The following is a 144,179-nucleotide window of genomic DNA, read 5'->3' as shown; positions in this document are numbered from 1 at the left end:
TAATATCCAAAAAACTCATTACAGCTAAAATGAGACACCTCAGATGAAGTCATTAGACTTTGTCTAGGGATCCTGCCTATCATCTAACTCAAAAGCTTTATTATAGAGCTGAGGAAACAGAGTCAGCAATAGTAACATACCCTGTTCACAAGTGAAGGCAGCAAGGGGCGGGGTCGATCCCAGCCTGGCCCCAGGCTCTCTCTTCTCCTCCCAAGCCCTGCAGGAGAAGATCAAGTCCTTCAGATGTTCAACACAGAACTGACCCATCTCAGAGTCTGTTAACAGCTACACGGTCTTTTATTGTACCATAATCTGTTCAACCAACCCTTAGCTGGTGAGTATTAGGATGGTCTGGAGTTATTAACTAGTCTAAACATTGTAGCAATAAACAATCTTTTCAATAGTAGCTGTTTAAATATCTCTAATAAATAAACTGCTTTTCTTTTGGGAAATGTTACATGTTGTGTTATTTCCTGGAGAATCACAATGCACATTCATGTATTAAATATTTATTAAACACCTACCAACTGTGTTAGGTGCTGGAAAACACATATTTTTTAAAAAGGCTCTAAAAATTCTTAAAGTGACAGAATCTTTCAAATTTTTAAAATTAAAAATTTCCCAACTTAAAAAAAATTTTTTTTGATCATGTCACCACCTCTCCCCACTTTAAAAAACTGAACATCTATTAGTATTACACTAATATTACCTGGAGCAGAATCTGGAAAATTCTATCTGGTATCAATCTGGTTGAAAACTTCTAATTAAGTGCCTGTACCTAGTTGCTACTTTTCTAGGAATCCTGAAAAATCTTACGAATTATTTAGAGGAACGATATGTTTTAGGCATTTCAGAAGGATACATCTTTGATCTACATTGACAGATTAACTTCTGGGGTCAATAGTATTTTGATATGAGTATTTTGCTTTGTTTCATTTTTGATATGACTATTTTGGTGGGGCAGTTTTACTTTATTTTTAAAACAGTATTCATATCAGTAGAACAAAAGGAATACTTGGGTGCCTGGGTAGCTCAGGCAGTTGGGGCGTCTGACTCTTGGCTTTGGCTCAGGTGATGATCCTGAGATCGTGGGATCAAGCCCCATGCTGGGCTCTGCACTCAAGCCTGGAGTCTGCTTGTCCCTCTCCCTCTCCTCCTCCTCAGCTAGCTCCTCTCTCTTTCTCAAATAAATAAATAAATAAAATCTTAAAAAAAAAAAAAGAAAGAGAGAGAAAAAAAAAAAAGAGAGAGAGAACAAAAGGAATACTTGAACATAAAAGGAAAATATGGGACATTAAAGTCGATTTGGGCTCAGTAGTGGATTTGTTGACGGAGAAAGGTGAAATTTCCGTAGGGAAAGAGGACAGACTGAGGACGGCGGGAGAGAAGAAATCATTAAAGGGAATCAAGGATGCAGGTTTCAAAGATTTTATAGCGACATATGAAAAAACAATGAGAATATTTGGTAGGAAAAGGAGGATAACAAAATCCTGCTCATCACGTGTAAAAACCTGTTAGAAAAAAAGAGAAAAACAGCTGGGGTGGGGGAGGGACTCCTACAAAGTACTAGTGATTGGGTTGGGGTGCTTTTCTCCCTCATCTCTAATTGTCGTTTTCATTTTTTATTTTTAAAATATATAACAAAATGGAAAAGGAAAGAAATACTAAAGGATCAGACAAAATTAGAAGAGAGGCTTATGGAGGAGGAGGAAGGTAGTGGTTGAGTCGAACAAAGACAACAAATAGATTAAAGTGAGTGAGCGTAGAAGAGAGAACGTTCAATTTGTCCTGGAGGAGATCATTAATGACTCAAGTGCTGTGAAGTGGACAAAAGCCAGTCTGTAGTGGGGTCAGATGAGAGAACCAGACAAGAATAATTTTTTTTTTTGGACCCAGGATCATAATAATTCACTTAGAGGTTTCCCCCAGACACTATTACTTTAGTTCTGGTTTTATCATGTTGGGATTTTGCCTATATTGGATTTTTTTTTTCTAGGAGGTGATAAATGAAAACCTTAAAAAAAGAAATCCTATGAGTAAGTTTCTTTGCCCTTATATTTGAACTGAATAATAAAGAAATGGTAAATTCTCTCTCTGAGCTGTGCTAGAAATGCGGCCATACAGAAGTCTTAATAATATACTCTGTGCATGCCATTTAAAAAACAGAAGAACTTGGTCGCCCAAGGTCATTTCAGATGCCTTTTTTCCTAAGCGATTTGTGTATATTTTATCCATAAAAGACAAATTATTATGAAAGGATATGAAATATAGGTTTAAGAAACTCAAAGAACAAAGTGCCTTCTTTGCTCTTTGAATTTCTTAAAATTAAGTTCTTAAGACTCCTGCTGCTTACCTTCAAACAAGCAACCTTGAAACTACTCCGTGAAACCCAGTTAAAGGACGAACCAAAGAGTTTTCACTTATTTAAAAAAAAAAAAAACAGTACATGGGAGAGCAAACGTTCAAGTCTCCCAGTATCCATACTTATTAACTAAATTGGATGCCTGTGGTGGGTCTCATGGGAGCACACGGTAGCAGCCTCTTTGCATTACAACTCAGCCAGAAGCATTTATTCCCTTGTAATTAAGGCCAAGGGTGCAACCCATGATGCGAATGGAAGCAGTTATGTGGATTATTCGTTCTCCCTCAACATTTCTCAAGTGTTTGTATGTTTGTGGCTTTATGTTTGTCCGAAGGCCCCGTGTAGAGCCCTTGGTTATCCATGGTCTTGGAGATGCAACCTCCAATAGTAACAGTAACCAGTACTCATATGCCAGACACTGTCGTAGGTGCTTCGGATATATTAAGTTCATCCTCCTTTCAGACCTGTAGGGGATGAAATGGGAAGTCCTAGTTCTCCAGAAGCAGATCCTGAGACGAGGTTCAAAGGCAAGGGAGTCATCCCTGAGGCAGTCCTAGGAGAAACCAGTATGGAGTGATGGCAGGAGGACAAGAAAAGGGAGTTGAGCCAAGCAGGGGGGCATCTCTGGCCAAAGCCCTCAGGGGAAGTTTCACTTGGTCCCTCAGGGGAAACTCTATGGGCTAGGAAGGGAAGGTTGGCTTCCGTCAAGCTACCCAATCATTGGGTAACAATCCACAGGCATGGCAAGGAGGGTGTGTGGGTGCGTGGTGGGTGAAATCCGGGAAAGGAGAGCATCGAGCACCTGTTGAAGGGGTGAGACAAACACGGACCAGTGTCTGCTACAGGTGGGGACCATTATCTCCAGTAAATCTTGCCCAACATCTCAAAACTTGTAAGTAGGACATCTGGCGCGCTGTATGGAAAAGAGTGTATCCTCACAGCACACTACTGTATTATCGATACCTTTTCCAGAGTTTTCACAACGGACTGTGTAGCATAAATTATTTTGGTTTTCTTTAACTTCTAAAAAAGTTGGAAGTGTTTTTGTCTGAGAAGGAATCCGTTAATAATTTGTTGAACTAAGTTTCGGATACCTTAAGCCTCCAAGCCCAAGGTAAGCTCAGAGAGCAGACTAAAAAAATCAGACAATTGGTTTATCTCGACGAATGCACTGAGCCCAAACCACCTCCCCCAACGGAGTCTGCCCAGTTCTGGGGGAACTGTAGAAGGTGATTCCACAAGTCTTCCATCAGGGTGTATTCAGGTGGATCCCGTTTCACGTTAAGATAATGTCAGTTCACACTGCTGACTTGATATTCTATATACTTACCATCCTCTTAACCTTTTGTTTTTGTTTTAAAAAATACTTTATTTTTTATTTTATTCTTTTAAGGCTTTATTGATTTATGAAAGAGAGAGAGAGTGCAAGTGGGGGGGAAGGGGCAGAGAGGGACAAGCAGACCTCCTGCTGAGCGGGGCGGTCCCAGGAAGGTCTGGATCCCAAGACCTGAGCCGACATAATCCATGGAACCACCCAGGCACCCCTAAGATTTTTTATTTTTTAAACAAAGTTTATTTTCCTCTCCCAGTCACTAATTTTTTTTTTTTAAGTTTTAGTGGAACACTTTCCTGAAACATTTTTAAAACTTTTTAAAGATTTATTTATTTTGAGAGGGGTGAGTGGCAGAATCTCAAGCAGACTCCCCATGGAGCCCAAGGCAGGGCTCCATCCCACCGCCCCAGATGCCCAGCCATGCAGATGCCCCTAAGACAATATTTTTTAAACTTTAAAGGAATTCTCTTTATTTTGTTTTAAAAGGGGGGGAGTGGCATGTGTCATACTTGTCTATCTCTTTACACCTGGGAAAAAGAGGAAAAGCTTGTGCATCGTAGTGAGGGACCAATCCAGTAAACTCCAGAGTCGGAGGAGGGCTGTGCTGGTGCTGGAGGCCGAGGGAGAAAGAAAGCAGTAGCCAACTCCATCCAGAAAACCAGTTAGAACCTGGCTGGTCCCAAGAAGACAGCAGAAGGCAGACAAGGGCACTTTAAGGGGAAGGCTTAGGATTCAGCTTTCTTTCCATGTATTTTGAGTAAAGGGGAAATTCTTTTTTGCGGGTACCAATGGAAGTCCACGCTCTGCGCGAGCGTTGAACCCAAGTCTCTGCTGTGCCTCCCCGTTGTGCGAGGGCGGGGGGCGGGGGAGCAGGGTGGGGGGGGGGGGGAGGGAGAGGCTGGAATGCTTGCCAAAGGTTGGAGATCCTAGATAATAAAAATTACAAGTTCTGTGGTACTTCTTAAATGCAAGGGACTATTTGAAGAGTTTTTCATTATCAATGCCTTAAAGTCTCCTAAGGATCCTATGAGGTAAGTACTACTTGTAGCTCCCTTTTATAGATGAGGAAACTGAGGCACAGGGAGGTTAAATACCTCGTTCAGGATCACCCGGCTAGTTAGTCGTGGAGCTGGAATTCGAGTCTAGGTTATCTGCTCTCACATTCCACGCTCCTACCCATCACCTTCTACAGATTCTCTGAAATGCTGAAAATATGCAAATGATGTTGCTCATAATTTATCTGTGGTTGAATCTGTTTCTGCATGTTCCACAACTTTTTAAAGGAGACCCCCTATTTCACACTCAGTAATCGCTCAGCGATAGGAGAACATTTGAGTTCGGGTAGAAACGTGTATCATAAGGTCTTGAAGTTGATGTCAAGTAGAAAGCCCTTAGACGTGTTAGGAAACGGGAAAGGAGTGGCAGCCAGGCAGCCAAGCTCCGTTCTGCACAGAGGAGACGGTATTGCCTGCGCATGGGGGATTGGCACTGGCAGCAATTATATCACAAAGTCACTCTCAACACTCAGCTGCTTGCTAAGAATTAATTGCCGGAACCAGATCTGGTGAGCTTCATGCTTCCACGTTCTGGATGCGGCAGGCACAATAGCGTGATCTATTTAGTTTTCAGAAACAGCTACACTTAAGAAGAACTTGCTTGGGCGCCTGGGTGGCTCAGTGGGTTAATCCTCTGCCTTCCGCTCAGGTCATGATCCCAGAGTCCTGAGATCGAGCCCCACATCGGGCTCTCTGCTCAGCAGGGAGCCTGCTCCCCGCCCCCACCCCGCCCCCTGCCTGCCTCTCTGCCTACTTGTCATCTCTCTCTGTGTCAAATAAATAAATAAAATCTTAAAAAAAAAAGAAGAAGAAATAGAAGAAGAACTTGCTTACCAAAAAGATAATGTAAATGGGCTTAGCATTTGGTTACCTGTTTCCTCTCCCCAAGTAAATAACAGCACACCTATTTGTTCTGTTGAGTAAAGCGAACCTCCTACCCCTGGCACAGGCGCGTGGTTTGCAGAAAGTGACTCACCAGGGGTTCACTTGCGAAGAACCCAGGTCTGCCAGGGCCTCTGCTGCCCTCTAGAGGCCTGTCGGATCAGGGCAGCTCACCGCGGAAACTTTCCTATGTAGGGACTGCATGGAGAGGCCACCTTACTCTTTTTGAATGTAGTATAAATGCCATCTGTCAAAAGGCGGCAAGGTGAAAACACGCCAGACTTCCCAAAACAATAATGGGGTTTAATTAAAATTCCAAAGCAGGTCTTCACTAGTTACTGTACACTCAGGGAAGAGAAAAGCTGCCTCCTATGTTTCTTGCAACCCTCTCTCTCCTCATCCACACCCCAATTCAAGCACCAGAGAGAAATTAACCAACATTGTTTTAAAGCTATAAATGGGGGCGTCTGGGTGGCTCAGTGGGTTAAAGCCTTTGCCTTCAGCTCAGGTCATGATCTCAGGGTCCTGGGATCGAGCCCCACGTTGGGTTCTCTGCTCAGCGGGAAGCCTGCTTCCTCCTCTCTCTCTCTGTGCCTGCTACTCTGCCTACTTGTGATCTCTGTCTGTCAAATAAATAAATAAAGGGACGCCTGGGTGGCTCAGTTGGTTAAGCAGCTGCCTTCGGCTCAGGGCATGATCCCAGCGTCCAGGGATCGGGTCCCACATCGGGCTCCTTGCTCCGCAGGGAGCCTGCTTCTCCCTCTGACTCTGCCTTCCACTCTGTCTGCCTGTGCTCGCTCTCGCTCGCTCTCTCTCTGACAAATAAATAAAATTTAAAATAAATAAATAAACAAATAAAATCTTTTAAAAAATTAAACGAAAACTATAAATAGAGCTAACATACAGCATTTGCCACTCGCCAAGTACTGTTCTAAGTGCTTCCCCTATACAACCCTGTTTAATCAAGGTAACAGATAGAAAGCATGATCATCTCTACCTTCTAATAGGGAAGCAGAGGCAAAGAGCTGTGAAATGTTGCTCACAGTCCATGAGAGGGAGAGCTGGATTTGAACCCAGGTCTGTCTGGCTGCATGAACTAGGCTTGTGACCACTTCACTCTACTAAAGCACACAGCAGAAGTCCAATTTTAAGGCAGAAATTTTGCTGAAAATCTTTATCCTGAATCTAGTGATAAGGGAATGATTGGCCTGAACATTTAAAAAATGTCAGTGACATGACAGAAAAGGAGGACAAGGAGAAGAACAGGAGCGAGACAAAGGGGGGACAAGGAAGAAGAGGAACAATCCTAGAGATATGACAAGTAAATATAAGGCATGGCCTGTGGTTATGTCCCACACATAAAAAACAAAACTTTAAATAATATTATTGGGGAAATTGAGGAAATTTGAATATGGACTATACTGGGTGATAGTATTATATCGTTAAATTTTTTTAGGATGATGCTTTTATTGGGGTCGTATAGAAGCATGTCCTATTCTTAAGTGATCCTTGATGAAGTATTTAGGGGTGAAATGTCATGATATCAGCAAATTACTATCGCACAGTTCAAGGAAAACATGAAAACACATGTAAGAAAGAAAGAGAAAGCAAATGTGGCAAAATGTTAAACATTGGCAGCACTATTTAAAGGGGCATATGCTGGGCGCCTGGGTGGCTCAGTGGGTTAAAGCCTCTGCCTGCAGCTCAGGTCATGATCTCAGGGTCCTGGGATCGAGTCCCGCATTGGGCTCTCTGCTCTGCAGAGAAGAGAGCCTGCTTCCTCCACCTCTCTCTCTCTGCCTGCCTCTCCTGCCTACTTGTGATCTCTGTCTGTCAAATAAATAAATAAAATCTTTAAAAAAATAAATAAAAATAAAATAAAGGGGCATATGCTGTTCATTATACTGTTTTTAAAGCTGTTTTTTAGATTTGGAATTTTTAGATGGAAAATTAGAGGAGAAATGCACTTTATCTCAAAATAAGACCCAGTGAAGGATGTAGCCAATGTTATCTGAGTCAGGACAAGCGAGAGTGGTGTGCGGGGACCGGAATCCATTGGCCAGCTTTGCTATCTGTAGTGTTATGTGTGGTTGTATGAGATGTTAAAGCTTATTTATTAATTTTTTCCATTCATGTTATATATTACATGCATTCATTCATATTTTCAAAGAATACTCACATTTCCACCCAATGGAAATGAATAAAGCTAATTATAAAGCTCTTTATAAAATTAAAAACCATCTGAATTCTGTCTTAGAATTATCGTCTTTTTGTTGTCAACAGATAAGGCATATATAGAAGTCTGCCTTTCCTTTTTATTTGTTCAGACAATGTGTATTGAAATGTTTGCTACATTCCTGGCACCGGTCACGATGTTTGAGATACACAAGTGAACACACCAAGACCCCTGAACACGGGGTGCTTTGTCTTCTGGTGAGAGAGAGGGAGGCAGGAAACGTAACTCAGTAGAGGGCAGGGAATGTTAGAAAGCTACCATTGCCAAGGGAAAGCAGAGAAATAGAGCAACATGGCTGGAAATTTGGTAGGGCATTGTGGAGAAGAGGGTCTGTAATTTTAGATCGGCTCCCCAAGGTGAGTTTCATTCAAATATGACCTTGTGACAGTCTGGAAGGAAAGTAGAAGAACACAATGAAGAAAGACTTTAAGGTGAGAGCTTGCCCAGTGTGGCCGAAGCTGAGTGGTCAAGAAGGAAAGAGTAAAAGGTGGAAATCAGAGTAAATGGAGGGCCTTCATGCAAGTTCTTATGAAGGCACTGTTTTTCATGCCAAGTAAAAATAGGGAGCCGTGGGATGATTTAACTTCGTATTTAAAAAAATCAGTCTTTTAGGGAGACAAAGATAGAAGGAGGGTCCCCAGTTGGGAGGCTAATCCGGTAATCCAAACAGAAGATGGCAGTGAGTTGGTAGGCTAGTGGAATTGGTGGTGGAGAGATGTGATCAGATTCTGAATGTTTTGATGGTAGAGCCACCAGGAAGGATCTACCAATAAATTAGGTGTGGTGTTTGAGAGACAGAGATGAGTCAAGGATCACTTGATGTTTGGTTCCAAGCAACTGGAAACATGAAATTGTCTTCCACTGAGACAAGATTAGGTAAAGCAGATTTAGAGGGGAAAGACCTAAGAGGTGAGTTTTGGAGATGCTGAATTTGAACTATTAGATGTTTAAACGGAGATGTCACAAAGATAGTAGAATATGGAAGTTGAGACTGGAGATAAGTGAGGCCAGGAGACTGAAAACGGATCATAACTGGCTGTACAGATGGGATTTAAGCCATGAGTCTAGCGAGATAGGATTACCAAACCAGTGTGTTTGGATAGAGAAGAATGGTAAGGACTTGGGGCCTGGAATTATTCTTTTATGTGTTTATGACACTTGTTATGTTTCTCATTTTGTTTAGAAAATTACAAAACAAAAGGGAAAATTGACAATTATCTAAATTACTGCAGAAAGTCTATTAAATAATTAGATTTTCAAAGTACATTAATTTTCCTCAATTATCTGGTTTGATTTTCTACAAATGTGTGCATTATTCAGACACTAGGGCAGCTACAATTTTAGCTGCTTTATCCCAGTGTTATTTAATCAATAATATATTCATCTTTAAAACCATAAAGTTCAGCAATGCTTTCAAGTAATTCTGTAGGTGGAGTAATCCTGATCTGTATTTAGTTTCTGAATTTAAATTAAATGTTCTGTTGAAATATTATTATTCTTTCCTCTTTTTCTAATGCTTATGATTTGACAGTTCTCATTTTGGTGATATAGTAGATGGATTTTAAAAGTTATGCCCAAGCAGAATTGCTACTAATCAAGAAAAGAAAGAAAAGAGGAAATGCTGTCTTGAAGGGAAGATACGTAAATATTTGCTGTTCTGTGTAATAAAGACAATTGGTGACAAGAAGTACACTCAACTCCAAATAAGCCCATCTCATAAATGCATTTTATCAATAAGATTAAAATTTTAATGTCAGAACCACTTTAACCCTCTTTTAAAGTTAATTAGGTAGGGGTTCCTGGGTGGGTCAGTTGGTTTAGCATCTGCCTTCTGCTCAGGTCATGATCTCAGGGTCCTGGGATTGAGCCCCCCATTGGGCTCACTGCTCAGTGGGGAGTCTATTTCTCCTTCTCACTCTCCCTCTGTGTTCTCTTGCTTTCAATCTCTCAAATACATAAATAAAATCTAAAAAACAAAAAAGTAAATTGGGTAAATATGGGCAAGATCAAGGGATTGTTTTTTCCTTATAACGAACTATATTATGGTGGCAGGTAATCTAGATAATATAGACATGTGGTAAGATTTCTCAGTAAAGAAAAACCCACTTTAGCCCAACTTTAAAAATAAGAGAGTTTATTGACTCATATAATGGAAAATACCAGGGTGGCCAGGCATGGGTTTGTTTATCAAGTATCTTGTATGGTTTTTTTTGTCTGTCTCTCTGCTCTGGCATCCAGTGTGTTGTCTCCAATCCCAAGCCAACTTTCTTTGCAGACCTAGAGAGACTGCCAAACGTAGCTGGACTATTTGCTTTCTTGAAAATGCTCAAGGAGAAGGAATGTCTCCTTCATTTATTAGGCCACTGATAGGAGCTCGGTGCCAGTCCTCGTGGCCAGGAGAATGCCGTGTGCTGAAATTCTCAAGGCCTCGGTCACTTGATCTCTGTGACAAAGGGCATGGGATTCTCTTGACTTGCGTACATCTTTGGAGACGTCAGTGGGGTCAGTGATCTTTGAAGCACGTGCCTGGTACACAGCAGGGGTAGGGTAACATGATGTGGGATAGATGGTCCTTGGGTTGGGGGTGGTGGTGGGCGGGATCCATGGGCCTGAATCATCCAGATGATCCAAACTCAATCGCACACCAGTTTGATTTATTGTTGAGTCCTGCTTCCTAACCTTGGCTTTATTTTTCTCTCTCATGGCCTTTCTCTCTTTGGTAGGGTTAGAAAACGGTCTCTGACTAGCTGAGAAAAACTTTTAACTAAAATTCAAGAGACATGGACAAGAGGAAAAACTTACTTTTTCTTCAGCTATTAGCCAATAGAAAGAGTTAATGCCTTGTGACATCTATACAGAATGTTTGTTATTCTGATACCAGAGCAGATATAGAACAATATATACATATTGTTACATATGTATACATATACATATATACAATATACAATACATACATATACATACATATATAATACATACATATACAAAATACAATCCATATATATACAATATGTACAATATACTATATATATACATATTGTTCTATATCATATGTATATGTACATATGTATATATACATAATACATGCATATATATATATACATAAAAATAATATATATATAATAAGTTATTTTTTTTTAAAAGATTTTATTTGGGCCACCTGGGTGGCTCAGTGTGTTAAGCATCTGCCTTCGGCTCAGGTCATGATCTCAGGGTCCTGGGATCGAGCCCTGCTTCAGGTTCTGCACTCAGTAGGGAGTCCACTTGTCCCTCTGCCCCTCCCTCTCTCGTGGGCATGCTTTCTCTCTCTTCCAAAAAATTTTTTAAAAAAATCTTTAAAAATTATACATGATAAAGATTTTATTTATTTAGGGGTGCCTAGGGGGCACAGTTCGTTGGATGTCTGACTCTTGGCTTTGGCCCAGTTTGAGTTCTCAGGTTGTGGGGGTGAGCAGCATATTGGGTTCCACACTCAGCATGGGGTCTGCTTGAAATTCTCTCTCTCCCCCAACCCTCCCACTCATTGTCTTTCTCTGAAATAAATAAATATTTAAGAAAATATATTTTATTTATTTATTTTAGAGAGAGAAAGAGCACACAAGTGAAGGTAGAGGGAAAGGGAGAGGGAGAGAGAGAATCTCAGGCAGATTGTGTGCTGAGCCCAACCCGGGGCTCCATCTCACTACCCTGAGATCATGGCCTGAGTCAAAATCAAGAGTCGGACTCTTACCCGACTGAGCCACCCTCACACCCCATAAATATCATTTTTATCTGAACACTTCTCGGTCACCAAGGTTGTTTAACACATTTCTGTAACAGAAACTTTTTTCTTACCTTCAAATTCTATGATATGGGTGATTCAAGAAGGACATTTATGTTTAATGGAGGGATGGGGAGAGGAAGCATTTCAACTAGTGGATGAACTGAAAACAGGTGATTGCCATAGCTCCTTCCTAAAGTCATACTAAGATGGAAGTAAAGGTGTTTCTAAAGGTATATATTGTTGAAGACAAGGAGAACATGAGAGTGGGCACCAACAACAGAATGCTGGAGGTTGGAAAGGCAGTGGACAAGTACCAGCCCATGAAGGCTGAAGATTTGTGGTAGAAAAAGCACAAAAACAATGCGATTTGGACTTCGAAACCACAAAGACTCAGCAACTAGCAGTACAAGGTGTCTTTGAAAGTGAAAGTGTAGATGGGGCTGAAACAGAATTGTTTGCAGGGCTATTAAAGAATCAGTTAAGCCCGAGGTCAGTATTTTCCTGCTGTGATGGCAGGCAGTTGCCCCTCTTCTCGTCTCCTCCACACCAACACAAAGAGAGATTTAGTGTCTGGAGAGGTGAACCGAACATCTCTGGGCCAGAACATACCAGAACACCTGAGGGTAGGGTACTCTCCTAAAAACAGGATGAGGAAGGTGATTATAATAAAAGGGGAAAACCTCAACTTTATTCCCTCACCAGACTTCCAAAGTCCTAGAAGCTGGATAGGAGATTCAAAGCCTTTTCTCTGAACAATGTGACTACTAGACCATGAGAATGGACTTAATACTACTGACAGCCGATGATCCAGTGACGAAAAGGCCAAGCAAAGTCATCTTGGAGTGAAATCCATCATTCATGAAGCCTCACTTCCTTACAACTTCCAGTTGGCTTTTTAGTTCTCCATTTAAAAACATGAGCAGATTACCATACATTTAAGGAAAATCTCTCATAGGAAAGACAGATGAAATAAATAAGGACACTTAGAGGAAGGAGAGATCATACGAAGAGAAGAAAACTGTGAGATTGAGACTTGCCCCAGAAATGCAGGAGAAGTCATTGTATTTATGAAACAAGAACATTATGCTACTAAAAAAGAACATTTGGAGACTTACAAAAGAACACTTGAAATTAAAAATAAGAATGCAGAAGTTTAAAAATAAAGGACAAAGAGAAAATAGTGGAAACTTCCAATAAGGTAGGATAATTTAATGAAAATAGGACATAGCCACCTTCCAATAAGGTAGGATAATTTAATGAAAATAGGACATAGCCATAGGCTAAGTGGGTTAAGCCTCTGCCTTGGGCTCAGGTCATGATCTCAGGGTCCTGGGATGGAGTCCTGCATCAGGGTCTCTGCTCAGCAGGGAGCCTGCTTCCCCACTTTCTCTGCTTGCCTCTGTGTCAACTTGTGATCTCTCTGTGTCAAATAAATAAAATCTTAAAAAAAAAAAAAAAGAAAGAAAATAGGCCATAGAAAAGATTTAACAATTTGGATAATCTAGGAATTCCCATGTTTAAATAATAGGGATCCCAGAAAGAGGAAAAAAATGAAAGGGAGAGAAATTACCAGGTAAACATTTCATGAAAATTTCCCGTTACTTATTAAATGAGCCCCCCAAGAGCCAAGCATAATGGATGGAAACAAATCTACATTATATAATATCCCCATACAATTTTAGTACACTGGATATAAAAAGGAGAACTTGTAGATAGAATGGAGGTTAGGAACTTGATAGACAGGAGAGTGGGGACCAAGACACATTCATAGAATGTCAGAGTGGCATTGGAGTTAGCAATAACAACACTGGAAGTTAGAAGAGAATGGAATAATGTTGTAAAAATTCTGAGGGTAAATGATTTCCAATCTGGAATTCCACATGCCACCAAACTATCATTCAGAGTAAAGATATTTCCTGACATGCAAGCTCTCAAGAAATACGAATTCAATGAATCCTTTCTCTAGAACTAATTAGTGGATATGGTATACCAAAACAAGGAAATAAATCAAGGGGAATGAGATGGTATCTAGAATACATACATGGGGGTGGGGAGGAAGACATTTCTGAGGGTGCTAGTGAAGGAAGATTGTGGGACATCAGCTGTGCAATAGATCTGTGGAGCCCCCAGTTCAGAATGGAACTAAGCAGTGGAAACTGGGAATATTCCTGATCTTGCCTTATTTCAGAGATTTATACTTTTGGACAAAAATTTGTGGATGAATTTGTGATAAGCACTTAAAAAACAGCACAGATGGAAAAATCAAATAACTCTGGGAAAACCAAATGTTCAAAAAGGAAATATATTTCATTCCACATTTTGTTGAATCTAACAGACTATCACGTATTAAGTGTACCAATATTTCATGTACCACGAGGAGAAAAATCTCTGTAGTCAAATGGCGCACAATGACTTAATCTTAGTTCTGTGTGATGTATGAATCAATCTCTTGCTACACTGAAATTTCTTTCTTTTAGACTGAGGGATTTGGTATATTTTTCTGTCTTCAGTCTCATTGCTATAATAGGGAATCCTTTCCATATTCTCATGAACTAATGTAACCCTTTCAACTCATGGGTATCTTTTTTTTCATAGATCTCACAAAGTCCTTGGTCATGCTTTGCAAGAAAATATTGAAGTGTTGTCATTCTTCCAAGAGCATATATTTGTTTTACTACTAATAAATGTACAGTCCAGTGATCTGACTTGTTTTGCTTTGTTTTGTTTTTGCCTTTCTATGTACACAAGAACTTTTTGTTTTAATGCCACTTCACATCATAATCTTTTTGAAGACATTTTGCACGTTCTCAACAGGTGTAATGCGTGATCGTGCATGAACTCAGTTGAAGCAATGACATTATTACCAAACTTGTACATGTGCACTAACAGATATTGCCACAGCTGTCTGGATAGCCACCACTGAGAGACACAGCCAGATGTGAAAATGTGAGGGGAAAGAGAAAGGATTATTTAATAAAGTAGCTCATCAGTGATGAGATGAACCTATGAATAATACTATCAATGCTGAAAACGAGCTAATCAAAAGTTAAGATATGACTATATTGGAGAAATAGAAGGAAGGAAGGCATGTGTATCTACCTGTCTGTGATGTGGGTGGGTACAGCAGTGTTGAAGAAAAACTAAATTTTCAGTTTTTATGGTGAGAGGGAAATTGTTAATTCCTGATCTTGGAAACTCATGATGTACCAGTAAGCATATATTGAAAGATACTATTAACATATATTAAATAGTTTAAAATATTCATAGGGGTTATCCCTGAGCAGCAGTTCCAAGATCAGGGTCTCTCTCTCTCTCTTTTTAAGCAAAGCTTTGAATTATTTGAAATTTTAGGCTATGCATATATAACTTTAATACATATAAAATTAAACTCAGAAATAAAGCATGGCAACACAAGACTTGCTAACTAATTTTCCATTCTTAGTAAACTATGTGGAAGTTTGCAAGTCTTATTTCATCTTTAAAAACATATCAGGACTCGGGGCCCCTGGGTGGCTCAGTTGGTTAGGCACCTGCCTTCAGCTCAGGTCATAATCCCAGGGTCCTGGGATGGAGCCCCACATCAGGCTCCCTGCTCAGTAGGGAGTCTGCCTCTCCCTCTCCCTCTGCTGTTCCCTCTGCTTGTTCTCTCTCTCTCTCTTTCTGTAAAATAAATAAATAAAATCTTAAAAAAGTATATATCGGGACTCATTTTCTAGTGGTAGACATAAAGCATAGGGTGTGATATCAAGTACACTGTAGGCTAATTACTAGTTATAGTGAACTAAGAAAGAGATTTGTGTTGTTATTGAAAGGGAATTTTTGTATTTTGGTTCAGATGTAAATCCCACCCAAAATATGTAGAAATGAAAAACCTTCTCTCTTGACATATTTTATCAATGAAGACCTTTATAACTAGGATTATTTCTACCATACAATGTATCTGTATGTTTTAGATCGTGACTGGCTGGGCTTTTAGCCATTTCCAGAATTTTCTCTTTCATATTGTGCCGTAAGACTTATCCCCGCTTTGTGGGTTCTCCTCCCTCTGCTCGCATCTTAGGTTGGTGCATCAGATTTCTTAAGTCAAGAACTCAGTACCTCTCATTTCTTAATTAACCTGAAACCTGTTCATTAGTAACTAGCAGGACAACAGGATTTAAGAAGAAAGGCCCTGAGACAGGAGCCAGGAGACTTCCTTTTTATTCAAGCTGGGCCATCCGAGCATTTCACCTCTCATACCTTCGTTGTTTCACTTGTTCATGGAAAGGTTTAGAACAGAAGTTTCTAAGGCATCTTACAGTCTCAATATTGTATGATTCGGGGCATATGCACTTATTTAAATGCTTTGTTGTTAGATCGAATCATAGTGTGAACTAATTGTGAATTTCTGATAAAGTTCTGAGTACAGATGTGTGCAATAGGTTGCTAGATAAGGACTTTAACAAAGGGCTAGATAGACTTCAGTTACAGGGCAAAGAAAATATCTGGGTAAAGGGTACACACAAGTGTGTAGAAGAAACAATACGAATGTGGTGTTTTATGCTGGTAATATAGGAAGAGCATGATTATCTCGGGATAAATGCGTCTTAATCAGTCACAGCGCATTTGTGAGTGAATAGGCATATATCCTGTATTTCTCAATATTGCTTCTAAGCAAATTAACGACTTTAAATATGAAAAAAATATCCATTGGCTGTTATCCTGCGACAACCATCACTGCTTGTTTTATGCACCCTATGACGGCTCCAGCCAAGGTAGAAGCTTATGTTGCAATATAAGCTGAATCGCTACTTTGAGAACATAAGTCACCTATACTCAGTTGATTAAAGAATTAGAAACTACCTTAAAAACTCAGCATATAACACAAAAATGCTCAGAGGTATACATTATGCACCATCTATGATAGATATTCTCAGTTCAGTTACTGTACTTAGTGAAAATGGTGGTAAACATGGCCTTATTAGTAATAAGAATTATGCCAGATCCAGACGGCCTTAAAAGACAAAACGGGCTACACTGTGATGGTTTTGTGGGTCAGTCCAGGCAGTATGATCTTTGTGTTTCCAGGAGTAAGCTGACCTACAGTTAGAACTCAACTGGGTTTTCCTTTCTCAGGGCTACCACCTCTGGCAAAGGCCATTCCATAAGGTGAATAACACAGATTCATTCCCATTACAAGGCAAAGTAATGTGGAATATAAACTCTGTGTTCAAGCAAGCGCACCTTATTTATTACTTAAAGTCCTTAAATTGTACGTGGGCCAAGTCACTATCTCGATGGTTTTCAATTTTTGATCTACAAAAATATCTGAGGACTTTGTTTTTTTCAAATTTATATCTCTAGACCTCATCCCTCAATATTTTGCTCAACCTCTCTTCCATCTATATCTTTACCAAATTATTTCTTCTATATTCCTCAAGGTATGGGGAGCAGGGAGATCTGTCCTTCTTAGCACACGACATAGAAGAAAAAATAGGTAGTAAATTATGTTGCTACCACTTTCCATGACCTTGTTTCCCCTCATGAGTGTTGGATCAATGCCCATGATATGTGGTCATCTTCCAAGGATAGTGTACAGTTTCAGAACCTCACACTTTCGGTAGATTTTTACCTTTCTAAATCCCCTCAACTCATTTACTTCCTGGTTCTTATCTCGTAGTGTATGTTAAAACATCTGAAGGAAATAGGAGTTACGAGTGGATTTCTTCTCCTTTGAATCTCCTCTCATTTTGTTTTCTCCTGTTCATGGTAAAAGGTAGTTGGAACATGAGGGAGCAAAGATTGGGAAGTTTTGACATACCTTGTCCAGTAGTCAACTTTCTTAACAAAATCTTCTCCCCCAGTGGGTCTTGGTGAGTGGAATGTTCTGGACATGGATGGGAGGCTACAAGACAAAGCTAATGCCACGCCCAGCGAGGAACGGGGAAGGGACTTTAGAACATGGCGGGGCTGACTTGGAACTTGCTGCCTTCAGGGTGGAGCTACTCCGCGGGGCCCTCCATGGCCTTCTGCTTGTCAACCTGAACGTCCTCTTTCTGTTCTCACTTCTGGGCATAGACCGAGCCCTAGACTCCCAGTGCCCAAACCACCTTCACAGGCTTTAGAAACCAAAGTCTTTCTTGGGCTAGATTTTATCCCATCTTTTCCCAGATATAGTCTTTAATTCACACACACATGCACATACTTTCCTTTCCAATGAACATGATGAAGGGGAGAGAAAGAAAGGTGAAGAATCCAAGAGAACAGACAGATCCTGTCTTTTATCTCAAGTCTCTTTGCTTCTATGGTTCATGGGACTTTGGTTTTGGAGTCTCAGCCCAATTTTAACGTTCAAGCTGCCTATTACTGGTGGAAAAGGGGGGGAAAAAAAGAGCCGCTTCCCTGTCTCTTTGCCTTAATCTGCTGTTCACGTGTAAGTGTGTGCGGCTGACCCACACCTCGCTGACATGTCAGCGTGCAGCCGCAGGACGAGGGGTGTTTGATTTATAAATGGAATGTATAATAGGCACGATGCCTTCTGAGCTGAACGTTCATGGAAAATCACATGCCGCTCACATGAGGGACCAAGATCTTTTTTTATTATTTTAATGAATTGAGTTTTTTCAGTGCACCAGGGAGATAAGAAGATACCTGCCAATAACCCTCTGATTGTGTCCTCGGCCAATTGGTGGGCTTGAACACGGGTACTCCTCTCGTCAATTGAGTTTGTGTGTTAAGTCAAGGTTTAGCTTTGGATTTGAAGCTCTCGCTCAAACAAAGCCACAGACGCTCCGACGGTGGGAACCATCACATAATTCTCCTCTTTGTTTCTTTAAAGAGCACGGGGTTGGTAAAAAAATCCATTTTGGGAAGACTCGGTCTGAAGATAATGATAGTGAAGATGAGAAAAGACAGCAGGTTGTAAGTTCTGGCCTAAGTTCGGAAAGAGGAAAAAAAAGGTACAAAAGGTAATAAACTACAGCAAGGCCAACAGATCAACCAACATGAGAAAAACCAACAGGTAACAAGGGGCCTCTGGAGCTTCTGAAGAATAGAGATCAGTAGGAAAGCATTTTGAATGAGAAATAAAATGCTCCTTCCTGTCAGGGAGGAAGGGAGGTGTATGGTGCTTGAGACATGGGAAAAAAATGCAATTAAAAACCAGATATGAATAAAGATCAGGTGAGAAAGGATGTCACCCTCTGGCCTTTGGAGCTGTGTTTCTGCTGCTTCCAAAAATTATTTTTTTTCCCCTGGAACAAAGGAACAATGTTGTGGAAAAGTGGGTGCCAGAGACTTTAGGAAAATGAGACACAGCGAAGCGGATAAAGGGGACAAAGACAATTGTAGTCATATGCACTAAAGCGAAGGCAGCTGAGGCCTGAGACAAAAGGTGAAAATCTGGAGCCAGCAAGATGACTGAACCATGGGAAGGAAGGAGGGAAAGATGATTCACAATAACATTTGAAAGACATTGGCTTGATTATTTATTAGCAGGTTGCGTACTGCTTGGCCTTGGGGAGCTGCCTTTGTTCAGTGGGCCATTTCCCAGTTGTAAGGCAATAAACAGGAAAAGAGCTTGAAAGGTGGCCACAGACGCTTGGTACGTAATGTTCGAGAGTGAACCTGAGATAAGGCTTTGGCTCCGAGAGAGTGACGGGACGGAGGCATTGTCACCCAGGAGGATCATCTCCCTTCGTGGTCAGACTCAGAGAGAGAGGACTGCTTACAATGCCATGAAAAGGATTCCTTGTCCTGAGACCAAAGTTTCCACCACATCCTCAGCTGGCCTGGTTTTCTTTACATTTAATTCATCCTGGATATAGGCAAGAATAAAAGAAGTGAGCGAGGTCGACTGTAGGATGACTGAGTCTTATGAATCCTTAAATAATTCTCCTTTGGGGGAGACTTACCTCAAGTTGATATCTCTATCTAAGTTCTTTCATAAAGACAAACACATCAGAGGCGAGTTTGTGAGAGTTGTGCTCCCTCCATCTCAGGACTTTCCTCAGAGAAAAGGATAATTTGTAGACAAGGTTGAACACCATCCTTTAGGATGCCATTCTCAAAATGTTAGTGGTATCCCCCCAACATGTGATACCCCTATGCTTCCTCATTGAGCGTTGGAACTCTCCCAGCATGGCATTTCGCCTCTATCATCTGTTTTTAACAATAAAATGATTTTTTCCTGAGCCAGTCAAGGACCTACTTATATAACTCGTTGGTCAGTGTTGATCCCAGCAACAAGAAATGACTCATAACCGTGGAGTTGCTATCTCAGCATTTGTTCGTAAAATTCAGCCCCAAGTAAGAAAGAAGAGAATCTAAATGTAAATGAAAAAAAAAAATCCAAAACTTTGTTTCCTCTGGAGCTGAGACCTGTGCCAAATGGCACAAGAAAGGATATAGAAATGTATGAGGTAGACCTGGAGAACAGAATTGTCTGAGGCATTCATGAGCCCTGGAGTCAGATCATCCTGTTGGCGTGCGGTTGGTGGGAAAGAAATGCCCTTCCTTATCTTCTGGAGCACTCCGTCAGGGACTAAATGCACCTTCACCAGCCAAGGGAATGGAAAAGGAACTCCGGTGCTGTCCACTTCACCATCCAAAGCAGCACAGTTTCCACCATGCAGACTGGGACCAAGCAGATAGAAGGGTTAGCAGATCTGGGCAGCCGGGACCACAGCACAAGGTCAGCCTTCAGCCAAAGTATTGACTTTTTCTTGGCAAGGAAATGCATGTCCAAGGTCTCAACACAAACAAAAGTTGTTGTTACCTTGTGTCTTCTGCAGAAGTGCAGCAGTTTAGTTCTGGAGATGTTAAATATCTATTCATTTGCCCACCTCCATGCTGACAAGCAAGTATGTTTACAAAGGTCCACTGAGATAGGACCATGGTGGTTTCTGGCTGGTTAGTTCAGCTCATGCAAAGAAGTTATTTAGTTATTTATCAATCTTCCCAAACTGGTGATATGGAATTCTCGAGGTGCTCCATCGCATGTAAAAACAGAAACCAATGATTTCCTAAAAAGAAAAGCCAGCGCAGGGGTTTGCTTTATACAGAATTCCAAGATCCAAATGCGGAGAAACCATAATTACACATTATATCTCTGTAGCATTCATAATTTGCAAATATTTTTAATATGTGTAACTTATCTCATAATTAGAGGATGATCATTTGCTTTGACTAGGTAAGATGATTGAGGGCAAAGTTCATGTCTTATTTGTCTTCATACTATCATTGCCTAACAGGGAGCAGGGCACGGGTAGGAACATGATTAATGTTGTTGAAAAATAAAAGATATTTACTTTGTTTCCAAAGAGATTCAAATGTTTTATTAACAATCCATGTAGTCTCTCTGTTTCTTTGTGTTACAAATAAGATGTTTGGACTAGATTTGTCCACATTGGCTGGGTATCAAAACTATGGGGCTTTTTGAATGAACATTTTCCCAGGCTCCTGTCTGGTCTATATAATCAGAATCTCTAGTCATGGGTCCAGCAAAAACAAGTCTGACAACCAAGGCACTCAATGAGCTCCTAAGTCCCTTCCATCTTTAAGATTCTCTGAAATAAAAAAAAAAACTCCTTTAGAGCTTTTACGTGTTTGTTTATCAACTTTGACAAATAGTTGAGTGGGGGGTTTTCATGGCTGCCTATTAAAAGTGAAAAGAATGCATCTTTGAAGTGATAATATAGAGCAAAAAATTAATCAAAGTATGCTTGATTTACAGTACTGTTTTACACACTCTCCAGAAGAAGCTATGACTGTTGTCATAAATTCCTTATATTTGTGATTTGTGTAGTATGTTGTCAATGACAGCATCTCATTATGTTTGTGGTTTATTGCAATAATCCCCCATACCCCAATCATGTCTGTCTTCTGAGACCCACACTGATGGGTCAGAGAGGAGAGAATCAAGGGAGAAAAGGCACAGACAACAAAGAACAATAGGAGGCAGTCTTTATGACCCTTCTGGTCATTATGGGATTTTTGCATTATTAGTGAGCTAGCTAATTGCAATTTAGAAAGCTGTAGTTGTCTGTCTTACCTAGATGAGCAACAGTTACCCAGCTGCTTTCTTGCCATGGTGGGTAATTAGATGGTGACTTCTGTCCTTCTTAAACAGGCAAATTCGGAGTCCCATTGGATTGTTTTCACTAAAGGGACACTGCCGGTCCTCCTGGGTCGTTGCGACAGCTGTAGGGCAAGATTCAAGACAGGACCTGATAAAACTGTGTGGGATGGAAATAATTATTAATGAAGATTTTAAAAATAGGCAATCTGAAATGGAAAATTTTCTCTGCTAGTATCTCTTTTCTTTTTTTAACCAAATATAGCGTGCACCATTTTGGATTTAAGACCACATTAAGAAAATAAAGAAGAGAAAGAAGTCAGAGCCAAGAATATAGGAGACTTAGTTTTTATGCCACTGATGGCAAAGTCAGCAAAGAATGTTTCTGAGAGGAAGATGATGATTTGGGGGTATGTTCCCAGAGGCAGTTAGTTGGACTTTATCTTGGACAATGGTGGTGGTGGTGGTGGTGGTGGTGGTGGTGGTGGTGGTGGTGTGTGTGTGTGTGTGTGTGTGTGTTTTGGGGGCAGGTGATGGATTGAGGAGAGGCTGTCATCAGTCTTTCTGAAAACCCACAGAGCTGGAAGAGAGGAAGAAAGTGCTACAGAATCATTTTGGCTAAATTTCCCCGCCAAAAATTCTCAGCTAGGCTGTCATGAGGTAACCGAAATAAGCTATTTTCTCTTCCTTCTCTGTAGATGTGGTTTGAATTGAGAAGCCTTCTGGAAAGCACAGGCTGTGGGCAGGTAGACATGAGCCTCCTGCAGGTCTGGAGGAGATAGCAGTGGGTCTGGGGGGTCAGAGAGGCAGCCACTTGTGAGTGAGAGAAATGAACAGTCTCCTGGAGTATGCTCAGAACATTTGTGGGTAAGAAACTCTGATTCATGAAACAGCTTGTGGGTTGTATTAGCACATACTCAATTACAACCCTATGAAAATAGCTATGTCTACACTAGCCCCCCAAAAGGAGAAATTTAGAATGATATGAAACATTTCAAATGTCCTTTTTTTTGGCAGGGGATAATGCAAAGACTTAACAGTTGAAATTCTTTTTTAGAAGAGCATGAGCCACCAGTGTATCTGAGAGCCAATTCATTCAACAAATACTGAATGAGAACTTATTCTGTACCAGTCATTTATCTAGCCTCTGGCATGGAAAAGCTCCCTCATTCTCTTTATCTAGGCTGTAACACTAGCATCTTCTCCCAGGTGGGTCCTCAGCCTTGACCAGAGAGCCTCGAGGCACACATTGCCACCAAGCCATGGCCCACCGATGTGCACACAGCCTACTTCCTGCACTCTTCCTCCCAGGGCATAGGAACTGGGTCTGAATGAATTTAACCCATACCAACAAGTTGTTTTTGTAGATAGATTTTTAGGTGCAGGCTAGTTTCAGGAAAAAAAAAAAAAAAAAAAAAAAGGTCATCCTTTCCAGTGCAAATTAGTTTGTTTACCTTCAGGAAATAAAAATAGTCATAAGCCTCCCCCTGAGACATCACTTTGAATCACTAATGGGTTTCTATGCCCTGGCATTACTGCTTTTGTTTCCCTTGCGCAGAGCGATCGCTCTGGGGAAGTGTATTTCTCCTCCCGTAACATCAGGGGCAGACAGAGATCAGGCTAAATACAAAGTCGAATGGGATCCAAATTGAAGGGATTCTGAAGAGTTTATTGTATGCACCAATCTCTGAGAGTGTGCGCACACACACACACACACACATTTTCCTTGACAGGAACAGAAGACTTTAGTGCCTGTGATTTTGATTTCCTATGTAGATTTTATAGATCTGGAAAACCCAAAATGTGGCAAATATTAACATACAGCATGACATTTATACAAGATATGCTGGGGCTACGTCTGCAATATTTCTTCACGTGTTTAAACCATCCGTGTCAGTTTCAGATGGAAGGTTGATGAGCGTGTACACAGTCCTAGACTCATTCCGGATGCAAGGAATCCATAGCTGGAGGCTGTTCCAAACAATCTTTAGTTTCAACAAGCAGGTGGGAAATTGTGGTGCGCACTCTACTTTGTGATCTAGCATTTTAGGGCATGGAACAACAGTGCTCTGACACTTGTAATTCCATTTGAAAGGTACGAGTGAGCACAGCCCATCGTCAACTGAGATACAGTGTGTCTTGTGGGGGCTGCTTTGAGGCTGGCCCTTGACCTCAAAGCTGCTGCTCATGGGAGAACCACAGTTACCTTGGTTTGCGGGGTGGCGGTTGGGGGATGCTTAGCCCTTTCTCTAGGTCTAGGGATCTTACACATTTTATGAGTGAATAAGAATTTAGACTAATACTACCCCGGGGAGAGCCAACCTGAGTGATTTTTCTGTCCTGCTTTGCGGAGCCGGAGCCGGAGGTTTTAGCTGGGAGGGTCATGGCTTTATCCTTGCAAATCCTTTTTCTTTGGTATTTTATTTTCTAATTTATTTTTAATTGAAGTATAGTTGACATATACTGTTTTATTAGTTTCAGGTGTTCAACACCTGATCTTCTGTCCATACCTGATCCCTAAAGACAGGAACACCAGTGAGTGAAACAGACTCAGGGACCGCTCCTCCCCAATCATTATATTTGACTGATGATAATGATGATGATGATGGTGATGATGGTAAATGTTTACTATCCCGTTGTGTCTGGCTAATGCCACAAAAGGCTTCCCTTTAAATGTCATAGATTGGATTCCGTTCTCTAGCACGGAACTCTCCAGTACTCCACTGGCCTGAATGACAGCAAAAAGTTAGTGTTGATTATTCTTCTCACAATGGGTAGAACACATTTTATTAGAGATGGGGCGTAGGAGGTGATACAATAAATGTGAGACAATATAGTCCTTGCTGATTTTAAGCCTATAATAAAATTAGTTAACAAATATATACTATATACATACTAATCTATATGTATATTAATATCTAAAACACATTATGTATTTAATATGTATACTGTATATACTAACTACTATATATATATTAATGTCTATATTAATTTACCCTTACATAGTTAGACAGCTTGATAGAAAACTGGGAGAGAAAGGCACTAAAGAACATTTATGAGTAAGTGCGTATAAAGGCAATCTCTGTAAATAATAATGGTGTGGGGGAAAATCAAAGTAATAATTTACATCATTTAGATTCAGGGAATTAGCTTAATTAAATAAATTAGCTTATTAATATTATAGCATTGTAGAACAAAGTACTCAGTAAATATTTGAAGACTGACTTACTAAAAAGTTTGTTTTTGTTTTCCCATTAAAGTGTGGGAATAATGGGGCGCCTGGGTGGCTCAGTGGGTTAAGCCTCTGCCTTCGGCTCAGGTCATGATCCCAGGGTCCTGAGATTGAGCCCCCAATCGGGCTCTCTGCTCAGCGGGGAGCCTGCTTCCTCCTCCCTCTCTCTCTGCCTGCCTCTCTGTCTACTTGTGATCTCTGTCTGTCAAATAAATAAATAAAATATTAAAAAAAAAATAAAATGTGGGAATAAACAAGTCTAAAAATATATTGTTCCCCACATAGGAAAGCCGTGGGTCACTAAACATTAATCTGCTTCAAATATTTCCACAAATTATCAGCTACTCTTTAAGGACTCAGAGGATTGTTGACATTAACCAGGATTTCCAGGAAATCAAGATTTGATTTAAATTGAGAGATGTAAGATTTTTATGAACCCAAAGATTTAAAAGGCATTAAAATAAATGTTGACTAATCCCTTAGGGAAATCAGTTTAGGATTAGATTATGTTCCTGTGATAAGTCAGAAATTCTCAAGAAAATAGATAAAACACCGTGCACATATTCAAATCTGTGTTTTGTCTGGAAAATAGAAAGGACAATACATTGATGTTGATATTTTGTAATACTTGAAATTCCTGTTTGCAAAATTTACTCAATTTTATTTGAATATAATGTCATAGAATAATGTCACGAACACATTGGATATTTTGTGTTTTTTTAGGAGCGAATAATGCTTACATCTGAAAATATAGAATCACACAATGATACAGTTACAGGGATCACTGTAAACTGTGTAGCGAAACCCCTTCCCTTCCCACAAGGGCAAAACAAGGCTCAGAGGGGGACAGGATCTATTCTAGGTCACACCCATTGTTCTCAGCAGAGACAGTCTAAGAATAAGGTCCATAATTTATATCTTCTTCAGAATTACCCTCTTTGACAGATGGTTCCTCAAACAGGAGAAGCAACCAGCTGAGATGCGTCTTGAAAATCTTCCTGATTATTTTAAGTCATTTGGTGTTAAAAATGTAATGGAAGAGGAAGAATTAATTCCTTGCCATAGAAAGGACCAAATGTTCATTGGAGCCTGAGAGGAGTTAAGGGGGAAGAGAAAAGAACACATCAAGGGGTCTGTTTAACTACCAACTGACCGCAAAATAATAGGGATGCTAACTAAGATGTATGGACCGTTTATTATGTGCTAGGGACCATGCACTAAGCATTTTAAATAATTTTTCATTAATTAACTTTTGAGAAGCATTATCTCACTCAATCTTCCCAATAACATTATAAAATAATAACAATCATAATTATATATGTTATTATATGTTGAGGAAATGGGTTTAGACAGGGTTAGTATAACTTGCCTATAGTTTCATAGCTGGTAAGCCAGGGTTTAAAACTACGTGGTCTGACTCTGGATCCTTAACCAGCCTTTTAAGCTTTATATTATGTCTCATGAAAGACGTAAATTTGCTACTTGACACCAAGGGTAGTCTTGGGTAGAAAGAATGATGAAGACAGTTCATACAGACATCTCTAGGGTTCAGTAAAAATCAAAACTATGTCTGAGACCAGTCCACCATTTCTCTTTATGAAATGAAGAAGTCCCACCCCATAAATTACAACCCCCCCCCTTTTTTTTTGGTTTAGGGACACTTTATGGAGAAGGTTTCCTTTGAAAATTATTTTTTACTGGCCGACTTGAAATCTGAGGTTGGAGTGTTTTCAACCGATGGAAAATGGTATAATGTAATGCTGTGATTCTCAGTTTCAGAGCTTCTTTGAACACTTTTAAGAATTATTGAGGACTCCAAACATCTTCTGTTTATGTGGGTTATTTCTGTGAATATTTACCGTGTTAGAAACTGAAACTGATACATTTTTAAGTACGAGAACACACATTCCCTGTGCTCGTCAGAACGCTGCCATCACCACACATCGTGTAGCTTCTGGAAAACTTGATTATCTACTCATGAGAGAACGAAAGTAAGAAAAGCAAAGTCTTAAAAGAAAATGGAAATAGTTTTGGCCTCGGAGATGCCTAGTGCCCTGATGAGAACGAGCCACTGCTCTCATAATTTCAGCTGTAGCTCTCCACTTACCAACCGGCCAAGGTGCTTCGTCTCACTAGGATTCAGTTTCATCTTAAAGTGCATGTAATAGTACCTATCTTGTAGGTGTGGTGTTAGTATTCAGTGAAATAATGTCTATAAATACCATCCGTAGTTCCAAGTAAGCACTCGGGACCTGGTAGCCATCATTAACATGGGTTGTGTATCTGACTGAGAAGTCCTCGCCCAGCAGGGAGTGGGGATTATCTGTACCCAGAGAGGGTTACGTCATTAATCCTAAAGGGGTCTTAGCCACCTGTTCTTCTGTCCCCATAACTTCATTTACTTCTGAGTAAAGTAGTAAGATTTTTTTTAAAAAAAGATTTATTTATTTGAGAGAGAGAAAGAGAAAGAGAAAGAGAGAGACAGAGACAGAGAGAGAGAGATAGCATGAGTGAGGGGAGGGAGGGAGAAGCTGACTCCCTGTTTAACAGAGAGCTGCATGTGGGACTCCATCCTAGGACGCTGGGTTCATGACCTGGACCAAAAGAAAGCAGATGCTTAACCGCCTGAGCCACCCAGACATCCCAAAGGAATATCATTTTGATTAGAATGAAAATGAATGTGACTGGCGGAGAAAGAAGATATTTGTCTTTTTAATACTTTTATCCTTTTTGAGCATTTCAATTAAAGAGAAAGATCGATGTGTTTTATTCACATCTTTTTCATTAAATTTCTTTAAATTTCATTAAATTTCTTTAAATTTTCATTAAAAAGAATAGAATCTATTTTTACAGAACACTGTACGCTAGAAAGATGGTACTTGTCCAAAGAAAAAGTCAGCTCAAGAACGTATCTGTACTACCAAAGCAGATTTTCAAGGATAAGCTAATGGTCTGCTCATTTCAGAACTTCTTTTATACACTAACATTCCAATGAAGTAGAGAGCCAGGAATGAGTGGAAACCTGATTCTATTCGATAGTTTACAAATAGCAATTGTTTGTGACGGAGGGTATATTTTGTAAGAGAATGCCTTGAAAATATAATAAGCAAAGTTGCACAGGTATAAATTTCATCTGGGGTCAATGTGTACTTAAATGTAATGCCAAATTACCTGAAATCGAATTCTCTAGGCACTCCTTCTTCTCATTCTTGCTTTGACAAGGTGTCTGCTTCATTCCTTTAGTCACCAAAGAGCTATGTCTTAGGCATATTAGGATTGAAGTGTCTACAAGAAATCTGCACCTGAATTGGAGGGAAGAGGTAAGAGTCACCAATGTGTAGTTTTTTTTTTTTTTAAAGAAAGAAAATAAATGACAAATTGAAAGTCATCTGAAAGTTATTCACCAAAGCCATGTCTTTGGTGTAACTGAGCTTCCTACTTCTGTGGACTTGCTCCACTGTAACTAAGGGTTAGTTCACATCTGTAAGACTCAGGAGCATCTGCTTGGAGAGGTCTTTGATCCAGAAGCCCCCTGTGCTCAGAGGGCTTCTGGACCAAAGCTTACCTGATTCCATTGATTTAAACATTCCTATTTCAACTCGCATGGACAAACCTTGCGGACATGATGCTAAGGGATATAAGCCAGTCAAAGATGGATAAATACCACAGAATTCCAGTTAGACATGGTTTCGAAAATAGTCAAGTTCATAGAATCAAAGAGAAAAGTGAGGGTTCCTAGGGACTGGTGGGGGAACTGAGGGTTGCTAAGCAATGGGCATAAAGTTTCGGTTCAGCAACAAGAGTAGGTTCTACAGATGTGCCCTACAACATTGTCCCTATGGTTAATAGTAGTGTGTGGTACATGGAAAAATTTGTTAAGGGGACCAGGTGCCTTGCTGGTTCAGTCTGTAGAGCGTAGGACTCTTGATCTTGGGATGGTGAGTTTGAGCCCTACATTGGGTGTAGAGATTAGTTAAGAATAAAATCCTAAAAAAAATGTTAAGAGGGTAAATGATGTGGTTTTCTTTTATCATGGTAAATAAAACAAAAATTTAATAAAACAAAAATAAAATAAAACAAAAATGTAAATGATTTCTTGCCCTGAAAATTCCAGGTAAATATCGCCACTCAGCCTAGTCAGACCTGAGCAATGCGGTTGCAGGGTTTTCTCTCAGAGTTGTCATCAGTGATGGGCAACCCAGAAATATTCTGATGAGTTTCCCGGCTATGTGTGCTCCAAGTTAAGTGGTGTTTTGAGGAGCAATTTAAGTAAAAACCACGACTAGTTGTTATTGAAGCAGGACCTGCCTATGAGCAGGACATCTCGTGAACCTTAAAGGACATCTTGTGAACCTTAACGCCAAATGGCAATGTGTGTTCTTATCCTACTTGTTTTTAAAGAAATCTGCAATAGCAGGAAAACCCAGATTATTGGCCCACAATGAAGAAGAGTCAATAACGAGCTACTTCAGGCGCGGAGCCCAAACCACCTCCTGCCAGGTGCTCCAGATGTTTCCTCTCGCCTTGGCTCATCTCTTCCATTTTATCTGTGTTGCACTCTTGCCAATTACTTCTACCCAACGGCACACTTCTCCCTCCCCCAACCAAGACCCTCTGCGATGTCTTTAAACAAGTCAGAGGCTAAGGATTGAGAAAGGACGTGTTGACAAAAGGCTTCACTCCACTCCAAACGGCGTCTCCTTCTCCACATGTGTAAAAACACATCCTTATCTGTTCTCCATGTACTGAGTGATATTTCCACGCCATCTCCAGAAGGTGTTTGCGTGCCCCTGCCAGTGATCTTTCTGAAGTCATGGAGTGAAAAGAGGATTTTTCCCAGAGGACAGAAGATTATTTATGTTGGAGCCAACCAAGTATTTTGCAGTCTCCATTAATGTTGCTTTAGCCTGTGATGAGCGGATGTTAGCTTCTTGTGATACACAAGGAAGAAGAGGACAATGTTCTCACCTTCCTGATGTCATCTCCGATTGTTATTTTTGTTGTATTCCTAAATAATGGGATTTCTGGCATCAAGATTTATCTCAGGATTCAGCCCAGTAGTGTTCTGAGAACAAGGGCCCTGGTGATGATGGATTTATACAGCTGCTGATTCTCTGACTAATTTGCTTTGAATGAAATGACTACTTGGGAAAACCAGAATGTCATTCCCAAGATTTTACAGCCTACGTGCAAACACAACAGGAAATACAGTGCAAAAATAAAATATTATTTTTCACCTTCAAATGTCACCATGGACTTCTCATGTGTCATTTAAATTAACCGAAAATCTAGATGTTGACAACTCAGTTGTACTTTTTCCTGCTTCACACTGAAATTGCAAGACCTTGCAGCACCTTTTGTTGTTTCCTTCTGCTAATGTGGATGATTTCGAACAGTCTCCGTGTCACTGGAAATAGTGACTATTTTCATGGCTTCCCCCTGTGTGCCGTGTGAATGTGCATGCTAATTTTTCACTCTCCACATGAGGGCAGGGAGAAAGTTGAGGGCACGGCTGGGGTCTGTCTCAGCCAGCTCAAGCTGCCGTAACAGAACCACAGGCCGGGGGGGAGTTACACAACAGACGTTTATTTCTCAAAGTTCTGGAGGCTTTAATCCAGCGTCAAGGTGCCCTCATGGTTAGTCTCTCCTGAGGCCCCTCTCCTTGGCTTGTGGATACCTGCTGTCTAGCTGGGTTCTGATGGCCTCTCCTCTGTGCCCAGACATCCCTGGTATCTCCTCCTCTTCTTACAAGAACAATAGGCCAGTTGTATTATGGTCCCACCTTTTGAAGCTCATTTAATCATATTTTCCTCCTAGGCTTTATCTCCAAATACAGTCACTGTTGGAGGTTAAGGCTTCAACAAACTTCGCTTATAATAGGGTCCTTTCCCTCCAGTTTTATTGAGGTATAACTAACTTATAACATTGTGTAAGCTTAAGGTGTACAATGTAATGATTTGCTATATGTATATATAGCAAAATAATGATAGTAAGTGTAGTTTAGCATCTGTCACCTCACATAGTTACAAATTTTTTTTCTTGTCGTGAGAATTTTTAAATAAAGATTTATTTATTTATTTGAGAGAGTGATTGAGGGTAAAGGGAGGGGCAGAGGGAAAGAATCTTCAAGCCTACTCATTGCTAAGCGCGGAGGCTGACGTGGGGCTCGATTTCACCACCCTGAGATGATGACCTAATCTGAAACCAAGAGTTGGATGCTTAAGTGGCTGAGCCACCCAGGCGCTCCTTGTGATAAGATTTTTTAAGATTTTCCCTCTTAGCAACTTTTAAATCTGCAACATGGTATTGTTGACTATTGTTGCCATGCTGGACATCCCCAGAATGAATGCATCTTACAACTCAAGTCTGAACCTTTGGACAATCTTTGTTAGTTTCCTCCATCCGACACCTTTGACCATCTCCAGTCTGTTCTCTGTTTTTATGAGCTCAGTTTTTTTTAGATTCTACCCATAGATGAGATCGTATGGTTTTTGTCTGTTTCTGTCTTATTTCACTTAACATAATGCACAACAGGATCTTCAATGGCATTCATTATTATACAGACAGAAAAATATGTCTGTAGAGTATAGACGTTGCTAGAAGAGGACGGGGACATGCTAGTTACAGGAGGCTGGAGCAAGTAGCTAACTGGAATTTTATGTATGGAAAACAGGACTTCAGAAACTGCTGGTTCCCTTCCACCAAGACAGATGGCCCAGAACAGCAATACTTTCATGAAATGGGGGCCTCTGGGGCCAAGGCAGCAAGGCCAAGTCCTTCCAAACCAAGACCAAGGCAAAAAGCAGCGATGCCATGTCTTGGGGTCTGAGGACCTGCGTTTGTTGAAATCTATGGTATCTTCTGTAAGGCTTGGGATGTCTGGTGCACGCGGTGATTAGCCAGTCTCTGAAGGCTCTGGGGTGCTAACGTGACCATGTTTCTTAGATGTTGTTATTCCTTTCTGACAACCTGCATGAGACGTGAGCTCTGTCAAAGATTTCTTTTAAATGAAAGTACCTTATTTCCTAGTTTGTGACCAGTTGGGTGGGGTGAAATGGAAGAGGTTGACGTTTGTGAATAGAAAAGATTCCCTCTTCCTGCTGTGCACTTCTCCTTTACACTCACACCACTGTTGCACTCACACTTCTGACACCAATGTGGGGAATTTTCTACCCCCCACACACCCACAAACAGTCCTGAGGACAGCTGAGTGGCCTACAATTTAACTCAGCTCTCGCACTGTCCACCTGGAAATAGCATCAGATCCCACAGGTTAAAGACTCAGTCTAACAAGGATACCCTCCCCCTAGGTGACCCTCCACTTCAGATGCCAGTGACAAGTCCAAGTTGTCATGGTAATTCCAGTCCCCTCCTTTGGTTCAATAATTTGCTAGGATGGCTCCTATCACTCAGGGAAACCTTACTTAAAGTTTGCCCATTTATCTTACAGGATACAGATGAATATCCTGACGGAAGTGCATAGGCAAGGCCTGTGGGAAGGAGCACGGAGCTTCCATGCCCTCTCCAGGTGTACCCCTCTCTCAGCACCTCCAGGTGTTCACCAACCACAAAGCTCCATAGAACCCTTACATCTGGATTCTGTGAGGACTTCCTGAGAAAGTACAGTTGATCACTAGTTCCATCTCCAGCCCCTCTCCCCTCTCTGGAGAACAGGAGATGGGGCTGAAAATACCAAGCTTCTAATCTTGGCTTCATCTTTCTGATGAACAGCCCCCATCTAATACCAACAAGAGTCACCTCACTGCTTCACCCAGTTAATGCCAAGGGATTTAGGAAAATTGCATCAGGATCCAGGGGTTCCAAATACTGGAAGGAAAGGTGCTCCTGGGGCTCAGATCACTCAGGAAACCACACAGGTGTTAGAAGCTCTATGTCAGGACCTATGCAGGTAGAGAATGGTATATGTATCTTCTATCAACTCACAGTTTGTTACTGGAAAAATGAGATCTAGGATAATTTTTTAAAGCTTGCTTAACATGAAAGCAGGGCAAGGAATGTGAACTTTGGAATCATAACTCAGCCAGTCATTTGCTGAGTTACCTGGATGATGTGATTAACCACTTTTTTTTGAAAAATTTATGGTAGTTTCTACTTCTGCAGCAGTTGTAACTAAATGAAAAAAAAAATTGAAGTCTTGATAAACACTTAATAAATGCATATAATCTATTAACATTTGCTAGTTACTACTAAAACAATTTTTGTTTTCCAGTTTTATAATTACATAAACATAATATGAATTGGCATGGTGCTTTAAAAATTTCACTTTAAGAGGCACCTGGGTGGCTCAGCCAGTTAAGCATCTGACTCTCGGTTTTGGCTCAGGTCATGATCTCAAGGTCATAAGATCAAGCCCGGCATCGGGCTCCTCCCCGGCTCTCTCTCTCTCCCTTCCTCTCTCTCTCTCTAAAATAAGAAAATAAATCTTTAAAAAAGTTCTCACTCTAAAGTACTTTCAAATTCACAGTCTCATTTTATCAATAATTGAGGTGGGAAAACCTCTGATCATGTTTTACAAATGAGAACTTGTAACTTGTCATAAAATGTTAGCGCTAACAGGAGTTTGAGGGATGTTGTGGTCTGACTCTCTTGTTTTAAACAAGGAAGCTGAGACCTGGAGAGACAAACAAATCGCTCAAGATCACATAGCAAATTGTGGAATTCAGTTTATCTGTCAAATAGTTTCAGAGCTTTCACTGTATGCTGGCATTCTGCTGGGTACTGAGCTTACACTTGGTGTGGAAAATGAGTTGGTCATGTACAGACCATGATGATGTGCTACTGTGAATGATGAGATGAAATGGGCTCAGGGTGTAGTGAGAATACATAGGCGGCTGGATGGGGATGGCTGAAACGAGTGGTATGGGAAGGCTTCCTGGAGGAGGCGGTGCCTGATCTGATTTTTCACGCTTGAGTGCACTAATTAGAAGGAGGGCAAAGGCTGTGCCTAGCAAAAGAAATAGCACATGCAAAGGTTTGGAGGCTTGACAAGGTGTAGTGTGTCTTGGGAACTGTAATAGTTCAGGATGGCAAGAGCCCTGGGTGCTTGTGGTGTGTGGAAAGGGAGATGCTAGAGAAGCAGACTGGGGCCAGATCATGCCTTCCTGGATCCTGAGTGCCCAGCTAAATACTTTAGATTTTAACCAGAATGCAATGGGAGAGTAGCTGAAGGCTTTTAAGAAGGAATTATGGGAAGGTCCCTGGAGGGAAGATCAAACAAACAGTGCTCCCACTGAGCTGCACAGAAAAGGAGTAAAAATTAGAAACTGATGTTCAACTACAAATCCTGGAAGGACAGCCCAGGCCTATTCCTCTTTCTTCCACAGTATACTGCTTAAATTCTTGGGACTATCTAAATGTTTTAAAGACTGTGTCCGTAAAAAAGAAAAGGTTATAAATATATATATATATATATATATATATATATATATTTTACAGATATATAAATATATATACATGTATATTTATGTATATATTACATGTAATATGTAAATAAAATATTACATGTAATATGTACACAAATATACATGTATATATATTTATATATCTGTAAAATTGTATTTCGTCCTAGTTCAGATTAATCTAGGCTAATATTTCTCCATAGATTTGTGGACCATGGGAAAGTCATACCTGGAATTTTACCCTGCTACATGAAATAGCCAATATAGATCTCATTCTTCTCCAAGCAAGGAGAAAGAGCTGGGAACACGTGGTCCAGGAAACTCCAGTCCCAGGGTCTGGAAAGAGCAGAGAGCAGAGAGCAAGGGCTGTGCCGGGAGCTGTGTGGGGCTCCAGCTCTACCTCCAGCTCCTTTGGTGAGTCCAATATATCCTGCTAAGAGCGAACACTTGCCTAGTAGATGCCCCGCTCCGGGGACTATTCTAACCCTGCATCCATTTACTCCTTTAAAACCCTCGTGATAACCTCCTAATGTACAAGCATGAGGATAATCCGCCTTTGAAAGCTAGTCTGTCTGGGTTACTATAACAACAACAAATCACACCAAAAAAACATAAACTGAATAGCTTCAACAATAAACACTTATTTCTGACAGTTCTGGAGGCTAGACGTACAAGAGCAAGGCATCAGCAGAAGAGAGGTCATGAGAGCCCCTCTCCCTGGTTCAGTGCCTGCCCTCTTTGCACTGTGCTGGCACAGTGGGAGCTGGCTGGGGTCTCTTTCAGGAGGCACTAATCCCATCACCCGGGCTTCAACCTCCCACCCGAAGCCCTGCCCCAAGGCCCTGCCTCCTAACAGCATCACTTTGAAAGTTAGGTCTCAACACATGAATTTGGGAAGTGGGAGTGGGGGTGGACACAAGCATTCAGCTTGTAGCACCTGCCTGAGTTTCTGCGTCTAGAAAAGTCCAGGTGTTGGGGAAGTGCCGTCCAGAGCTAGGATTCTGAGGGGAAGGTTGAACTCAAGTGGCTCTTGCAGCTCTCACCTCCCCAGGTTTACTGGAGCTTCTCCGTACACTTCTATTAAGCAGCCCAGAACCGAACCTACCTCTCTCCAAAGAGGTCCCAACAGAGACCAGTCCCAGAGGAGAACCAGGTCCAGAGATGAACAGAGAAGAGCTGCCGTTCCCTGCCTGTGGCCTCCTGCCAGGCCCTTTCCTTCGACTGGCAATGTCCCCCGTGGAAAAATCGTGATCCTGACTTGACAGACACGGAAGCTTTGGCTTGCAGGGATTCAGTAATGTGTCTAAATGGACAGAACCCGGTAGGGTGGAAAGAGACGTGGGAACCCACGTTCACCTAACTGCAGGGCTCATTCATGGCCTTGGGTATTAGAGTTTGAGGGAGAGGCGGTGGGGAGACTCCCAAGCACAGGGACTGAATGTTGGTGTGGGCATTTGGATTAAACAAAATAAAACCACTTGAAGGCTTTTGATGAGCTTCTGCAAGAAAATTGCTATTATCTTTTTCAAACTCATAAAGATTCCTAAGTTAAACCCCACTTCAGGGAGTCTACCCTTCACCTGCTGTTTTCAGAGATGGTCCTTCATAGGATCTAAGATGAGCCTCTCCGTGAGAGGGGAAGGGCCGGGCGGCCGTGCGGCTGCTGAGACCTCAGGGGCCCATACAGTGACCCCACTACTGTCCCTGTCATCCTTCTCCCTGGAGCCTTCCCTTTTTTCATCGAAGCCAGATTTCTGTCTGTGTGTTGGTGCAAAGGGAGGAAAGATGTGGTAACAACTGGGTCACACGGCCCATTCAGCATGCTTGAATCTCTCAAAGGAAGTAAAGACGATTTTTAAGAACTCCATTAGAGGGGCATCTGGGTGGCTCAGTGGGTTAAGCCTCTGCCTTTGGCTCAGGTCATGATCTCAGGGTCCTGGGATCGAGTCCCGCATCGGGCTCTCTGCTCAGCAGGGAGCCTGCTTCCCATCCTCTCTCTCTGCCTGCCTCTCTGCCTATTTGTGATCTCTGTCTGTCGGATAAATAAATAAAATCTTAAAAAAAAAAAAAAAGAACTCCATTAGATCTGTACTTGGGAACTATTGTTTAGTCATTCCATTCCCTTAAATAATATATTTTTTGCCTGGACAAGTCTGCAGGCCTCCCATTACCTAAATTATGAAATGAAGAGGGTTGAATAACATAAAACCTAAGGTGTTTTCTTTTTTTTAAATAAAGGCCTGCAAAATCAAAATTATGTGAATAAATAAATATATATATATTTAAAGCAAGAATGTAGAAGCATCTTGGTCATGGAGACCAGAAGCTCTTCAAGGGCAGGGACCACCTCTTTAATTTCTTTTGATTCCCCCTAATGCCTGGTGCTTATCACCGAGCAGGTGTTCAGTAAGCCTTGTTGGCTGTCAAGCCAAGTGCTAAGATGCAAAAGCTTTATTTATCTGCATGAATCTGAGTTGGGGGCCAACCCTGCCAAAATAGGCCAATGAATTAAAGATTCTATAATTAGACATACAGTGTTGTACCAGGCACTCTGTGTCCCTGCTTGTCAGTGTGTCCCCATGATGACGTAGTGACGGTTGCCAGCTCTCTGGGGGCTGTGTTCAGCTGATGGGAATGTTAATTTCACTTGATTTTTATTCTTGACAGAGGAAAGAGGAGCGCTGTCATTTTAGAACTCCAGAAAGGGATCCCCTCTCCCCCGCCAAGAAAACTGCAAGTAATGGGTTGGGGTGGGGCGTGAATGATAGCACTGAAAAGCAGTCAGTCTGTTTGGAAAGCTGGACAAATGTAGACTGACTGTCCCGAGACGGGAAATACGTCCGTGGTTTAATCCCATTTATTGAGAACTTGCTACGTCAGGAACTCAACTTTATTTTCACAAAACCCTCATGGCCATGCTAGTATATCATTTTTCCACTTTGCAGATGAGAACATCAACCTTGAGAGAGAGAACAGCTTGCTCTAGTTCACGTATAAGGTAACTGGTGAGTGACGTCATCTTTCTAATCCCCCAAATGCTGTGCTTAATCATGTCCTCTCTCCCAAGGCTCTTACCTTTTCTGCTCTCCCCTCCCAGTTTTATAAGGAGGAGGGAGGGAGCGAGGGAGGAGGCATTGGGATGATTTTGCCGATGTCCTTCTTCTGCCTTCTCCCCGTCTACCGTTTGTGCTGAAGAGATCAATCAGTTCGTCTCTGAAAAACATGTTATGATTGTTCTCTTTGTAGGCATTTCTCTGTAGGATTCTAGGAACTGTACATATTTCATAATGTTTTTAAGTGCTGTCCTCTTCCAACCCTATTATTTTAGTCAAAGAAAGAGAAAGACCTAAAACTGGGAATCACAGCAATGACAAAGACGTATCGCTGGAGAGTTACTGCTTTACTTGATCCTCATCACAAACCCTGCGAGGCAACGAGGCCAGTATGGCTAATCCCCAATTCACACACGAGAAAGGGGAGCCCCATGTTTGAAAGGACATGCTCAATATCACTCTGATGGTAAAGACAGCCTTGCACTCAAATCCAGAGCATTGACTCTAAGTTTGGGACTCTTGAAAATACAGTGGAATATGGTTTCGATACGCAGTTCCCAGAGCTTTTTAGGGGGTTGGGGACCAACGGCCACCTGACTCATCCCACTTCCCCGCTCGTTTTGCCTCTAAGCCTCGCTGTCATTCTTGACCCACGCAGCTGCTGGGCTGGCAGGCAGCTCAGAGCAATTAGGGCTGTAGGTTCCATGGGAATTCCAACAGCTGGGAGAGGTCCCAAAGAGCGGATGAGGACAAATAACACATACAAGGTCACATCTCAGCCAAATGGGTGAAGGTCAAACAGAACAAGGTGAATAAAGCAGAACGGCTCAGGAGGTGCTTGCTGACTTTAAGAAAATGAGGCCACTTAAAGGGAATCCAGAGACAGTTCAAGAAAGACTTTCCAGCTAAAGACTGTGATTTGTGATCTAAAACGCTAAGTGATCCATTTTAAGGAGGGGATGGGCCCCGTTGAGATTCACGTGAATGACATGAGGGGCCAAAAATTCTCAAGGCATAAAATAAAAGGCAACCAACCAAAACAAAGAAAGAGAAACATACGGGGAAGAAAATGATGAGGGAACAGAAAAGATTGGGAGAACAGGTCCTTGATGGTTCACATGTGACGAAGAGGAGTTTAAGAAGGCGAAACTAGGAGAGATGGGAAGAACCAGTAATGAAAAACAGGAGACAGTTCTGCTGCATTGAGACACCTAGGGAAGTGGGGTGATGGGCAGTACCTCTAGTCCATGGGATTCGGATTATGATCAGTAAGGACAGAGAGGTTCTTATTTTGACCTGTTTCTTTGTCTTGAACATCATGTGTATGTATGAAATAAGCTTATAGTCTAAGATATGAAGAGACGCACATGGGGAAAAATATACATACATATATCATTTGTATTACTAATTGCATTACTGTATAAACAAATACATATATGCATTATATATCTAAAATATATACATGTATATAATGCATATATGTATATATACATATAATGCATATATGTATTTGTTACATATATGTAATACAAATATGGGTGACAATTTTCTTTTACGTTTGCCTTTCGGTTTCACTATGTCTAGTACTCTGGGCAGAACTTCAGGTCCTTCATATGTATTTGTTGAATATTGGCTGCTTAGGGAGGGAAAGAAACCAGGACAAATAGTCTCGCCCTGTGGAGGGTTGGGGCATGGGGGTGGCTAACATTTTTTTCCTTCAAATCACAGCTGCCTCCAGGCAAAGTTGTGAGAGAGACTGGGTCCACGCCCACCCGTCCCTCCTGCCTCAAGCCTTTAAAGCTGCTTGCTTCAGGGTGCTCTTGCTCTCTGTCCACAGAGTCCCTCAGTCCAAACGGGTACTAATCATCGCTTTCCCGTGCAAACCTTCGCAAAGCTCGTTCCCTTGCTTCACATCTAAGAAATGAAACAAAACCCTAAAACAACTTCTAAAGAGGGGACTTTTCAAGTGTTTTTTGGTGACCCCCACCAAAAACATGTGTGGAGTCAGGAGAGCCTTTGCTGAGCCCCCCCTGTGACAGCACCCCCCCCCCCCCCCCCCCGCGATGGTCATCCCACAGGGCACCCCCCGCAGGTTTGAAGCCCAAACAGCCTCTGCGACAAAAGGGGCGGAGCCAACAGCTTGCAGCGTCCAGATGGCTCATCAGGCAGATTTCGCGACGTGTTCCTTGGCCGCCCCCCTCTGAATTTCCGGGCTGGAGAGCGGCAAACCCTGTGTAAGATGTTCAGGCTCCTTTTCAAGTGGATCCACGAAAAGGGCTGACAGATGAGCGCACAGCGCGGAGGGAAGACTACTCAACTGGGAGAAACTGAGCAGAAGGAAAAGTAAGCGAACAGCCGAGAGGGTTTCCCATTAGTATTAATTTAGGCATCAAAGGGAAACCTGACAACACCATGAAAGCAGCAGTCAAACACCTTGGCTATAGGGACAGAGGATAATAAGACAGAATTAAAGAGCTGTAACAACACACAGCGTGCGCCTCCCCAGAGCCAGGCCTTGGTGGTGCAAACCAGGAGGGCAGGGAGGGACAGTTAGCTGGAGGGGAGGAAGGAGCAGGTGCTGAGCCCTCTGGGCCAGCCTTGTAACTGAGAATAGCCGACTTGGATTTTTCTCCAGTATTCGTTTACTCCCCATTAACATGGGAAACAGCGGGGTTACGGGGTGAACGGGCCTGCAGAACTGGGCCACATTGCCAGCTGGGACCAGGCCGCCGTCCCTTTCTCCTTTCTCTTGCCTCCCAGACCATTGAGCAGCTGGCCCAAAGACAGTGTTTGGTACATGTTTGTGGAATGACTGTTGTTTGTCTGAAATTGGGTCCACATTTAGGTGAGCCTTGACTGATGACATTTTCTCTACTTTCTTAATCTGAGTCTGAAGCTGGGCGGTGAACTTCAGTAAGACTTCTCTGAATTCTCTTCCCAACCTGGCCTAGACGTTTGGATTTCCGTATCTGTCTTTGCATGGACCAGGTTTAGCAAGAATCCCACTAAGCAGGTCTAGCCCTTCTTGGTATCTGGTCATCCAGGCTCTCTGACCAAATTCCTCATTCCCCATCTTTCCCTGAGTGATGTCTGGTCACCTTGGTCTGCCTTTGGCAAGACTCGTTTTCGGCGGAGTAGGCCAGAATCCACAGCTCCCCCACCCCTTATTCCTGATATTTCCTTAGTAATTTTTCATCTGTTGACCTTCCCATGTTGGCTATAAATCCCCACTTCTGCCTGGTACATTCAGAGCTCAACTCAGTTTCTCTTCCTACTGCCCACTCCCGATGCACTAATCACCATATTCATGCCAGTAATTTCCCTGAAGAAGGTCTGCCCTCTTATTTTAACACGTGTCATGAATGATTTTTTTCTTTAGAAGGAAGGACCAGTGATCTTCGATAATCTGAGGAAAAAGCAAAAGCAAACAAATTGAAACGGGGCATCCAAGAAACCACTGGAAGTGAAAGCATAGCATTCGGGTCAAGTCGGTGTTGCGGTCATCACGGTGCTCTATACTCCTCTTTGTCTTTCCTCTTTCCCCCCTCTAAACCCCTCCTCACCCACCCCCCAACTTTGGAAAATTAATAAATGCAAATTTCCAAAGATGAAGCTAGACTTTTGAAGCCCAGTCTAGTCCTTCGTTTCTTCTTTCCTAGACCAATCCTTCCCAAATATTTATGTGCATTCAAATTGCAAATAAGATCTTGTTAAATATGGATTCTGATGTAGTAGGTCTGGGGTAGGTAGCTCTAGGTTCTGCATTTCTAACAAGATTCCACATGATGCTACTGGTGCTGTTACATCAAGGTTCCCTTTGGATCACTAGGGGAGGACTAAAAATGTACTAAGGCCTGAGTCTCACCCCCCAGAGATTCAGTTTTAACTGGTCTGGGTGTGATCTGGGCGTGGACGATTTGAAAAGCTCTCTAGGTGATTTCCATCTGCCAGCTAGGGTTGGGGATAGCTAATACAGAAGATGCAGTGGTGGTGTGGAAGGGCCTGGGCCTTGCAACCAGTACACCCTGGGTTTTGAATCTGGTTCTGTCATTTGACCAGTCAGGTAATCTTAGGTGTGTGTCCGACTACCCAAGCCTGTTTTCTCATTCATTAGAATATGGGATCATAGGGGTGTCTGGTGGGTCAGCTGGTTGGGCAATCAGCTCTTGGTTTCCACTCAAGTCATGAGCTCTTGGTTGTGAAATCAAGCCCCAAAGTCAGACTCTGAGCTCAGTGTGGAGTCGGCTTGAAATTCTCTCTCTCCTTCTCCCTCCCCATCCTCCATGTGCACACACATGCATGGCCTCTCTCTCTAAAATAAATAAATAAAATCTTAAAAAAAAAAGGCAACAAGAATGAAGATGATAATAATGCCTTCTTCTTAGCATTGTGAGGCTTAATTAAAATAAATTATTTTAGTACCTAGAACAGCACTAGATGTGTACAATATGAATATTGTCTCCTTCCCTCCTGTTACTGGCTAGCTCAAACACTTCTAGATCTAGATTAAAACTCATGATCTGTGGTCCAAATTTGGTCAACAAACGAATTTTGATTAACTTGAAATATTTTTAAATTTTAAGCTATCATTTATATATCTGCAGAGTCACATAAAAAAATCTAGATTTTGGCTTCTTTGGAAGAATATCAAAATCTGGTAAGAATGCCTACCATTGAGCCTCCTTCCCCATTTAGAGAGAGCACAGCCTTTACACTTGATGCGCACCCTACCACTGCTTCCATCGTATTCCCAACTGCTTATGTGCACCTCCATAATTTTTTAGCTTGATCTATTTACATTACCTCCCTGGACATCATAAACATTTGAATTTGCTACCTCTTGCCTAAAACCTTTTATTCCAATTCCTTACCTGCCAGGATGTGGTTACATATCATCCCTTTCTTATACGATTTCTCCTCTTGGGGTATCTGGTGCTCTGGGCATGACATTGCTTAACATTTGTCATACAGATTCCAAGGTTTCACAATCTAATGCTCAAGGTTTTCCCCTTGCTTCCTGTGAGGAGAATGACTTTCTTCATTCTTGATATGTTGATGTATCCCAATTATTTGTTTCACAGGGAGAAGTGGGGGTGACGAACTGAATCATGTCCTCTCCCAAATTCATATGTTGAAATCCTAACTGGTATTCTAGTACCTTAGAAAATGACTCTCTTCAGAGATCGAGCCTTTAAAGGGGCAGTTAGGTTCAATAAGGCTGTTAGGGTGGGCTCCAAGCCTTTGTGTCTGGAATCCTTACAAGAAGTGGAAATTATGGCGTAGAGTTAATGCTGGGGCTGTGAGGGTAACCAGAAATCCTGTGTGAGGGCACAGCAGGAAGGCAGCTTTTTGCTTTTTGCTCATTGAATTTCCTCTCCCTGGGGTTGAATTGATTCTCGAATATCCAGAGGCGCTGGGAGCTAAGTGGTATACATGTATACATTCATCTGTTCATTTACTGGTTCTGCAGATACTCCTTGAGCCACTCCTTTGTGCCAGGCAAGGTGCTAGGTGCTGACCTATGAAGGGTGGCAAGCTTCAGAGACACAGACAGACAAATTCATAGCCAAGACATCATCTTAGGATGTCATCTATTTCCATTATACATATCTCTATGTATTACCTACTTCTCTATCAATGACAATAAAAATATCCACCTTTTAGGGGAAGCTGGGTGGCTCAGTGGATTAAAGCCTCTGCCTTCAGCTCAGGTCATGATCCCAGAGTTCTGGGATTGAGCCCCGCATCAGATTCTGCTCAGCAGGGAGCCTGCTTCCCCCTCTCTCTCTGCCTGCCTACTTGTGATCTCTGTCAAATAAATAAAAATCTTTAAAAAAAATCCACCTTTTACTGAGTACTTTTTGTGTGCTTTTCATATAGTATTATTTTATCTTTATAATACCAGATAAAATAGGCATTATTATGATTACTATTATCCTCATTTTATGGATGTGGAAATTGTGGCTAAAAAATATTAACTGTCCCAAGGTCATAATTAGTAGCTGGCTACTCCAGGATTTGAGTCCAGGTTAAGTCTGACTCAAAGCTTATGCTTTCATTGCTACTTGATATATATGGTCTTTCTAAAACTAGAGAAGTTGTTCCAAGCCATAAAAGATGGAAATTTCTCTAGAAGGCAATGTGTCCTTACATTAATTTTTTTTTTTTCTCAAATCAAAGATATGCATGCACATAGTTTAAAAGTCAAATGGTCTGGGCACCTGGGTGGCTCAGTCAGTTAAGCATCTGCCTTTGGCTTAGGTCATGGTCCCAGGGTCCCGGGAGGAGCCAGCACTGGGCTCCTTGCTCAGCGGGGAGTCTGCTTCTCCCTGTCTCTCTGCCACTCCTTCTGCCACTCCCCTTGCTTGTACTCTCTCACTCTGCCTCTCTCTCAAATAAATAACTAAAAATCTTTTTTTAAAAAAGCCAAATGGTTCTGCAAAGCTTATTACAAAAACCACCAGTGCCTTGTCCAGTTCAGTCTGTATTTAACATTCCATGGCAACAAAACTTCTGATTTGTTTGGCTTTTTCTTTCTCATTTTCATCTATTTCTTTATTTTCCAGTTTTAGTTACTATCTGATGACTTCTTACCATGGAAAAGTGTCCACTCCACATGTACATATTGCTTCCTGCCCACCCACCTGCATCCTCCCAAGTATAGTTAAATTAGATTTTCTGCTAGATCCATATCCAGTATTTATATTATTTTGACAATATGAATGTTATTCATATATGAGCTATATAATACATCATGATTATATTTCTTTTCTTATGCAACTTTTTGTTTTGCTAGAGTTAATCATTGCCTCATGTTCTGGTTTGCTTAGTTTTCTATGTATTCACCCCTGATTTACCCTCTATTCCTTCCTCCAATTATCTAAATCTCCTTCAGACACACCAGGAATTCTGTCCATGTCTTCTAAGAGTCAGCTTTCTGACCTGCTGCATTCTGGGCTGGGGGAAAGCTGTCATCTGGAATTTTTTTTCACCAATAACTTGGGAACTCCTTTTAATTCTTTCTTGAGTTAGAATCCTTCCTTTTCATTGATTTAGAAACTTCTCGAGAAAAAGTGCTTGGAAGAAAAATTTGGAGATCTTTAAGGCCTGAATAAATCATATAGGTTTGATAGTTTATCTGGGTAGAGAATTCTAAGTTGGAAATATTTTTTCCACCACTTTTCCCAACATTTCCACCATTTTCCCACCATTCCACAATTCTACCATTGTCCTATGGTGATAGTTGGATTCCTATTCCTTTTAAACAAGAACATATTCTGTTTTTCTCCATTGCTAGAAGCTTTTAGGATCTTCTTTTTGTCCCCAATATTCTGAAATTTCACCAGGGTGTGTTTTGTGTTGGTTTATGTTCTTCCACTGTTGTAAGTACTCTATGGGATCTCCATCTGGAAAACTCATGTCCTTCCGTTATGGAAAATTTTCTAAATTATTTTTACAATGATCTCCTCTGGGAGAGAATGCTTCTCAGAACAGTGGGCTGGCCCCTTTTAGCTCCCATAGGGCAAAACATTGTTTTTGGTTTAAATTCATCTTTATATTGCCAACACTTTAGCAGTAGCCACTAGGAATTTGTTAAAATGGTACTCAGCAACTATTAGTAAATTGAACACAGCTGACATAAGTTACTTGCAAAGTTTAAGTCTCAAGATTTAGACTTACGATCGTACTTCCGACATTTCTCAGCAAAGACACAAGATGATCAGAGTACTGAGTGACTGTTTCTGCTGGTAACCCTTTATTCCTTCCAAAGGTTGGGTCAAGCCAGATTTCCAAATGACTGCCTATTAATATGAGTGCCCCTAAACTTCCCATGGTTTTCCTTTGAAGTATTTCTCACCCAACTCATCATTTTCTGTTATCTTCCCACAACTATGCTGGATTTTCCATTCTGGAGGTGGGGGACAGTGGTGGTCAAGGAAGGAGATAGGACATGAGTCCAGCGGTTTCCTGTTGAGTTGATGGAAGCTTTTCCTGCCTGACCTGCCCTTAGAAAGAACTGCCTGCTAAGGCATGTATTGATGGCTGGGAGAGACAAGCTGAGGGTAGGACCGGAAAAGATGTACAAACCTGTCAGGAAAATACAAAGGAATGAAGGTTAAGTACAGGAATTACCCAATTTAAGTGGAAATCCCTTGGGATGCTTTTGAGGGGTAGTTTATCTTTTAACTCAAGATTTAAGTTTGAAAGATTTGTGGTTTATAGAGAAAAGGAATTTCAAGTACTTGTTTAAAAAATGAACAGAAAAATCATTTTCACTCCTTAAACTCAGCACTTAATTTTAGAATTAGCAATAAGTAAGACATCTGGATGAAACCGAACAGAAGCATTTCTGAAGAATTTTGTAAGCTGGGCATACTTCCTCGCAAATGAACAGCAGGTTCTGTTTCGAAAGTGTTCCTTAATATCTAAAGAGACAGTCCAAGACTTGTTTTCCATTCTCTTTTCCCTGGGTTTCCTTTCCCAACCACAACTTTTTTTAAAAATAGACTTTATTTCCTGATTTCCTTCTTTATTTCCACAGTTTAAGGTTCACAGCAAAACTGAATAGAAGGTGTAGAGAGTTCTCACATACATGCTTACCACTCCCCTCCCACAACCTCCCCCATTATCGAAATTTCTCCCTGGAGTCTTACATTTGTTACAATTGATGAATCTACACTGACACATAATTATTCCCCAAAGCTTGAAGTTTACATTAGGATTCACTCTTGGTGTTGTACATTCTGTGGCTTTGGACAAATGTATAATGACATGTATTCATCATTATAGTAAGATAGGCATAGTTCCACTGCCCTAAGGATCTCTGTGTTCCAAATATTCATCCCTTCCTTCTGCTGTAATCTCTGACAAGCACTGATCTTTTTACTCTTTCCATGGTTTGTCTTTTCCAGAATGTCATATAGTTGGAATCATACACCATGTAACCTTTTAAGATTGGCTTCTTTCATTGAGTAATATGCATTTAAGATCCCTTCATGTTTTTTCATGGCTTGGTTGCTCATTTCTTGTTAGCACCAAATAATATATTCCACTGTATGAATGTACCACAGTTTATTTTTATTTTTTATTTTATTTTTTAAAAAATTTATATTATTTTTTATTTATATTTATATTATTTATTTATTTATTTATATTTTAATTTTATTTTTATTACACAGGATGTACTCACCTGCTGAAAGACAAGTTGGTTGCTTCCAAGTTTGGGCAGTTATGAATAAAGCTGCTATAAACATCTGTGCGCAGGTTTTTATGACTTAAGTTTTTAACTCCTTTGGTGAATGCCAAGGAATATGATTGTTGGATCAAAGGTAAGGATATGTTTAGTTTTGTAAAAACTGTTAAGCTGATCTCCAAAGTGACTGTACCATTTTGCATTTCCACCAGCAATGGATGAGAGATCCTGTTCCTCCACACCTTTGCCAGAATTTGATGTTGTCAATATTCTGGATTTTCACACTTCTAATAGATGGGTAGTGGTATCTCATTGTTGTTTTAATTTATATTTCCCTGATAACATATGATGTGAAGTATTTTTCTGTGTGGGTATTTGCCATCTGTCTATTTTCTTTGGTTAAGGTATGCATCTAATCAGTGCATATCTTTTAATCAAGTTGCTCATTTTCTTCTTACTGAGTTTTAAGCAACCATAAACTTCTACCCTGTAAGGTATGCATCTAATCAGTGCATATCTTTTAATCAAGTTGCTCATTTTCTTCTTACTGAGTTTTAAGCAACCATAAACTTCTACCCTGTGTCTTTGGAGGCAACTCCTTACATGAAGTAATATGGACTTAGAATGGTACTGACATTCTGACCCTAAAAAGGAGGGGGAAGATTTAAAATAAAACCAACTTTTTGCAAAATCTGGTTTACTTCAGTGCAAAGGTAGAAAGGACATTCCATAAGGAGCAGCAACTGGTGGGATTAGTTTAGTCCTGAAGAGTCATCGAAAATGGGCAAAGCAGAACCTACTTTTTCCTGTCAGTTTCCTGCTTCCACAGAAGCCATCCCAGAATCATGGGCCCCAATGGCTTTCACTTTAGTTTTGCTCCTTTCCCTTCCACAAATATGAATAACATGGTCAGCCTTGCTGTTGTTGTCCTGTGCCTTGCTTGAGGCGAAGATAGTGCAGAGGAAATTGAGCAGAGCTCTAGAATGTTTTCTGTAGTTCCAGAGAGTTCTATTGACTTCCCCCCCCCCCAAAAAAAAAATCTACTTGTTTTGTTCCCAACATCTACAGATAGCTTTGAGAACATGCACTCTGGGCATAGGACTGAATTGTTCCCCACAAGAGGAGTAAAAAAAATGAATCAATGAATGACAGTGATTCTAAAGAAATCCTTGTAAAATAAATGGATGGAGGGCCAACACGACAGACTCAGGTGAGCAGACAGTCACAAATATGTACAATTTCTGTAGAGACTGAGCTCTTTTGGGGAGAATCCAAGCTTGGCCCTGGGAAGCTCCTCAGAGAGACTATGTTGAAATTGCTTCCCAATCTGCCTTCCCTCATGTATGCCTCCTCCCTTCACTGGTGCTTGGGCTGTGTGTCCCTTTCTAGTAGATAATGCTCCAGAAGGACTCATGGATCCTTGACTCTTATACATGAGTGTAGAGACATGTGTTTTTATTTTACTTAATAGAGAACTCCTGTCTTAGGGAATGGGTTACTTTGCACCAAAAGTATGGGCTTTTCTCCTCAGAACCCTTGTCTTTGCCACTTCTGTTATATAATGGTGTGATAAAACTGCCAACATTGTGAGAGATGTTATTTCATCTGCACATTCTACTTCTGGAATATTGCCTTTCAGGGGCTGCAGGTACACAATTTCATTGCTCAAGGAAGCACTTGGGATACTAGCTCAACTTCCAAACTTAAAGATAGCCATTATATTTCCATCAGTTTGTATGTTTAATTATAGACAAAAAAGCCCAAAACACAGCACTGCAGATAAATATGGTACCTACATAAGCAGGTTGACTAAAGAAGGAATTCTCTTGAGGGCAAAGATGAAGACTACCTTCCTCCTGCTCTCTCCTATTCCTGGCCCAGTGCCTTGTACATACTAGATGCTCAATAAACATTTGTTTAACAAAGGAGCACATACAGCAAATGCGATTTAATTACCCTCCCCACCCCATCGTTAAAAATATTCCTCTCCGCCTCAGATTCTGACATCACTGGTTCTTAATAAACACTCATTATGTACAAGGCTCTGTCTTTCAAATTTGTTCATTCATTCATTCCTTTCAGCCATCCTGTGAGCTGGTTTATGAATTCAAATCTAACAGAATTTTCTCACCAGGCTTGAGTAGAAGAGTTTGTCCCAAACTTTAGTGTAGTGTCAGATTTCAGCTATGAAAACTGAAAGCAAGTTGGGGCAAAAATTCTTTTAGTAGCTTGAGTGCATTTTCTGGAGCCTCAACCCATTTCCTTCATGCAGCCCAACAACAGAGACATTGTCTGATCGTCTGAGAAAAGTCTGGCTTCTAGCTTCTCTGGTTTCCATGTACCCATCTTCTTTCAAAGTTTGTATATATTTGCAAAAGTAGTGAATATGTTTTGCAAAAGTAGTAAATAAGTTTTTCAAAACATTCAGACAATACACAAGTATGTTTAAATAAAAAAGGATGCCTGGTTCCTTCTCTTTTTCCCAGGCTTAACTTGTGGACTTTCTTCATCATAGGTAGCTATGCCCTGTTCATCAACAGTTTGGAGTGTTTACTCAGAAATTTTCTGAGCCTTTTTCTACAATCATTGTATGCGTATTGCTTTGCAAGCTTACTTTTAAAAAAATTTATTTAACAGTATTTTGTGGACATCTTCCATAGTGGTACGTTTGATTTAACTTTTATTTTTTTTTTTTAAATGATTGCAAAGCAGTGACTAGCTGTCAACAACTAGCATTTACTGAGTGTATCTATGCACCAACTACAGGGTAGCATTTTTTTTCCTCACGAAAACCATATGAGGGAGGCAGTTCTATTCATTCTATTTTTTTCAATGTAAGAAGATTTAGGGATTTTAAAAAATGTTTATAATTCATTAACTAGTCCTATTAAGGCACATTGAATTGCATATATATGTATATATTCCTGCAACGAGCACTTATAAAGTCCTAAATTGATTGATTCTACACCTAGTTTTGAGAGCTTGTTGTGTGCCAGGAAACGTTCTAGGCACTAAGAATACTGTGTTGAAGACAGATACAGATTCTGTCTCAATGGTATTATATTGCTAGTGGATAGGTAATCAATGGGCAAATGTATATCATGATATATACCAGGTAATGATGTATGCTAAGAATAACAAAGCAGCCTGAGGGAATGGAGATTGATGGGGTTGCTATTTTGGAGAGGGTGGTCAGGGAAGGCTTTTCTGATGAGAGACCTGATCATTTCCAGGAGTGAAAAATAAGCTATTTAAATGTGCATTTATTTCATTGTAATTGAAATTGATCCAATTTCCAATGTTTTCTTGGCACTGGCTCCTTCCCCCCACCCCCAAATCCAAGCTGCCTGTTCATGTCCTTTGCCCATCTTTTTGATTTTTAAGATTTGCAGATATATAATTTTTTTGATTGATAAAAGTTCTTAGAATATTTGTTTATAAGAATATTTGTCCTTTGTCATATATTCGGCAGTTTTTTATATTTTTTATTTTTAAGGTGCTTTTTGTAGTTCAGCAGATCAAACTTTTTATGTAATCAGATTTGATGATATATTTTCCTTTATACCTTTTGAGTTTTCTTTAACACTTAGATCTTTTATTATCCAAGATGACACTCAGATTGTCTCAGGTGCTTTGTTTTGATTGAAGTCTTTTAAAGTTTCCAGGATATCTTTGGTTTCTGCTAATTTTGTGGCAAGAAATGAATTCGCAGAACTAACTTCTTTCTTCTCTCGTTTTGCATCTGGCGTGCTGTTGGGGAAATAGGAAAATGTAAGTAAATAGCTGAGGCAAGCATTTGGTTGAGCCCAGAGCCGCACACAATAGATGCGCAACACACCTTTGGTTGAGGGAATACACTACTGGCTTTTGTCTTAACTGGGGTGGAGCTCTTTGTACATTGCCAGGTACTTTCCAGACATTATCCTTTGCACAACCCCAAGATTTCCTGCAGTAGAAAGAGCCTGGGATGAGGCCAGGGGGTGGCTTGACCAGCAGTGGCCAGACCTGGACGACAGATTTATAGAGGAAACGTCTTGGGGAGGCTGCTGGGGTGATTCCTCCTTACCTCACTAGGGCTAGGTGACTGGAGAATTTCAAACAAGGTTTTAATGGCAGAGCTTGCTTCGTGGAGGCAGGCTTTGTGACTTTAAACAAACCATATTGTATGCAAAATACGTTTTGTGGTGCAAAGTAGGAGCTAGCTGGGCTTCCCGCTGTGGTTTCCAGTCATTTTCTTGTCACTTTCTGCCATCTGCTGGCTATCGTGCAAATTACCCTAGATTTACTTCTGATTAGACCTGTTAGGTCGGTTTTATTCCTGGACCTTCGTAGTCTCAAATGGAAAGCAATTTCCCAGGTAGGTCGTGCTGAACTGCATTGGGATCCAAAACTTATTTCTCTCAAAATCACAGTTCCGAGGGGGACTGAATTAGCCGAGAAGTCACTTTTTATTATTTTTGTTTCTTTGTCTGAGAGGCAGTGTTTGAATTCTGACTCTATGATTTATTGTAGTAGCTAGCAGCTCACACTTGAAAAATGTTATCTATTACTCGTTTGAAATCTGCCTAAGAGTTAAGCATTACTTTAAAACATAGAGCATTCCATAAATTAGTTATTATTTATAACCTCTACCCAGTGTTTTTTATTAATATTGTTTTTGAACTGCTTTTAATTCTAGACGTTCAGCTCACAAGCAGCAGCTTCTATTCTGGAATCTTTCTTTCTTTCTTTTTTTTTTTTTTTTTCAAAAGAAGATATATTTATTGAGAGAGGGAGAGAAAGAGAGAGAGAACAAGTGGGAGGGACAAGGGGAGAGGGAGAGAGAGAATCTTAAGCAGATTCCCTGCTGAGCGTGGAGCCCAACATGAGGCTCAATTTCACAACCCTGAGATCACAACTGGAGCCAAAACCAACAGTTGGGCACTCAAGTGATCCGCCCAAGTGGCCCTCTGGAACCTTTCTTAATACCTCCTTCTGGAATATTCCATCTACCCTATGGGCTCCCCTAGCACAGTATCTGGGCCTTTCTTGGATTAATGACTTTCAACTTGGAAAATATATATAGGCCTGTGTGGCTTTGTACATTGATTGGGTCCCTGAGGGAAGCAGTCAGACTATTACTGTGTCTGCTACAGTCTTTCACACAATGATGTTATTTAACAACTACTTAATGTCCATGGAAAGGACGAATGAATAATCTCATCTGATTCCTCCAGGAATCCTGAGTCAGGTAGAGCAACTATGAATTGTGTCCATTCTGTAGATGAGGAACTGAGAGACTTGCACTGAAAAGGAACGGTAGGGTTGGGACTAGGAGAGCTGAGGGTTTGGAATGCCAAGAATGTGCATGAGAAGAATAAAGGGAACAGCAAAGAATAGCAAGGGTCACCCTCAGTCCACATGCAATGGAGTTTTACGCTGAAGGCTAATTTTGGCGGGACTGGGAAGCAAGGAAAGCGTCCGAAGCTAGTCTTCTGGCTTCTATGCTCCATCCAAGTCAGTGAAGTGTATTCTCATAGCTGATGCCAAGTTCCTCATTTCTGCCGTCCTGTCATGGATCCTCAGTATCATATGCGCTTACGTGACTAGTAGTTTGGGTCTAGATGTCAAAATATTTATTCTCCAAATTCCCTTGCAGTTGTCAAGAGGCCAGAGAGTTCCACCATGAGACCCTATTACTTTTCATGAGGTCCAAAGATTCTAGCTCCACTGAGAGCCAGAGGTCCACATGGGTGTCTCCATTCTAGTATTCTCCATTACTCCTTTATATTTAACTCCTGCAGGACAAATGAGCTTTCCTAATGACTTTTTTCTCCTTTGAAACTGTTTTTAATTTAATCTTCTAATTTTTTATTTCCAGTATAGTTAACATACAATGTTATATTAGTTTCAGGTGTACAGTATAGTGATTCAACACTTCCACACATCACCCACTGCTCATCACCATAAGTTCCCTCCTTAATCCCCTCGACCTATTTCACCCATTGACCGACCCACCTCTCCTCTGGTAACCATCAGTTTGTTCTCTATAGTTAAGAGTTTGAATTTTGGGTTGTCTATTTTTAATTTGTTTTGTTTCTTAAATTCCACACATGGGTGAAATCGTATGGTATTTGTCTTTCTCTGACTGACTTATTTTACTTAGCTCTAATGACTTTTTTAAAAATATTATTTATTTATTTATTTGACAGACAGAGATCGCAAGTAGGCAGAGAGGCAGGCAGAGAGAGGAAGGGAAGCAGGCTCCCTGCTGAGCAGAGAGCCCGATGCGGGGCTCCATCCCAGGACCCTGGGATCATGACCTGAGCCGAAGGCAGAGGCTTTAACCTACTGAGCCATCCAGGGCCCCAGCTCTAATGACTTTTAATATGCCTTCAACAAATTCCTAATGAGTACCTACTGTGGACCACACAAGGTGCTGGGAGCACAAGGAATATATGGTCCCTGCCTCCTTGCTTACAACTAAGTGGAAAGCTAAGAGCACACATAAGCTGTAATATCAGTTTGTTTGGAGGGTTTGATTGAAACTGGGTTTGTTCTTTAAATGCATTTCTTGGAAATCCTTGGAAAACTCAACTTAAATACTTCTTTAGGTAAATCTCTTTTGGTGATTTCAGACATGAATGGGCTGGAGGGCCTTGGAATATATCCCTCTTTCTGGTCTTTCTTGTTTTTATGTTCATTCTTCCATTCTTTCACATAAAGTAACCAAGTACCAAAGAAATGTCACCCTTTTCCACACTCCTAGTTACTAGCTGGTCATCACCCCAAAGAGAAGGCCCAAGGTGAGAACAAAAATGTTACATCTTTGTAGTCTAAGTTCAAGGAAGCACCCTTTTCTTCAGCCAGACACCCCACCTCTGGCTGGTAGAGAGGTGGGACTGGACAGGCAGAAGAGGTGGTGGATTCTAGTGGAATGTCCTAATCCGAGAAGTGGAGGTGCCACATGGCAATGTTAGGATTTGGAAAGACTCTGTGGTTCCTTTGGAAGTTGGGGCTGCTGTTTCTCCCAAGGATGGCCTGTTTTCCCCAAGGATGACATAAGATACGGAGGCTACATGGGACACTATCAGCCCGGTCAGCAGACACTGATGTAGTGCTGGCCCTGAGATGAAGAGTAGATGGAACAGAGAAAGTGGAGGGTTTCCTTCTGTGTCTAGCCTTCTAGCATAAACAGACTCTGACCTCCAGTCCACCCAGTCCTCCCTGCAGATTTCCTATTGCCTACCCAAGCAAATGAGATCACACAGAGAACCAGACCAGACCAAGAGTGTGACATCTCTTCTCTTCCCTTCATCAGCAAAAGTTCCATGAGTTTTGCAAGGTTAGCGAGGGACAGAGGCCTGAGTGAAGAGTAAGCAAGATAATAATACCCAAATTTCCTGGATCATGATGAATTTCAAGACCTGAGTAATGTAAGTAGCCTAGTCTTTGCAGAGCAAGGTTGACAAATAAAAGTGATTCTTATTTGGCTTTGATCTGATGGTGACTATGTGGTTCATGCTCACTACCGATGTTGTATTTTACGCCATCTTAAGGATACAAAGATGAAAAAGGTGGCATGGGTCAGAGTTGAAAGTGCACTGGCTTTGGAGGTAAATGGAAGGTATTTGTATCTCCCACTACTAGCTTTGAAGCTTTTCTTCACCTGTCTGCATTTGTTTCCTCATCTGAAAAATGGAAATAATATATTCCTTTCAGAATTATTATAAGGATAACATAGTAAAGCGTGGAGCATAAGCCAGTATTATTACCATAAAGAATATATTACCTTGTCCTCAGTGAACTTGTAGTCTGGTTTGAAGTACTAAAACTATCATAATACTGTAATCTGTAACAAATGATGCCTTTGTCAGTCAGAAGAGAGTTTGAAGTAGGGAGAGAAGCATCCCACAGAATTCCATTACATTCCATTACATCTGCTCAGTTTTATTCAACAGAAGTTTATTAATCATCTATGATGCTTCAGCTTTTTTTTTTTAAAGATTTTATTTATTTATTTATTTGACAGGCAGAGATCACAAGGAGGCAGAGAGGCAGGCAGAGAGAGAGAGAGGGGGAAGCAGGCTCCCTGCTGAGCAGAGAGCCCGATGCAGGACTCGATCCCAGGACCCTGAGATCATGACCTGAGCCGAAGGCAGTGGCTTAACCCACTGAGCCAGGTGCCCCATGCTTCAGCTTTTTATTATAGAAGTTCAATTTCCAGGTTCTGGAATCAGAAAGACCTGGGTTAAATCCCATTGTTGCCACTTACTAGAGGTATGACTTTGCACAGTTATATAACAAACACTCTGAATTTCTTATTGAATTTCCTTGTTTATAGAAGAAGGTGCTTAATAGTACCTGCCCCATAGGTTGCTGTGAGGAATAGATAGATTCACACACATAAAGGATACAATGAAGTCCCTGGCACATTTAAAAAAAAAAAATTTATTTATTTATTTATTTTCAATATTTTATTTATTTATTTGACAGACAGAGATCACAAGTAGGCAGAGAGGCAGGCAGAGAGAGGAGGAAGCAGGCTCTCTGCTGAGCAGAGAACCCAATGTGGGCCTCGATCCCAGGACCCCGGAATCATAACCTGAGCTGAAGGCAGAGGCTTTAACCCACTGAACTGCCCAGGTGCACCCCCTGGCACATTTTAAATGCTGAATAAATTGTATTTCCTGTTATCATCATCATCAACACCAGTCCCTATGCTTAGGGTTAGGGATTCAAAAAAATGAATAAGATATATTTTCATAGTTCCATAGCTCCTAGGACTGTCTCTGATCTTTGAAGTCTTTTGTAGGTGACCAGGCAGAATAGAACCTAGTTTTTTAAGGGAAAGAGGGACATTTTATTGCTTGGGAAATTTGTAATACTTTGACCTAGAGGAGGACATTTACTTTCACCTACTACACTCACTTTGGGAATGTGCTTCCTTACAGCTCCCCATGAAATTCAGATAAAGGTCTATTGGATTTTACAGGCCCCAAACTCACTTTTCTCCTTCTCTATAATTATGCAGATGGACAGATTTAGTGATTGAGAGTCCTATCTTGGCTATATCTTATATATATTTATGCACAGCAGTGGTATGTTCCAGCATATTCTAAAGTCCATAAAATCAAACATGACTGAGTTGCCGTTAGAGCGCATAGTAACTACCTAATTAGGGAAGTAGCATTTTTAGCACCAAAATCAGGAAGTGTGCTTCAGTAAGAAGGAATTCCTGGTATCGGAACTCAGAAGAAGGGCTTTCACTCCTGGTTTATGAGGAAGAAAACAACAAAACAAAACAAAACCAACCACGAGTGCTTATTAAGCTCCCCTAATCTACGAATTTCGAACGGTGACATGTGTCTCTGCTCAGAGACAAGGGCTAGACCAGTTGGCTTTAAAGTCTCGCTGGCATTATGGTGTTTAGCTCATTTGAGGAAAGGATGAAAAGAACCCAGAACTGTTAGATGGGAACTCCCTTTACTAGGGGCCACCCGGCGTTCTGTCAAGAATGTTTTCAAAGCTGTCCCCTAACTATCTGTAACGAGTCAGGCTCCGCTAAGGAGAAGGACATCTGTGTGTTTTTGAGATAGAAAACTGCTGTCTCCTCGTCATTTTTGCAGAAAACGCTCTTCTCTCGGCTCCCCTTCTAGGGCCTTCTGGTATTTCCGCGGAGAGAGGCGCTCCCTGGTAAATAAAGATAAGCCGCACTTATTAGCAGAGATTGGCGAGGGAAGAGGCTGTTGAAAAATGGATAAGGAGGTAATTGTGTTCTTCTGGCTCTACAGCGGGGACTCGCTTCCCTGTCAGGGCCTGGCAGCCCGCGAGCAGCGCGGAACGAGGACGCTCGCCGCCCCGGCGCGACCCGGGGGTCACGTGGTCGACGCTGCACTCCGTCGCGCGAACCCGCGGGCCTTTGAAGTTGCCCGAGTCGTCCTGACGGCAGATCCCTCCGTGGAGGACTGATGCTCTGCCAGCAGAGTAGAACGCCGTCGTTCCCTAGACTGCCCTTCGGGATAAAAGCGACAGTCGTGCAGCGCAGCTCCAGGGCCGGGCTCCCGTCTGAGCGCGCCGCCATTGTTCCCGTCGCCCCTCGGTGAGCGCCGCGCAGTCGGCAGTCGGCGGGGTCCGGGCCGCGTCGGGGCTCGGGGACGGGGCCTCTCTCGCCCGGGGTGGGGCAGACAGACCGCGGCCTAGGGGAAGGAGGCCGGGTCCACGCGATCTCTACAATCTGGTTCAGCACCCAGTTCGCTCGGCTTTCCAGATGTTTCCACAGGCGCCGCGGTTTGCCGAGGGGAGGACCGAACCGTCTGCGGAGGAAAAGTTGCGCTTTCCGTCGGGTCCACCCGGAGAAGGCGGCCTGGTCTCTCGTCGCGTTTGCTTCTCCGTGGGAAGAGCTGACGGGAGCCCAGAGACGACGCCGGCGTCCCAGTCGGCCTCAGGTCGACCTCCTGCTCCCTCCAGCGTCCGCCTCGTGGGCACGGGAAGGAGACGTGAGAAGCCCACGCTGAGGAGACTGGGTCCGTCTTTGTCCTTACGGGGGGGGGGGGGGGGGGGCTCGGCTTGTCCCAATTGTGGGACTCTGCAGGATTCCCAGGAAATAAAAGCCAGGGACAAAGCAGCAGGAAAATGACCCGGTCCACTTGAGCCTGGCCTCCTCCTCGCACCCCACCCCTCCCCCCACCCCGCCATCTGTGAGGGGACCCCGGGGGCGAGGGACGGCGAGCCTGGAAAGGACTTTGGTTGAGAGACGCGGATACCTTTTGCAGCCTGATTTTTTCTTCTCAGGCGCGTGTGTGTCGGCGAGTGTTCCCTCAGACGGTGCGACAAAGCAGAACACAAAAGCTGTCTCCTAGTACTTGGGGATTAGTTGTCAGCCCTCCCCCCCCACCCCGCCCCCCGTCTCCCTCCACCCCACGTTTTTTGCTTAAGGCATTTCAAGTATCATCTGGTTATTTGGTTATTTCTGAGGAATAAAGAATAGCTGTGAACGGGATGTTGTGGCAACATCCATGTTCAGCTGTGATTTTAATTGCTCAGAAGTGTGGAAACTCGGTTTTTCAGTTTCCGAACTCTGTGTCTTCCTGGTGCTGACTCTCCGGGCTTCCTTTGAACGGAGAGACCCCGCGTCCTTCTAGAATAAATCTGCAGCTCGAGAATACACTCAGTCAGAGGTGGATTTACCATGAATGAATGAAGCTTAAGCTTTGGGGCCTCTCATTTTGAAGGCTGCTTTCAAGGTCCTGAGAAGGAGCCTAGCAGTGTGTTCACATGGTCACGTATTTTTGTTAAATATGCGAAAATAAGATCTTCTACAAATATAGTTTTTCTTAAAGAAAGCTACACTAAAGTTGTAAGTTTCAGTTATTGGGCAATGTCTGGCAGCAGAGTGAGTAATTTCTTATAATTTCTTATAAGCTGCCCATCTCTAAATAATGGCATATAAATTAGGTTAATGTAGAATATTTTAGAGAGGGATTTTTTTTGGCAGTCACCATTGTCCTCTCAATATGCAAAACACCATTTATTATACTTGGATTTGTCTTAAGGAAAGCAGCTGCAGAAGATAGAAGATTTTCTGGAGGGTTTCACAACGCTAACTAATGAGGAAGAAAATAATACCTCATAATTCATGACAGGAAGGGGCTGCCTCCTTGTTATTTGTTGGGGCATTAGCTATTGACAAAAGGACTGCATGGCACATCCTCTGGACCTTTTCTTAAGGACTGGGAGAAACGACAGGAATGTTTGAAACAACGTAGGGGCCTTCGTATTTCCTTTGCTCCTTTCATTTTCCATTTTTTTGGTGTGCCAAGTGTTGGGCCTGCAGGCTTCTTCTGGTTGGCTTTGGTGAGAGGTTCCGGAGGAGCAGGGAGCCCAGGATTTTTAGGGCAGTCTCCCCTCAGGAGAGGGTCTGGGGGTATCATTGAGGCTCTGTGTTGCTTGAACTCCAGCTCTGGTCCTCCTAACCACATCATGAGGAAGCTTCCTGAAGCAGCGGGAGACACCAGTCGTGTGAACTTCTTGTACCCTCAGATTTAGTTAACAAGGTGTCCATCCTAAGTGTGTTAATTTACCCTGCTCTCTTTTTTCCTTGCTACTCTCTGTATGTTTCAAATTAAATCGATAAACTACGTGACTGGAACATTTTAACTTGCTTTGTGAACCTTTTTGTTCTGTGACCTCTGAGATGGTTTGCCTGATAGTACACTTGCAGGTTATCATTGCATCAAAGTCATTTCCCATTTGACAGTATTAAAAAGGGTTATTTAACGCCAGTATTAATAACACCCACATTTAAGAGGCTTAACAATCATTTTTATTTTAACACCAGTTGAACATGGCTTTTCCTTGTCAGACACTTTTTCTGGGTAACTCTTCTTAAAGCTCTGACTCAGGGACATGGGAACCTTCCATCTTGTGGCCACACCTCCTTGAAGTCCTTGGAAATTCTCTCTGTTAAACGGGCAGATGGAGAGAGTGGAAGATTGTGTGAGGATTTTATGAACCAGAACTAGAAATGGCACACAGTAATCCCATCACATTCATTTGGTCAAAACCAAGTCACATGGCTATGCCCAAGTGCAAGGGAGGCTGGGAAATGTAGTCCAGCCATATGACCTGGAGGCAAGAGAAAAAGAATAGCAGGGATCATCCAACCAGTCTGCTGGAAGGTGACTACAGACTAATATTAACTCTGAAACTTCACCCCTCAAGATTAATTTTGTGAGAGTCTTCTTGATCTGGTTGAAAGCGGTGGCTGTTTAAGCCAAATAAAACTGGCACAAATAAACAATGCTTATTTTAGAGAAATGAGAAAATACAGATTCAGATGACTGCCTGATGATATATACTCTAATCCATGGCGAACTCTATTGGTACAATTCTGCTAAATGGTAAGGAGTGTGTGGCTTGATCTTTTAAAATTATATTGAACGGTAGAATAAAACAGAGAACTAGCCACAATAATAGAATTTTAGAACTAGAGAAAGCTTAGAAATTATTTAATCCAAAATTTTAATACATACTGGCACTGAACACAAAGCAGAGGAAAGATATGCTCTGAGGTTGATACTCCTCTCATTCCATGGGGAAGCCTAATGACTTACCAATGTCACATGGCTACTGAGAGAAGAAGCCTGGGACCCAGTGCTTCAAATTATGAGTCAATGCACTCTTCACATATCTTTAACACCTCCTACCCCATGTATACATGTATGCATTCATGCTCCTCTTCAGAGTTATTCATGTGAGTTTAATTTACAGTCCACTGAAATGGAAGGAAGACATGATTAATGTTCTTTATTCTCAAAATGTGGGGCTAGCAGGTCTGTGGCATTACATCTATAATAACATCATTTGCACAGCCTCTGTGCTGTTTTGCAAATAGCCCCCAAAGTATTTTGTGTGATGGCCACCAATTTCGAAGAGGAATGAGATATTCTTTTCACTGGTCTGGAAAAGAGCAAGTTGCAGTGGCTGACTTCAGAATGCCCCATTGTTCCAAGCCTAACAGGTGCAGGTTTCGACACCAAAGGTCGGATCCCATTACCACTCGAGTTGCATGGATCACTGACCTTGAAAGGGGTCTGCACACACATCAGTGTGGGACCCGTCCTTTAGGAACCACGGCCACTAATCTGAATGGCTATTTAGAGCTGTGAATGGCATTTAACAGGCGTCCCTCCATTCTTCCAGGCTCATTGAAGAATCCCAGTCCTTCTCCTCCTGCTCATTAGAACTGACACTTCCCAGGCCAGAGGGATGGCCAGGATGAATCAGAGAGGTGAGATCTTCATCCTGAAGGACAGGGTACAGTTCAGGGCCAGCTGGGATGAAAGAAGTCACCATTGGCAATTGGGGCTTGGAGCTTATGATTGTGTCTCCAATATAACAATCACACAATTATGTGGAATATCTCAAAGATATCTTCGTTTAGAAGTTAGATGATTCAATCAAGTCATTTTCATAGTATCCTCTTAGGGGATACTAAAAGGATACTTCAGCTCTTATGCCTATACTCCTGCCCACTCTTGATTTCTCATTCTTCCTCTGAAGCTTGTTTAATGTTCTGTTTACATTTTTTTTAAAAGATTTTATTTATTTATTTGACAGGCAGAGATCACAAGTAGGCAGAGAGGCAGGCAGAGAGAGAGGAGGAAGCAGGCTCCCCGCTGAGCAGAGAGCCCAATGTGGGACTCGATCCCAGGACCCTGGGATCATGACCTGAGCCGAAGGCAGAGGCTTTAACCCACTGAGCCACCCAGGCGCCCCTTCTGTTTACATTTTATTTACTTCATTCAGTGTGTAGTTTTCTTTTGTATATATGGTGGTCATATTTATCACCTGGGTAAATTTCTTGAAACTAAAATATAAGCAAAGGCACTACAAACATTTTAGTAATCCAACTGAATTTTGAGGGCATGTGGCTGCTGTATGGCTATTTCACGGAGCAAACGTGTTTGTTCACTATTGGGTGCAAACTAGGCATCTGTCACTCTCAAATCCCATGGTTATCATTAGTTGCTCAACTGATTTTTTGCCTATTTATTGAAGGTAGTAGCATTACAGAGAGGCATAGAGAAAACTTCCATCTGGCCTAAAAAGGCAAGATAGAAATGATTTTCTCAGGTTGAGTATCTACCTAGTTCATTCATTCTGATTAAAGTAGATGCAGTTTACAATTGCTGATGTGATTATAAGGGATGATGCCAAAGAGGAGAATGACCTCCTCACATACTTTCAGCAACATTATAAGTGATCTTTTTAAAAAGTGACACTGAAAAAATTTTCTATTGTTTTGAAATGGCACTGGGGCTTGCATGTGGTAACTATGCATCGCATTAAGTAATTTCATTCATTCATTTAACAAACTATGAACGCTTTTTATGTGCAAGATGTTGGCATACAAGGCCAAGTGTGGCATGATCCCGGCTTTCAAATGGTGTGCAGGGTGGTGAGGGAGACAAACTGCAAGCTCCTACATGTTCTAGTGTAGGCTTAGGGGGCCATGTGTAGCATCCTGTGGATACAGCTATCCACATATATGCTCCCATTCCCAGCCAGTCACGTGAATTTAATTTACAGCCCCCTACCGTCCTGGGTGTGTTCTATGACGGCAACTTGGAGCAGGGATGATGAGTTTTTCCAAGGAATGTCGGAGAAGGCTTGAAGGAGGAAACTTGGAGAGTTTTGCCAAGCAGAGGAGACCCACTGCACAGGGTTGACGAGGAGTGAGCAGGAGAGGAAAGGAGGCAAAAGTGGCCTTTTTAGTGCTACTGGAGCATGAAATATAAGCAGACATGGTCTCATACAGGAAGCGAAGTCATTAGCAAGGTGGAAATCTCAGCCCCATGCGCAGGGGCAAGAAATGTGTGACTTTATTTATCCTTCTTTTCATCTACTGGTTTCTAGAAATTCTCATTTTGCTACATGAAAGAAAGCTAATGTTCTTCAGTTTGGGATGAATTTCCTTGCACTCCTGAAGCGCTAGGGACCTTATGGAGACGTTGATGGTGGTGCAGGGTGGGGTGTCAGGACTTTCCTTTTCAGTTCTCCAAGTTGGCTTTCAGGGAGGTGACCGTTGTCCTGTCTGGCCCCCAGTCATCAGCTCTCTAGGGCTGCTGCTGGGCTGTTTTCAGAAGGCTATGGTGCTGCCTACCAGGAGGCAGGAATCACCCTCCAGACCTTCTGCTTTATAAGGCTGTCTAGGGCATGCCTGTTTGGGTTAGTCACACCACTTCCATTTCTCTGAACTCTGGCTGCCCATCTGGGCTCTCTGTTGGAAAATAAGGCATGGGACCTTCTGGTCTTGGCTCACACCAGCTTATCCAGGAGGCATCTATTTCCCCTCTCCCAGGAAGATCAGGGTGCAGGCCTCCTTTCTCAGGGACTCCAAGTTTCTGTGGTCTCATTACCTCCTTTCCTACTATATTTCTCACCAGGGCTAGCTTTTGTAATCCTGTGTTTGTGGTGTTGGTGGTGGTGGTGGAGAATTGTTGCTCTTAGTCATCATGAATTTTATTTATTTATTTGTTATTTTTTTGCTTATGTCTTATGTTTTTTAAAAATTTCTTTTGAAGGCTAGGCATTTGAAACTCAAAAGCCAGTAACAGTTTCCTTTGTTCCCTGTTTCTACCTTGTCATCCTTTTGCTGAAGTGAAGGATCTAGAAATGTTGATTTCGGTGTTCTCAATCACAGCTGCACACTACCATCGCTGTGAGCACTTAATGATTAATACAAATGCAGTAAGTCCACTTCCTGAGGTTCTGATTGGTCTGGGGTGGGGCAGGTGTATTAGTGTTGTTTAACAAGCTCCCCAGTAGGTTCTAAGTGGTCAGAATCAAGAATTACTAGACTAGCATAATGGTTAAGAAAGGTCCAAAGTATGAAAGAAAATGTAGGAAAATCATCAATATCGCAAAATATTATCCAGGTCCAGTAGGTCAGTACTGGATTTGGAAGAATCCCGGATGCCCTACAATGGAACTTTGACTTTATCATGTTGGCAATGCAAGACGCTGAAAGAAAAAATTAAGTAATACTTACTGTCCACTCTGTGGTAAGTGCTATGTTTTAAATACTTAATTTCAGCCTAAGATAAGTTCTTCAAGGTAGGTCTTTTTATCCTTTCCTTCGCAGATGAGAAAGGTGGAGCTCAATGAGATTATATAAATTTCTCAAAGTTAGTAGGTAAGCACATGTCAGCTACCTGATTAGAATCCAGATCCCAGGCTATTTCATGAAATACGGTTGCCTCCCAAAGTGATATGATAAGAGAGCTTATATTTGAATAAATCAGTTAACAATTTTGTTAACAAAATGGTAAAAGGACGAGGACACCTGAGTGGCTCAGTGGGTTAAGTGTCTAACTCTCTTTTTCAGCTCAGGTTATGATCTCATGGTTGGAAGACTGAACACTGTGGAGCCTGCTTGGGATTCTCCCTTTTCCTCTCTCTCTCTCTCTCTCTCTGCCCACTACCCAGCCCTGTTCTTGTGCTTGCTGTCTCTTAAAAGAAAAACATAAATACAAATTAAAAAATGGTAGAAGGGTCAAAGGTTAACCCCAAAGGAATGGGATAGCTTGTTGGCTATCATTGTAGTCTCTGTTAGTAGTTATCATACATTCAGTGGTTATTGCTGCTCAGGTCTTTTTTAAAAATTATTACTAAATTTTTTTTTTTTTTAGTGTGGTTGACACACTTTACGTTAGTTTCAGGTGTATAGCCTAATGATTCGAAAAGTTTAAACATTGTGCTATGCCCACCGTGTGTGTAGCTTCCATCTAATGAAAGCCTGGACTTCCCCTTCCCCTTTACCCACTTTGCTTATCACCCCAGCACGCTCCTCCTCTGGCCTTGTAATCTGTGTTTACAAGTCTGACTCTGCTTTTTGTCTGTTCATTTCTTTTTTTTAGATTCCATACATGAGTTAAATCATATGGTATTTGTCTTTCTTAGGCTTATTTCACTTAGCATACATTATACCTGTTCGTTCCATCCATGTTGTCACAATTGACATGATCTCATTTTTTATGGCTGTGTAACATTCCCTTGATTTTCCTATTCATTCGTCTATTGATGAACTCTTAAGTTATTTCCATATCTTGGCTATTATAAATAATACTGCAGTAAACATAGGGGTCATATATCCTTTCAAATTGTTTTCTTTTGGTAAATATTCAATAGTGGAAATTTTGGGTTACATGGTGTTTCTATTTCTAATTTTTCAAAAAAACTCCATACTGTTTTCCACAGTGGCTGTAACAATTTACATTCCCACCCATTCCCAGTGCATGAGGGTTCCTTTTCTCCCCATCCTCGCCAGCATTTGTTATCTCTTGTCTTTTTGATTATAGGAATTCTAACAGGTGTAATGTGATATCTTGTTGTGGTTTTGATTTGTATTTCCCTGCTGATTAGTCATGTTGAACATCTTTTCCTGTGTCTGTTGATCATTTATATTACTGTTTAGGTCTTAAGTTTGCTTTTAGCATGGATAATTTAGTGACTCCGAAGTTAACACGTCTTAAAATATTTATTTGTATTTGTTCTGTGAAAATATGATTCTTTACTAAGTAATTAGGGTTTTTTTTTCTTTTAAAGATTTTATTTATTTATTTGACAGAGAGAAATTACAAGTACACTGAGAGGCAGGCAGAGAGAGAGAGAGAAGGAAGCAGGCTCCCTGCTGAGCAGAGAGCCCAATGCGGGACTCGATCCCAGGACCCTGAGATCATGACCTGAGCCGAAGGTAGCGGCTTAACCCACTGAGCCACCCAGGCACCCCAATTAGGGTTTTTTTTTTTTAAACCAACCTCTCCCTATTTCTCCCTATTTATTTATAATAATCAGTTTTTGAAACTAATGTCAGTTTTTTGTTTTTATTTTGGTCTGCATGAGTAAACTACAACGTCACAAGGCAAAGACAGAAAGCAAAACTACTAAGTGTAAATAAAGTATCCTTGCTACTATCTTGAATGGGTTTTACATAACCTTTGGTTTCCTTGTACATTTTAGGGAAGGCTGGCATTATACTCTCATCTATAGATTGCTTCGATCTCTTTTCATGCCAGTTATCGGCATTTTTCATATAAAAGTTACTAATTATGTTCCTTAACTGTGACCATTCATTTTCTTATTTTCTGCTTTTCATTGTCTAGGGCACATGAATGCCCATGTATGTTGTCCCCATTTTTCCTTCTTCAGATAAAGGTGGGCAAAATTCCTTCTTTAAAACTTGCTGTGGATAATTTACTTGCTCAGAGATTGCCCAGCATTTTATGGAGTGATTTCTTATTAGGGACATCAGAACATCAGAATATATTCCAACATGGTTTTGCCTCCACTGGCTTATTGTCTGTTTACTTCTCCCAGTGATCCAGGCCTAGCAGAGCACCTGGCACAACTCAACACGTGTTGACTCCAATATGGTCTTCACGTGCTAAAACAGTACGGGATAAACCAGGTACATTTAATCACACATTGCTGAAATTCAAATGTCCTTGTTATACATCAGGTGTCCAGAAGTATAAGATTCTGATGTGAGAGGAATTCATGATGAATTTCCCCTTTCTTCTGATACTTAAGTCATTCATGCCCAGCCCTCCCATCCTCGACATGATAGTGAGTTTCCTTTGATGTCCCACAATCTCCATATTTGTTTCATTTCCTCTCCCAGAGCCACACACTTATTTATCTTCTCTGTGTATGTTTTGGGGATGTATCTACTTAGTGAAAGAACCTTTTCAATAACCTCTTCTGCTTTCATTATGTTTCCATCAGCCTTCCTCTTTTATTACATAAGTTGACCTGGGCCCCATCAAAGCAGGAAGGGTTTTTCAGCGTAAAGGATCCAGAGAAGAGAGCCGCATAGTGGTTGAAGCAAAATGTAATCCTGACGGTCACGGCAGCTAGAAAGGTGGAACAGTTAGGGCTAGGTGGAGGAGTAATGAGTGGGAAGTGGGGGGCATCTCAGGACAGATGTGTGTATTTGAAAGGGAGAGCAGAGGAGAAAGATGGCCTAAGAGCTAGAACACAGTGGTTTATTTTAAGGAATTGGGGTTGAGAGAAATAGGAATGCTGGCTTTTCAAGTCTCAGATGAGTTCACCTGGCTTGTTCATGTTTGACTTTTATTAAAATCTATTATTATTGCTCTTCTTTGCTTTTATCCTTTAGAAGCCCTCTCCATTATTGTGATATTGTTATATTATGTTATGTTCTTTCTTTCCTGTTTTTCTTCTGCTACAACATTAGGCATTATTTATTCTCAATAATGCAGTGAAGTCTCTGATATATATATATATATTTTTTTCAAATATTTTATTTATTTATTTGACAGACAGAGATCACAAATAGGCAGAGAGGCAGGCAGAGAGAGGGAGGAGGAAGCAGGCTCCCCGCTGAGCAGAGAGCCCGACGCGGGGCTCGATCCCAGGACCCTGGGATCATGACCTGAGCCGAAGGCAGAGGGTTAACCCACTGAGCCACCCAGGCGCCCTGATATATATATATTTGAGATTTCATTTATGCCATGCTGTAGAACACTGATGGTAGTCGGTTGCATTGGAATTTTAAAAAAACTATCAGGCCTTAGGAAGACATGGTGATGGTGAGGGGAATAGTTTTTAAAAATTGGATGATGGGGGCGCCTGGGTGGCTCAGTGGGTTAAGCCGCTGCCTTCGGCTCAGGTCATGATCTCAGAGTCCTGGGATCGAGTCCCGCATCGGGCTCTCTGCTCAGCAGAGAGCCTGCTTCCCTCTCTCTCTCTCTGCCTGCCTCTCCATCTACTTGTGATTTCTCTCTGTCAAATAAACAAATAAAATCTTAAAAAAAAAAAAATTGGATGATGGGATAGGAGGTGGCTTTCCAAGTTTCATGGTTAGAGAGGGAGAGGCAAAGGATAGCTTGTCTGTATTGTTTAGTAGGTAAGATCATTGGAAAGGAGCGAGATTTCAGAAACTGCCGCAGTACAGGGAACCTTGTAAGCAGCAGAAGGAGAGGAGGCTGGGAGGCAGGAACCGAGGAACTCCACGGAGAAGCTGTGCGATGTTGTTAAATAAGCATGAGCCCGAAGCTTATTGTGTGGAGGCTGCTGCCCTGAATTTGTCCACACTTGATGACCCTCCTGATGTTCTCTAACCTGGCCCAGCGTTGGTTGCAGGTGAAAGTCTTTCTTCCTTTTTTGCCCTGACCAACAGCTTTTTTTCATTTTGGTGAGTGACGGCTGGAGCCAGCATCATTAGCAATTGAGATCACACACAGAAAAATAAGACAAAGGAGAAAAATACTAACAAAATTGTGTTACGGAGATCACTTCCTTTAGATTATAGATAAGTATGCATAAATAATGCTGTCCCACACTCCCCAATTCATTTCTGAGAGATTTAGGGCTCAGCTCAGTTAACCTACATTTTATGAAAACTTTTCCTATAAAGTGCCTGATGGTCTCCTTCCTTTCACTCCAAGAACATTTTCAGTCTTGTCTTATCCCCATGATGGACAGATGATACTTTAACCCCCTTTCGCTTGCATATAAGAAGTACCCAATACATATGTTTGAATCAAAGGTAGATTAAAATGCATGGCCGATATTGAAGTAATGTTTCTATTTCGGCTGAATTGGCAAGCTCTGCTCTGTGTTTGTAATGATCATGTAGATAATTCTCTATGCACGCATACATGTATTAACCTTTACATGAGCACACAAGTGTTTGAAGGCAGTGACAGGAAGAAGGGTGACATTCAGGCTCAGGAACTGCCTGCCTTAGCTTTGAATCATAGTGTTATCGCTATCCAGCTGTGCGATTTGGGGCAAAGCCTTTAACCTACCCTATTGAAGTATTCTCTTGTGCGATGGGAGTAGTACTAGCACCTGTCTTATAAGACAGTTGTCAGAAGAAAATGATAGCATACACACAAAGCATTTAGAGCAAGCCCTATCGCTAGTGAATAGATTATAACTATTAGCTATTGATACTGTTATAATGGTTTTGTGTACAAATTCTTTCATTTGTGTAACTTTTTTTTTTTTAAGATTTTTATTTATTTATTTGACAGACAGAAGTCACAAGTAGGCAGAGAGGCAGGCAGAGAGAGAGGAGGAAGCAGGCTCCCTGCCAGGCAGAAAGCCCGACGCAGGGCTCGATCCCAGGACCCTGGGACCATGACCGGAGCCGAAGGCAGAGGCTTTAACCCACTGCGCCACCCAGGCGCCCCTCATTTGTGTAACTCTTATCTCAAAGACCAGATTATAAACTTCCTGGGAGTGGAGACTATTTCTCTCTCTATTGCTTAGCTCAATCTTAAGCACAGAGTAAACTTGTAATAATTGTCTATTTCTTGATTATTGGGAATAGGGTGATACATTGGAGCCTGGTGAGCCCATGGAGCCTCATAACATTTCCCTGAAACATTCCAGGCAATAAAAGTGTAAAGATAAATGATGGTTCTGAACCCACAAGAGTCCCATATTTGGCCAGAGAGGCCAGGGCCCTCTGGAAGTTTCTGAGATGGTAATAAGGAATATTTAAGCTATAGGCAGAACCTTTTTCAACAAATAGTATTAAAAAGAAACTATATGTATTCCAAGTTCTAACCAGATCCATGTTAAATTACAACACGCCTGATGGATTCAGGCAATTTTAAATTTTCTTTTTTCTTATTGCTGCTTTGTTGTCTTTAGGTGATGAGACTTGATCTTAAGTTCTGCTTCATGGCTATGTCCTGAATTAATCTTGTCTAGGACAAATGGTGGTATTTAGGTAGTATAGAAGTTAGCTTGGAAATACCTAGTGCAATTTTTCAGACTCTGCTCAGAGAGGAAAAGGAAGAGAGGACCGAGAAACACTGTGGCATTGGAAAAATATCTTCATCTCTTTTCCAAAGATTTTGAGATGATTGAGACTCCATGTACATATTGCTAAATAAATGCCTCCTTCACCATGAAACCATCAAATATTTTAAGAGACATTAAATCCTTTAGACTCTGATCCTTTTACACTGGACTCATCAGAATCTTCTTTTGTAAGAGCAACTTGATAGCTAAGGCACCCCTGGGGCCTTTATTCTTGAGCGAGGAGGTCATATTTTTGCCGGCACTCATTGCAACCTGAACCAAGAGAAGCTCAAGTTCAGCTTCAAATTTGGAACCCACAACCTTGAGTGAGTTATAATGCTGGTAAATTTATTCTCTCAGAGGCCACACTCGGGATAGGATGGTTATCTTAGAAAAGCATGTGTTCTAAGGCAGGAAAGAACTATTAGGCCAGTCATGGTACGCGGAGGGTCGGGTCATAGGCAGAAGTCAGCCCTTGCAGTGGCATTCCGGGAGAACTGAGAAGCTGAGTTCCAGAGGAATGTGCCCTCTGCATCCATGCTGCAGAGGAGTAAAACATCAGGTGTTGTAAACGAATGGGTTTTGTGGACCGAGTTCTCAATGAGTTCTCCACAGTGAATGCTGTATGTGTTCATTCATTCCTTGAACAAACACCCATTGAGCAGGCACTGTGGACAAACATTGCACAAACGTTGGAAATACAGGGTTTGCAAGGCAGATGAGTCCCTTCTGATAAAGATAAACAAAGCTGGACACTAATTAAAGTGGGAAGGGTGGCATTTAATCAGTAAGAGCGATTGCAGTAAGGACAAGAGTCCAGCATGAACTGAACTCCCCTTTGATCTGCACAGAGGTGACTAGACATGGTAAAGTTAGAATGGGAAGGGAGGTGGGAAGGTGGGGGCTCAGTAGAGCCAGGGAAGTGAAGAATTTAAAAAAGCAGGAGGGGAAGTTGGTCTCTGCAAACCCCATCTGGTTGGCTGACTGTTGTTTATGCCATTCGGTCCCTATTTCCCCACAGTGACTGGGAGACAGGGGTTTGCTGGAACAAAGAGCAAATTCGTTTGGCAGTCTTGAATTTTCTCAGTCAGCTCCTTAAGGGGAGCTGGGATCATCTTAAGAATGTGACCTTCACCTGTTAGAAACCATGTTAGTGCTTGGTCAACTCTTTATAGGCCAAGACTGAGGCCTAGTCAAGAAAATGGTTCAGAGGCATCTCACTAGGGTTTGGTCAGGAAGAGAATTTTGGTCCCTTCCCTCATGGAACTCCATTCTATCCGGAAATTAGACAGTAACATTTTAATGAAATGCTTCATTAGATCTATTAATATTATTTTATGATAAAGGTGTTTGCTCAATACTTCAGATGTTCCTCACAGGATTGGTAAAGAGGCAACTCATCCATTTTCCATGACATTAATTAACTTGAGAAATTTGTGCCAGAACTACTCAGAGGCAGGTGTGACGTATACATAGGATCATCCATTTCGACATGTTTGTTTCACTGTCCTCAAAACATCTACGAGGATGTCTCAGTTGCCTACCTCTCCATTTGGCATCCCCAAATGAGAAATGGATATTCAGAAAGCCTGAACTCTCTCAGATCGGTAATTTAGATTGGTCATGTCTAGTACATGAACCCATCTTCCTTTCCCTATTTTCGATTCTGACAAGATATGTTGGACATTTTCTGAATCAGCTGCTGCCCCAAGTCTTGAAATAACTTCTTAGTTCAGTGAGCCCCAGCATCACCTTTTCACCATTTCTGTATTTTCCAAGTGGGGGATTCCAAATAGGAGTAGAAGTAGGACCTGAGTTCTGGTTCCAGCTCTGTCGTACTTTATGATACAGGACAAGACAAGCCCTTGCAGCTTCAGTTTTCTGCTCTGAGTCAGCAGAACATGGTAAGATGTGCCCAGATGCAAAAGTGCTGTGAAGATTAAAATCTATTATGCACATTCTAGTTTTCATTAATTTTGTAAGCATCCATTGTGCTAGGAGCACAGAATGCTAGCTTAGGCGCTGGGTGGGGGGGTGAATTATGCATAAGATATGATTCTTACCATTAAGATACAGACAGTCGGTTTGAGCTGATGACATAAGGAACTAAAAGTGACACAAGGAATAATGTTGTGGTTGTAGTTTTGTGTTTCTTGGGGGTGGGAGTTGAAAGGAGCAGGAACACATTTTTTTCCCCTCTGTCTCAAGCCCTATATGGGAGGGACTCCAGCGATATTTAATGTGCTTTTGTCATTGATTAGAAAAAGGATGCCAGGTAAAGTAGTGATCTGGACATACGCGCAAGGAGACCAGCCACCTGCTTCTCTGACGCAGCACGTGACGATCCGCTCCAAAGGCCCCCAATGGGGCCTTTGCCTGGAATGATGACTGATGGGGGGAACATCACTGTTGAGAAGCATCTTGTCTCCAGAGAGGCATTATGTGTCCGAAATGGATCAAAAAGCTCATTTCTTCCCTCCATCTTTAGCTAAAAGATTCATCTGAGTGATTTGTAAATTTAACAACTGAGGTTCAAAGCCCTATCACTCTGCAGATCTTGACTTTCTTATCTGTTGTGGTCCCTTATCCAGACTCTCCAGAGCTTGGGGCATGCAACAATAAAAAGGAGTGAAGAAATATTATCTGTATCTCAGCAAGGTTCTTGGCATGCCAGGCCAGGAGCACCCAGTGGCTTCCTTGTGCCTCCTTCCTTCCTTCTGCCTGCTGTTCCTACAATGTGACGGCTAAGGACTGAGTCTGCAGCGAGGGCCAGGTGGCCCAGGGGACAGGGTTCCTCTTGTCCCTTTCCTCTAGTATGAAAATGACCCTGCATCCCTCAAGAAGAAGCATCTGCAGCCTAGCAAGGGCGTTATAACAGACACTTCCACTCAGAAGCCAAAACCAATGGAAATCCTAAGCCTGATTTTCCTTTGGTTTGGAATGCATCCTGCTGCAAAGGCAAGTGACCTTCCTTTATTGATGGAATACCTCGAACATTTCTTTCACAGTCTGTTGTTGCCATGCCTGACCGAGCAAATCCTGCTCTCTCCCTCTGCTCCCTAGAGGAAAGCCTCAGGACCGAACTGGAAAAAGCAGATGATCGATTAATGATGAAATTGGCCAACTTGCCAATAACGATGAATGGCTTTGTTCGTCCCACAGCAAGGATGCCAGCTGAGTGTGTAGCCTGTGTTTGGAGACAAAGGATGGGAACCCCACTCAGAATTAACATAGATGAGCTTTCAAACCCATAATGAACACGATGATAACAATAAAATCGGCTCTCGTGTCTGTCTTGTGTTTGACCGATTTAAAATACTTCACATAGTCTTGTGAACAGATATTTACATTCTCAGGAGAGATGCAGTGGCATTTCTGGTAGTCAAGATTTGGTGGGAGCAGCCTCCTCTCCCCTTCATGTGGATGGATGAGAGTGGCATTCACGAACGTGCACATTTTAACACATATAAAATGCTCTAAAGACAGCAAAACAACTAGAAGACCTCCCGGAAATCTGCCGTCCTCTTGAGGAAATAAAATTTGCACATGAAACCACGTGCAAAGAAATATAGAACAACATGTCAAAAAGGACAAATTGATATACATAGTCAGTATTTTTATTTAGTATTTTTGAAATCATGGAATTAATTGTTTTTATTTTAAGAGTAATATTAATTATCCTCTGCCCATGTAAAAAATCCATAAAGTAGTGAAGATTGAAATAACTATTCAGGAAAAAGAAAACCAACCATGTAACATTTCAATGTAATTCTTTCTGGCCTTTTTAATTTTTTCTAAAGCTTACAGACTTTATTCATAAAAAAGTGTTTCATGCATATTCTATTTACTCAAAAAAAAAAAAAAAGAGGGGCACCTGTTGAGCTTGGAAAGTTGAGTGCCTGCCTTGGGCTCAGGTTATGATCCAGGAGTCCTGGGATGTTGCCCCATGTCAGGCTTCCTTGCTCAGCAGGGAGCCTGCTTCTCCCTGGGTCTTCTTTACCCCTCCCCACGGCCCCTCCTTCCCTTTATGCTCTCTCTCAAATAAATAAATAAAATCTTAAAAAACAAAACAATGTGCCATAGTGTTCACATTATTGTGCAACAAGTTCTGATCTTTCAAAAAGCCATATATACACGAATATGATAGATTTTTTATTTTCTTGGGTTTTTTTGGGGGGGGAGAAAGATTTTTTATTATACTTATTTTTCTAAGTAATGTTTTTTCTTAGTATCAAAAATAATCCATGTTCAGTACAGACAACTTAGAAAATACCCATTACTCTAATACTAGGAAATAATTAATATTATATTTTACCGGTTATTTTTAACATTTTTCCATGTATGGACATGTATTTGTATGGGTATATATCTACACATCATTTGTGTTTGAATTTATAAAGACAAAATTATATCAAAGGTATCAAATACCCTTTCCTTTAGGATTATTTTGTGAGTTATCTGATACAAATAAACCTGCACATATATTTTTATTGTCTTTTTTTAAAAAGATTTTATTTATTTGAGATTGAGAGAGATCACAGAGGTGGAGGGAGAGGGAGAAGCAGGCTCCCCACTGAGCAGGGAGCCCAGTGCAGGACTCCATTCCAAGACCCTGGGATCATGACCTGGGCTAAAGGCAGGCGCTTAACCAACTGAGCCATCTGGGTGCCCCTTATCGCCGCCCCCCACCCCGCCACCCCGCCACCATTTCACAAGGTCATACGTGCTTTTTGTGGTCACTTCCAGTGGCAAGGCTAGAACAGATCAAGGTGAAGGAATGTAATTTATCAGGGAGAGCATTCTAGAAGACACAGGCATGAGGGCTAGGAGGATGCAGGAACAGGCCGCCTCTTCGTCTCCCCCCAGTCTATTGGCTATTTCTCCTGCTGCTCTGGTCTCTGAGGCATTTGCAGGGGGAGACAGAGTTCAGCATGCATCAGAGGTGGGCGACAAGGGGACTGTCCGTGGGTTATAGAGACGTGACCTGGTCCAACTGCTGAAAATGAGGCTTCCTGCTTCTTGTTTGCTGGCTCAAAGTGTTCTCTTTCGAGGTGGTAGGATAAGGATGTTCTTGTGGATTGGCTCAAGCCAAGAAGAGATGGTACTGAGAAGGCAAATACTTACCTGCTGCCTGCAATAGAATGTTCCCAGATACTCCAGAGAACTTAAAAATATTCCTTAAAATATAAAATAATTTCAGAATTTCCAGCAATTAGTAACAAGTGACAAGGAGGCCAGATTACAGAGAGCTTGAATTGTGTCCTGGGGCTTGACAAATTGAGACCCTGGATTCATAGCAGTCCTCTTTAATCAGTGATTCAAATAAATTGATACATGTCACTAGTCATTTTATCTGCTAATCACACAGGCTGCAGACAAACTGAGAGATTTGCTGTCAGGTTATTGGGCGAGGGGTGAGGGGTGGAAGTAGCATGTGTAACTTGAGGTCATAAAAATTCATTTACAAGGAAAAACTCCAAATATACAAAATTTTCAGTAGAAAGAGATCTGGGTACTAGATTTAATTTTGTTTCTGTTTTTGTATTTTTTTTTAATTGATTAGCTGAGCAGTCTTAGACCATCACCCAACTTTCTCTGTACCTTGGGTTCCTTTTTAGTGTAATGGGTTTAGTCCTGTCTAGTTTACCTACCAAAGCTCTTGTGAGGCTTGAATTTGTGAATAGATAGGAAAATGCTTTGAAAATTAAAAACGCAATGTAAAGATACTACTAGCTAAAGACTTTTATTACACAGCAAGACCATAACATGGATTGGAAAGTGAATTAAGAGAACAAAATTGGTTTTCCATATGGACTGTAGTAGTTGACTGGCTATTATGTTTGGGAGCATGTGGGGCAAACTTTCTTTTTTGATGTACATTTACAAAAACTTCTCATAAGAAAATTTGAGCATCTTTTTTTAAAAAAAGATTTTATTTATTTATTTGACAGAGAGAGAGAGAGAGAAGGGGAAGCAGGTTCCCAACCAACAGAAAGTCCGAAGCAGGGCTCGATCCCAGGACTCTGAGATCATGACCTAAGCCGAAGGCAGAGGCTTAACCAACTGAGCCACCCAGGTGCCCCAACACTGAGCATCTTTGAAAAGGCAAACCACTAAAATATATACATTATTAAAAAGAAGATAGTCTAGATACAACCTAAATTCATCTTTTTTGTGATCGTGTTTGAATTTGCATGAAGGCATCTGGTTGCTATTTGGGGCAAGGATTGTGACTGGTCATGGCTTCATCCCTAGGGCTTCATCTACAGTCTGGCACATAGTAGGCATCTGGTGTTTGTTGAATGAATGGACAGATGAATGAATGAAAAGTTGGGGGTTGTTCTGGGTGCCTCTGTCCATTAAGTGTCTGCCTTTGGCTCAGGTCATGAACCCAGAGTCCTGGGATAGAGCTCCACGTGGGGCTCCCTGCTCAGTGGGGAGCCTCCTTCTCCCTCTCCTGCTCCTGCTTGTGTGCACACTCTGTGTGTGTGTCAAATAAATAAATAAAATCTAAAAAAAAAAAAAAAGAAAAAGAAAAGTTGGATCTTGGGTGTTCAGAAGGTAAGGTAGTAGTTACCAGTTAGAGTACTAAGAATTTAGCTTCATCTTCTGTATTTATCAAAAATCCTTGGTAAAATTTTCTGTGAGCTAGAAATGATAGTGATTGTGTTCCCCAAGACACACAAAAGAAGCATGGTGATGGGGGGGAGGTACAGCCCATAGACTGTTTCATAGAATTCATCCAAGTTGTAGAACACACATATCCATCCAGCTATACACCCAGCAAATAGATGTCTATGAAGTGAATACATACACTAAATACACACACACACACACACACACACAGACACACACACACACACACCCATATATTCTGACTGCCTGGTTTGATTATTAAACCCAGTAATTTTGAGGTAAAAATGGGAAGAACAGACCTTCTTGTTTTATAGTTGGAGAAGTTGAGTGATAGTTTAAGGCAACACAGCAGATTAGCAGTTGTCTGACTTCCCTTAATGGCTACATACGGGGCCTGAGTTCTGATTTGGGCTGGTGTCCAGGAGCCTAGATGAGGTGGATGAGTGGATAGAAGTGAGACATGTCTGGAGGCCGTAGACATGACGTCTGAATTCCAGCACTGGTGGTCCAAAGGGTGAAGTGTATGCATTGGGGTAGGAGAGGATGGCTTAAAGGACAGATCCTGGGGTAGTCCCCAAGTAACACTGCAGAGAGATGGAGCAGGGGGTGGGTAGGCTTACGAAGGACCTGCTACCCAGTCTGTTAAAGATGCTTTGCTAATTCAGACAGGTGCAGTATCATTTCTAGAGCTTGGGTATTCAAACTCCTGGGTAATTTCTGAAGGCCCCACAGAAAATGGATGCATTGTACCAACAAGACAATGCACCAAGCATATTCCAGAAGTAAACAACCCAAAGCAAACGATCATTGTGGTAGGCGTCATAATGGGCCAGACCCACTTTCAGGAGTAGAGGACTCATTCCCCAGCCCCTGGCTGGCAGACCCCAGCTGCTTCCAGGCAATTGTCTCTGCTGAAGAAAACCCTTCCCCTGGAAAGCCTGTTCAACAAATGCTCGGATAAGGAGAGTAAGTGTATGGCCTCCTCGTTCTAACTCAAGCAGCTAGGAAGTGTCACCCTGGATCTAAGTAGGAGGAGCTGAAGACTGCACTAAAAGAGTGTCCTCAGCACCCCTTCGCCCTCGGCCTTTTTGTCTGGTTCCTTCCCTCCTTGTCCCCAGGTGGTGCTCTCAGAAGCACTCCCTGATAAACACCTGCAAGCTTATCTCCATCCCAGACTCTGCTTCCCTACTTTCTGCTTTCTGATCTGCTTTCCTGGCTGACAGTCAGCCGCTTGTCTTTCAGGAGATGGCTGTGACAATAGTTTGACAACTGTCAGAAGGTCCATGGGAAGATCTGGACAGGAGGTCTGAAGACCAGGTCATGACTTGATACAGAAATATTTTGCTCTATGATGATGCCATCGGCTCACTTTGAATATTCGAAGCCTTTCCCACAAAGCTTTAATCATCTCACAATGAGTTTTTTGTTTTGTTTTGCTTTTCCCCCATCTTACGGATTTGGAAATCAGTGCTGACTGCGAGTTACTGACACGAACAAGAACCCATGACTAGTAAGTGGCAGAAAAGGGACTTCGAACTGGATTCTTACAAAGCAGATGAGAACAGGACTTTTAAAACAAAAGGGCAGGAATCTATGAGGTCCCCAGAAGCAGGCAGGCAGGAGAACGGCTCAAAGGACCTGCTGGGGTACAAATGGCCAGGCCCAGATGTGGGACCGTGGGACATGGTCGCAGTGCTGATTGAGCTGCGTGGGCAGAATTCTCAGGGACATTGGAGGTGGGGGAAGGGGCTGTCTGTGGAGGACGCTTAGCCCCTAACCCTTGGAGGTGAAAGATGCAGCGTGAGAGGCCTGGGGACAGTTTCTGGGATTGGTAGCTTCTAGCCCCAAACTGAAAAGCAACTTCTCTGTGCAGGATCTCAGGGTCTTAACAAGAATCACAGCATTTCTATCCAGATATGATAACAAAGAATAATGCTCTCTTCGGTTGCACAATCACACACACATATATTCACACATACAATTATGTATACACATTTTGTAAAAACGTTACCTATCACATTAAGTGTAAGTTCCCTTCACTAGGCATTCTCTATGGCCGACTGTCCCCCCAAACAATTTCCCAAGCATCCAGGGTTTCGGCGGCGAGGCCGCTTTCTAGCTCAGTCTCGGATTACGTTGATTTCTCAGGCATCCCTGTGTGTTCCCGACGTGCACGTGGAGCACTGCGCGGGGAGCTCCCGTTTTCTCAGGGTTTTCTTTTTCCCGCCGAAGCTCCCCTCCTTTTGGCCCCGAGCCGGAAGATGCAACCGCCGCAGCCTTTCTTCCAGGATGTGCCGAGAGCCTGCGCCTCCAGCTCCGCTCCTCTCGGGCAGCAGAGCACACGGTGCAAGGCAGCGATGCGACACTGGGCAGGCAAGCCGCTTTCCGGTGACAGTGACCCGCCAGGCGACGGGCGGCGCGGGGGCAAGGGCTCCGCATCCCCCTTAAGCAATTAGCTGATTGCTGGCGCCCGGAGCCTGAGCGGTGCGCGGGGATTTCACCGCCTGCCTACCTCCACTGCAAACAGAGGCACGTTCTCCGATTTTGATAGCTCCCTGGGTTCCTGTGAAAAACAACCACAGCGTTGCCATAGCGTCTTTCTCAAATACCAGCATCAGGGGATCGCAGAATTACAGCAACAAATGTTACGAGCTACTATTTGCAAAGAGACATGCGGAAAAAACAAAATCGAAATAGGGCCATTAAATGATAATCCTCATTAAAACCAAACCAAACTAAACACCATCATTCTTAAAAGTGTGCTAAAGGAGGGGGGGACCGAAATGTTTTAAGAGAAGATTAATAATTCGTTCATTAATTTTATTGGATAATTACACATCATTGGTCTTTCCAGAGGAGCTCATTTTTGAAATTAAAAATGCCTTTTAGGTTTTCTCTGGTACAATGTGCACATCAGGTGTGCAGAGAGCTTTTTAGCGTGCACAAAAATGAATCACGATATTAGACAATGTGCTATTTTTCTAGGAGAAGGCAGCCTTTCCTAAAACGTCAATCTGCTGCAGAAAGATGCTTCTAATTTAGAAGAAATTAGAGGGAGTGTCTACTCAGCAAACACCTCTGCTAACAGCTTCATTAGTATGTATTTTCACATAATTCAATTAGCCAAAACACATACACATGCTAACAGTGCTGTTCCCTGCTCTGGGAGTGTCAGCAAGACTTTCAGCAGATCTGAAACAAAATTGCATAAATGGCGTGTAAAGCTCTGTGCATACAAAGATACCTTCAGGGTTCTAATAAATTCATGAAACTTTTTAAAGTATGATTTCCTAGCAGGCAATCACTTTTAATTAACAGGATCACCTACAGCAACACATGTCCTTCAAAAACTTACATTATTTTTTCTTTTTGAATTTCAAAGTTTCTGTAGTAAAAGTTGAATAGCTGAGTAGCTTAACCTCAAAAGGATTCCAGGCTTTTATGACAGTTATAAATCACTGTGGTGCCTTCTTTATAAGAAGAAAAGATTCTTAACACAACAGAGAAAGAAGGAAATCTCTTTTTAGTCATAGCTAGAAGCAAGCATTTTCTCCAAAGGTCAAAAAACTTTTCCTCAGTTAAAGAATAATTTTAAGGACATTGCAGCTACTTGTACAAGTAATCTCTTATAATTTACTTTATGAATTAAACATTCAATTTCCAGGATTGTGGTTTGACACGGATAGACTCGCCTCTTTCTGGAACTGGTTTTGTAGAGTTTCTCCTGTTTAGTTTTTCGTAAACATGGGCCCTGGGTGAACGCAGGATCTACTTAATGAGTCTTTCTCCTTAAGGAAAATGAGAATCTATACACTCACCAAAGGATTCAGTTGGGTGGTTCTCTCAATTTCTTTTTCAGGTCTTTGTTTGAAAGACAGGGACATGCTTGTAGCATATCTAGGGCTAATGATAAGATTGCAGAAATCTGAAAAAGAGGCACTTCTGAAATGAGGGAAGAGGAAGAGGCATCGAGAGGAAACCTAGTCACCTTCCTTCCCATTGTCCTTTAGGAACCTGGGCAGGCATCTAAAAGTCAAGTAGAGAATGAGGATGATGTCTTCTGTCGTCTGCAAAGCTAATAAAGTACATGCAGGGTAGGATTACATTGTCCAAGATAGAGAGGTGACTGGTGATGGGGCAGCCTTTGCAGCCCTGCTCTGGAAATACCCCTGGCATCTTCGGCAGTCAGCCACTGTCATTTCTCCCCTGGGTGACTGTGGCAGCACCCCCCTGCCCCCGCTGACAGGCGCTTCTGCCTGGGACTGCTCCTCCTAAACTCATCCTCCACTGAGGGTTTATTTCCTGGTTTGGGGTAAGAATTAGGTTGGCCACAGACTGTATGAGGTATTAGGGACACAAGTTTTTTTTTCAAAACATAAATGTGATCTCTTGCTTCTGATTTCAATTATCTCAAAAGATTCCCACCATCCTTAAGATAATACCTTAAGGTGGCACAAAAGCCCTCTATGATTTTGTCCTCGGCTAATATTTCCAGCCTTCACTATTGCCATCTTTTACCTCTCGATCTGATTTCTAACCATTATTGGACTATTGGTAGACCCAGCCTTCCAACAAAAGTCTGTTTCCTTTTTCACATTTTCCTCCCCAAGTGCAGCTTTTTAGGCCCAATCTTCGGAAGTCCCCTCTCCCCTTTGCTTCAGTTTGAGTCAAAGGTCACCCTAGTAAATGCCTTCTCATTCATCAGGTCCCCACTTATAGACATGCCTTTACATCCTTCCAGAAGCCTTCTCTGACTCCCCCCAAACTGTTGGCCCTTCTAGGCAATTTTTTTTTTTTGAAGATTTTATTGATTTATTTGACAGAGACAGAGATCATAAGGAGGCAGAGAGGCGGAGGGGGGGGGTGGGGAAGCAGGCTCCCTGCTGAGCAGAAAGCCCAATGTGGGGCTCGATCCCAGGACCCTAAGATCATGACCTGAGCCAAAGGCAGAGGCTTAACCCACGGAGCCATCCAGGCACCCCCACCCCTTCTAGGCAATCTTAATGCATTCTCTGCTCATTTCAGGGGCAGCCCTCATTCAGTCAGCAAATATTTATTGAGCACTTACATTGTGTCAGGAGCACTTACATTGTGTCAGTATGGGGATACTATGATGAGATAGTAGCTCTGTGTTCTAAGGGAGCTTCTCTTTTAGTGGAGGAAAATAAACAGAAAATGGCTATTCAATAAATAAGTAAGTAAGTAAACAGGACAATCTGTGATTGCAATAATTGTGGTGGGGAAGAGTGTTCTGTTTTAACTAAGGGGTTAAATTGAGGTCTCTGTGAGGAGATCATGTTTGAGCTGAGGGAATGGGAGGTAATGAGGTAGAGAAGAAGCCAACACAAGAATAACTAATAAAAGATTATGCCGTGTGCAAAAGAAGGAAAAATAAGTCCACAGTCTCCAAATTAGGAGCAAGCTCGGGGTGTCCAAAGACAGAAAAAAGCCAGAGTAGCTGTTGTGTATTGGCATGTCTTAGACTTCCTGTGACGCGCCTTCATCTAGGGTCTGGTGAGCCAACGATTTGGCTCTCACACTAAGCAACATATAAGAACTCCGCAGAAGCCTTTTAGTTTGATGTAGGTTCACATTTATTTTTGTTTTTGTTTCAAATCCAAAAAATCATTGCCAAGACCAATTTCAAGGCGCTTCATTCCCTACGTTTTCCTCTAAAAGTTACAGGGTTTCAGAGCTTATGTTCAAGCTTTTAATCTGTTTTAATCTATAATGTATGATATAAGATAGTGGCCCAATTTTATTCTTTTGTATGTGGATACCGTTTTCCCAACATTATTTTTCGAGGAGACTGTCCTTTCGCCATTGTATATTCATGGCACCTTTGTTGGCAGTTAATTGGCTGTTCGTGCATGCATTTATTTCTGAGCTATCTATTCTGGTCTACTGACATATGTGCCTGTTTTTATGCTGGGGCCATACTGTTTTCATTCCTATAGCTTTGTGATCTAGTTTAACATCAGGAAGTGTGATACCTCTAGCTTTGCCCTTCTTCCTTAATATTGCTTTAGCTACTTAGGGTCTTTTGTAGTTCCAATCAAATTTTTGGATTGGTTTTTATATTTTTGTGAAAAATGTGGTTGAAATTTGGTGAGGTTTACATTGAATCTGCAGATCTCTTTGGGGAGTATGGGCACTTTAAAAATATTAATGCTTCCAATTCATGAACATTTATTTGTTTCCATTTATTTGTCTTCTTCAGTGGCTTTCACCAATAATGTTCTTTAAATCAACGTCTTACAGTTTTCATTGTACAAATCATTTACCTCCTGATTACATTTATTCCTAAGCATTTTATTAATTTTTGTGCCATTGTAAATGTGATTGTTTTCTTAATTTTGCTTCCTGATAGTTCATTGTTATTATGCAGAAATTCAACTGATTTTTGTACATTTTGAATCCTGCAACTCTCCTGAATTCATTAGTTCTAACAGTTTTTTTAGTGGAGTCTTAAGGTTTTTTATATATGAAGTGTCACCTGCAAACAGAGACGTTTTACTTCTTCTTTACTGATTTGGATGCCTTTTACTTATTATGGCATAATTGTCCTTGTCTAATTCTCTGCCTAGGACTTCAGCACTATGTTGAATGAAAGTGGTGAGAGTGGACATTTTTGTCTTATTACTTATCTTAGAGGAAAAACTTCCCTTTTCCTTCTCCTTCATTGAGTATGAATCTAGATGTGGGCTTTCATATAGGGCTTTTACTGTGCTGAGGTACATTTTATCTATATCTAATTTATTGAGTTTTTAGCATGAAAAGATGTTAAATTTTGTCAAGTGCTGTTTATCTATCTATTGAGAGGCTCACATCCTTTTTGTCCTGCATTTTTTTTAATGTGGTGCATCCTGCTGATTGATTTGCATATGTTGAGCCATCCTTGCATCACAAGAATAAATCCTATCTGATCATTATGTATGATTCTTTTAATGTACTGTTGAATTCATTTGCTAGTAATTTTTTTGAAGATTTTTGCATCTATGTTCATCAGGGATATTGGCCTGTAGTTTTCTTTTTTTGTAGTGTCCTTGTCTGGCTTTGGTATCAGGGTAATGCTGGCCTCATAAAATGAGTTTGGAAGTGTTCCCTCTTCTTTAATTTTTTGGAAGAGTTTGAAAAGGATTGGTATTAATCCTTCTTTATGTGCTTGGTAGAGTTCACCAGCAAAGCCATATGGTCCTAGTCTTTGTTGGAAGGTTTTTGGTTAATGATTCAATCTCCTTATTCATAATTGTTCTGTTCAGATTTTTTGTTTCTTCATGATTCAGTCTTGGTAGGTTTTATGTTTCTAGGAATGTATCCATTTCTGCTAGGTTATCCAATTCATTGGTACATAATTGTTCATAGTAGTTTTTTTTATGATTCTTAGTAGTTCTGTGTTATTAGTTACGATGTCTCCTCTTTCAATTCTGTTTTAATTTGTCTTTTCTTTCTTAGTCTGACTAAAGATTTGTCAATTTTATCTTTTTAAAAAACTAGCTCTTAGTTTTGTTAATCTTTTCTGTTGTCTTTCTAGTCTCTTTATTACTGCTCTGATCTTATTTTCTTCTTTCTACTGACTTTGGGTTAAGTTTGTTCTTTTTTTTTTTTTTTTTTTAGTTCCTTGAAGTATAAAGTTAGGTTGTTTATTTGAGATTTCTTTTCCTTAATGGGAGTTTATACTTATAAGTATAAACTTTTCTCCTAGAACTGCTTTCGCTACAGATGATAAGTTTTGGTATGTTGTACTTTCATTTGCATTTTTCTCAAAATATTTTTTAATTTCCCTTTTAATTTCTCCTTTGACTCACTGGTTGTTCAATAGCATGTTGTTTAAAATCACGATATATTTGTGAATTTTCTAGTTTTCCTCTTCTTATTGATTTCCAGTTTCATACCATTGTGGTTGGAAAAGATGCTTTATGTGATTTCAATATTAAATTTGTTAATACTTCTTTTATTACCTAACAGGTGATCTGTCCTGGAGAATCTTTTACTTGCACTTGAAAAGAATGTGTATTCTGCTGTTGGATAGAATGATCTGTATTTATATATTAGATCCAGCTGATCTAATAAATAATTTAAGCTTAATGTTTACTTACTGATTATCTGTTTGGATGATCTACCCATTGTTGAAAGTGGAGTATTGACTTTTCATATTATTATTATATTGCTGTCTATTTCTCCCTCCAAATCTGTTAATATTTCCATTATATATTTAGGTGCATAAATATTTATAATTGTTGGGTGCAAAAATATTTAGAATTGTTATATCTTCTTGATGAATTGACCTTATATAATGACTTTTATCATATGATGACCTTGTTTTGTATCTTGTTAATTTTTGGCTTAATGTTTTTGTCTGATATAGGTAGAAATATCTCTGCTCTCATTTGATTCTCATGTGCATGGAATATTTTTTCCCATTTCTTCACTTTCAATCTATGTTTTCCCTTAAAGCTGAAATACATCTCTTGTGGGCAGCATGTAGTTGGGACTTGATTTTTTTTTTCATCCATTCAGCCATTCTGTATCTTTTGACTAGAGAATTTTAATACATTTACACTTGTAGTAATTGTTTATAGGTATGGACTTACCATTATGATTTAGTTCAGTGTTTTCTTACTATTTTATAGTTTCTGTTCCTTTTTTCTTCTCTTGCTCTCTTCCTCTGTGATTGTTTAGTGGTATGCTTTAAGTCCTTTCTCTAGCCTTTCTATATCTGCTATGGGTTTTGTTTTATAGTTACCATGAGGCTTACATTAAACATTCTTGTAGTTAATACACTATATTTTAAGTTGATAACAATTTAACTTTGAATGCATACAAAATCTCTACATTTTTATAGATCGCCAACTTTTTATATTTTTGATGTCACAATTTACAGCTTTTTATACTGAGTATTCCTTAACAAGTTATTGTAGTTGTCCTTATTTTTTATTCTTTTGTCTTTAACCGTTCTAGTAGAGTTGTAAGTGATTTACATGCTACCATTACAATTACAATATTACAGCATTCTGAATTTAACTATATATTTACCTTTGCCAGTAAGTTTTATACTTTCATATGTTATCATGTTATCTTTTTTTAAAAAAGATTTAAAAAATGTTTTATTTGAGAGAGAGAAAGAGAGTATGCATGAGCAAGGGGAGAGGCAGAGGAAGAGAGAGAGGCAGACATCCTGCTCAGCAGGGAGCCTAGCATGGGGTTCAATCCCAGGACCCTGTGATCATGACCTGAGCCGAAGGCAGACACTTAATAGACTGAGCCACCTTGTGCCGGTGATTAGCATCTTTTCATTTCAGCTTGAAGAACTCTCTTTAACGTCTCCTGTAAGACCCGTCTAGAGGTACTGAACTCCTTCAACTATTTTTTGTCTCTTTAACTCTTGACCCTTTGACTCTAATATGTCTCAGTTACATCTCTTGAGATTCAGTTTATTTGGAAATCTCTGATCTTTTAGATCTGGATGTCTGTTTCTTTTCCCAGGTTTGGGAAGTTTTCAGCCATTATTTCTTTCAATGCACTTTCTGCTTCTTTCTCTCTCTCTTCTCCTTGTGGGATACCTATAATCCGTATATCAAGCCAGTGGATGGTGTCCCGTATGTACATTAAGTTATCCTCATTTAAAAAAAAAAATATTTTTCTTTTTGTTCCTCTGACTGAGTGATTTCTATTGCCCTGTCTTTTTGTTAGCTAATCCTTTCTTTCATTTGATTTAGTCTTCTGTTGAACCTATTGAAATTTTTAGTTCAGTTATTACATTCCTCAGTTCTGTGATTTTTGTTTTATGGTTTTTAATATTTTCTATCTCTATGTTGAAATTCTCACCCTGTTCATGCATTGCTCTCCTAGCCTTGGTGAGCATCTATATGACTGCTATTTTGAACTTCATTGAGTAAATACTTTATTTTGTTTTCTTAAGGTCAGTTTATAGGGACTTATCTTGTTCTTTTGTTTGGGACAAACTCCCCTGTTTCTTCATAAACGAAAATTCTCTGTGTTTCTTTCCTCAAATTAGATAAAATGGACTCCTCTTTCTGTCTTGACAGACTGGCCTCAGTTAAGAGATGAACCTCATCAATCAGCCTCACCTGTCCTCCTGGTTGACTCTCAAACCTTTGTGACTATCCAGCTCACCATCTTTGTTCTCAGTGGCTTAGTGGCCCCCAGTAGATTGGAGTATGACAAGACCCATTAGTGTCCCAAAGGTGTGGGAAATCTCTGTACGACAGTTTAGGCTCTCAGAGGACTATGAATTGTCTGCTCCTTCAGTGCCCTGATGCAGGACAGTTGGGAACCAGACCTTTAGGCAACAGCTGGGGAAGTCAAGGCAGTAGATATACAGTTTGACCCTTGTCAGGGAGAAACCAGGATCTAGGTGTCTTTGCCTACTTACTTTGTATTGAGCCAGAAAGAATATTCGTTTGGAGCTCTTGTGTATCCAAATAGAACTGCCTCTTTGTTTTGTATGATCTGGGGGAATCATGATTATTGAACCCCATTAACTCCCAGAGCTAGGTGATTTGGGAGTCAGTCTCTTGGGTGGCAGTCATAACAGTTGAGTGAAAGATGTGTGGACAACCTCCTTTCAGGGAGAAACTAGAGCGTTGGTTTTACTACAGGAGTCAGCAAGGGAAAGGGGAGTGACAGACAGTTCCCGCCAGCTCTTTCAGTTTCCCAGGAGGATCCTAGTCAGCTCTCAAATGCAGCCTGATTAGAAGCCAGACCCTCGGGTAGCAGCTGGGAAAATATTTAATCAAATCCCTTTCAGAAAGAAACTGAGAGAGGGAACTTTTGGCCACTGCACTGAGGCTGGGTGGGATGGAGGAATAGTTGCAGAAAGTGCTAGTATGCCCATTTAACAACTGCTTCTTTGTTCAATATGATCCTATGGGACTCATGGATGTCCAGCCCCATGGGCTATCAGAGCTAGGTGATTGAAGGCTCATGCCTCCAAAAGTCGGAGCACTCAGTGTGTGGACAGCCTCCTTCCAGGGAGATACTGGTGTCTTGGTTTTATTGTCGAAGCCAGCCAGGGGGAGAAGGTAGGAAAAGTACCCACCAGCTCTTTCAGGTTCCTGGGAGAACCCTAGTTAGCTCTCACATGCAGGCTGATTAGAAGCTGGATCCTCAGGCAGCAGATGGGAAAGTCAAACTCCTTCCAGGGAGAAACTGGAAGATTGGTGATCTTGTTTGCTTTCTATGCACTGAGCCTGGGTGGATAGACATGGGAAATCCTCACCCACCCATTTTAAAACTGCTTCTTTGTTTGGTACAGTCCTGTGAAACTCATGAGTACAATTCCCACTGGCTCTCAGAGCTGGATGATCTGGAGGCTTTGGGTATCAGCCTTAAAATTTGGGACTCTAGTTTTATGGTTCACGCCCTTTACTCCTCGGGAAGAAGATGGGAATTGGGAATTCTGTCCTGGTTGAAAGGCACTGTGACTCAAGTGGGGTTTATGGTGAGAAGGTTTCTTAGCCTTTCCTACCCATTTTGATGTGGGTATTTTTTACAGTTGCCTGATGTGAAAAAGTCACTCAGCTAGCTTCTGGATTTTTCTCAAACGGGACTGATTCATGCACATATGTCTGTTCTTTGCATTTAAGAGGAAAGAAAACCAGAGTCTCCCACCTGGCTATATTGGAAATGTCACTCACTCAACTTAATTCCTTTCAAAAATTTCTGTCCATTCGTCTTGACAATGTTATTGAATAGTGTATCTTTAAAGCACTGAATGTCATGGCTAACTTCATTGGAAATTACTTTCCACTATGTTTTTGTATATATTTCTACTGCTCTATTCTGCTCTAATTGTGTGTCTTCAATCTTGTGCCATTATTCAGTGTTTTTGTTACTGTTTTATATTTGGCAGCATTAGTCACTTTCAATTATTCTTTCTTTGCAGAATTTTCTTGGATATTTATGTATGTTTACTTCTGTTTGTTTGAAAGGTTCTTTATTTTACTCTTATTAATTTAGCTGAATAAACATTTATAGCTTCACAGTTATTTTCCTTCAGCATTGTGAAAGATAATTTTATACTGAGTTTTGGTTTCTATTGCTGCTTTTTCTTTTACCTTTCTTTCTTTTTAGAGAGAGAAAGTGGGGAGAGGGGCAAAGAGAGAGAGAGAATCTGAAGCAGGCTCCACACCCAGTGTGTGGATCCCAGTGAGGGGCTCCATCCCATGACCCTGAGATCATGACCTGAGCTGAAATCAAGAATTGGAGGCTCAATTGACTGAGCTACCCATGCACCCCGTAACTTTTAATTCTTTTAATTTGTTGCCTTTAAGCTTATTTCTTTATTTGACTACTTGCTATTTTCATTTGGATATCTCAGAATTAAGCTATTCATTTTCTAGACTTCGCTCATTTCAGAAAGTGGTTCCTATTGATTCTATTTGCTAATATTTTGTTAAAGATTTTTGTATCTGTTGTTGAGGTATATTGGTCTGTAGATTTTTGTCTTGTTATGCCCTTGTTGTATCAAGGTTTCACAAAATGAGCTAGAAAATGTTCTTTCCTCCTTCATTTTCTTTAAGCATTTGCATAGAACTTATATGATATGTTTCTTAAATGTTGGATAGGATTTACCAGAAAAACATACTGGGCCTGGAATTTTCTTTATGTGAAGGTTTTAATTGTTAATTCAATTTATTTAATTAATATAGAGCTATTTTGAATTTTTTTTTTCTAGTACCAGTTTTGGTAATTCTTAACTTTCAAGAAATTTGTGCATTTCATTTAAATTGTATAAATTACTGGCACAAAATTGTTTATAATAACCTCTTATTGTCTATTTAACATCTGTATTATTTGTGTCTTCTGTTTTGTCATTAAGTCTAGTTAGAGTTTCATTAATTTTATTGGGTTTATTGATTTCCTTTGTTGTTGGCCTGTTCAATTTACTGATTTTCACACTTACTTTTATCTTCTCTTTTTACTTATTTTGGTTTTGATTTGTTCTTTTTGTCCCCTAACTTCCAATAGTGGATGGTTAGAGAATTCATTTTAGACTGCCCTTTATTTCCGATATATGCCTGTGTTACTGTATGTTTCTCTCTGTGCATTGCTTTATTCACATCCTGCAAATTTGGATATGTTGCATTACCATTTTCATTTATTTCAAAATATTTTCTAATTTTCCTTGTGACTTTTTTTGACCCATTGGCATGTAGAGGTATGCTATTTAATTTCCAAATATTTGAGCATTTTCCAGATACCTCTTTGCTATTGATTTCTAACTTGATTCCATTGTGGCAAGAGAGCATATTATGTTACAAAAATCCTTTTAAAATTATTAAGATGTGTTTTATGACCCAGCACATGGTCTGAGTCAATGTCAACATATACCAGAAAAGAATTTGTCTTCTGTTGCTACTGGTAAGCATTCTATAAATGTCAATTAGGTCTATTTAGTTGGTTTGTTGTTTAAGTTATCTATATGTTTATTGATTTTCTATCATGTATTCTATAAATCCCTGGAAGAGGAGTGTTAAAATCTTCACCTTATAGATGTGGATTTGTCTCTTTTTCCTTTCAGTCCTGTCAGCTCTTGTTTTATGTAAGTTGATCTGTTGAATGGATGCACATGTATTTAAGATATTTATGTGTTCTTACTGAATACATAAGAATGCATAAGATAGTTATCATTATAAAATGACAGTATCTCAGGAATATTCTTAATATTTTGCATACATAAATATAGCTACTTTGTTTTTATTCTGATTATGCTAGGTATATATTTTCGATTCTTTTAATTTTTACCTATTTGATTTTATTCCTAAGGTATATTTCTAATAAACAGCATACACTTAGGTTCTGATTTTTCTTTCTTTCTTTTTTTTTTTAAGATTTTATTTATTTATTTGTCAGAGAGAGAGAGAGAGAGCGAGCACAGGCAGGCAGAGTGGCAGGCAGAGGCAGAGGGAGAAACAGGCTCCCCGCCGAGCAGGGATCCTGATGTGGGACTTGATCCCAAGAAGCTGGGATCATGACCTGATCTGAAGGCAGCTGCCTAACCCACTGTGCCTCCCAGGCGTCCCTTTCTTTTTCTTTTTCTTTTTTTCTTTTCCTTCTTCATTCTTTCGCCTTCCTCCCTCCCTCCCTCTCTCCCTCCTTTCCTCCCTTACGTTTTTAAAGCAGACTGCCACATGCAGCCCCTCGTTTAGATGTATTTGGAGACTTGGAAACTTGCCTGTCCTATGTTCTCCTACAAATGGACCTTAAAGTCTTGTTTGGAGGTCCTAGCAGGGGAGCCAGCTACTCGTATACCCTTGAATGAAGAATGTCCTCCTCTGCCAGGGCAGGTCGGTCGTCCTCTGTAACTAAGCTTGCAGATTTGGGAGGAGGGCTCATGGGGTGGTGAGAAAGGAAATGGACATCTGCTAGCCAGCCAGATCAGCCAGATTCATCCTGGAAATCAATGGGGGTGACAGCTCTCACAGCCAGCTTGCCCTCATATCTGTGATTTTTAAAATTCAGACTGATAATTTCTGCATTTTATCTGGAATATGTAGATCATTTGCATCTAATGTAATCACTGATGTAGTTGTGTTTTAATGCATCAGCTTGTCATTTCTTTCTCTTTTGTCAATTTAGCTCTCTTTCTTATTTTCTTTTTTCTTTTCAAGGATGAGTAAATGTTCTATTTTTATTCTCCAGGATTTGCTCATTAGCTACAGATCTTCATTTTATTTGTTTTGGTGATTTTTTTAGGGGTTGCTTAGTGAATTTTAACTTGTCACAATCAACCTTCAAATAATATCTCCCCAATAATATCTTTCCACTTCATGCATAATGTAAAAACCTTACAGCAATATACTTCCATTTCATTCTTTTTAGGTTTGTATTTCTTTTGACTTATGTTTTATTTCTGAATATGTTATAAGTCCACAATACAGTTTTATTTTTGTTATAAGCAATTATGTTCTAAAGAAATTAAAATATGAAAAAATACATTTTATAGGAATCCATGTACTTATCATTTTCAGTGCTCTTTCTTCTTTCATTCTGAAATACTTCATGTTGAGAAGTCTTTATTTCAATTTAATTTCTGATGGTTATTTTCATTGGATATAGAATTCTAGGTTGACAGGTTTTTTTCTTTCTGTACTTTTAAGATGTCATTGCATTGTCTTTTAGCTTTCATTGTTTTTGTAATAAAGTAGGCAGCCATTTTTACCTTTGGTCCTTCATTTATGATGTATCTTTTTGTACTGAATTTTTATTAAAGATCTTTTTCTTTTTGGCTATTTGATTTTGGCTATTTGATTGTGTTATGCCTTGATATGATTTTCTTTTTTGTTTATCTTGCTTGAGGTTTGTTGAGATTCTCAGATCGGTGGATTTATTGCTTTCACCAAGTTTGAACATATCTGATCATTTCTTCAAATATTTCTCATGGCCTTCCTTGGCACTTCAGTAGCACATATGTTATCTGCTTGATAGAGTGTCCCAGTCACTGAAAATCTGTTTATTATCTTTGGTCATTTTATTGCCATTTAATTTTTGTATAGTTTATATTGCTCTGTCCTCAAGTTCACTGACTTTATGCATTATAATTTGAATAGAGTGATTGTGCAAATTATCAAGGGTTCTCTGGCTGAAGCAAATGAAAAAATTAAGCTTATAGACAAACACTGAGAGAAAAGATAGTGGTGGGAAAGAGCGGAAATGTACATAATGGCCAGAGTTACCAGATTTCCCTTCAATATTGTAAATTCAGAGCATCATACTTTAATTAATAAGCAACACCTGTATATTAAGGTGACATGCTGCCAAAAACAATGCTGTTATAATGGCTATTTTCTTGGTAGAAAAAAACGTGCATTGTGATCTGCTTCTTCCCAAAGAGTTTAAGACAATGATGCCTTTTTGATGGTCACTGACAGTACGCAAATTGCATTAGGAAATATTACTGTTATTTCTCTTTAGTTCTTTTTGTGGTCTGCTTTAGACTGAGTCACTAGAAGAGTAATAACAGAAATAATTCAAACACCCATAATTGGAAAATTCTGACAATAGCAAAAATGTCTGTGTTCAAGTTTACTTTTGTTCTTTTTGTGAAGGATTCATCATTCATAGAAGTACCCATTCTCTCAGCTAATTTCAAATGGTGTTTATCTATTCATTAAAGGCATTACTTAAATTATTTCTACTTGACAATTTCCCTTAGAGCAAACATCAAGATATAATTTGTTAAAAATATCCTTCCATGAAAACTTTTCACGAGGTCATACTGGCCTGCCTGTCTCCCTTGTTAGACCACCTACCGGTGCTTTGCTGTGCTTAAGGTCTAGCAAAAGTGATTTGAATCTGAATTATAACACAGTTTGTCTCTGAATGCTACCACCTCCCTGACAAAACTCCATTCTTCTGAAGGGGAGAGCTGGATTCTGAAAGCTTACCAAGGACTTTCAGAGTTTTGTTTTATTTGCTGTTTCTAGAAATTCAGAAAAGTAGGAGTCTCAGGGTCTCCTATCTCAACAGAGGCCATTCTCTGTTCCCCATTTTTCCCCTGCCACAGTCATCTTACTGAATGTCATGACCATCCAGCAGGACTCACCTGCTGTGTTGCTAATGGGCAAGTTTTTCAGAACTTTGCAGCTGCGAATTTCAAAGAGCTCTGGGAAAGAGAGATTTATCTAACTTTTCAAACTACTTAACAACTAAGATACCAAGTTTGCCAATAGATACCTGAAGATCCAAAGGTGTTCTAGTTACCAGAAACATTTGGTCAAGATATTGGAAAGGAAAAAAAAAAAAGAGTAAAAAGAGAAGTCAATGAAAATACTAGACATCGGTCTCTCAAACTCCTAAGAAATCACTGAGGATCATTTTCTAAATGTAGCTGCTTGTGTTCAAGGTCACATGACTTGTATGTCTGGCAACTGTACCTATGTTCTCAGATCACTTAATTTAGTTCTGTAAGAGCTGTCAAATTCTACTAAAATTGAATGTAGAGCTCTCTATTAGCTAATATTATTTTAAACAGTATTGCATTATTGTGTGTAGATGGTGAATTATATCACCTATAGGGAGGGTGACAAGTTATTTACTGCTACATAACAAACCATTCCAAAAGGTAATGGCTTAAGACATTTATTTATTATGTCTAATGATTCTCCAGTTTAACAAGGTGGTTCTTCTGCTCTACAAGGTCTTGTCTGGGAATCGCTCACGTGCTTACATGCTTTAGGGCCTGGACTTCTTTACAGCATGGCTACGGACTTTCAAGAGAGCAAAAACAACAGCTGCCAAGCTTAAGCTAGGCCTGTCAGCGGCATTGCTTCCACTGGATTCCACTGGTTAAAGAAAAACAAGAGTTCAGCCCAGGATCCAAGGAGAAGGGAAATAGATTTACCTTTCAATAGAAGCAGCATATGAATAGACTATGGAGGGGAGACTTAGAGGCTATCTAACATACACACATCTCAGGAACCATCCTGGTTTGGTTGGGATCGTTCTGGTTTATGCCCATTGTTCTGCAGTAATTAATAGCTATTCCCTTTTACTCTCAAAATTATCTTGGTTTGGATGATAGATATATGGTCACATTATCCACAAGATACCTGTTAGAACTAAAATGCTGTAATACAAATTCCAAGTAGTCAGACTGTTCAACCATGGAGTGCATTGTGAGGGCTAGGTTTCACTCTTGGCTTAATATCTAGCAAGGATTTTCCTCAATTAAGGGCAATAATGGTTTAGCAAGTCAGTCTTTGTCTTTCTGGGCCAACTAGTTAAAATATGGTACTTATGAAGAGGACTTTGAATCTGTGAGGGCCAGAGAATATAATGAACATGACTTCTCTATCTCTCTGAGGTACTGTAGGTCACTTATATTGGAAATCTCCTAGTAGAGAAGGTGGAAACAGCAGAACTTGGATATAATGTACTTTGTGATTGCCTGAGTTTTAGCTATGCCTTGTTCTAATCACCTACCACACAACTAAAAGTTAAAACTTTTTAGGATATTCCCTAGGTGGGGCACATGCAATACTATGAGGTAGATCAAGCATGCTTTAGCATTCTAGGCTCCTCACATCCGCTCTTGGTATGTTCTGGGCCCTTTGGATGTCTTCCTATTCACAGTGCTCTCCTGACAGCTGCCACCCATCACGGGTGTCAGTCCAGAGAACACCCAGGCAGGGCCCTCTTCCCAGGCTTTTGATCTTGCCTCATCCTTTCCCAATAAATGGCAACAGTTGCTCATCATGTCTGTCATCCTAACTTCAGAATTGCTGAACAACTCAATACTAAGATGGATACGACTGGAATTATATTCTATCTCCTAGGAAAACTATTCACATATTGACAATGGGCTTCTGCTGATTAGGCCCAATATTCTTCATTATATTTTAATTTAATGCAAAATATCTCAGTGTTGATCAACACCTTCTTAAAACTCTCTCCTCTCTAGAATTCTGTCAGTACTCAGGTCCTTCTCTTATCCATGAGTGTTCTCCATTTCTCTCTACCTTTCTCCTTGTTTCGCTCTGGCACACCCAGCCACTCATTATTGGACGTCTGCTTCCCATTCCCTGTAGTACCCCTGTGCATTCTAGTCCTGCCTGAAAACCTTTAGAGAGAGGTTATATCCCACCTGTAGGAAGGGTCTGTAATTTATCTTATTATGCTACCCCAGATAGCTGCTGTGAATACCCCCGTAGGTTTATATTGTAAAGAAATTCAGTCTATAGAGAAGTCCCAGTCTGCAAGATGTTGGTAGCTGGTGCATGAAGAGAGGTATAGAACCTGAAAGGAAGGATGCCTGTGATTGGCACTTCTTCGGGCTCTGGAGTTTGTCCTCTGTCACCTTGAGGGTCTCTCCTGCCTCCCATTACAACTAAGGAACTTAATGACAGCCATGTATATGTACATACAAAAACAATGAAATAAATGATCACTAACTATCTGGAATGAAGAATTCAAAATGAGATTCTTAACATAAGGGGTGTGGTAGATTATATTATTCATTCCTAATTATTTGGGGTATGTTATAGGCAGGACATATTCTCTACCACCATGGACTTTGAGTTTAGTTAAATGAGTCACTTTGGCCTGTGGGTCTGATCTACACTAGGTCCAAGGTAAAGCTTCAAATGTGCTTGTCTGGTTTGGTTCTATAGTCTGTTTGATCTTCTGCCTTTCACTGTGAGGAGAACTTGCTCTAGATTCATCCTGGGTCCCATAGAGAAAAGACATTTAGAACCAGGCAGCTCCCAGTGGCAGGACTCAACAGAATAGTATCTAACCCATGGCCCTCAAGCAACGTAAGCAAGAAATTAATGTGTAATTTCTGTAATTTCAAGCAATTTGTGTAATTGTTGCAACAGCAAAAGTGGATGAGTACAGGAATTGGTTCCAAGAGTGGGATTCTTCCTTAACAAAACCTTCAAATATGTGGTATTGTTTCAGTAATTAAGGAAGAGATAAGAAGATGGAAAAATCAGTAACCTATGCTATATATTGGTGAAACAGTTGGTAAAATTGTTATAGGTAGAAAATGTACCTACTGGATTTGTGTGAAGGGACCTTGAAACAGATTGTTGGTAGCATGGATTGGTTATCATCAGTTGCATATGATAGGAGACTATAAGAAAGCTGAGGAAAAGAAATGGCTTGTTTGCAATGAGAAAGGGAAAATGAGGATTCATGAATTCTGGGATCTGCTGATTTGATATGCTACACTTTTCCATGTCCTTTCAATAAAAAGTTCTCATTTTAATATATAACCTGAGGACGAGGGCTAAATGAGGAGTGCTACCATTAACACACAGACTGGGAGCAGTAACACATTTACAACATGGCTTACACATCTTTCATTCAGGTGTCTGTTTAAATTAATAGTGTCTCCTCAAGTAGTTTATTTCAGTTGGACAGAATAACTGAGAGCAAAAAGAAGGGCCTGGTTGTACCAAATCCCGATAAACTTTAAGTACTTGTTATGAAGAGAGAAAGATACATAGGGATGTAGAAGTTGAAAGGAACCATGGTACGGTTATTGGCATAGGAAGTTGACTGCAATCAAACAGATGAAAGGCCTACAAACAGAATCCTTTAACATTTAATATAACACTCTTACCAAAAATGCTTTAACATGGGTTCAGAAAAACTGTGACTGAGATTTTAAAAATAACCTAAGTTTATAGAGATAGAAAGTAAGCTTAGGAGATTGCTTGACCACCAGGAGAGCATATCTTCTGGTGCCTTATTCAAATGTGGTCAAGGATGATGATGGAAGAGAACAGAACTCCTGGAAAGTTGAGGCAAGACATGTGAAGAGTAATAAACTGGCATAGTCCTCCCAAGGAGTGGAAGTGGGCCGTAACCCAGGCTCCACTCTTTCCTTCCTTCTCTAAACAGAAGTATTTACTGGAATTACCCTGTTCCTGTCTGACCATAGTATGTGGAATGTGGTGAAGGGGAATAATATGTTTTTTTAAGTTCATATGTCTCTGGATCAACAAGAACTGGAACTGGACCTGACGGAAATGATGAGATCCTCATCTTTAAGCCTGAAGACTTGATTGAATAATACTTTGGTCTCAGGAAGAAAGCAAATACTCATGATCAAGAGGTTGATCTTGGTAGATAGTCCTATTTGTCTACAATTACGCTTTCTGTCACTTCCCTTGCCACGCCTCCCTCTGGTGGGAATGTACTTTTCCACCCTATTGACTTCCGGCTTGGCATGAGATTTACCTTGGTTGGGGGGATAGGAGGAGCACAGGAGCGTGATATATGCCACATCCTGATAGGAGCTTTAAATGTGCTTGCGTGGGTTGGCTCTGTCTGTACCAACCCTTGATGTTCTAGTGTCATGCTCTTCATAGTGGATGCTACTTTTCCTGTGACTGCAGTGGGTTGACATGTCAGAAAACCTTGGAGGTGCTTAGCATGGACACAGCCCTACCTTAGACCTCTGTGAGCAAAAAGTGTTTATTCTTGGAAAACACTGAGATTTGGGCATTGTTTGTTGCTATGGCAAAAGCTGACCACTATAAAGGATTACAAAATCAGAGAAGAAATCATACGTGAGACAGAATAAGATAATATCGTGCAAGAAACCAACATCTTGTTGAACTCTAACATTTATTACACATAATTGTTGAACTGTCAAAGGAAGCAAACAAGGAAGTCAAAATAAATGAGAATTTCTTTGATTTTATATCTGAAATACAGATTTAATTGAAGAACTGGAGAAAACATCTTTGAATGTTAGGCACTGATTTAAAGGACTGTCAAGGGGCAGCCTATTATAATGGAACTAACATGGTTGGTTGGAAAAAGGCATACAAGCCAGTATTTCTGAAAATCCAGATGTATTCTTTGTGTCATGTTGCATGCATAGTTTCAATTTGTTACTAGGAGACATGACTACGACTGATAAGGATGACCTTCTTTGGTATACTTCAAAGATTATGTATTATATTTTCTAAATCTGTCTAAAGACGAGCCATCTTGATAGAAAAAAATATAATTTGACCTTAGATTTACTGTCAGACTCACAAAAGGAATGCTAACTAAATGCTGTTAAAGTAATTAGGTTTAATTTAGACAAGAAGACTTAAGCAAAACAATAGAAGTCCTCAAATAAAAAACAAATTGTAGACTCTGATGGAAAATGAAATTAATTTTGAATTTTTACTGTGCATGGTTACTTGGTATAGATTTTAAATTTCTATTACTGTTAGACAGGAATACAAAACAGTCAAATAGACCTACGTTTGCCTATTTCATTTTTCAAATGGCTAAAACTGTCTTTTTAATTATAGAGGAACTATCTTTCCCTTACTGGAAGAAGCTACATGAGTTAAGTACAACAAAAGTGACATTCTAATAAAAAGAGAAGGAGACTGAAACAAGAAAAAGAAAAACTTGCGTGACTATGGAAAAGAAGGAAAAGAAAGAGATGTGATTACAATTCAAAATGGATCTTAAGCGATATGTTGCAATAGTTTTGTTTTTTAAGTATCCAAATGTTGAAACATTTGAAAAGATGTAAGAAATACTTGAACACTCTAGATACTGTTGTAAGAAATGATGAAACTTACAGTGTGAGTGATAGTAATTTATATGATTAATTTAAAAACATTTTATATCTCGTTTGCAATAATTTGCATATATGACACCATCATAATGTTTATACATGATACGTAAAATTTATGGGGCATCTCTGAATCTAAGTATTATTTTAAGCATTTTTTACTGGCAAGTCCATTTACTACCACAAAGTTTTTCCATAATGAGATTAATTTAAAAAAATTAAGAGGCACCTGGGTGGCTCAGTGGGTTCAGGGACTGACTTTCGATTTCAGCTCCGGTCATGACCTCAGCATTGGGAGATGGAACCCCGCGTAGGCCTCGGTGCTGGACATGGAGCCTGCTTAAGATTCTTTCTCTCCCTCTCCTTCTGCCTTCCCCATCCCTAAAAAAAAAAAAAAATTGAAGAATGACGATGGCTCAGGAAAGGTTGTCGAATATGGTATTATTAAAAATAGAACATAGATTATGTGACAGTCTTGATTACAGCAACATACTTGGTGATTTTGCTGAAACGAAGGTAAGAAAAATAAATTTTATGGATGCATATAAGTAATATACTCAGTGTGTATATCCTTACTAGTAACCCACCATTGGATGAGTCAGTAAAAAGACTGGAAGAGGTTTTGAGATAAATTCACCTGAATTTAAGCATTCAAATAAATCTGCCTCCCACCCCCCGGTAACTGTCTTAGAATACCATATCTTTATTCCTTAGCTTTATTGTAATGATGTTTCCTTGAGGAAAATTATTCTGGAATTCATCTGGTATTTGAAGCCAGGTTTGTGTTGTGTTTTTTGTTTTTGTCTGTTTTTTGTTTCTTGTCTTTTTTTGCTGGTGGTTGAGGATCTCGAGAAAATTGGTTACCACTTCAGCCACATCCCTCCTTTGATTACAATTGCTTTGGTCTGTGTCACCGTCATTGCACTAAATGTCCAACATCCTAACATACCTACAGGAGCCATGGGGCTATGTCAGGGCTGGTGGACTCATTAAAGCAAATCAAGAGCATCCCTTCACCACAGTGCCCACAGATTGGGCTCTGAGGGGAGGCTAATGGGTGTGAAATGAAAAAAGGGTTTATAGTCAAACAAATTCGGGAAATTCTGCTTAAGACTACCAGATGCATGTATTTTTCTATGCCTCAGGATTTCTCAGAGCAGTTAGTACGTTGATGTGCACTGCAGTCTTTGCAATGGATTATTCAAAATATCTAGCTGACCAATGTCCTCTGGAACACACTTTTGAGGAACGATTCTCTATAGTAACACTTCACGTTTCATGGTCTCTACCTCTCCGCCAAATCCCGTTGTTTGCAAAAATGAGAGGCCCAAATATTAAGGCAGCACCTGGATGAGAAAGGGGAGGAGAGGAAATCAGGGAGCCCTGCTGTCTGTCCGTCATCTTCTGAAATGCAAGGGCATGAATGGCTCCCCTGCCCTCACAGCTTTCTTTTTTCCTCCAAGAACAAGAAGCAGGGCCTCTCGAACAAACAAAACTGCTTGTGCACTGATGCAGGCACGGTGGTTCTGAGTTGCTCTGAGGCTCGTGCCTGAATTAAAGGCGAGGGGCCACATAGGAGAAAATAAAACGGTCTGCTCAGAGATCAAATGCAACATTTGTATAGAACCTTATTCAAAATGGATACAAATGCATCAATTCTTCAGAATTATAGGTGAATCAAAGGAAAATTACATCCAAGGAGATAAAGCAGCAGCTAGCAGTCGGACCACGTACGGTGCAGAGATGCAACTTTGAAGCTTCTGGCCTAGCGTGCCAAAGAGCCAGATGTGACAGGTGGAATCATAGCAGCTCTAGCTCAGCATCTGGAGTGTGTAAATCTGTCCCACAGAAAATTAAGAGGTGCACAAGAAGGTGGTGAGAATGACCAGTTGAAAATATCTTTTTGAGAGAAAAATCACTTTGAAGAACATAGCACATTTTAAAAAATGAAAATTCTATCTAGACTTAAATTGCTCTACATAGCAATGGTGGTGTGAAAGGATCATATACAAGGATTCTTCAAGCTCCCCAATCGCGGAGCCCCCAAGATCTTGTTCTTTTCTGGCAGAAGGAGAGAGAAGAAGAAGGAGAGAGGGAGAGAGAGAACAAGTGGCAGAGAGAGAAAGAGAGAACAAGGTAGCATTGTGTCAGTGCGCAGATAGGAAGAGAAGAGGATGCTGGGTGACTGAGCCGATTCTTCCGATTGGGACCCTGAGTCAGTCATTCCACAGGTGAGGATGTATTCCCCAAGGCTTTCTTATACAGATCAGAGAACTGGGATCATTTTTATCACCAAAAAGACAGGCAATATATAAAACAGGTGCGGCAGATATGAACAATGTTGTAAAGACAATATGCAGCATCACTAATAAGCGTTTATGTAGATCAGAGAATCTTCTGGCTTGAAGGGACTTTGGGGATTACCTAGTCAACCCACTCACACTACAGAAGCTGCAACGGGGAATGGCTAAGAAAGGGACTTGTGTGAGGAAAGCTCCGTGGGTGACAGAGGCCGGGTGGGTGTCGGGATCCCAAGTCCCAGTTCAACATTTTCTCTCTCTTTATCGTGCTTCCTGCCTTGCGGGATGGTTTCAGAGGCTTTCCAAGCATGTTGCTCTACAACAACACCACACAATCAGAACTGATGTGAATATAGGCACAGGGGGTCTCCTGGTCCAAGAAGGATTCCTTTACTGTGAGTAGCAACTGTCTATGTCTTTGCCAAGAAAGAAAGATGGACAACGGGAGTAAAGCAAAACGCTGGGGAAGGGTTTGGTTAATTATGAGTTAATGCTCTCTCAGGGGCCTTCTTCTGGGACTTGACACTCATATTGTGGGCCTCGGCAATCATGAGGTAGATTCCAAGCATGAACAATGGGTCACCAAGTAACTTGATAACATACCTTGTCATCATCTCCCTTGAATTTAGTGAAGTTGCGGAAAAAAAAAAAAAAAAAAAAAAAAGATGGGCCCTTTGGCCTATGAATGACTGTCTCAGCCTCTGATCTCTTCTGATTCGGTTCTGTTCTGGGAACCCACCGCTGATACCCTTAACGCTTTCTTGCAGCCAAGATGATCTTTTGATCTTCAGCACTGACCGCTGAGGTAGGCCAAGGGTTATCATGCCCATTTGCAGATAAGAAAACACAGATTCTAAGCAGTTCAGTGCCTTGCTCGGCAGCGGGAGGTAGACCCAGGTCACTTGTCTCCCAAACTGGTGATTCGCCCACCCTCCAAGCTGCTCCTGGGACCGCTTGTGTGATGAAGGAGTGGGGGGGGGGGGCTTTCCCCCCAGGGAGCCCAATGTGGACAGGGCTGGGGTAGGAAGCTGCATCCTGCTTCTGGAGACCCATGTCAGGTTAGAGAGATGACAGAAAAGGTGAGCAACGATGGGGTGACAAATTGATGGAGGGCTCTTGAAGACAGCTGAGATTGAGACCAGGGTGTGACAGGCAGTCAGGACCGCTGTAGGGGTCTTGACAGTGTGATGGACGCAGTGGCCCCTGAGGAAGATGCTTCTCTTGGATAATAGCTCTCACAGCAAACACGATAGCATCAGCATCTTTCCCGGGCCTCATCTCTGGGCTTTCCAAATGCTGCCTGTCACCGTGAGAAAGATAAAAAGCCTTCTCGGTTGGAATCTGGCCAGCTAATCTCAGAGCTCCAGTTCAAGGAGCGGGCCAGATGTGTCCTAGTAAGGAAACACTGCATGTTTGGACAAAGGCTTGTTCAGGTATAAAATACAGCTCTGGCGTCGGTGACAATTCCTACCACATGTGTAGGAAGAGAGGCTCGCAAGCTGGTTAACGTTGGTGGTGCTTTTTCTTCCTCTGGGAACAATGTGCTCTCCCTGCTCTGCACATCCCGGGAAGCTTGATGTGAGCCCAGACCTTCAAGCATCTGGGGATTAGCGTATTTTTATTTGGGATCAGCATCCATTTCTTCATTCCTAGTTAAACCTTATTAACTTGAAGATACATTTGGGCTTCCTTGATGTTATCTTATGCAGCATGTAGTCCTAAGGACAAAGCACTGAGTTTGGCACCAGCTAGTCCCAATTCTGTCTCTGTGACCACTTAAGATTCCCCAGCTGTAAGATCATCTCAGCAAAATGTTCATAAGACAGTGAGTGTTCAATCAATTCATGTTTTCGGCTGGAGGTGTGTGTAAGAATCAATGTGGGGCTCCCCCCCCCAAAATGTAACAAGGTTGTGCTTTTCTTGTTTGTCCACAGGTATGGAGAGGAGAGTGTCTGGGGGAGAGACTGGGCACCTTCTGGTTGTGAAGATACCTCAGGTAATTTGATGAACAACTCCAGCTAAGAACCATCCCCCAAATATTGCTGCTCTTGCTTAATGATGTTTATGAACAATGGAGCCTAAGGACCTAGGACCTTAATCGTCTGCATACAAACAATTACTGTGTAACATCATGTGGCTGAGAAATTCATTCCAGTAGATTCTCTACTTGAATATGATTTAATATTTAGTTTCCTATAACCATTAGAATTAAAAAAGAAATACTTCATTTCTATCCCATTTTGTTCCAAAAAGGATTTGAGAGGGTTTTTGTAAAACAACTTTTCTACATAAGATGGACTTTCATTCAGACTGACCTTTGTACCTAATTAGTTTGAATTAAGGAAGTTTTTTCATTTTTGAGTATTAATGTTTCTCCCGGAGTTCATTTCTCTGAACATGCTCCCCATCTTCTTTTAATTTCCCTCCAAGGACAGATATGGCAGAAATGGTGAATTGTAATGTGTCTGGGGATCGCCTTAACAGAAAAACAGAAACCTCCAGATTTCAGGGGCTGTGTCAGATTCTATCAGAAGGATTTGGCTAAGCAGTCAGAGAGTAAGGCAGTGGAAGACGGCAAACGGGAATACAAATGAGCTCATTATCATGTCAATTTCCCATCATCAATGACCGTTCCATTTTCACAGGTGCCGTAGACCCACCAAATGTTCACGTTTTCCTCCTCAGCAGTAGAATGCATTGCCAGGTAAAGCCATTATCCCACAATCTCATTTACCTTCCTTTCCTGAAATATCACTTTAGAAGGGAAGAAGAGAAGGATTTACCATTTATTGAGCATCCGATATTCTAGGAGTTATTTTAGTTTCAAACATTATAAGGAAGTTAAGGAGTTATTCCAGAAGTAATACAATGGATTGGTCCAAATTAAAGTCACAAAATAACACTCAGGACTCCGTGGAGTGTGATAATTCCCACTCCTTCTTGACCAGCACGACCATGAATTCCCTCATCGGACAAGACATGCCCCCATCTCAGACCTATTTATTTTATTTGGTTCTGTGGTCGAGTCACACAGCATTGGTTAGTTTCTAAAATAGAGCCTACAAAGTGATTACAAAGGGTGCACTGTCCTTTGACTTATAAGAGCTGGAAGTGAAGCATACTCCTTACTGAATTTCAAATTCTCTAGCTCTTGCCATTGCTAATTACCTGAGAGCAAGCACCTCCTAGTCCCTGACCCCAGTCCCCAAATCTCCGAGGGCTGTTTGGGCTATACCGGCACCTGCAGCCAGGGCTCTCCCAAATCCTCCAGTCCTGTAGGGATTGGTTCATTTGAGGCATTTCATAAACATGGAGTAATAAGCACAAAAAGGACCTATTATTATTATTAGAGATTTTTACACATTTAGTGTTTCTGCTGTTAGTCTGCGGAGAACAGTTCAATTTTGAGCAACAGTTTTTAAAAGAATTGCTATGCTTTCCCAATTTTCATTTGTTTCCCTATTTCGTTGTTTGTATATCAGCCAAAATTCTGTAAGAGCCCATGACTCTTCAGTTGTGACCTGATCCTTTATTTTTTTCCATATGAATTATGAAATAGATGTATCCTGTCTACCTTTCCAGATCCTAAATGATCTTTTCTTTTTAATTGATTTAAATTGATTTAAAATATTTTTCCAGATGGTTTGTTGAGTAAGAAGCATTGTTGAAAAAGAACATTTCTTTTACAGGGTTAAGCTGATTTGCTTATAGTCTCTATGTTATTCTTAGTTTTGCTTTCTTTCATTGCCTAATCACACAGCAAATCTACCAGGCCTTCTATGTGATATTTCTCTCGTCAACACTGAGAAGCAGCAATCAGTGTCTGCTCACGTCTCCACTATCCATCCACCCTCTCTGGTGGCAGAAACAGCCCAACATTCACCTCCTTCCAACCCAAGTTATTCCTAACAGGAGTTGCTTTTGTTAAGATTTCAAAAGGGACAAATCCACAGTCACATAGGATTACTTGCTCCAAACAATTACATTTACAAGGAAGAAATTTAACTTAACTTTTAGACAGTTTGTATCTATCTTTTCTCAATCTAGATCTGTGTTTTTCAACTTTTGAGCTGTAGCATCTTCATTTATGCGTTGAAATAGATTAAGTGCATCATGGTTGACAGTTAAAAAAAGGAACAGGATAAAGTGAAATAGACTTCAAAAAGTATAAAATGTAAAATTGTCTTGTGGAACTTTGTTTCAGGCATGTGTATGTTGGGGGGGATGGAGGAGGTGTAGTCTTATAGGTAATGGTGAGAAAATATTTTCAAAGCACTGATTTGAATGACTTGTTTAAAAAATTATATTCCTAGGGGCATCTGGGTGTCTCAGTGGGTTAAAGCCTCTGCCTTCGGCTCAGGTCTTGGTCCCAGGGTCTTGGGATCGAGCCCCACGTTGGGCTCTCTACTCAGTGGGGAGCCTGCTTCCTCCTCTCTCTCTCTGCCTGCCTCTCTGCCTACTTGTGCTGTCTGTCAAATAAATAAATAAAATCTTAAAAAAAAATTATATTCCTCAAATTTTAGAGTTCCAGAAAAGGTGTTTGAGATGGTTAGAAGAGTAGAGGGCCTCCATCACTAATCCAGTCATTAAAAAACCATTTTTTTTGTTGTTGTTGTTGTTTTATGTGTTGGAGATGCTACCTAAGATATCATTTGGAGAAATTATTCTGGTTTCAAATAAAAATAAGGTTTGGAAGCCACTGGTTTATACTGACAGTATGTTGATCACCCCTCTACTTAGAATTGCACTTCTCCTCCTACAAAATAATTAATTATTCAGTGTCCCCCAGCCTTCTTCCAAGCTGGACATTCTCACCTGTTTCATTGTTGATTGTAGTTTTGCAATCTTTCCATAATTCCTGTTAGACCCGTGTGGATCCTTTCTTATTTCTCCCTACATTCCCAGATATCAAGAAGATCTGAGGCCCAATTGTCACTGTGATTTGGAGTGGTCTGGGTCATCACAACTCCATATAGATTTCCACATCCTACAACAGAGAGCAGCCTTTCATTCTGCCATAGCTTCCAACTCCGGGTGAGGGTATCTTTACCCAGATGGCAGCCACGTAAAAATGAGCCATGACTGCCTAACTTCCTTGGTATCTCTCTCCTTCCCAGCTTGTGACATAAAGAGCCTGTGGCCTTTCTGGCTGTTTGGATACTAACCAAGGATAAAGAATGTTGAATTGAATCACAAGTCAACTGAGTAACACAATTTTAAGCTTGAAAGGGATTTAAACATCACCTACTCACACTCAGTCATTTTTGTGTGTCAGGAAACAGGCCCAACTCACTAACCCAAAGCTACACAGCTTATAAATTCATATTCTCTTCTGCTCAGAGGCCTCATTCGAACATACCATGACTTTATTTTTACTACCCAACTTCTATTGAACGTAAGAGATTTATACCCTAAGCAGTGTCAGTAGAACTTTTTAACTGCACTCCAGTATAGGTAAACACATATATGATCAAACGCATAAATAATAAAACAGAAATGTCACAAAACAGTGCATACCCTTCCAACAAGTGGTGAGCTTTTCTGTTTTTCTATTCTAGTTGTGTCTTAGGCATATGGTAGGTGTTGTAGCACAGAAATCCAAAAGACTTACTTTAAATGAGATAGAAGTTTACTACTTTCTTATGAAATAATCCAGTGATGAGTAATTCACATCTGGCTGGCTGGTTTTGCCTGACAAGCCATTCAGGGACAAGGTTCCTTCTATTTTATTGGTCTCCTATCTCTGGGTGGTTGTACTTATAAGCTGGTTGGACTCAGTTCACCTATAGATCTACCTTTGAGCCCACAGGGAAGAAAAAGGGAAAGTCTGGACCAAATAGTTTTGTCTTTAGGGCATGGCCTGGATGGTGCTTACATTTTCTTCTTGCCACATCTTACTAGCCCAGATTTAACTATGTGACAGTCCCTGAAAATTTAATTCTATCTTGCCTAGCTAAAACTCAGGTTATATTTCTAGAAGAATGAAGTGTGAATGGGTACTTGTAAGAACGTGAGGTCTGCTACTACTCCATTTCTTTCCCTTCCCAGTGATTACTACTTACAAAATCCATTTCATCATCCACTAACAGGCCACAACACATGGTTTAAAAACATTGTCCTCCAGTATGGTAGGTGACATATTATGAATAATTTTACCGAGCCAGCTTAGCTTGAGAAGTTTAAAAACTACATATGGGTTTAAAATAGTATTCATAGTTTAGCTAGTTTTAATTTTTACAGAAGCTATACAGGCACAGAGTGACAAGGGTCACATGGTTTTGTAAGTACCCACACTCATCCCCGTCACTTTCAGTTTCTTCCTGGATGGATTTTCAACTCTCGAAACGGACTCTTTTGGGACTCATCTGCATATATTCTTACGATGTGTTTCTATTTCTACTTCCTGGTGTTTTCGTCTTGGGCATTATGTATGGATTATCCCACTGAAGAAATGAGGATTTACTCCTCTACCCAGCACTGCTCACCCTGCACGTAACTCCTTATCCTTTCAAAGTTCCAGCACAGTCATATCGTAATCTGGGATAGATCAGGATTCTTTGTTTACGTTATCACGACTCTGCAAATTAACTCACAGGCGCTTCATGTGTTCTCCTAGGATTAATTTTCTTTCTGGCACAGTCTTTTGCGTATTCTCATTATTGCCTTTTCTAGAACTTAGTGCTCTCTGTGCTTATCACTTATTCATCTGTCCGATTTTCCTCCCAGGTTTGTAAATCTCCACTTAGCACCTTCAAACATATTAGGCATTGTATCCTTCATCCTCTTGAAGGAGACGTTTCCAGTCTTTTGCTCTGTTCCCATTGGGACCAAATGGCCACAGAGGTATGATCCCGGATTCTCCCTCCAACTCCCTCATGTCCTGGATACACTATTTTTTGGACCCTGTCTTCCCTTTTTAAAATTTTTTATTTTTTTACTCTTCACTCTAGTGGAGCGTACCCTCCAGCAATAACCTGGATGAAGGTATAGGTAAATAAATGCTCTGAGATCTTGCCTGTTTGAAAACATCTTCATTCGACCCTGACACTTAATTCATAGTCTGTACGTCAAATTCCAGGTTAGGGATAATTTTCCCCTGAAACATTGAAGATATTGCTCCATTGTCTTCTGGCTTTTAAGTTGTCATGGAAAAGTCTGATATTACTCTGATGCTTGATTCTTTGTAGAAAACCTTTCTCTCTTTTTTTTTTTTCCTGGAAGCTTATAGGCATTCTGTATTCAGCTTGCTGAAAGTTGACATTGGCATTTCTTGGTGGGGATCTCTTTTTATTCATTGTTGGGAATACTTGGTTGATCCTATAAATCTGGGAAACAACAATAATTCTATTAATCATTTTCCCCCATCACTTTTTTTCTGTTCTCCCCCCATTTGTTTGTTTGTTTGTTTGTTTTGGACTTTGATTATCATAATATTTAGCTTCCTGGGCTGGTCTTTTAGTCTTATAATTTTTTTATTTGCTATTTCCATCTTTTTGTCTTTGTGTTCTTCTTAATTTATTATCTTAGCTTTATCCCTCAACACTTCTGATAATTTTTTTCTGACATTGCTTTTTTTTTTTTTTTAATTCTAAGGTTATCTTTCTCTCTCTCTTTGTTCTTTGGATGTTCCTTTAAAAATTAAAAAAAAATCTTTCTAAAGATTTCATTTATTGGAGAGAGAGAGAGAGTGAAGTTGCAAGCATGAGTGAAGGGAGGGGCAGAGGAATACAGGCTCCCCACTGAGCAGGGAGCCCCATGAGATGTGGGCTCCATCTCCAGACCCTGAAATCATGACACAAGCCAAAGTCAGATGCTTAACTGACCGAGCCACCCAGGCGCCCTGAAAGTTCCTTTTTTTAGAGCGTCCTATTCATGTTTCCTTTATCTCTGTGAAGACATTAATGCTTTTTTTTTGGGGGGGGGGTCTGTTTGTTGTTTCTTCTAATATGGTCTCTGCTCCTTTCGAGGTGCTTTTATCCTGGTTTTCTGCTCTCTGAATCCATTTTAGATGATTTTCTCTGACGTCTGGTGACACTTGGCCGTCTGTTCACATTCTAGAACGGGGCTATAGAACCCCACTTGGAAACTGTGTACCTGGAGGGATTCCCTGTAGGATGAGCTAGTTGGGACTTTTCCTTGGGGAAATCCACAGATCAGTATCATTCGTTCCTTCCCCTTAGGCTCATCAGAAGCCCTAGTCTAGAGTCTGCCTATTCCCTGCCTCCAGTATTCTGAGGACCAAGCTGGGGAAGGAAGAGGGGTAAGGAAGTAGGATTGGAGGGTCTCCACACGCACTGCATGAACCTCCTGCTCCTTCGGTTTTCTTGACAGTGCCCTAACCTCAAACGTGCTTGCTGTCCTCAGTGCAGAGGCTTCTCTAGGGAGTAAGCCTCCTGTCTTCCTACTGGTCGATGTGGGAAGGGGCAGGTGCTGAGTTTAGCAGAGCATAGTGGAGATTTGTGCTTCTGAAATAGACTTTCAACCAAACTTCCTCTCTTAGCTCCACCTCTGGGGCTACATCCAGAGCTACCTGGTTCCACCAAGTGGTCAATCTGTATCGGTTCTGAGTTTTAGTCAGGTGCTTCTGTGGCTTCTTTACTCCTGGGCAGCGACGCAGTTTTCATGAGTCTGCTGTCGGTTATCACACGAACATCTGCTTTCCAGATTCCGAAATAGTGGTTTGTCTCCCCCCCCTCCATTTTATTTCTCCTTGTGGGTTTATTTCCTTAAAAATAAGCAAAGAACAACCTTCCCCCTCCCCCAACCCCCCCAAAACCTTTATTTCTGTTGTATCAGTGGAGATTCTAAAGGAAGCAGAGTTTCAATGAATGTGTTCAGCTGCTGTGTATGACTCCTATGCTTAGGCTTCTCGATTTATTTTTTATTTTTTAAATGATTTTATTTATTTAACAGAGACTGAGCATGAGCAGGGGGCCAGGGCAGAGGGAGAGGGAGAAGAATGCTCCCCACTAACAGCAGGAAGCCTGATGCAGGACTCTATCCCAGGACCTTGGGATCATGACCTGAGCAGAAGGCAGATGTTTAACTGACTGAGCCACCCAGGTGCCTGAGGCCTCTCAATTTATTTTAAATGAATAGCTTTAACCCTTTCTTAACTTCTCCTCACAGTCCTTATTAAGAAGTAGTAAAAAAAAAAATAAATAAATAAAGGGGATTAAGAGTACATGAATCTTGAGATGGCTGGGTGGCTCAGTTGGTTAAGCATCTGCCTTCAGCTCAGGTCATGATCTCAGGGTCCTGGGATCGAGTTCTGCATCAGGCTCCCTGCTCAGTGGGGAGCCTGCTTCCTTTCCTCTCTTTCTGCCTGCCTCTCTGCCTACTTGTGACCTCTGTCTGTCAAATAAATAAAATCTTAAAAAAAAGAGACTGTGCTTATCTTGACAAACACTGAGGAATGTGCAGAATTGTTGAGTCATTATATTAAGCACCTAAAACTGATTTTAAAAAAAAGTACTATGGTTGTCTAATTAACATGTCATTTCTGCATTACTGTATTATCTTTCTTCCTCTCATAGAAATACATTTGAACTTTAACAGCCAATTTGTGAATACTGGGGGGAGGAAGAAAACGGATGGGAATTAGTTAACCCTCAGACTCAATTTTTGTCTCGTGACTTATTGAACATGACTGTGTCTAATATTTTAGAAGATTAACAAGTAAAAAGATCTGAACACTGAAATTTGTATAGTTTACACAGATTTTTTTTTCTTTTGACTGACATTATGAAACATTTAGGGGAAAAAAATTTGAAATCTCTGCTTTTTAAAGTAGCTGACCTTGGTTATTGGCCCTGAAACTAAGTCAATAGAAGTTGCTGTGTTGTTCCTGGGGCTCTGACAAGAAACACGCTTGTGACTGTTTGGTTTTTCTCTTTCATCAGAAGAAGAGATAAGGAACTTCAGACTGCGATAATAATAACAAAACTGTGAGATCAAGTGGCACCCAAATTTCCAGCATTCACGTGCTCACGGAAGTGTCTCAAGGAAAATGACACTGCCTCCCCACACGCCCGTCATCATTTTTTAAGCCAAAAGCAGCAGCAGGGGACGGTGGTTTTGAAAAGGTGTGTGAGATTTGGCATCAAACAGACCTAGAGGGCCCTAATTCAACTTCTGTCTTCATCACGAACAGCCTTGTGAATTTGTACCGGATACTCAGCCACTCGGAACCAACTCCTCCTCTGCACACTAAGGGCGACAACAGTGTCTTCTTTGAAGGGTTGGAGATAGTGCTTGTAAATCTCCCAACACAACGGCTGACACTTCTGGAGGGCCCAGGAGAGGGGGTTGTTCCATATGACGGCAGTGGGTGAATACATGGTCGTGTCTCCCAGAATATGAGGAGCCGTCCCCCTGGTGGGCTAGAAAAGGATACAAACTAGCTTGGAGGTTGGAGATCTAGAAAGGGGGGAGGGAGGGAGAAGAAGAAGTAAAATAAGAAAAGGAAAAAAGAGAAAGAGTGGGAGAGTCCTCAGTTGGGAATGCTGTCTTCTCCCTTCTGGGTAGATGGTTCCATGTGAACTATCCCAGATTAGTGGAGCAGGGAGGTGGTGAAGTAGGGCATATAATTCATGTTGCAGTTCATTAGGATGGATCAAGTCTCCTCTGCTTCACAGAAGCTCATCTCTTGAGCTCCATTTAAATAGTGTGCTGAGCCCTAGTGCATGCGAACAATAATGTCCCTAGTCACTGCCAGCAAATAACCTTTTTTCCAGCAATAAACTCCAAAGCCTCCAGAAATTAACGTGGAGTTAATTTTAGCAGAGACATAACCAATGAGGCTGCCCGGAAAGGCAGAAGAAGAGTATAAACAGGACCACAATAAGTAGGCCAGAAGCAGCAGTCAGATGTGCCAGGAGACTTGAAACCTCTCAGTGGTACCACAACTTTGGGGGTGGGGGGGGGGTGCATCTCTATGTGAAGTCTGCATGCATGCGTGTGTGTGTGTGTGTGTGTGTGTGTATTAAACACATGTAGATGTGGACATCTCTACCATAGGCAGCTCAAGCAGGACCGTCCCAGGAGAGGCTGGGCAGGGAGGGGACGAGACCCCAGATGGGAATGGTTGGCCCAGGTCTGAGACAGGGACTTCTACCCTCTCTCCTGACGCTTCCTTCCTGCCCTTGACTCTAGGCTGTGGCTCTACATATAAAAAACTCCTGTCTCCCACACTGTTTTAAATCATGAGGAGTAACGAGATTGCCTGTGATCTCTTGTTCAGAAAGCCTTGAAAAGTAATCCATTCATGAAGTTGAAAGCCAGAAATTAAAAAGAAAAGAAAGAAAGAAAAAGGAAAAGAAAGGGGGGGCGGGGGGAAGGAAGAAAGGGGGAAGGAAAATCAACAACCAAAAAAAAAAAACCAGCCCTTGGTCTTTCACTTGCTAAACCAAAGTATGGACTCTCATTTCTCTTCTAAGAGTCATAAAATGAGCTTCCTCTGTATAGAAGTCCCTTGGCTCTGAAGCCCTGGGTTTTAACAAGAGACAGCTGCCTTATAAAGCAAGCAGCCCTCTTCAATAGCTTCACTTGCATTTGTTTCTTACTTAATTGACAACTACGAGCAGGTTGCCTTATTTTATGGCTCACTATGGAAGGCTTTTGTAGGGCACAGAAGGTAGCGTCGAGGCATCTGTCCCTAGAGTGGCGTAGAAGGTGGCCACAGCATGCGCCTTCAGATAGAAGTGGAAACTTGGGTCATTTGCTCTCGAGTCGTACTTGAAGTTCTTTTTAAAGACGAAAGTATTTATTAGAAGAAGTGCAACCTGTGTCTGATAAATGGGAACACATCTGGCTCTCTCACGGGCGCAAACCTCACAGCATTAATTGCTGTGATGGTTAAAGCCGAGAAGGGAGTAGAACATTATTTATAGTGATCGTTGCTAAGTAAATCATTTAAAAAATGGCTTTCTAAACGTAATATTTCCCTTTTAAGAAGCCCTCCAGAATTAAAGGGGCTTTACAATGGAACATGAAACATATTGCAGGGAGAGAGACAGAAGCCGTCTTGATTAATGCCCACGATTATCAGCGATGCAAATCACTTTCACTTATTAAGTCTTGTTTAATATCCTAATGAAGGCTTCTGAGCAGATTTGGTAATTCCAGAGAAAGTGACTGTGAACTAATGCCCTTTCAGCATGTTGAGAATGAGCAGTACTATAAAGAAAACCTCATTTACCATAATTCCTCCCCTGCACAGGACACTTTTCTCAGCTTCTACTTCGCAGCAGGAGACAATTAACCTTTTCAGTGCCAGAAGTGAGTCCCAGCACATTCCAGCTGCGAAGGCCAGCCGGGTCAGAGGAAGACGGAAGTTCTCTTTCGTTTTCACTTCCATAGAACAGTTCTAAGAAACTGGACTGCGGAGTAGGGGTTTCAAATGTCGCTGCTGGTTGTGTTATCTGACGTGGGCCGATGTGGTATCCTGCACCCTACCAAAGTCATTTAAAATGCCAACCCCGGGCCAGGGTGGCATTGCTTATTCAGTTCAAATCAAAGACTGCCAGAAATGAAAGCAGATTCGCCAAAGGAAAGCCTGTTCCACCCCGAAATGCTGGGCTTCCTTTGTGATCTGTCAGGAAGTAGGTTTTATTGAGGTTGAAAGTCTGGGAGGTCGCGCTGGGGGTGGTGATTTAGGGATTTGCCTTAGGCTTTCTTGCACTGCTGGGCTCCTGTGTGACGGTTCCTCTGGACCTGGGGCCACTGGGACAGACTGGAGCTGGGGCCTGGGCTGAGCCCTTCTCTGTCCCAGGGGGCTGCACCCACCTGTGGACATGGAGTGACTTCCTAACATGACTGCTTCCTGCTTTCAGAAGCAGTAGGTAGAAGTGAGGGAGAGAAGGACCCCCCCGGGGCAAGAAGGCCGGTTGGTTGGTTGGGGGTTTCCTCTGCTCGTGCCCCTCTCAGCGTCCGCCTGGGGTGAGTGCCGTCATTGAACCAGCCCCTCTGATTTCCGGAATCCCCTCACCAATCTCTCCCTGCCGAAGTCTGGCTGCGTTAACCCACATCCTGCTATAAAAGAAGAAGGCTTTGCATTGGGTTAAGATAAAGAAAGAACCAGGCAATTTCCTGGAATATAAAACAGCTTCCAACTGGCCACTTAGGAATGAACATGAACTTCTCATCGTCCTAACTGGGTCAAGATCAAGGCTAAAGATCCCCCCGTTCAGGGACTCCAGTGGGCCAAACATGAAACCTTCTCATGTCATTGCATGAACGCATGAAGTCTTACTCATAGCAGATGAAAGAAAACCATCACACAATTTGTTCTTCCTAAAGATTTTCAGGGCAGAGAGCAGTGGGTTTGGGTAAGAGAGGAAGAGAGTGAGGTTTGAAGAATGAATTGCTGGTTCCTGGTCAAAGAGGAGGACAAAACATTGGGATGCAATCTGGGTCACTTTGCACCTCCAGACCCCAGGTGGAAAGAGATGCTGCCTGCTGAGTCCATTGCCTTGGGGTGGAGGTGGGACCCATCCCGAGTGAGGGCTGGCCACGGGCTATGGCAAGGCACCGCTACTGTGGCTTAGAGTGCGGATTTCAGAGCTCAGTGGAGCCCATGGATCGCTTATCATCTCACCTTGTTGCTCTGCTTCTTTTTTTTTTTTTTCTAATTTTATTTATTTGATAGAGAGAGAGAGAGAGATCACAAGCAGGCAGAGAGAGAGAGGAGGAAGCAGGCTCCCCGCTGAGCAGAGAGTTCGACGTGGGGCTCGATCCCGGGACCCTGGGATCATGACCTGAGCTGAAGACAGAGGCTTAACCCACTGAGGCACCGAGGCGCCCATTGTCGCTCTGCTTCTTAATTCACGCTTTCAGCTGTTCCACCCCTCCCTTCACGCCTCTGGGGTTTTTCTTCAACCTGTGCTTCTCATCTCTTAGCATACTGGGGCCTTCTCCTTTGACTTGTTTACTGCTTAGTTCCTGTCTTTCCTGCTAGAATGTTAGCGCCCCCGTGGCTCATTTTGGCCCGAGATTCTTAGAACAGCGCACCCAGCAAGTGCTCGGGAGAGACTGGTTGAGAGACTGCTGAGTCTGGGGGTTACATGGCCCGAGTTTCTCTGTGGGACAAAAGATGGGTTTTCGACTAGAAGGTCAAAGACCGGGTTCATGCTGGCTCAACCATGTTTAAGCCACTGCACATTTAAGACCTTTGACGACCGTTTAAACTTGGAGCCAACAGATCTTCATTCCTGGAGTGGCGATGGACGAGACCCACGGGCCTGTGTTTCTCCGTGGCACAGCGAAAAGGTAGCCATGGTAAAGCTGTGAAAACCAGGAGGTATTTTATGGGTTTGGGGGTCTTATAATCAGTTGGGGCAGGCCTATAGCTACCTCATTTTACTTAAAGCTTATTTTCTCATTCTCCTTTTCTGCACTCAAGGCACACATGTCTTCTCTGTGAAGTGTTCTCTGATCTTCCCAGGCAGAATTCCCCACCCCTTTATCTCAGCTCCCCGATCCAGCCTGACTCGTTTCCACATCCATGTTGTGGATCCCTCCGAATCTACTGCAACAATAACTCAGCTAACATTCACTGACGGTCCACTACACGCCAGACGTTGTTCCAAATATGTCACGTGAACTCATTTCAAGCCCAAAGAACCCATTTTATAGATAAAGGAGCTGGGGCACAGAGGATTAAGTTAATACGCCCAAAAGCATACAATGGGGAAGTGGGTGGTGAGGCTTTAAACCTGGGCAAGGGGCTCTAGCCTTCCCATTCCGTGCCCATGGCCCGTTGGACTATGGACTGCTCAGCACACAAAACAGAATAGTAAATGTTAGAGAAGTGGGCACACATATGGCATCAGGCAATGTTTTCTGCCTGCCTCCCTGCAAAGTTCTGAAAGCAAGTGAAAAATGGATGTGAGGATGTACATGAAGAAGCACTAAGCACTGAGGGGTTATTGTTATAGTTAAATAGTATTTTTTAAGGTTTATTTATTTTAGAGAGGAGTGAGCGAGCACGTAAGTTTGAGGGAGGGGAAAAGGGAGAAGGACAAGCAGACTCTCTGCTGAGCATACAGCCAGACATGGGGCTCGACCCCATAACCCAAGATCATGACCTGAGCTGAAACTAAGAATTGGATGCACTACTGACTGAGCCAGCCGGGGGCCCATATAATTAAATAGTTTTAATGACAGGGAAAGTAGAAATGTCTAGAACATAGTTAAAGAAGCATCTATGAAAATATTCACCACCTGTTCTTGGGCTGTTTTGTAAAAACTCTATGAAATGGCTCACAGATTTTTAGACTTCTCTCTTGATCCCCTACTGAACTTCTGGGTTAATGAGATCTGGGCAACTTTGCTTCAACCTGGCTCTGAATCTTTTTTTTTTTTTTTTTTAAACTGTATTTATTTTGTTTTTATTTTTAAAATTTGTAAAATACACATGCCATAAAGTTTACCACTTGAATTGTAGAGTTCATTAAGCACATTCACATTGTTCTGCAATCATCACCACCATCTATCTCTAGAAATCACTTCTCTTCCAAAGTGGAAACTTTGTTTCAATAAAACAAGAACTCCCACAGCCCCTGGTAACCACTATTTTACTTCCTGTTCTATGACTTTGACTACAGTGCAGTGGGTCATATCTTCCTATGACTGGTTTATTTCACTTAGCATAATGTCTTCAAGATTTATCCATCTTGTAGCATCTGTCAGAATTTCCTTTATTTTTTAAGACTGAATAATACTCCAGTGTGTATGTGTGTGTATGTATATATTATAGTGTGTGTATATATAGTATGAATAACACACACACACACACACACACACACATATATATATATATCACACACACACACACATACCACATTTTGTTCATTATTCATCTGCCAGTGGATACTTGGGTTGTTTCCACTTTCAAATATGATGAATAATGCTGCTATAGACATGGGTATATGAATGTCTATTTGAGTCTGTATTTAAATTCTTTTGGGTATATACCTAGAGTGGAATTGCTGGATCATGGAGCAATTCTATTTTTAATTTTTTGATGAACCACCAAATCATTTTCTATAGCAGCTGTACCATTTTACATTCCTGCCAGCAGTGAACAAATGTTCCAATTTTCCCTCATCCTCACCAACACTTGTTATTTTCTGGCTTTTCATTTTTTTGAAAATAGCTATCATCAAGGGTGGGAAGGGGTCATTAGGAATCTTTGAATGATTGTTTTACTTGTTAATCTTCTATGTCTCTGAATTATTTTTCATCTTTAAGAAACAATCTTGGCCACATTAAATCGACTGGATTCTATAATCTTGAATGTCTTCATTCTTTTTTTTTTTTAATTGAGCCTTCAAATAGATGGACCAGCATGTTACTGTCCTAGGTGCTGGAAAACCTTGGTGAGCAGGACCATTGCAGCTCTCAGCTTTCTAAGAGTTCAAGGTTGAGTTTGATCACATAACACATAATCATGGTGGTTTGTTAGCCAAAGGTGTAAATCATGCCATTTATAGTTACCTTTGAAATATCATAATTTCAATTGTATATGACAAAAGTTTAATTACACAGAACCCTGAAGTTCTTATTTCTAAAGACGTGAGTTTTCTAGATGCAGGAGGGTTTGGCGCTATAGGCCCCTTGGGTTTTTTGTTGGTTTATCTGTTTATCTTTTTTAAAAACCGACTTTATGTTTTAAAACTGTTCTACTTTTACTACAAAGTTCCTGTAGAGAGTTCCCATAAATCCCTATTATTAACATCATACATTAGTATGGGATATTTATTATAATTAATGAACTGATATTCTTATATCATTTTTAACTAAAGTTCATAGTTTATTGGGTTTCTCCTAAATTTTACCCAACGTCTTTTCCTCTTCCATGATTTGCATCTAGAATACCACAGTATGGTTAGCTGTCATGTTCCTTGTTTTTTATTACCTTGACAATTTTGAGGAGTACTGGTGAGGAATTTTCTAAATTCTTTTTTTAATTGGTATTTGTCTGATGATTTTCTCATGATGAGACTGAGGTTATGGGTTTTGGAAAGTAGATCAGAGAGGTAAAGTACATTTTCAGCACATCATATCAAGGGTAAAAATCAACACAATTTATCACTCTTAATGTTGACCTTGATCACTTAGCTGCAGTCATGTTTGTCATGTTTCTCTACTATAAATTTACTCCTTCTTCTCCTCTTTACATACTGTACTCTTTGGAAGGAGGAGTATCACTATACAGGTGTATAACTATGTAAGAGGATTGCACATTGCAATGAGAAGCTACACTCTTTGTCTTGGAGGGTGGTGTATCTACATGAATTTCTTGGAATTCTTTTGCAGGGAAGACTCGTCTCTTCTCTCACATTTATTTGCTTATTCACTCACTTACTTATATCAGCATGACTCATGGATATTTATTTTATGCTTTGGGTCATAATCTGGTACTATTTTGTTTATTTTCTTGCTGAAATTGTCCCAGCTTTGGCCACTGGGAACAATTTTAGTTGGTGTGTCCCTTTGACATATTTCCACATCACTGTGGATTTTTTGATTTCTTGTTTTTGAGCTCTTCTTTCTTTTTATTTTATTTTATTTATTTGACAGAGAGAGAGAGAGAGAGAGAGAGAGCATGCAGGAGCAGGTGGAGCAGCAGAGAGAGGGAAGGCAGGGTCCCCGCTGAGCAGAGAGCCCGATGTGGGACTCAATCCCAGGACCCTGAAATCATGACCTCAGCTGAAGGCAGAGGCTTAACCAACTAAGCCCCCCCAGGTGCCCCAGTTTCCAAGCTTTTTCTTACTTTTTGGCATTGCAAGGTGCTCCAGGCTCATCTTGTACATTCCCTGCTTGAATCCTTGAATCAGCCATTTCCCTAAGGATCCCTGGTTCCTTTTATTGGAGAATATACTAGAAACAAAGATCTAGGTGCCAGGTGTGCTCTCGTGGCTACCGGGGTGCTGTTACATTTAAGTCTGCTCAGTTGACAAAGAAAATATATGGGTGTAAATAAGCCCTCAATGTTGATGATGATTATTAACACTTTGGATGAAAATATTGATGAAACATATATTTTCTGTACTCAGAACAGAATAGAGTCAATATAATTTAACCCGTTCTTGGCAGCTGGGGTATTTGTCTCGAATGCTGGTTATTGGCCATAGTACAGGGATTTCCCTCAGCCCCCAACAAGCTTTGAAAGAGTGTTTATGGACACATTGTGGTGCCGTGCTACTGTGCCATTTGAATTCTGCTTCAGCTTTTTGTGACTTTTCTGATTCTTTTCCCCTTGGTATCTTTAATTCCCCGCTCTGTGTCCCTCTAAGTTACTGTTTGCGATCAACTGTCTTCCCATAATCAGATAACCAGGTATGGTCAACTTGTCCATCAAGTAAATGTGAAGAGATACTAACTACAGATCTGAGGTCTACTCCAAAAAAGAAAATGAATCTTATAACCCCCATTTTAGCTTATGCAGAAAAATATCTTACCCTCTTCCCTGTTTCTCTGCTGCTAGTTGCTAACAGCACTGAATAGGTGAGGTCAGACATCAAACCCACGCAGGCACTGTTTTGTCCAGGCAGTTCTGTGTCCAGGACCTCAAATCACATCGAGAAAGCTCTAAGCGCACGGAAAGGAGCAGCAGCCTTGAAATGCATTTGAGCTCTGGCCCTGTTGCTCTGCCTCTGGCAAGTCACTCAACCCGTCTGGGTCTAAGTTTTCTGACAATAAGTGAAAGAGTTGGCCTAGAATCTCTAGGTCCCTTTCCAGCTTAAGTCCTGTGACTTCTGAGTAAGCTTATTAATCTTAGGTGAACAATGTGGTCAGATGGGCTCCAGAGCATCTAATCTCAGTTAAGCTGCCTTTGGACTGAGTGACCTTGGGAAAGTCGCTCTAAAAATACACACGTGTACATGTAGGCATTTACGTAATCAAGGAGGCATTACAAATTGAGAGGGGATGAGTGGATGGGATGTGGCCAGTATCAGGAAAACTGTATCACTGTAGGAAGGAAAATAGAACTGGATTTCCAATAAGGTCACTAGGTAAATTAAATTCCTAAATGAGAAGCACTAATTTATAAATTTAAAGATGAAAATTTAGGAGATTATCTCTGTAATTAGGCATGGGAAAGGTCTTAAACACATGTTATAACACAATCCTTAAGAGCAGCAAAGAGAGGGAATAGGTTCCATCACAGTTAGATATCTGCCAACAACATGGATGGATTTGGGAAGTCTGATATGTGCCAATGTGATTTGCAAAATTAAAAACATATTCACACAAACCAACAATATGTATTTTGCAAGAACATATTCAAATGAAAGGATAGACTTTAAGAAGGTTGCTTGTGGAGTGGAGAGGGGAATGAAAGCAGGCACAAGAACAAAAGGGACAGGGGCCTGGCTGGCTCAGTAGGTAGAGAGTGCAACTTGGGTTGACCTCGGGGTTGTGAGTTCAAGCCCCATGTTGGGTGTAGACTTTACTTAAAAAATTAAAATCTTTAAAAAAAGAATAAAAGAGTCAAACACCTCAATAAAAAAAATGCAGAGAGAAGGCCTTGGAGGGTTGTCTGATGATCATGTGTCATGTACATATATGTGGGTATATTTTTGAACATACATGTATTTTTAATGGATGTTTGCATAAACATCATGACCCTTGGGCCATGGGCCATAAACCCCCTGAAGGTAGGAGTTGGCACACAGTGGGCATTTATATTGGTGGGATGAATGCATGGTGTACATGGAACAAGTCTGCACTAGCTACTTCACCAGGATTTTGTGGAAATAATGAGGGACAAAGCATAAATACTCAGACTTCAAAAGCTGTTGACCTGGGACGATCCTTAGAATTTATCTGCACCAACACATACCACACCTCTGGATTTCACAGATAGGTCTAAGAACAGGTGGCTGGACTAAAAAAAGTCACATATGCTGGATCAGCTCCCTCACCTTTTCCTAAACCCATGTACAGGCTCGAAACTCTGTCATTGTTATTTTACAAAAGAAAGGGCTTTTTAAAAATATCACTGGGTTAGGTAAATATCAAATATCATTGAAAAGAGCCATCGAGATTCATTTAGAGTATCAGAACAAGTTTCTGAGTGAAGCAAATAGTTGAACGAGGCCTTGAATGATGACAACACTTTCGATGAAGGAATTCTGCTTCATACAACTTGATACATACTTCTCGTTTTTCTCACTTCTTTTCTGGCAACGGCACTGCGAAGTCGGTCTGACTTCAGAGAGGATTTTAGCTCCTTCTGGGAGACCTGAGCTATGATCCAAGCTTCTGACTCACAAGGTGTTTCCCACCTGAACACACTCCAGAAGAAGCTCCCGAGACCCAGCATGTCCTGGTGGAAAATTCCTCCCTGTTTTGGCCAGCCCTGGGTCAGCTGGCAGACAGCAAAAAAGAAAATGTCTTCTGATCCATCCCAGGGCAAGAGGTGCTTTGAACTCAGTCTGGAGAGGAACTTCAGCATGTGCACATCCCAGACCTGTTGCTATAGTGCCTGACATGAATGAGTCACAGGGGAAACACAGTGGGGACTGGTGACAGCTATATGTGCAAGTCGACAGTTGGTCACCCAGCCAGCCAACGATGATAAACTTCCCTTCGGCCATAAACCCGACCCAGCTGTGGGGCGTGCGCAAACCTGTGTCAGGGGAGAGAGAAGGCTTATTTCCTATTGGCATGGAGTCCTTTTGAACCTTGACCTTCCTCAAACTGTCCTTCTTTGATAAATGCAGGGTACCAGAAACTGAAAAGAATGGGCAACAGAAGGCTGTGCATCGACCTTCAGCAACGACAGACCCCAGAAAGGGGGAGGGCGATGCTCCCCCCGGCGCCCCCCCACCCCCCACCGCTGCGAGGAAAGCAAGACCGACAGATGTGCAGTTTGGAAAATGCACCAGGACTGGGCTCTCGGAAAGCATTTACTGTGGGTAGGAGAAGAGTGGAGGGGACTCCGTCTCCCGTGATTCACTTTTGAATGTGCCGGTCCAGCCACCATTAACAAGAGTAAACACACCAGATAGACCTTTAAGTATTGTTCATGTTTCCGACACATCCTGGTGGAGCCTAAGGAAGAGGAAACTCTGGCAGACAACTTAGGACCATAACAGCTGTTTCTCATCATGTTCATAACTACCCAAGTTACGGCCGTGAAAACTAAGGTGGCCAACAGTTTGGAACTACTGGAAACTCTTGTAGGACCAAACCAGACTTTGAGAAAGCAGCACCAAAAATTCAGAAGGAGATATAGGTAGGCACTTGGGGGCATGTGCCCACAGTCCCACGCACACCTTCAGAAGCAACGTCCTGTTCACAGAAACTGTGGGAACAGAAGCAAAGGGAGGGGAAAGTTCAACTCAGAAGCAGAAAGAAAAACAATAAGATTTGGGTATTGCATTATTCATATTGGCTGATTATATGTGTGACTTCTCTCTATCAACATATTTATATATATATATATATATTTTTTTTTTTGAGGGTAGAATACATGTTTTCTACATTAAAGGCTTTTATAGGTCTCAAACAATAAATATAGGCAAGATACACCAGTGGTGATAAATGGCAGCATTGGTGAACAACCGATTTCAAGAGGGGCCCTTGGGATGTTACAGAAGGAAGGGATCCAGGCGAGTGTGGACATTGAGCCTTCAGACGGCCACTGCTTCCTCTCCACACCTTAGTATTCTAAAGGTCAAGGGTAATCTTAATGGCATTCATGTCTCCAGTCATCTTCCCTTCGATTCACCCAGTAGCTTATTGCCAATTTAATTCTTCTAAATACAGTTCAAAGACACAGTTTTTCTTGCTCACAGTTCTTCTGTGGTCCTCCTTTATCCACTAAATAAAATACATTTCTAGCTCTGTGTATTGCTTAGCTTTAGTTAAGCTGCTTTCCATTGACTAAAGAGGTTCTCTCTGGACTTTTTTTTTGCTCCTACCCTTCCTTCCTGCTCAATGGCCACCTCCTAGGAGCTCCAGCTCTGCTGTCGAATTGTTACCCATCTTTCAAGGCTGATTTCAACTACTACCTTCTCCTGATGCCTCATCTGATAACTGGAATCTCTCCTGATGGACCTTTTTATTCCTATTTTATTTTTATTTGTATATGAATTTGTATTTACCTGAAATTTATTTATGCAGATAAATAATTCTATCTATATAATTATATAATATGGGCGAATGATTGTATTTATGATCATACATCTATATTTATCTATAATTATTATCTATATATAAATTATGGTATTGAACATACCTCCCTGCACATTATAAGCAAGGTAACTTTAGATAGCTTCTTTTCTACTCGATTGAAAACTCCCTGTCTGGGTCTTTCATATTTGTCTTTTTCTTTTTCTTTCTTTCTTTTTTTTTTTAATTCTGAAAAGTAGCAGATGATTATGGAAGTACACACAACCTAACTCTACTGCTTAATACATTATTAAAAGAAACCAGCAAGTGGGGCGCCTGGGTGGCTCAGTGGGTTAAGCTTCTGCCTTTAGCTCAGGTCATGATCTCAGGATCCTGGGATCGAGCCCTGCATCGGGCTCTCTGCTCGTCAGGGAGCCTGCTTCCTCCTCTCTCTCTGCCTGCCTCTCTGCCTACTTGTGATCTCTATCTGTCAAATAAATAAATAAAATCTTAAAAAAAAAAAAAAGAAAGAAAGAAAAGAAAAAAGAAATTAGCAAGTCCCCAGCACCCAGGTCAAGAAATAAAACGTTGCCTCCGAAGCCCCACCATTTGCCCTCGTTATGCCTCTTCCCTCTTGGCTCTGTCCACTTCCTTCTCCTCTTCAGCACCTGCCGTGGAAGCCTGGGCTTCGCAAGGGGTCAGTTGATGCTTGAAGGGTAAAGGAATAGATGATGGAGCCTAACAGAATGTCAGCTGGAATGATTATCATCACTGGAAAAGGGCCCAAACATCACTCCCCTACTTATTGGTGGGTCTGAATTCCCTTCATATGTGGATGACGAATATTCTGCAATCCTAGTTGTCAGTTTTTAGAAAGAACCTACAGGAGAAGGATTCTCAGCACCGTGGGATCAGCGTCCCAAGCAAGGAAAGGCACTGCTTGACTGGGTTGGATTTTGAGCTGTCAAGAAGTTAGAAATAGTGGCTCCCTTTGGGGGATTCTGCCTGGGACCTCACCAACGTCACACGGGCACCTGGTTCTTGGGAACCGTGGAAGAGAAGAAAGGGCCCAGGCTGCGTCTGTGCTCCCGATAAAGTTGGAATCCTGAGGTCGAATATGACTTTCAGGCTTTCTCTGCAGCGCCACACGGCAGAGAGTATCAGAGTGATTGCAGGGGTAACAGAACCAGGCATGACAGCAGCATCTCGTGTCATCTTGTTGCTGTGACCAGTAACCTTTTCAATATTTATGTTTTATTTTTATCTGTGCATTAGAGAGGCATTATTGTGCACAGCCTGTTAAAAACAGTTCTGAGGGAAACACACTTCCAGCTGCTTCCTCCTGTTTTCCATCTGCTGCATTTATGCGTCTTTGTATGCATTTAACTGTTGCTTGTTGGTGTAATTGGGGTTTTACCGAGGACGGGGAAGAAAATTCCCTAAGGGTGGGTTGTCGGTCCAATTCATCTGAAAGAGATGATCTCCGTGAGTCGCTGATAAACCTTAAACTTCACGTGGAGCAATGAAATAAACACCAAGTAACTTTAAGTTTTAAGAGTTAACTTGCTCCCGTAGTATTTTTGTATTCCTATATTTATGCATGAGCTACTCTTTCCCCCATTTAATCTTAAATATGTAAATCCTCAATTTATCTGGAATTACTCAGTGAAAGGCTGATGTGTGAGTGTGGCAGATTATAATATTCCATCGCCACCCCTGATCCTCTTTACCTCTTATTCTTTTCATAGCAGATCAAAAAAGCTGCATGCGTGCCACAAGAATATATTATTTTAAGAGACTTGGACTTAGAAATTGATTTCCTTGATGAGAAAAAGAAAAGTCTCCTTCTGACCCAGAGGGTCACTTCATAATCCTGTCACTCCACATCAAAAAAACCTTTTTTTTCCCCCCCTTTTAGGAGAAGATGAGAATATTTCTGAAAAGGAATTAATTTTTCAGCTTGTAGTAAAAACAGTGACTTGCAGACTTCGCCATCCCAGAAGAGGGGCTCTTTTCAGAATTTATCTCCTGTGATTAGAACAGGCTCTTGATCTATTTTAGGGCCGGGCAGTCTTCATGGCAATTGGGATTTGTGGCATGGAATGAAATTGATATTATATTTTATTGATGATTTTAAACCTTAAGTTAGTGTTAAGGTTTTTTTTTTTTTTTTTTGGTAAAGGGATTTCACTGCTTTCCAATACCGAATCACCGTGTTTGAAGTGAGCAGCTCTCCTTCTAGTGTGTGGATTTAAATTCATAGGCTATTAAACAGCACGTGATTTTCATCACCTTTTGATTGAGGTTCAACTTCCGATACGAATTTGCATTCCAGGAATGTCCATACCTGTTCCGGAAGCCGTCCAACTGCACTTTAATCCGCCTCGCCCCTCGTCATACTGCTGGTGGATTTTGATTTAGTTGATCCGGAGCCCACGTCTCACAGTGCTCTAGAAGCTTCCCACAGTGATTCTAGGAAGCAGACAGGGTTGAGAATGACGGAGTCCTAGTATATTCTGAAGCCACATGGGGTTCTGTTATCATGAGGTTTGAGTCCTCTGTCTGACTTGTTGACATATAGTTGTTCTAATGGAACCTCTCTAATCTCTTTACTAATATGAAGCCTCAGAACATCTATTGGAATCCCCCAAGTTAATAGTTAGTGCTCATTTTACTGAGGGATATAATGAAGTTAGAAAAAATTATTCTCCATTCAGGACATGTGTGTTTGTACTATAGTTTGTACTAAACTCAAATAAAAGACTGAGTGAGGAAGTCTTAGTAAAATAATGGAATATAAGGTTCTTGCCTGCCCCTCTAAGCCCTACACAAAATTATCTCTGCTAAAGGGACCAGAAATTCCATTACTAATTCAGTTCTTAGCTTTAAGCTTGTTACCCCAGTTGGTAATCTTTAAAGGTCATTTGATTCCTGAGGAGATAGCATTAGATAACACTAGTTCCTAGTGCCCCAGTGGGAAGGAATGTGTCAGACCTTTCTGGACACAGGGGCATGGAGAAAGGTGTGGCCAGGCTTCGTGACCTCATGGGTGCGTGACCTGTGCAGTTGTAGGGCATACCCTACAGAGGAGGGTCCCCGCACTTGGCCTAATGCTCTGCTGCTGCCATCTTGAAATCCTTTATGATAATTTTTTAACAAGTGTCTGAGGGTCTTGGGTTTGGCCCCCAAAGATAAACTGTCTTTATTGCCCTGTGGGGTCTGTCAGGGAGTGTGAAGACTCAGAGGGAGGGGTTAAAGAGTTGTGGACCCTCAGAAGGTCTAGAGTCCCTGGGGCCGTAAGTCACCAGGGTGAGGGGCTGAGGCAGACACCCACTACTACCATAGGCTCTTAGGGGATGTTTGGGACCATCTCTAGTCCACAATGACACTGCAGACAATTGTTCATTCACAAGTATTTACCAATAGCTATATGCCAGGCACCAGGCTAACTGCCGGGTATAGCATACAAGGACTGCATGGATCAGATACTCCAGCAGAGTAATCGTCAACTACAATCACATGTGCCCAGTGCTATGGCATGGGGTGTGTGAGGTGCCATGAGAACATTGCACAAAAGCACCCAACTGAACTTGCTGGGGTTGGGGAAGGCAGGATATCTCTAGGGATTAGCCATGTGAAGAGGAGGAATTAGACTATCCTAGACAGAAGGAACAGCATATGCAAAGGCCCAGGGTAAAAGAGAAAACTGTCTCAGAAGAAATGAAGTTCAGTGTGGATGGAAATGCCAGGAAGAGGGGGAATGTTAAGAGATTACTTTGGACAGGTAGATAGGGGTAAGATGACCGATGGTCATAACAGATGGATGGATTGACCATTCTACTAGACCACAGAACTAAGTAACGTCTTGTAGGCATTGTATCACCTCATCTTCACAAGGATCTTATAAATAGGTTTAGTTGTTGACCCATTTTACAGAAGAGGAAACTGAGACAGATTAAATAACTTGCCCCAAGAAACTCAGCTACTAAATCGTAGAGTTAGGATTCGGATATAGCTGTGTCTGTTCACAAAACCAGAGTCCCAAATCACAGTATAATATAGTTAAGAAATTTGGACTTTTAACTTTAAAGAAATGGGAAACTACGAAAGGAATTTAAACAGGCAGATTAACACGAAGAACCTCGCATTTTAGTTGGGCGATTCTGGCTATTGTACTCTGAGTTTCATTCAGTGACTCTGGGATTCATTTTGTGAATTAATAAACTATTGCTTTGCCCTTCTTTTCTCCTCTGGCTTATCTTTTGGACAAAGAAGCCCAAACTGAACACCTTAATTTCTAATGGAAATTAAGATTGAATTAGGTTGCTGGGGCTGCCTGGATGGCTCAGTGGGTTAAGCATCTGACTCTTGATTTTTGGCTCAGGTCGTGATCTCAGGGTCGTGAGATTGAACCCCTTGTCTGGCTTCCCCTGGGCATGAACACTGCTTAAGATTCTCTCTCTCTCTCTCTCTCCCCCTTCTGTTCCTCAAGTGTGCTCGTGCGCTCTCTCTCAAATTTTTTTTTTTTTTTTTTGGTGGGGCAGACCATGTAACTCAAGGCTGGAAATAAAGTTCTCATTTAATTTGGTGATAATTTGGTCTCATTATGGAGGATTGTCTGTATATTCTGAGCCCATAGACATAAGATAAGAAATAAAAGGATTCTAAATGGTAATTTTTACTGTGCAATTTTAAAAAATTAAGTCCTTATAGAGTCTCATGAGATTCAGTAAATATAACACATGTCCAGAAATAAAACAAAAAAATCAACTAAAAAAACTATAATATTGCCTCTCTTTACCTTCTCTTTCTTACAAAGGGTGTTTTCTTACTTGGCACTTCGCTCTCTGAGAGATCCTCCCTCCACCATGCTCAAGCTCCTCCCTCCCCTATAGGTTTTCCCCAGAGGTCTTGCCTTTTCATCTCTGAGAGATCATACTCTGATGCTCTCAACTTTTGTGCTTCCAGGGAAAGAGCATGATCAAGCGGGAAGTGCTTTGGGGTCTGCCTAACTGGGTTCAAGTCTTAGGAGTTAGTGTCCATTTCCTCATTATAAAAATGGTAAGTTAATATCATCCCAGAACATTGTTTGGGGACTAAATGAGTCAAAATATTTGAGAGGACTCTGTCTCTTGTAGGTTACCTGTTGGTTTCTTTTCCTTCCTTTTCACTTAGACCTTAGTTCAAGTGACTTGCCTATCTGACCTTCCTCTCAAGTTCAACTGAGAGGAAAAAAAAAAAAAAAAGTTCCTTTTGAACTTTCCTGCCTCCTGCCCTGAAACCTTTCTTCACTCTCTGCTCCTTCAGCAATCAGAGGCCCTGTGGTAACACTTGGCTTTGCAAACGGTTTACTCCTTTTGATGGGTATACTAGGAGCTTCCTAGTCAGGCTTCTTGGGTGCAGAAGCCAAGGCTGATAAATTTTTTGAGCATTCCTACAGTGTCCCTCCAGAGGTCTGCCCGTAGAAGGAAGTCACAAATGTGACTTCCAAAGCAATCATTGGCCATCCGCTGGAAAGGGCAATGTGGAGGGGACAGGATGCCCCACCCCCCGCCGTGTTAACATTAGTGTAGTAATAATTTTCCAGAGTTCCTTAAGCTTTTGATTGTATGCTTATTCAGGGACAGTGCCCGTGTCCGTGGCTTCTTATTTATCTGTTAATGTATCACTGCTATCAAGTTCCTCGAAAGCTTGTTGAAATACAAGCTTAGTGTTCCTCATTCCAGGAGAGGCAGATGTGGTTACGCTCTATATTTATAGTAGAAGAGTCCTCACTGAATCTCTCAGGGTATGGGATGTTCTTTAACTCCAAAGAGAGAAGTGCATTTTTTTTGTTTCCTTTTTTTTCTATTTGCACATAATTCTACTAGAGAGGAAAATCCAAAAGAGGGAGGGCAGGGGGGCAGTGTAACTGTGCAGCTAGGTAGTCTGACTGGGTGCCGTCCTCAACAGCACCAAAGATCCCACGCGCGGTACCTAACTAGGAGCCAGGCGCCGTGGGAATTCTTTTACTAGTCCTAACAGTCCTAGAAGGAGGTACTCTTGCTCCACCTCACTGTTGGGAAAACTGACTCAGAGAGGCTAGGTAATTTACTGAACGTTATTCAGCCACAAATAGCAGAGCCCGCATGTAACCCAGACAGCTGGTTCCAGAACCCGAGTGGGCCATTTCTGCACTGTGCTGCCCACCTAGCACAAGGACTTAGGATAAGAAAGACTTTTTATAAAGTCTTTTTTTTTTTTTTTTTAAGATTTTATTTATTTATTTGACAGAGAAAGATCACAGGTAGGCATAGAAGCAGGCAGAGAGAGAGAGGAGGAAGCAGGCTCCCTGCGGAGCAGAGAACCCGATGCGGGACTCGATCCCAGGACCCTGAGATCATGACCTGAGCCGAAGGCAGTGGCCCAACCCACTGAGCCACCCAGGCGCCCCAAGAAAGACTTTTTAATTACAGGTATCCCCATGCAAACATATGAACTAAGCCTGGCCCCTTATGCCATTTGAATACAGATAAGAAGGAGAGGCCAGGGCTCAGAAAGCCCGGGGCTCTAGCAACCACATCCATTCACACTCAGCTCTGTATCTGTGTGTCGTATGAGGATCACAGGAGTGCTTTTAAAAGCCCTTCATGCAGTGCTCCTGTCCCGGGGTCTACAACAAATCACCCAGGGAGGGGTGGGGGGTCTCTCTCGGGTATGCCTCACCTTCCTGCCCTCTTGATGGAGGACAGTTACCCAGTAAAGCCCTCCTTTCTCTGTCTGGTACCAGGAAATGGTCTCAGAATGTTCTAGAAAACCTTCTCCGATGGATTGCAGCTGTCCTGGAGGACAAGACCTGTGTGTTATGCTTGCCTTAGCCCACAGGGGTAGAGATCATGTCATATCTGTATTTAGTGCCCAGTGAAGAGGCAGCCTCTGGTGGGCGAATGACTGAATACTTATGGAACTCAGACATATTTGCATTTACCATGGATTCTGCTGTGGCTCCGATTAAAACCAGTGGTTTTAATCAAGGCAGAATATCTTCTTTAAACACCAGGATTAGCCTTTATGAAAAGAGAAATGTAAACAGGACTCTAATTAGAGAATTTACTAATTATTCTTCCCTGCTGAGGACATTAGCTGGGGTTTAGTCTTGAGCTGTGACAGCCATACGACTTTCTCTTTATCTCCAGAAAGGGAAAAATTGCCTGGAAAGATTCATTTCAATACCCTGATTCCTTTCCTGCTCTCTTTCACCCTCAAAAAAAAAGATATTCCAGCATGAAAGATCACAGACTCAGCCCAAAACAGTGGACCCAGGTTGATGGCATTCAGGAGACTGCGCGCTCCCGGAGCCCCGACCGCCGAGGCAAAGATAAATCGGCAGGAAGATTTCTTTGGAATGATGTGAATTTAATGAATCATGAAAAATATCCCCAGCTGTTCTTAAATTTAAGGGAGATTGAGTGATAACAAAAGATAGTTTCCCTCCCTCTTAGATGTAGGTTGGAGCGGAAAGAGTGGTGGTTTAAAAAAAAAAAAAAAAAAAACCCGAGGCCAAAAGCTTGCCTTTTCTTTCCCATCTCTTCTATTGTTGAAGGGGAAAAAAGCTGTCTGCAGTCAGCAGCCACTGAAGGGTATGATGAAGAGTGTTTGCTATTACCAGACTTGAAGAATTCTCCACTCTGATTTCAAAGACCAGGCCACCCTTGCAGGCAAACATTTAGAAAGTGATGGGCTTTGCTCTCACCCCCTCCCAACCCCCAACCACCACCATCCTCACATCTCCCCCAACCTCTTTATTAATAAGTTGACTTGTTGAAATTAAAAATAAAGATTCTCCCTTTGCTCATCGCAGCTGCTGCAACCCTCACTACCTTGGCCCCGGAAATGCTTATTAACCCATTGATTGGTGTGGTCTCCCAGGCCCGTCTTCAGTTGGGACATCTAAACCAGGCCTTGGTGGGCTTGGCTAAGGTTCATGGAGTCCCAAATTAGGTCCTTGAGAACCTTGCTGGGGGGCTGACAGGGCTCTGAGCAGGGCTTGACATCCATGAGTGACTTCCCTTCTCTCCCCTTTCTTTCCCCTGTGGCCCTCAGCCTTGGCAGCCACGGGTCCCCTTGATCAAGCCAGGCACTGGCCCAGGAGGCCAGGCCCCAGGAACAGAGTCCAGGCACACATCTTGCTCCTCTTACCCGAAAAAGTGCAAGGCAGGTGAGTAGCCATGAAGGTTTGGAGGAAACCCCTGCTCGCCTCCGCCATCTTGGGGTCTATTACCCGTCCAGATAAATTTCCCTTTTCTTCAAGGTGGGTGAGGAAGGCTAACAGATGCAAAGCAAGGTTGCAAGGATTTTTTGTTTGTTTGTTTGTTTCTATTTTTTAATCCTGAAGATAATTTTTAACTTCTTAGTTGAGAGATGTGTTGGAGAAATAAAAATGCTAGCCCCTCTGTGTAACCACTAGAAGAGGTTCAGAGAACACCGTGGATGATGAAGGCGATAATAATGTTGAACGCTAATGACAAACAATTAATTTGAGGACTTAAACAACATACGATATACGAGACACAATATCAAATGCTTCTCACACATGATGCGTTAAATACACAACACTCACACACACACAACCAACCCACCAAGAAGTAGATATTGTAACTATTTATCAAACAAACTGGACTTTTAATAGGATTTTAATAGGAAGAAAATTTACTTTTTGCATTACTCTCTCCAAACCCTGTTGGATCATTTTCCTTTCCTCCTGGATGAGAAATTAAGCAGATCCATAGCCTTGCACAGTCATTTTTACATATTAAAAAAAAAAAAATCAGTCACGACTGTGCAATAGTGGCAGAAGGATAGGCACCTAGATCAAAGAAAAAAAATAGCTTGGAAATAGCCCCACACAAGCACAACCAATAGATTCTTGACAAGGGGGCACAAAAGCAATTCACCAGAAGGAAACCAATTTCAACAAATGGTGCTGGAATAATTGGACATCCACAGGCAAAACATGAACTGACCTAGACTTCACACCTTATATAAGAGTGATCGCACAATGCACCATATACTTTAATGTAAAATGTAAAATCATACAACTTTTAGATGGACACATAGAAGGAAGTCTTTGAGACTTAGAGAGTGGGGAAGAGTTTTTAGACATGACATCAAAGTATATTCCATAAAAGAAAAAAAGTTGATAAATTAGAGGAAAGACATACTACAGACTGGGAAAAAAAAAATTTGCAAACCACTTTTCTGAAAATGGACTCATAGAATATGTAAAAAGAAAACCCTCAAAACTCAAGAATTTTTTTTAAAAAAGCAGACAATTCAATTATAAAATGAACAAACTGCATGAAGGAATATTTTACCAAAGAAGATACATGAGGACAAATGAGACCTAGAAATGATATTCACCATCTCCAGCCATAAGGGAAGTGAAAATTAAGATCATAATGAGGTCTCACTACACGCTTACTGGAACAGTTAAGATTAAAAAAAAAAAAAAAACAAAAGAACAAGAAATAAACTTAAAAAAGTGGACATTGACTGTACAACTCAGCAATCATTTATCCTGGAAAAATGAAGCATGTCCACATAGAAACTAGGCCTGATTGTGCATGGCGGCTTTCTTTACTTAGCTGGCTTTGTTCCAACAGTGGTAATGACCAAAATGTCTTGCAACAAGTGAATGGTTAAGCTAGATGTGGTATGTCCACACCATGAAATGCTACTCTACAATAAAAAGAAATGGACTTTTGATATACTGCATGTGGATGGATCTCAAGGCTATTAAGCTGATTTTTTAAAAGTTCATCACAATAGGTCATAAAATACATGTTCTACTTCTACAATGGTCTCAGGATAACACAGTTACGGAAATGGAGAACCAGTTCATGGTCGTCCGGCTGAGGGATGTTGAGGGAGGGTGGTGCTGAGGAAGCTGGCAGGACTACAGAAGGTAGCCTCAGGGAAATCTTTGTGGTCAAGGAGTAGTTCTGTATCTTGATCTTCCTGATAGTCGGAATTAATACAAATTTGCATGTGTGAGAAAATGATAGAGAACTAGACAAATGAATGCACCAATGTCAATTTCCTGATTTTGAGACTATAGTATAGTTATATAAGATGTAATCATTGGGGGAAACTTGGTGAAGACAACCTGAGACCTCTTTGTATTGTCTATTTTTTTTTTTTTTTAAAGATTGTATCTATTTATCTAACAGAGAGCGAGAGAGAGCACAAGCAGGGAGAGGGGCAGGCAGAGGGAGAGGGAGAAGCAGGCTCCCTGCTGAGCAGGGAGCCTGATGTGGAGGCTGACTCTCAGGACCCTGGGATCACGACCTGAGCCAAAGGCAGATATTTAACGACTGAGCACAATGCACCAAGGCGCCCCTCCTCATTACTGTCTTTACAATTTCTTGTGATTCTATAGTTATTACAAAAATTTAAAATATAAAATAAAATAATGCACCTTGCAGTATCAAGCATTATTCTCCAGCACAGTATAAAATCTTCATTCTCTCATTTTATTTAAAGCCTCACCTCCAACTAGCACTGCCAGGTCATGACTGATTCAGGCATTATTAGGGCAGGCTAAGCCATGCTGTAGTAACTAAAGAAAACAAATCAAAAGTCCCTGAAATTTTGGTACTTGAGCATAATAAAACATTGGCACCAATGTCCATGAGGGTAAGGCAGTTCACTTCTGAGCAGTGACTCAGAGACCCAGGCTCCTTCCATCTTGTGGCTCTGCCATCTTCAGCCTATGCCTTCCAAGACCGCCCTGGGAGGAGAAGGAAAATGGTGGGGGATCGTGCAGGGGACTGGATCTCGAGGCCTGAAAGTATCCCCTACCATTGTCCCCTACATTCCATTGCCCAGAAGGAAGCCAGCTTAACCTAAAGTGCTCTTGGGAAATCCAAGAACAATTCTGTGTTCCCTACAGAGGAAAGGGTGACATGGTAGTTTCTTTTTTGGTCTCCCCAAAAGAGAGGGAGACCTTTTTTTCTGTCTTTTTTTGGTCTCTCTTTTTCTTTTTTTGTCTCCCTTGGAGGCAAGGAATAAGTAGAAGAGAGAGACAGTGCCTTTTCTTGGTGGTGTGTCGGGTTGGCTCCATGCACGGCCCACATGCTCGCTCTCTTCCTCCTTGGGCATCTCAGTGGAGGTTCTGCTCCCCTCAGTATTGGCACAGTGAGTGCACCTTCCATGGGACACTCCCTCATCTTCTGCATCTAACAGCACATCCAAGCTTCTTTCCATTGGAGCCACCTCACTCTGCTATTCAGAATGGTCACAGTGACACAGTGAGTCCTCCTGGGCAGGTTCTTGGAGGTGACGCAAGCCTAATCCTGGGAGAGCCAGCATCCTGGCTCCACTGAAAGCTTGAGGTGCACACTGATCCCTCCATGGCCCAGAGAGGAGCTTTTGCCAAGAGAGAAACTTCAACCAAACTCTTACCTTGGGTTTTTTCTGGCAAGAGTCAGACAATACAGGCCATTTGCTCCCCCAAACTCTAATACTTTGCTCTTCACTAGCAACCACAGAGTCTCCTTACTTCACTTGAGGAGGGAACCCACTTTCCTTCTCTGTGTGGGTGAGCAGGAAGGGAAAACACTCCATCCTCTTTGGTTTCATTCAAATCAACTTCCTCATCTCAGGTTACGCAGAGGCAAAGAAGGGGTGCCACACGTCAGGACCCAGGCCCTCCATTAGCCACTCCTGTGGGGTGCTCGGACTCCCCTGTCTGGACTATGGGGTCTCAGCCAAAATGCCCAGTGAACTGGAAAAGATGCATTTAACACCCTGTTAAATGACATTATTTCCATTTTATAGTTGTAGATCCTCAGGTTCAAAATGGTCAAGGACTTTGTGCAAAGCACCACAGCTCTACCGTAGTAGGTAGATCTCAAGAGCTGCGGACTGTGGTGGACGAGATACAGGAGATGGGATGAAGGAAAAGAATGCAATGAGCTTTAATTTTGGTAAGTCGATGTGTTCACTGCAAGTAGAGGAGAATCATTTCATTTCCATGTGCTTAGCTGGGGACCAGGAAGTCAAGAAGTAAGCGTGGGTTAGAAAGTGTCTGCAAAAGAAAAGAAAATTGTCAAGCTGTCATGTACCAGGAATCTGGGCGGAGGGAAGAGCACAGACGGAGGGAGAGAGGGAAGAAAGAGGGTGAGCGGGGCAGCTAGGTGGGAACCTGGACCTGCAGATAGAGCCCTGGGGATGGGTTTTAAGGGAAGAAAATGTCCAGTGACCATTTTGTATTACTTGAGATGTAAACCACCCACCTCCTGACCTTCGATTAAGGCTCCTGAACACCCTTGCCTTACAAGCACGCTGTTGGGGAAAGGAGAGCTCAACGACAGAGCAGGCTAAGTCCAACTCGGTGAAGAGTACAGAGAGAAGCCGGTGACAAGAGAAGAGGGAGGCCATGAGCCTAGGGAACACAAAAGTGGCCCCAAGAAGGATGCCCGCGAGAATGCGTGACAGTCCTGGAGGAGCACACTCGACTTCCTTGCGGACGTTGTCACGTCAGCTTGAGCTAATTTAACCCAAACCTGTGACAGGGCGACTGCAGCTGACATCTGGGCTGCACTCAAATAATCAAAACTCCTCCCAAGAATGTGCTTCGTAAGTCCTTCCTTACTAAACTTTTTACCCAACTTACTAAAACGAATAGCTTTGCAACAACTCCTACTTGATTTGCCATTTCAAGCCTTTCAGAGGAGGTGCTAGAGGGGAACAGAAGAAACAAACACCGGAAAGAGTCTGACTCAGGCTGAGAGCAGCAGAAGTTGCAGTGGGATCAGCATGACCCCTCCCGATGACTGAGGGACCGGCCAGTTGGCACAAAGCTCGCTCTGTATGTGCGCGTGTGCCTGCATTTCAGGGTTTCGCAGATTTTAATGTGCGCATGAACCACTGAGGATCAAGGGGGGATGGATGGTGGTTAATGAGATCTGCTTTGCCAATAGTTTGCAGGTGATACCACGGCCGCTGGTCAGAGCAACACCATTGAAGAGCACAGGGCAGTAACTTTCTAACCTGGAGGGTCATTAGGGCGGCCAAAGGAAAAAGGGGGACATGGAAAAGATAAGAGTGTAGATGGGTGGGAAATAATAAAGGAATAATAAATAAAAAGGAAAGTTAATAAGAAGGAAATAAAAATAAATTTTAAAAAATAGAGGGAGAGAAGATTAAAAACAACAACAACAAAACAAGCATAACTACACAGAACCAGGGATCTCCAGTAAGGGAAATGGGAGGTCACCAGTGACTGTTCTGGAACTTCTCGATATTTTGTTTCAATGACATAGGTTGGTCTGCCCTCTATTAAATAGCATATACTCTTTGTGCCCTCACAGGCCTTGACCCTTCTTCAAGGGTGAAGAAGTAGAGATGGGATTCTTGAGTCACTCACTGGTATTTATTCCTATGGATTACATAACATTGGTGGTAGCATTTATGTGTATTCCCACCAGTATGGGCAAAACCAGTGCTGTGATACAGCTGTTTCCTGTATAAGTGGAATTTACAATCTGGTGGAGAATATCACACACAACACACACGGGAAAGTAAATTACAAGTCAAGTAAGTGATACAAGGAGTCTAATACAATACGTGTATTTAAAAAGAAACTTTCTCATCTGTTTTACCGGTTTCCTACCACTTGTGGATGTGGGAGAGGCAGACTCACGATTTTACGGAAAGAGGAGCTCAGAGAGGTAAGGTGACTTGTTCAAGGTCATACCGATAGTAAGGAGCAAAGCTTAAATAAGGCGTCTTCTGGCTCTTTTCATTAACCTCCCCTGCTGAGGGCAGTAAAGTTTATTATATTCCACTTCGCCTACTTTTCTGACTTTCTCTAGCTGAGCAGGCCAAGGCTTCTCAACAGCTTGGCATTTAATTGGTTTACAGTTTCCTCCCTCATTCAAAACCTAAACCAGTTAAACAAATTTCCTGGAAAACCAAAATAAACTCTAAGCAAAGTCCACTGCTGGGTCACATTTGTCTAAATAGAAGGTATTTTCAGAATACAAGTCATTGAAAACAGCAGGGAATCTTGAAAACCTCTTTGCAATCTTAATTTCTCCACTCCCTGTTGCTTGGTTCCCAGACTCATGCATACAACCCAGCCTCTCTTACAGACCTGAATGCCCATGGGACCTGTGTATTTATCCACATGCAGACATACGTGGGACATAATTTTGCTAATTGAAAACAAGTTCTCCCATTAATGCAAGCACACGAATTTGACCCTACTGTTACTGTAACTTAATCATGTCGTTTAACCCTAAGTGGGTCTGTAGTCTGATGATTTATTTACTTATTTATTTTTAAAAGAGATTTTATTTATTTATTTGACAGAGCACAAGTAGGCAGAGAGGCAGGCAGAGAGAGAGGGAAGCAGGCTCCCCGCTGAGCAGAGAGCCCCATGCGGGACTCGATCCCAGGACCCTGAGATCATGACCTGAGCTGAAGGCAGAGGCTTAACCCACAGAGCCACCCAGGCGCCCCAAGTCTGACGATTTAATAAGTGTAAATGCAGCTGAATTTCCACCTAAATTGCTTGTGCTTATAATGCACGTATCCACTGACGCCTGCTTCCAGGAACTGATCACACACATACAAGTTAACTAGTTAAGAGAAATTTGCTTTGGAAGGAAAAGTCTCATGGTGATGGTGGTCTGGGCAGAAAGGATGACAGTGAGCCAAGTTTCCCACCTAGTGCAGTTTTGTTGTGCTTCCCTGCTTCTTGCCAACAGAACAGGCCAGGGCCATGTACCCCCATCACCTCCTGACTTCATGAACGAAGAGTGTTGCCAAAGGACACTCACATTAGGTGCTGGAGTTTCTGGTTCTCTGTCCTTAAGCCAGCTACCATCCCTCCCATCCCTGAAATGCATTTCCATTTTCTCTTTTTTAAAGTCTCTCCCCCCATTTTACCAATCTCGTCTTTTCCTCATTTACATCTTTACATTTTAGAATATATTGAAAATATATATTTAGGATATCCCCAGACATGGATTTTGTTTCTTCTCCATTCCCCATTTGATGCAATAGTTGCTGGAGGGCTGGGCTCACTTGCTTATTTCCTCAGGGCTCTGAAACGCACAGTTCCGAAAGGGGCAAGAGTAGAGGATCTAAACCCCTGAATTCTTGAGAGTTGCTTGATGTTGGAGCTTTGGGGTGCTAATCAGTCTCCAGCGTTTCCCCCTTCTTTAGTTCTGACCAAATGATAATTACGCCTAAGGAGGCAAATGGGGATCAAAATGTGTTTCCTGGCTTCACTGATGGCAAAGTTGGATTGGAGAACACAGCAGGAAGTGTGTGCTCTGTTAAAAACAGGAAGACCTGAGAGAGAGACAGACAGAGAGAGAGAGAGAGAGGGAGAGAAGGAGAGCTAAGAGACTAAGAGACACCGGAGATGGTCTACAGAAACATCCCTCCAGTCCCCTTCCTGAGCCTGGTGTAGGCACGAGGGTAGAATATCTTGTGGAGGAGTAAAGTTATCCCAGAAGCCCTTGCACATTTGCTCTTCTCACTCTGCTCTGGGAAGATGTCTGAGTATGTGTTTACAGCCTCCTCTGTTCTGAGGAGTAGTCAAGGGAAGGCCCAGGAGCACTACTGGTTTGGTCCCCTCCCCTAAGCCCTGTGCTCTAGAGGGCGCTGCTCTGGTCCTCCTCTGGCAGTGTCCTGCCCCCTGGGACAAGAGGAGGGGCCCATCCCAAGACCACATTCTCCTTGGGAATCTTCTGCCCAAATGGTCAGGAGCATATGTGGACTTCTACTTTGATGGGCTTCTGGGTCTCTGCCCTTCTGCTTGTGGCCCTGGTGAGACCATGTCACATGGGTATAGCTCTCTAGGACTGAGGGATGGCCAAGGGGTAGATGTAAGCAGGGGTGGAGAGGTCAGGGGTGTTATGGAACTTGGACACCCCAGCTGGAGCTGCAGTGTTGGAGTGTGGGGTGGAGACAGTGGGAAGAGGAGGAGGAAGGGGGCAAACCACAGACTGATGGCCAGCTGTCCTAGAAGCCTGAGTTCTGGTATAGGACTCTAAGGACTGCGGAAATTTTAAATAAGACCCTTTCAGGTTGTTACAAACATATATTTATTTATGTAGGGGAGCAGAGCATTTTTTATTTAATGATTTATTAGCTTGATTTATGGCTTTTAAAAATTCAGACACATGATATTTGGACCTCTATCTGGATTCTTGCCCTAGGCCCCATGAGGGTTAGGAATAGGAGCAGGGAGGTCCTGGGCCTGCCTCTTATGGGGGCTTTAAGGGAGAGAGTAGAGCCTGTATTGTTGCATAACAAAACACTTCAACTTAGAGACCTAAGACCACAAATATTTTATTATGCTCACCACATTCATGGATCACGAATTCAGAGTGGGCCCATGGTGGGGACAGAGGCTTGATGTGTGGTCACTGCACCAGTAAGACTGGAAGGCTAGTGGGGCTCAGTGACTAGGGATGACAGTCACTGAAGACATCCTAACTCACTCTGGGGATCACTGTAGGTGGTTGGTGGGGGAACCCTGCTGGGTGTGTCAGACCAAACATTTACACATAGCCTCTCTTTGTGGACTGAGCTTCCTCACAGTCTCATGGCTGGGTTCAAGGGTAAGCATCTTTAAAAGACATGGGCAGGACCTGTCAGGCATTTTATGACCTTGGAAGTCACATAGTGTCACTTCTGCCCTAGTTATCAATCCACCTAGATTCAAGGGGAGGAAACACAGACCCCACTCAAGTGTCAAAAACACACTACACAAATGGGCTGTAGGATGGAAGATATTGTTGAGGCTACTTTTCGAAAATGCTGTCTGCCACACTGTCCTCTGTTCAAGAGTGCACAATAGACAGGGGTTTAGGAAGAGATCCCTGGTCTTGGGTTCCAAGAGGATATTCTGACTTAATTCAAGTCAAAGGTTTAGAAGAGTGTTTGGCATAGGAGAAGATTCACTAAACAGCAGGGGCCACCATCATCATCACCATCGCCACAAGCGTGTCACCACAACTGTTACCGTCATCACCATCACATCGTTGTCATCAACAGTCACATCATCATCATCTCTGAAGGAACTCTGGGGATGGTTCAGTCATCTATAGGAGGGAGGAAGTAGTACCTGGAAAGCTGAGTGAGGTTTTGGATGTCCCCAAATGATCCAGTGGTAGTTCTGTATTTGAACTTGGGCTTCTGTCTCCTACCGGGAAAACTATATAGTAGTGGTTTGGGGACATTGTAAGGAATGGGCCATGTATTAAAACAGCATCAGTAATTCTAAATCTCAGTCACTGCTTTTGTCTGATGCTAATGACTCCAGAGAAGATTTAGCTGGTACATTTTTTTGCATATCCTTTAAAAAAAAAACCAGCAAACATTTTTTAGACTAATAACCACAAACTTTAGTAATAAGAGAGCCATTAATTTGGATAATTTAGATTTAAAACAGATCGGACTTTTGTTTTTTATTTTGAAACAATATCTCCTAAGGCAATTAGCAAAACAAGTTTGTAGGGAATGATGTCTAATTATTTGAGGAGTCAAACGTTATCTGTGCAAATATTCTATGTATGGAATGCAGTAATTATGAGATTTTATCACTTGCTCCTTAAATCTTGTCTCCACAACCCCACTTGGCAATATTCTCTTATTTGATAGTGCTGAAGTACTTGAAAATTAAGCAATTTCTTTAAAGAACTCTTCTATAGCTGTAACCACTTTCTGCAAACTTATTTTTTCCACAAAAATCAAAAATTAGAGCTTTTGTCTTGCTAAATGTTTTGTTTTGTTTCATTTTGGGTTGTGTTTAAGGAGCTAGTCTTCCCTTGAGGGAACAAGGGTTGCAAAACCAAACCAATCAATACCCACTGATTTGTGGTCAAGTTGGGCCGCTGGTAGGGTATGTGAGGGGTAAGGGCAAATCAAACATCAGTTTGTTCTCTCTCGGTGAACCCTGGTGTTCACTCTGGGGTCCAGAAGCTACTTACAGTGTCAAGAATGTAGGTCAGCATTACTTTATGTAACTGTCCCCTTTTTGTTTTCTGTTGGGAGGTCAGGGCAAGGGTAAATGTTCGTAGAGGTTGTCCATCTAGATCGAGCTTGGAGGCTGTCCAAGGAGACAGAGTCCAGCTGATGTTGGACGTTCACTGCCTCGTGTCAGCAAGTGACAGGGACAGCAATGAAATCTCCCTCTCAGATATTTTGGGCAGAAATGGCAACACTGTTGTTTAGATCAACAACTATACCTTCCTTTGTGAGGAAGTCTCTGAAATCAGACAACTTGGGTTCATGGAGATGTGTGCCTTAGTTCCTCATGTCTCTAAAATGGGAATAAGAATAGGACTTGTGTCATAGGATCCTGATGAGGTGCAAAGAGTAATCCACGCAGAGAACTTTAAGCTGTGTCTTGCACACAGCTGGTCCTCCCCAAATGCTTTGTTTCTCTATACCTGACACCAACAGCCGCCGCTTACTGAGAATTGGCTATGTGGCAGAATTTATTTTCTCCTTACCATAACTCTGTCTGGTGGCTGGGGTCATCCCCATTTCATAGATGACCAAAGAGGCACAGGGAAGTCTCATGTTTGCTCAAGGTCACGCATTAATGGGTGAAAGAACTGCGATTCGGACAGGTTTTGTCGGACACAAAAACTCGTGAGCTCCACCACCGCCTGGCACCACGATAAAAATCAAAATTAAAGAAAGCAAAAATAACCTTGTCATTAGCATACTTGATGTTTGCTGAGAAGGCTATTAGGTTATTCTTAGACTGTGAAGTCTGTGGTGGCTGTGAGTTTTTCGACACCGCCTAGCATGGCGCTGTGTGCAGAAGACACTTACCAGAGCTTTCTGTTCCCTGCCGCTGTCGTTGCTGATAACACTCTAAGCTGGAACCTTGGACGTGGCCTCTAGTGCTGTCGGCAGGGGCCCTTGCACAGGCAACAGCCCGCGGGTTACAGCAACCTCGATGAAGGGGATGGGTGGTGCTTTGGGTGGAGGGAGGGTCAGAGTCTCCCCGTGAGTCCTTGATTCTGCCACATCTCCATCCATTTTCAAGAAAAGTCAGACCGAGTGACTTTTGTTAAGCTCTGCTCGAATAGAGCCAATTTACCTTTCTGCTGATGTCCTTCCTCGCCGGTGCGGCTCTTTTTTCTTTCAAACCACAAACAAGGGAAGATTGATAGCCAGGCTGGAAAAACCCATGGTGTGGTTCACAAACATAGGTCTAAGCTGGGGTGGGGGAGGTCCTCCTTCCTCATCTGTTTGTTTAAAGATAAAGAGGCCCTTTCTGTCCACAGGGGGTCCAGCAATTTAACCACAAACTATATTAATAGGTGTCAGAAAGTGTCTGCTCTGCTGAGCTGAGTGGGGAGGGACAGAACCCTGGGTTCTCATCACCCTGGGCCAAGCTTCCTCAACCCCCTCAATTCAAAAGTATTATCTCTTAAGTGCTTATTGTAGACTTTCCTACCCCATGTTTTTAAATTAAAAAAAAAAAAATTAAGCCTTTTGTGTTTCTAATACATAGAGATCCTGGAATTTCAGATCTGCCAATAACTCCCCTGTTCCAAAGAAAAAAAAAAAGTCATTTTTTTTTTTCCTTACTGGAATTTTTTCATTCCTTCCCACCCACCCCACCTCCATTTCTCATTTCCTCAGGAAACCATTTAGTTGGAGACACAGGGAAAGTTTTCCAACACACTTCCCCCAGCCCCCACAGACTCACGCACACCGGGAGAGCAATGTAGTACCCAGAACATGTGTTGCAATATAGTCAACCTTGCCCATAAAGATTTCTGTCTCCAGTTCTCTAGAACACTTGGAAGGCCTTATGGGGAAGGCAGCCTTCATTTCTGTTTGCAAGAGTCACCCTTCAGGAACCCATGTGGCTGGCCCTGGGGTGACTGCCCTCTGCTCTGGGCTGTCAATCAAGGAAGCAAATATAGAGTTGCTGTGGCTCTTCCGTGGTATCCCTGAACATGACCTTCCTGTGGGCTTTCTAGAAGAAAGGAAGGTGAGGGACGGACTCCCTTTTGACCTTCGGATGGGACTAAAGGAGTGTTGGTCACGTTTAAAAATTGCACTTGAGAACTTTATCCTGTACTAAACAACATTTCAGGTGCTAAGGATATAAATGGTGGAGGAGACCAGTGAAGTGCTTGCTTTCAAATTTCACTTTCTAATTTAGGGATTGGGAGTATTAAGTACAGAAGGCAAAACAAGAGTAGAGACGCAAAATCCAGGATCACTAATAAACAAAATGCATGTATTGAGTAATGAGAGCCATGAAGAGATCAAGTAACATTTTAGAATAGTGACTCATCTCCTTTCTGCCTGTAACTTTGGGGAAGCCTTCCTCCCCACACTTGAATTTTGTAGTTCCCGACCTATGGCTGGGCTCTGAGAGCCTTAGCGCTAGATGCCTTTGTCTGGTCCAGGGCAAAGATTCCCCCTTGCCCTTTGGAGATGGAGTTCAAAAATCCCTTGCGAGCAAAGAGCTGAGGTCCATTACACTCCCACCAGCTCCCGACCACACTTTGTGAGCAGAGAGACGGAAGAATACAAGAATTCCAAAAAAGTGGAAACTACTTTCCACTCGGTGCATCCCCAACACATGAACAGCTTCTTAAAACACTCAAGCAGCAAAGTGAAAATGAACAGAGTAGAAAATTTTCCAGCTGCAGCAAAAATATTACCTGTCCCCAAAAGAGATTCCCTTGTGTGGTTCACCTTCCATGATTCATCAAGTATCTTGGGACCAAGTGTCATCTTGTCCAAATCCAAGGACTCTTGGCTGCTCCCGGGAAGCCGACTTTCGATTCTAGTTGCCCACACTCATCTTCTCAGTGCTACGGAGGATCACTTGCATTGGGTCGTAGTCCATAGTCTGCATTCTTGCTATCTCTTCGGATTAAAAAAAAAAAAAATGTTCTTATGTCAAGAAGAGGCCTCCAGGAACGGAAGGCTGGGAATGGACTGTAACCCGAGGTGGAAGACCTTCAGAGACTGAGCTTACACTCTGCTTAGCAACCACCAGATGTCAGCAACTCATCTGATTTCAGTTCTTTAGCAAAGGGGAAGGCAACCCTTGATGGAGGGAATGACAGCCTTTGGCTGACATCAGCTTTTTTTAAGTTTCAGGTGTGACTTCAGGAAGGTGTCTACTCTGAGGAAAAGTGTTAATGGCTTGAGCCGGATCCAAGTCTGAGGATGAGAAAAGCACTCAGACACATGCGCATGATGGGAATTCTTGGGCTGATACTTTCATTTGGTGTTCGTTGTCGGCACCATTTACCGATGGTTTAAAAGAAGTTTGTCAGGGAATGAAAGATTCACCGGGAAGATTTTTAAGGCCAAAGGCAACTAGATGGATAAATTTGCTTTCAAGGGTTCCTGCTAGACTCTTAGGAAAATCTCTGGAAGAAGGGAAAGGGAAGTCTGAAAGTGCAAAAACCTTATTTAAAAGAGGAGGCATAAATAAGGTACCCAAAGGGCAGGAGGTAATTAGAATGAGCTCCTGGGTTGGTTATTTATTTCACAAAACCAGGTTAAGCAGCTATCAATATACGAAAATGTGAGACAAGATGCCTTTGGTGAATGAAGAGTCTAATACAGCTAAAATTGCCTCTAGTTTTGTGGTGGACGCCTCCTCATCAGGTAATGGGTTTCACAAACCCGTCATAATGTATTATTCTTCAGTAAGCCGAGCCCAGGGTGCCAATGCAGTAAAATGGTATTTATTAGAAGTTCTCAGACTCTGGGCGCCTGGGTGGCTCAGTTGTTAGTGTCTGCCTTCGGCTCAGGTCATGATCTCAGGGTCCTGGGATCGAGCCCCATATTGGGCTCTCTGCTTGGTGGGAGGCCTGCTTCTTCCTCTCCCACTCCCCCCGCCTGTCTTCCCTCTCTCACTGTGTCTCTCTTTGATAATAAATAAACAAAATCTTTAAATAAGATAAAATAAAATACAAGCTATCTAAAACAAAAATGAAGTTCTTAGACTCCCAAGAACCTTAATGGCAGTGATTCCCCATACATTCTTTTCTTGGTCTAGTCTCTTCTCCCACTTTTTGCTTTTATTCTTATTCCTGCTATTGACCTTGAACTTCAGAGTCAAACGGGCATCACCCATGCCCTTGTTGGAAAAAAAAAATTG

General features: G+C 41.6%; 1 long non-coding RNA gene across 3 annotated transcripts; it reads right to left on the bottom strand.

Moving 5' to 3' along the window:
* Positions 1–78,028: 78,028 nt before the first annotated feature.
* On the bottom strand, positions 78,029–141,178 carry LOC132026076 (uncharacterized). 3 transcript variants are annotated; one of them, XR_009406759.1, is made up of 4 exons: positions 140,867–141,178; positions 124,371–124,495; positions 97,828–97,979; positions 78,029–78,104 (listed from the first exon to the last, which is right to left on the bottom strand). It is a non-coding gene; the product is annotated as an uncharacterized LOC132026076 (long non-coding RNA). The 3 variants fall into 3 exon arrangements; XR_009406761.1 differs by lacking the exons at positions 78,029–78,104; positions 97,828–97,979 and adding an exon at positions 119,619–120,536; XR_009406760.1 differs by lacking the exons at positions 78,029–78,104; positions 97,828–97,979 and adding an exon at positions 123,261–123,490.
* Positions 141,179–144,179: the final 3,001 nt, after the last annotated feature.

The sequence above is a fragment of the Mustela nigripes genome, chromosome 10, assembly GCF_022355385.1.
Source record: "Mustela nigripes isolate SB6536 chromosome 10, MUSNIG.SB6536, whole genome shotgun sequence".
In the NCBI taxonomy this organism is placed as follows: Eukaryota; Metazoa; Chordata; class Mammalia; order Carnivora; family Mustelidae; genus Mustela; species Mustela nigripes.
Note: the sequence above shows the minus strand (reverse complement) of the source record. Positions and strands in the feature narration are given on the sequence as shown.